The sequence below is a fragment of the Scleropages formosus genome, chromosome 25 (assembly GCF_900964775.1).
Source record: "Scleropages formosus chromosome 25, fSclFor1.1, whole genome shotgun sequence".
NCBI classification, from domain to species: Eukaryota; Metazoa; Chordata; class Actinopteri; order Osteoglossiformes; family Osteoglossidae; genus Scleropages; species Scleropages formosus.
Window position 1 is genome coordinate 2,800,609 of NC_041830.1, and position 144,179 is coordinate 2,944,787.

The 144,179-nt window shown below is 43.2% G+C and overlaps 2 protein-coding genes across 2 annotated transcripts; both read left to right on the forward strand.

Annotated features, from left to right (window-relative positions):
• The first annotated feature begins 6,193 nt into the window (after nucleotides 1–6,193).
• On the forward strand, nucleotides 6,194–57,408 carry spen (spen family transcriptional repressor). Its single transcript, XM_029249021.1, is given in 16 exon segments — nucleotides 6,194–6,444; nucleotides 11,669–11,989; nucleotides 28,618–29,229; nucleotides 37,874–38,034; nucleotides 39,677–39,877; nucleotides 40,963–41,114; nucleotides 42,769–42,894; nucleotides 43,003–43,116; nucleotides 43,264–43,377; nucleotides 43,629–43,729; nucleotides 44,183–45,185; nucleotides 45,188–52,105; nucleotides 53,947–54,279; nucleotides 54,482–54,676; nucleotides 55,397–55,555; nucleotides 55,695–57,408. Coding segments are annotated over 16 exon segments (10,725 nt in total). The 5' UTR covers nucleotides 6,194–6,361; the 3' UTR covers nucleotides 55,827–57,408.
• Nucleotides 57,409–91,417: 34,009 nt separating this feature from the next.
• Nucleotides 91,418–130,426, forward strand: LOC108928184 (ephrin type-A receptor 2-like). The gene is made up of 17 exons (XM_018741983.2): nucleotides 91,418–91,502; nucleotides 93,723–93,790; nucleotides 97,223–97,871; nucleotides 112,004–112,159; nucleotides 112,666–112,995; nucleotides 114,695–114,819; nucleotides 114,901–115,078; nucleotides 115,181–115,283; nucleotides 117,089–117,144; nucleotides 117,230–117,355; nucleotides 121,481–121,666; nucleotides 122,617–122,678; nucleotides 122,821–123,030; nucleotides 123,129–123,278; nucleotides 123,508–123,701; nucleotides 127,144–127,299; nucleotides 128,670–130,426. The coding sequence occupies exons 1-17, from the start codon at nucleotides 91,418–91,420 to the stop codon at nucleotides 128,776–128,778; spliced, it is 2,943 nt and encodes a 980-aa protein (XP_018597499.2). The 3' UTR covers nucleotides 128,779–130,426.
• Nucleotides 130,427–144,179: the final 13,753 nt, after the last annotated feature.

A 144,179-nucleotide genomic window follows, 5' to 3' on the forward strand; every position in this document is an offset into this window, starting at 1 on the left:
CTCTGCAGTGATTTCTCCAGTTAGGCCAGCTTTATGCAGACTCAACCAAACAGTCAATGTGAATATATCATAAGCAGTTAACCCCTGCTTTTGCATACTTGCAACACAGATGAATGGATCCTCTGATTCTGAAGTCTCTTTTAGCCTCGCTGACCTTGTTTGGTTCCATTTTCTTCAAATGGTTTCATAGTCCTGATCACAGCAGTTACAAACACTTGCAAAGTTCTTGCAGTTTCTCTGAAACACATTTGTTTATCACCGCAATAAGACTTTTTTCTTTTAACTGCTCCTGTACATCCAATATTAACAAATTTGTGCCTATGCTACGTACTACATAGTAATCATTATTCACTACCTATTAAACGTAATTGGCAACAAAAAGGTTTATTTCATAACGTGCTACTTAAGCTGTAAGATACTTTTATACTTAGGCCAGTATTCTAACACCATGTTTTAGAGATATGAGACACCTATTTTTGATTGTAATCCCCTTGCTTTGGGTGGCTATTTCATTGACATGTTCTTTTATGTGAAAACATTGCAGATTTTTAATGAATTTCACTCACTGTTGTTTTTTAAAGAAGAGCAAGATTTCCTTGTTAATTTAACATCTGTTGTTTGGTCTGTGATGAAGTAACGCTCAGGTATTTGTAACTGCACACAACTGACATCAAAGGTCAAACTATCAGGAAAAAGGTACAATTGTAATCAAACTTATTGCCACAGAAGGGATTCAAACCATACTGCCATGTCAAATAGAAACACAAAAATATACGTCCTCCTCTTTTTAATTCCTCGGACAAATCGTTAAAAAAATTCAGTCTAATATTCTGTGTAAAAAAAAGGAGGATGGTACAAAATTGGCATACAAGAATCAGTGCTCGATTGCACAGCTTTGAGAGATTTTAACTGCCTCTGAATGCTCCTTGAAATTATCAGCATGCTGCATCTTCCAGTTGAATTTGTTCCTTACTTTTCACACATTCAAAGCCAACAGAAGCAGCAATGGGACCTCCAACATTAACAAAATGCCAAAGTTTGACTGTAGGGACAGTGGTCTTTTCTTTAAAGGACCCATATTGTCATCTGTAAACATCAGTTTAATTTACCTCTCCAGATAATTCTAATTTTTATTTCATATGTTCATAGAACATATAAACTAAGGCTTGTCCAAACAGAATTTTGAGAAGCTTATTCTGGCTCTTCTCTCAACAGTGGGATCCTTCAGAGCCTCTGGTCCTATAACCCTTCTTGGGTTAGTGTCCTGCAGATACTGTGAGCAGAAAACATTCTTCCAAATCTCTTCAGCCTTTAGATCCCCTGCAGTTCTTAGCAACTGGTGATAAGACCTGAAGTTAATTTCCTTGAACACCTGCATCTTGGGAAGTTCAACTGAGTTCCATGTGCTGCAAATTTCAAAATAACATTGTCAGCAGTGGAAAAATGCCAAGCTCTTCAAAAAGGAAAATGTAGCCTTGAAGCTTCTTTATTTTTGGTAATGATTTCATGTCTACCATCCTCAGATAGTGCTTTGACCTTAGTCACTTTCGCAGAGAAGAATCACAGCTGTTGTTGAAATGCATACATGAGTCTTCAATATAGGTGGAATTAAAACAGAAAAGGAAGATAAGGTGAGTTCAATCTGCCTTTATTGTCAATGCACAAGTATAACAAAATTCAGTTTCTGCAACTTACCAATATGAAATAGATACGTAGTGTTGGTTAGCAATGTCAGATTCGAAACTGATTTTGAAAATGCTTTGATTCATTTGAAACAGACAAAGTGATGTTACTATGCTGAACGGGACTTCATCGCATCACTGTTTCAAAATGTTTCAAATATTGTGCCAGGATTCAGGAGAAATAAAATGCAAGTTCATGATCTGGAATCAATATGTTTTGACCCGATACACCTCAATAAAAGGCATAAAATTATGTCTGATACTCAAGCTGTGATTTGAGTGTTTAATTTATGACACCCTTGGCAAGCTTTAAAAATTATATAAAACCTGTCTAAACCTCAACTTGCTTTAATCTCCTGAGTGTCTTGTGCTTGGCTGGGTTATTGCTGCGAGCCAGATCTCCGCTATCCAACTAGTTCCTGTCTGACTCCAAGCTGTATAGCCCACAGTACCCCATTAGCACCTCTTCCAACTTCTGACAACTGACCCTTATTTGTTGAAAAAACTGTGGTCTTGTATAAAGCCTCTTTTTCCTGTGTTGTTTCAACAAAAATTATAACATAGAACGAGCTCTTCAAATACCTAGAGCATGATGCTCTTGATGATGCTATAGGATCATACTGAACCGGTTTACTAAGCCGGTAAAATGCTGGCGTTGTCTGCAACATCTGGCATACTATAATAATACGACAAAGTGACAATACATCCTTTGAAAGCATCCTGACTGCAGCACAACATTCATTCATTTAGCTGATGCTTTACTGCAGTGACATCTGTATACGTCATGGTAAATTTTATACACTGAATATTATCGTTAGCAACTTGAGTTTCAAAAACATTTCAAGAAACATTACATTCAGCAGTCACATGGTCAGTACCACAAGTGAATGCATATTTGTTTAAAATATACATAATTAGCCCAAATTAGTAATTATCCATGATTTGTCGTCTCCTGGAAGGAAGGCAGAAGCAGCTACAATGAACCACAATAGGTTGAGTGAGAGAAACTATTTCAGTCCAAACACAGTGGAACAGATCAACTTTCTTAATAAAAATGCTCCATCATTCCCCAAGCCCAGGTGCACAGGCCCTCTCCCAACAAATCATAACTGTACTATAACAAAAACCTATAATGAAACACAGAGATGTAGGCCTATTCCAAATCGAGCTGTCAGATAACTGACCAAAAAGAATATGATCAAATCATTGTTTACTGACTATTAAGAAGGCAGCGCCACAGCATTTCTGCTCTTTCCACGTTTCTTATAGACACTGCGTGTGCTGTCAAAAGGGAAGCTCCTTCTCGCGCAGTTTCCTCAGTAGTTCGTTCGATCACGTGTCCACCTCCCAAACAGGCTTTTATTGAGCACCATCTGGCCACCAGGTGTCACTGTGGTGCCGTATGTCGGACGTTTTAACATACATCGTATATTTTTTCCGACTCAACTGTTTCGACCCCCCAACAGCTCCATTTACTAGAAGCTCATGTGAAGAATGACGTTAATTTTGTCCAGGCATTATTTTAAACAGAAACACTTTTAAAGTGTTAAATATTTTTTCTTGCAAATTTGCAAAGGCTTTTAACTTAAGGTCTCAGTCAGTGCAAATAAAAAACGAGGACTACAAATTTTTCGGTTATTGTTTGGGGATCTCGTAACTGTTTTGATGCCAAAACTGTATGACTATTCCTAGGTGAAACTGCAATGGCTTAACAATTTTCCAATGACAGGGAACAAATACTAAAACGCCAATAAGATCATAGACTATGATAGTTTCAAAATTTTGCTATGAAAGCTGCTTTACTTTTTACTATAAACCCAGTATATTCTCTGGCATAATATTTCACCATGTAAGGCTTCTCAGTGGCATGCAATAATTCACATTTAAGGTATTAATATACAAGTTGCCCGTAAAATACAATTCGGACTCTTACGGTGTTTTTCACTGATACCTACCAGTACACAAGGACGCGTCTGCGCGGGAACGAGCATCGACACAAAATGGCCGACCAGAGCGTGCCGCCTTTCCGTGCACACAAAATGGCGCTCTTTGCGGCGAACACCGCTCGCCTTGCCATCTTGCCAATATGGAAAAAAATGCATCCTAATAGAAATACAATTTAGATAACTTTCCAGTTATGCAGCACCGCGTTTCTCGAGCCCGTGCCCAGAATGGAGACGACAATGATTGTTTTAACAGCTGCGGTTTGTTTTACCGTTCAATGCCGTTCGAGGCGCCGAACAGCGTCAGTTCGCGACTAGAAGGGTATCTTTGATCTTCACATACATTTGGCCGCACTTGTGACAATTTAATATGCACGTGAACCAGGTTTTGCGATATTTCCATAGATTTCACTTTTAGTCCTTCCGAAGTAATTCCAAGGCCAAGTAGAGAGGGGTACGAATGGTACAAAACGACGTTTCCTAGCCAATTCAATAAAATCCAAATCCAGAGTATATGCGAAACATAAAGGGATTTAACTACACCAGTGACGTTGAAGTTCCGGCGTTTTACTTTATTACAAGCCAAGGAGATGACTACAGATGTTGTCCACAATTAATTCCCCAAAAAAGATTTATAAGCAAACTGGCCAGCAATGTTTAATTGGCTAGCCTAGAAACAGACACAAAGAAGACCAAGCCACTCCAAGTAGTTCCCTGTTTGGATTTTGTCTGAAGAGCACTGTGAGTTTATCGCATTATTTCCTCGGTGACTGAAAACTGCTTTGGCGCCTCGCAACACATCTTTTCCAGAAACTTCTGCAACTTCCACAGCGTCGTGGCGCCGTTCCCTCTTTGTCTAGCTCGCGGACGAGAAGGCGTGTCGTGCGCATGCGCGCTCCGCCCACTGCGGCTACCCGGTTTTGCCGCATTCTCGCGCGTGCGCGTTAGGAGCGCGCGCTCACTGACTGACAGCCGTAGCGCTGCCTGTGGACCTCGTACCGTGCACTGAAGGTGTGGGATACGGCGCGAGCGTCACCCGAATTACCCCTGAAAGGACTTCGTGTTTTGTATCTTTACAGACCCGTATGCTAATAATGGGTCAACATGTTTCGTTTAATAATCGCAATTTTTGCATCCCAACATCCCCACAGTAACCTAAACCTTGGAAAATGTGCATAGAGTTATTCCTTGTGTCTAATCACTAGTGTGTTGTCTAAAATCAATATCTTTATTATATTTTCAGTTGTAATAAATAGCCAAGCTATTTTAAGTATACTAAACATGTAGTTTCATTTGTGCATAAGTATTCTACAGATATTTAATTCATTAATATTTATTTCCATGTTTCACCCTTTCGTTAGGCATGCTGAGGACGGACGGGTGTTTTACTTCAATGTAATTACAATACTTTGGAAGAATGAACGATGTAAGTTGTTTTGCCTAAAAGTGTGTTCACCAAATAAAAACGACCGATGTCAATAAAAGTATGTATACATCTACACCCTTCGTGGAGAAATTTATATATAAAACTTTAGTTTTGTATCGTTAAAAAACTGAAATACAGTATCTAACAGAGACATTCAGTCTGTTTCAACTTCATGCATCAGACATGTTACATTCAGCTATTCAACATACAAATTTAGTCCACGGAATTTGGCCAGACAGCTGTTTCGACGTGTTGCTATTTGACGTTTTTACCTTGCAGGGTGAGCAACCAGCTTTTTACCCCGGCTTACACACCTTGCCGCTTAAGAGCGCCGAGGAAGCAACTGTGTGTCACATAATGTCACTGTTGCGCTGGAACTGCCTTCACGCGCTGCTTTGAATGTGGAGTATTTCCCAATCCCCCGAATTCCCTCTTCTATACTTCATTTGCACTCTTCGGAAGCGTTACATTTGCAGCGTTTAACATAATGAAATCAAGATAACCTTGATGAAAAGCATCCCATGAAATTCCATAGTGAATGTTTTTTCATTAAAAGTTATCTTCAATGTTAATATCAAATATTAATGTCGCTAACAGTATCGCAGCGTCCTGTTACTAACGGTAAGCGCAGATATCCCGTCGAAAGCAGCGATCAATAGGTGGAACGTGCAGAACTCGTGTGGTGGGAATGCAATCCTGCTGACGCGCCCCGCGCTCCAGACGTGTCACCCGCACACGGGCACGGCGGCACTGCGCAACACAAAGCGCGCTCGTCCAGCTCTCACCCCTGGCTGCTTATTACTACGTGAAATACATGTGCTATTTCACATGTGCCACTTCGCCACAGTGAAGCGGTAGGCATAAATCAGATGATGTAATAATAATAATAATAATAATAATAATAATACGCTGTAGGAAGAGATCACGCGTCTTCTTGCTGGAGTCTACGAATGACCACAGCTGCTGCCTCCTGAGAGAAGAAACTCGAGGAGCTCATCTGTCGGGGGCGCGCCTGGTCACGGGAGCCGAAGCAGAGCGCATCCCCGTAGACACAGAGCGCGCTCCTTGCAAGCGGAGAATCTCTCTCTCTCGCTCTCTCTCTCTCTCTCTCTCTCTCTCTCTCTCCCCGTCCCTCACTCACACACGCGCGCAGCGCGAGAACTAATGGTGGGATCGGGTCGCAGCAAGCCGTCGATGATCTATACACACATCTGTCGGCGCTCGGGTTATAACGCCAACATCGAGCCGGCGAGGAATAAAACGTGATACTAAACAGGCATCTGTATGAGCGCGGGACACGAACGCGCACTATGGTCCGGGAAACCAGACACCTATGGGTGGGGAATTTACCTGAAAATGTGCGAGAGGAGAAAATTATCGAGCATTTCAAACGGTGAGTCGACGCTTCATTAGCCGGGCAGCGAGCTAACGGCTAGCAGCTAGCGCGAGCGCGCCGTTGGCGTTGCGGGTTCTTGGCGCCTCTTCGGACGGGAGCGAGCTGCTCGGCTGTCCGCGAGGAGTGTGTGTCTGGAAGTGAAAGTGCTGCTAACGTGGATGTGCTCGAAGCCCTGAGTGTGTTTGCGTTGTTTATTACTGGGGGGAGCTCTTAACGCAGGCTCTTTTAGCTGTTCTCGGCTCGTGCACGCGCTGCTAGTTAGCGCGGCGGTAACCGGCTAGTCAGTGGCTGCAATGAGCGATAGTAACGAACGATCCCTGGCGACCGAGGTGTCGGGACCGGGATGCCGTTCCGGAGACGATGCGGCGGCATGAAGCGCGCACTCTCTCCGTTTTACACGCTCACATGGACGCAGTGCGCGCGTTTCGATCGCGCGCGAAGATCCCGCACAGTTTTGTGAGAAACTGCGCATTTTGTGCTTTTTGATGTCGAGCGTTAAGTTGCTCTCGCGCTTCACACGTCTCCAGTGTCCATGGGTTACCGGGCTACAAAGTTTGCCGGGCGCGAGCGTGACAGCTACAAAGAAAGATGGCTGGTCAGCACGCGAACGACTCGCACACAAAGCGTGCCGCCACTAGTGCCATTGGGCCAGCAAGCGCGTGGCATGGCCGAGGTGTGTGCAAGGGTGTGTTGTCGGAGTGTGTTAGATGCACAAGTCCGGGTGATGGGCACGATGGGCAACAGAAGCCGCGGTGCTATGGTTACCACCTCACGGGCTCCAGGCGCGCGCGCTCTGAAGTGTGTTTAAAATCCTTCTCCTGCAGAGCGATCGGAGCGCTCCGTTAAATCAAACTGCAGAGTGATCTGTAACCGTTCCGCCGTCTGCGTGCTGTCATGCGCCGGCCGTCATCATCGTCATCTCTACCCCCCCCCCCCCACTTACACACACACACACACACACACACAAACAGACACTGGCGAGTTGGAACCCCCAAACCAAAGTGAGTAGTTATAACCAGTTGCACTGCGTACGGATAGAAACACACCGACTTTTCCGCTCAGGACTCGAACCCCTGGCCAGGCGCAGAAGGGACAACGATTTCAACAAGATTGCTGCCATCATGTGCGGAGCACAGTTTGTCATACTAGGGGAAGTGGCTGCTGGCCGCGCGCGCATGCATGGACACACAGTGGTCAATCACTCGCTTGTAGTCCTGCCCTCTGCCTATTCCAGAATTGTTTATTTAATACCGCCAACGTTACTTGAACGTTATTTGCTGTCAAACTCCTGGTTTTTAATGGCGAACTGGGAACGCTAGCTCGATCGGGAAGTTAGTAGAGGGCGACTTAAACGTGCTCCTCGGTTCAGTTCGCGGAGCGCACCGTCGTTTGCTGCTTTTTTATTGGTTGATTAAGGCAAATATGCAAATATTTTATCGCCGGGCGCTCCGTTCTTCGCGGCGGAGAAAAGAGCCCTTCGCTGAGTTTGTCCGCTGATTCGGCAGTAGTGCCACGTGACGCCACACAGACACCGGCGCTCCGTATGTGAAGGGTGCTGATCAAGTCAATGGATCTGCATTATGACACGGCCAGAAGACAGACGGAAAACGATCGACTGCCCCTTGGAACAAGTTGTGCACTGTAAAGCGCGTGCCCTTGCAGGTGCCGCGATCGCCTTTGTTAAGCACCATAAATGGATTTTCAGTCACGTTGTGCAGGCTTGGGGTCTCCACCGTTTTTTGCGCGGGAATGTATGGGATGTATGTAGTTTTAGCCTCGGTCTCGTGTCCGACTGCTGCTGGTCACGCCGGCCTGACCGCTTCTAGACCCCATGGCATGGCTGAGGTGCCCACCGGCTCCGGGTACTGCCGCCCGATGGCCACGTGACCGCCCATGCGTTCCTCGCTGATGGGTGCTGTACCCCAGCCCACGAGCCGGCCTCGGGAGCGAGCGTGAATTGGGGGGGAAAAGACTCACTGGGTGCGAGTGAGCGAGTCCTGTAAAATGGCGCCGGGCGCGCGGTCAGTGTGGGAGCCGGAGCGCGCTCTTGACACTCACGGTCGCCTTTTCGCCCCCCGCTGACTGCAGCGCTCAAACGCAGGTACGTGTGCGAGCGCATTGCATTGAGCACGGAGGTCGCGCTTCTGTATTCCATGCCATCATGGACCACGGCATGTGTGTTATTGCGGGAGCGGCGTGCGCACTGAACACTTAACACCCGCGCAGGGAGACGTGTGTTGTGTTAACGTTATGTTCGCGTGCTTCCAAGTGCAGCTGCGGTGCCTCAGAGCCCTCTGCGCGTGTTTAGCCATCAGTTGAACCCTTGAGTGACGCTACTAACGTAACACGGGAGGCATTTAAGGCGCTAAGGCTGCGCACGTGCACGCATTTCCAGCTGCTTGGACTTCGTGTTGGCGTTCTGTCTGCAGTTGCCTGGTTACTGTTGCTTAGTGACACGGGATGACAGAATGATGAGAAGCACGAAGATGAGCGGTCATAGTGCAATGTGGTCTTCGGTTACACCCTTTCATGAGGAATATTTACATGACTGACTGTCCAAAGTGGCAGGGGCAGCCCACAGTGTAGTGGTTAGAGCTGCTGCTTGGACTTCTAGGTTGCAGGTTCCAGTCCCACCTCCTACCAGTGAACGATGTATTCACCATGAATTGGTCTAGTAAAAATGGTGTATAACTGTGGGTAGCCTAACACTGTAAGTTGCTTTGGAAAAAAGCATCAGCTAAATGACTGAAATGTAGCAGTGCCATTAAATTCATGTCACACTCTGGAAGGAAAAGTGTACTAGAGAAGTTGCCAGTGTGTTTTGAGATTGTTTTATATAGTCATGGTAAATATGAATATTCATAAAACATATAACATTATTATTGAAGACATTTTCAATGTACCTACTTGTGAAATTAAAAAAAAAAAAAAACTTTTTACATCTTTGGCTTTGTCTGTAATTTCAAGTGAGATGTGACAAGGTCTTTTTTGCTCAACACATTCTTTGAGAAAGCTGCTTCTCACTGCAGCAAACTCTCGTTTCTTCCGGGCTGTTTCTGTGAGAAATAGATTTTTACCCCTTACTCACTGAAGCAGTTTATCATGTTTAGGAGGTTCATATTGGTACGGTTCATCTGCTTCCATTAGGCACCTTTGGCTTGAGCCTGGAGAGGAAGGTTCTTTTCTAATCTGCTTCGTTAGTGGATACATTTCCTTAAACTGTAAATTAAAATAGAAAATGTTTGTTGTCTCTTCCTCCAGGTGTATAAACTTTTTAGGTGTTTGGTTCTATAATTACAATATGTTGCATAGCTGATGCTTTAAATAAAAAAAAAAAAAAGTCTTTGCATGGCTATTAAGTTGGGATACAGTAGCAGCACCCTTTTGTTTGGTGTTTAAACCCATGTCCTGGCTTTTCTCTGATGGTTTTTGTTGCTGGAAGTCTGTGCTGTAGAACTGTTGCATATTAGTGAGTTACAGAGACCAGTTTGTTAGCTATAACCACTAGGGTAAAAATGTAGATTCCATCATCCATGGTGGTTCTTTGTCTTGGAAGCACCGAGGTTTGATTTTTTTTTTTTTTTTTTTTTTTTTTTTTTTTAAAAAAAAAATATATTTTTCTTTTTTTTTTTTTTTTGTAGCCAGCAGACATAGTAGGAGACACTGAGGATTTATATTCCTGATCTGTGCATGTGAATGAAGCATCTTTGGAGCTGCCTGAATGATTAATTTAAACTGCCATATTGTGCTTGCAGTGGGGCACGTGCTGCCGGGAGAGCAACGGGAGTTTTGCGTTGCGTAACAGTTATTATACAACTGAGACTGTTGATAATTTGATGCAATGGAGTGATGGTTTTTTTTTTTGTGAACGCATATCATTTTTGTGATATCGCAACTAAAATAAACGCATACTATAACTTACTAACGTGTACATCTTCTTGTAAGTTCATGAAAGCTAGTCGGAAATTGTCATTCAAAAATGTATTAAATCTGTGAGACATTTAAATGGTAAAATGCAGGGTTGTGGAGTCGGTACACAAAACCTTCGACTCCAACTCCAGTAACCCAATAATTGCTACCAACTCTGACTCCACGACTCCGACTCCACAGAACTGCCCAAAGGTTGCACGTTAATTTGGCGGTTGACTTATCCGGCGAATATAGGCCTAAACCTATAAAGAGTCGGCACATTTTTTCTGACTCAAGTAACACATTAATTGCTTCCAACTTTGACTGTACAGCACTGCCCAACAGTTGGACATTACTTTGGGGGTCGACTTAGCCGGCAAATGTAGGATTAAACTTAAATTACATCTCTAATTTTTGGGGGTTGACTTATACACCGGATCAACTTACATACCAGCATATGCGGTACATTTAGTTGGAGTCTGTACATTTTTACTCACTCCAGTAACCCAGTAATTGCTTCCGACTCCATGACTGCGACTCCGACTCTACAGCACTGCCCAAAAGTTGCACATTATTTTGGGGGTTGACTTATCTGGCAAATATAGGCCTAAACCTATATTACCCTAATAATTTTTGGGGGTCGACTTATATGCCAGGGCGACTTATACACCGGCATATATGGTACATTTAGTCAGAGTCTGTACATTTTTACCGACTCCGGTAACCCAGTAATTGCTTCCGCTTCCACAGCACTGCCCAAAAGTTGCACATTATTTTGGGGGTTGACTTATCTGGCAAATATAGGCCTAAACCTATATTACCCTTCTAATTTTCGGGGGTCGACTTATACACCGGCATATATGGTACATTTAGTCGGAGTCAGCACATTTTTACCAGCTCTGACTCAAGTAACCCGGTAATTGCTTCCGACTCCACAGCACTGGTAAAATGTTGATCATAAGAAGGTCTTATTCATGTTTTTCCAGCCACATAACGATTTAAAGTTTCATATTGAGTTTATAAGAAGCACGTTGTTCTTGACAACACGCTCAAGTTGGCTCAGTGTCCGAAAGTTATCTCTAGTGCCGTTAACTGTGGTCGTTGGTTGTCGAACCTGTATTTAACAGAACTCTGTTTATTCTGAGGGTTGCAGTGTAAGTTATGTTAAGATGAAGAATATGTCAAAGCCTTTTTGGTTTGTGCTGTGCTGCATTCTGGGAACTGGTTGAGATGGTGACTCTTCTTGAGGCTGACAGTGTCTTTCTTCTTTTTCCCCCTGTCCTTCATGCCCCTTCTGTCTCCCCTTTTGCAGGTATGGAAGAGTGGAGAGTGTCAAGGTGCTCCCTAAGCGGGGCTCTGAGGGGGGCGTGGCTGCCTTTGTGGATTTTGTGGACATTAAGAGCGCCCAAAAGGCCCACAATTCTATCAACAAGATGGGGGACCGGGACCTGCGCACTGACTACAACGAGCCGGGCACCATCCCCAGCGCTGCCCGTGGTCTTGACGACAGCTTGTCCATAGGCTCTCGCGGACGAGACGTGTCTGGGTTCGCGAGGGCCGCTGGGGGGGCGGTGTATGGACCCCCCACATCCCTCCACAGCAGAGAGGCACGCTATGAACGCAGGCTAGATGGGTAAGTTCCCATGCATTCCCTGATGCACTGGGTTGTCTTGATGTCTTTCACATCCCCTTTTCCCCATATGTTATTTCACTTGTAGGTTGGTTCTAAAGTTTAAAAAAAAAAAAAAGAAAATGGCAGGATCACCTGCATCCACGTGAAGCATATTTGAGATGTATATTTCAGCTAATGGATATACCTGTTAAGACATATAAAATACATGGGCACCCACGTGTATCTGCACACTTGTATGTGTATATATGTATGTGCCAGTGTGAGAGAGAGGTGGATCTGAAGTGTGTGTTTGCGTGTTTCTGAAGAATTGTGCATGGTGTATTGTTGCTGGTGATTCCCTGTGTGAGATTTATCCTGCTTTGGATGTTACGTCTGTGGAGGATCCAGGGCGAGTTGTGGAAACCGTTAAGTGTCCGGGGATGTGTGGATGCAGGAGGCAGCTTCCAGTGGCAGTACCCAGGATCGCCTGAGCCGGAGTAAAGAACCACATGCGGTGGATTAATCACTTTTCCATTTCCTTTACGAAACAAAGAAATTAAGCAAATTGCATACTTAAGTCTTTTAATGTGCAATTATTAGAAATTCAATAAACCAAAGTGGGTTTATGGTCTTGCACCTGTGTCAGTGTGGCCTGGTTGCTTATGACCAAACTGCTTCATCAAGGTCTGGACTCTTGTGGATAATATTCCCAGGATATATATTCCTTTGTTGGATTTACACTGGCCACGCTCAAGGATACTCAGTCTTTGGCGAGCCATGTTACGGTGGGTCTTTCTCTGGGATTATTTGTTTGGTGACAGGGCTCGACTACCTTTCTGCTGTCTCCTGCCGTTTAATTGAAATGGCCGAGGAAAAAGACAGGAAAACACAAGTGAGCAAAATGTTTTTTTGTTAATTTTACACTCATTTTTGGTTTGTTTCTGCTTTGTTTTGCTTTCTTGTTTTTTCGAAAGAGCAAAATTAATGGAAGTGGCAAAGCGCTGATTGAGGACAGCTCTTGCTGCAAGGTGATGGAGGACTGGGTCGGAACTTACAAAGTACATTCTATGGAAGTATGACGTTTTTTGTAGTGGGGCTGAAGAAAACGACATAGCATGGATTGATTGTCAGCTTCACCATGGATGTTACTGGACCCGTGCACTTTTCTCGTGGATTACCTATTTATCTCTTGGATGTACACAGAGTGATGGATAAATTATATTTTGAAACGTGCATCAACTTAAAATATTGATCTATTTATATAAAAAACCCAAACACTTTGGCTCATCTCAACTTTCTGCTTGGTAAGCAGTCCCTGATGCCAAGGAGGAGAGGGTTGGTGTATGCTGGAAATGTACACCTGCTCATATGTATTGAAGACACATTATCCCTTTGGATTTGTAAAATACTGAGGAACAGCACCTGATACCAGGGATTACTGTAATGGACCTAGATGTGGTTCACATCATGTTCTATCTACACTTCCAGCCTTTGGATTGTGGGGAAACACCTGAGCGGAAATTATTTGTGTGAATGGAGGAGGGAGAGGAGTTTAGTCGGAGCTTGTTTAATCACACCTGAAGACTGCAGCACCTGGACTAAGAGATTTGAAGGTGGATATAATGGCCAATGTTTGCTGAAAATGGATATTTAAGATCTGGTCATGGGCTGTTTTTTTTTTTTGCGGATATTTTTTCAGCACTTCATTTTGGAGACGTCTGATGTCAACAAGTTGGTTTTTTTTTGAGTTTTTTTTCCTTTAAGTACTTGTTAATTACTTAACAGGTATATATTTTGTTTTTTGGTGGAATTGCATTGTCAGAGAAAGCCAGCATCATGGGTCCTTCTGACATTTTTCAACAGGATCTTTTAACATTTGGATTAATATTTGGATTAGTTAATGTATCAGCCCCTCCAAGCAACTACTGTCCTGTCCTAAAACTGAGGATTACATCTTTTACAGCTTTTTGTACTCCATTTTTAGGTCCATCTTACTTTTTTCTTTTTAAAAACTTTTTTTGCTCACAAAATTCTGTCTCCCTAGATTGTGTTTGGGACGATAGGTTGGGTTACCGCTGTCTAAAAAGGTTGGTATGCCCTGGCCTGTGTGTTTTAGCCCCTCGCTAACCCTCCCAGTTCGAACCCCTGTCTATCTCTCCGTATTTCACACTAACAGCGATAGTTTGTAGTAGGAAAAAGGACTGCTGTGATAGCCTGTGAACTTCCACAGACGCCGCACCTTACCTGTCTCCCTTAACTTTTTCCTTTTCTCTGTCCTTTTTTTTGCTTTCTCTCTCTTGCTCTTTCCTTTTTTGGTGGCGTAATGTCTCTGCTGTCTGCTGCCACCGCATCCTCCTTTGAGGCTGTGGTGTGTTTTGTCTTTTGGGGACATTTTACATGAGGGGCACAGAGACAGGAGGAAAGCATAGCATTGGAGTGTGAAGGCTCCAAGGAGCCTCAGGATGAATTTTCTCTCACACCAAGGAACATCCCACATGGCAGATTTATCTAGTTTATATTTGGTCTTTCCACTTCAGTAGGTTTCTTTTTAGCCTGGCTTCTCAAGTTACAAAATTTTGAAGACGCAAACATTTTTTCCACATTATTTATTTACTTCAGTTTTTTTCTCATGTCATTTGTGGAGTAAATGCAACTTGCATTTCCATAGCCAGCCCTTAGTTGGCAGTATCGTGCTCTCAGGAAGAATAGAGTATGGGGGCACGTTACACACTGGCCTACAGATGGTCCCCGACTTATGATCGGGTTATATTCCGATAAACCCATTGTAAGTTGAAAAACTGTAAGTTGAAAATGCATTTAATACACCTAACCTACCAAACATCATCGCTTCTCATCCTTTAAGATGGTTGAGATCGTCGACTGCGAAAGTCTTAAGTTCATGTGTGATGGCCATTACGGGTTTGCCGTCTTCATCAAAGTCAAGGTGGCTTTTTTGTCATTTCAACCATATACAGCTGGTACAGTATACAGTGAAACAAAACAACATTCCTCCAGGACCATGGTGCTACATAAAACAACACAAAGTTACTTACACAGGACTACATAAAGGGCATATGTGCAAAACAGCACAAGACAACACAGTAATTACTAAACAAGAAACACAGTCAAAAACAGAAGATATTACAATATAATAATAAATACTATAAATATGAATGCACTAAAAAGAGTTTCTCCTCAAGAGTACTTGCCTTCTCGCCATTAGCAGGAGACACAGATGGTCGTTTCGTAAACATGATGGATGCAGAAAAAAACAATGCAGATATGGGGGGGGTATCCAAAAAAAATGCTGGAAACACAGAACACTGTAGAGTATCGGTTGTATACACTAGTGACCGCGTGGCAGACTGGGAGATATGGATCACTGCCGCTGCCCAGCATCACGAGAGAGTATTGCTCCGCATATCACTTGCCTAAGAAAAAATCAACATTCAAAATTCAAAGTACAGTTTTTACAATTTTATTGCTAGCACACCATCGTAAAGTCGAAAAATCATAAGTTGGACCATTGTAAGTCGAGAAGCATCTTTATTTCCAATCCGGGGAGTAACCAAGCATAAATTGGCAAAGGGTGGATTTGGGGAGTTTGATTTCCCCAACAAAAGTGCCACTTGTGGAAACAAAAACTTGACCACTGAAAACCTTACGATGGTAACACACACGCAATGTCTACAACCACTTGTCCCGAGCGGGGTCACAGCAAACCGGAGCCTAACCCGGCAGCACAAGGCGCAAGGGTGGAGGGGAAGGGGATACACCCCGGGCGGTATGCCAGTCTGCCCCAGGGCACCCCAAGTAGAACTCGAACCCTAGGCCCTCCACAGAGCAGGCTCCGGCCAAACCTGCTGCGCCCCCCCCTCTGGTGGTAACAAATCTTGTGAAATAAAACACAAAATATAATTCCAAACTGTTCCTGTGAACTTCATTCACCTTCTCCCCAAAGTCAAATACAGTCATGTGCCACTTAACAACTGACCGCATATACGACGGTAGTCCCGTAAGATTATAATGCAGCTGAAAAATTCTTATTGACTAGCAACGTTGTCGTTACTCACGTATTCAAGGTGGTGCTGCTGAAAACAAACCTACTGTGCTGCCAGCCATATAAAAGTATAGCACATACAATTATGTACAGTGAAAAATACTTGACAATGATAATAAACACCCAAGTTACTGGTTTAGTACAGTATTTAATATACTGTACTTTTTATATTTGCAGACTCATAAAGTTTACTGTAAAACAGCATGTTGTTATGCCGGCAGCAGCATCATAAATCTTGTGTTTACCGCATCTCTTGACTGCATCGAGGCTATACCATCTAGGTTTGTATAAGTACACTCTATGACCGAGACTGTACCATCTAGGTTTGTGTAAGTACACTTCATGATGTTCGCACAATGACAAAATCACCTAACGATGCATTTCTCAGAACGTATCCCCGTCAAGTTATGCATGTTTGTAGTTAAGCCTTTTTTTCGTCTCCTCTTCATCTCCTTCATTCTACACACTTCCACATTGTGTACAGCTGGTGTCTGGTGTTCCTGAGTTTTGGTGATAAATATCAAGATGAGGAACATTTCACTTGATTGGACTTTCTAGAAACAAAATACTTTTATTTTCAGCCGTTTTAAGGTTACTTTTACCAAGCGCAAATTATCCAAAGTCAGAGTATTTTTATTTATGTTCCTGTTTTATTCAAGAGCTTTACATTTTACATTTTATATTGAGATGCCTGGGTTTTTAGTTTTTTGATTGTGTAGATAATAAAGAAAAATAAAAGTGGCCAGAAGCTGACAAACATTGTACATACTTAAGGGATGAATCAGTCACCCATTGGCATTGATTAGGAGGCTTTTTTAAAACTTTCATTAAGTCTATATTGGTTTTATTTATAATGCTTTTTAAAGTTAATGCAGATAATGAAGACACTGCACATTTTTAATTTATTATAGTTTTTTCTGAAATTTCTGCAGAATATAGCTAATGCATAAAATAAGGAATATTTTATAAGGCTTTTATTGTGACTTAGTAGTAAAAGTGACTTTGGGTTTATGAACAAATTGAGTTTTTAACAGTTTTCTGTTTCAGAACATATTTTGATGTTATTGAGAGCAAAATAAATAAATCCAGAGGAGCTAGAAGCAACCCTTTAATTAATGAGCCTTAACTGAACAGTTCATCAGCTTAATAGTGTTGTGGATTCACTATAATTTGTATTACTCCTAGAGTAACCCTGTAAGTGAAGAGATCCATTTTATGGCCCTGTTACTTGAAAAAGTATCTTGATTCTGTATTAAATGGGGGTTATAATGAATAAATGCACAGGTTTTCTTCTGTTTTGCTCACTTTCATAAATATTGGCCAATCAATCCATAGTCTGAGGTTCAGTAGTGAATTAATCCGTTTTTGATTTTGCACTAATGACACAGACACACCTGCAACAATTTTCGAGTATGTTTCCTATGACAGTTTATCTTTCTCAGCAGTGCTCTCTAAATATTCTCAGCAGTTTAAATCGATCATTTTAATGTCTTTTGAATCAAGTGATTTATTTACCGAATTCATGAGAATAAAAATTTCAGCTTGAATAAAAACAAACTTGCACACTTTGAACCAGCATTGAGAATCCCTGCTTTACACTAAGACTAGGCATGTTAGCAATAATACATTGCTCTCAAGCAAAAATTGTATTTCAGCATCGCATGATGCCGTAAAGGTAATTTCTTTTGCTTTGGTGTATCAGCACAAGAGAAGGGAGAGTAACATTGCAATTCTTTTCCATATCTGTTTTGCCATGACCCTTAATGTTTAATTCTGAGATGGATCCCAGCAAAGCTGGCTAGTCTTCGCTGTGATATTTCTCAGCTCTTAAAGTGGAAAAATAAAGGTAACTGTGCTATTGGGTTTGAAGGTAATTGTGCTTGGAGATTCTTTCACCACCTGGTTAATGTTTGGAGTCACATTACAACAGTGGACATTGCTAGCTGTGTTTACCAGAGCTGTAGACAAGTTTGTTAATTAGTCTTCAATGGTCACAGTATTTTGAAAGATGGGTGCTTTTCAGGTGTGTAGTAAAACAAAAGGCTCAGGTCCCATTGTTTAAGGTTCTGTGTGAAATGTTGCGTCTTATCTTGTTTGTCACATGCAGTCTCTGCACTGACACCAGGTCCTAAAACCTTAGCTTCATATAATGGGATCCCATACAATGAAAATCAGCTTATGAAAATATCTTTTTTTCTTCCTTTGGATTTTTTATCCATTACTACGTCAGTTTTTGCCTGTTACGCAGTCATTTTACTTCCACAACAAGTGGACAAAGTATTGATATGAGAACCCCGGTCACCTATGCTGTTATTTTAGCCAGTGGCAGGGCTATAATAGGAACAGATGGTCCCAGTGCAATGCATTGCTTTCTTGTACAAAACACTTAAATAAGGGAAACCATCATAAAAAGTAAAGGCAATTAAAAAATGAATAAAAGAAAGTCAGTTGTGTCCGTATTGTCATTTCAAACAGTGCTGTTTAAAGAAAAAGTCATATTATGGACAGTGCAGTCGCTGTGTTGCTTTCAGGTTATCCACAAGCTGGTATAAGAGTAGCTTGGTTTAATGTTTAAACTTTTTTTTGTCTTTAAGAACAGGTTGAGACTTTCTATGCTTTTGTGTGTTTCCTCATGAGTGTTTTTGCAGTGCTGTTGTTTAGTTTACAAACACTAATTACATGGCTGCTGTAATACTGTCTCCAAAAACAGTTTAAAGTTCTTAAAAGGACTATTAAAAGCCTGATAAAACGGTGTGCTCCACACTGCAAAAGTTAGTCTGTCAGCAGAAATGTGGTTTCAATTCAAAAATAGATAGAAAACAGAACACTCACCTGTGAAGCACTTCTTCAAAATGAGAACCATACAGTTTAAAACACAAGATGTCAGAGAAGAGGTTAAAACAACAGATTTCTTAAAAACATAACATAAAGAAGATGACAATGTTTTAAAAGAGACTTGACCACTTTCTTCCACTGTTAGTATAAAATTTCTCACAACAGAGGAAAGCCACAAAGTTGTTCCTTCAGCTGCTGTTCATGTTTAAAATATAAAAAACATTGAACAGCTGGACTGTGGTTGTTGATAATGAATGAAAATAAGCTTTAAAAGACAAGGTCAGAAGATTTTGTTGCAAATATAAAATATGTTGGTGTTATTTTCATGCATGAAAAATACATTTTATTTTGGTGTTTTAAATGATTATTTTACGTAACATTTTTCCCCCATTAAGCTATATTGCTATTTCGACCTCTTCATAAAAGCAATTCACCTAATAGGTGATTCTTTAAAATGAGTCACCTTTGTTATGTGAGGATGAAAAGTTATGATGGTCGTAGTAGCATGTTTTGCACATCTTTGTTAGTATTATGGATCAAATTAGGATTGTTGTCATTGCGTTGGATGGTAAGAGGTTCCTAATTTGCCCAGAAGCAGTTTGCTGCAGAACTCTGCCGTGTTTCTGGTCTTGTGAGGACATGCAAGGATTTGTTTTTGTTCCTCCACTGAAGTGTTGTCTTGAAAGCAAAATAAATGCGTAAATTTTTTCAAAGCACTTTCTCAGCATTTTATTGCCAAAAAAAAAATCCTCTGAGTATACCTTGAAGAACTGAAGATATGTTTAAAATGCAATCAAAACATTTATATGTATGGTCCAGTTTCCTTCCACAGAGCTCTAACTGGTGCCAGCTGAGTTTCACATTTGTGCACCTTTCACATGGCAGTCTTTATTTTTCAGACAAAGCCTTGCTTCTGTTTGGCAGCCCATGTGCAAGATTCAGACTTTGAAAATTGTATTTCGAGTTCAGTGTTAATTTCGTGCAGAGTACAAATTTAGTTTTAATATAAAAAATAATGAAACTGGTGATTAAATTTAAGGTTTAAAATAAAGCACATTTGCAAGAAAAATGTCAAAGGTCAAAAACCTTTCGGAATTCTGAATTAATTACCCATTTACATTAATTCATGTAGCTGATGTTTTTCTCCAAAGCAAGGTACACTTTTAAGCTACGTACAGTTATTTACCCATTAATGCAGCTGGGTAATTTTCACTGGAGCAATTCATGGTAAGTATGCTCCTCGAGAGTACAAATGCTCCTCAACTTACGATGGTTTGACTTAGGATTCTTCGACCTCTGGTGAGCTGGTGATAGACATTCAATAGAAACTGTACTATATCCGGTGCCATACTCTGTCTCGATGCTGGGCAGCAGCAGCGATCTGGATCTCCCAGTCTGCCACGCGGGTGCTATACAGATACCCCCCTGTATCTCAGTTGTGTTTTGTGCATCCATTATGTCACAGAAACGCCCATCTGTGTTTCCTGCTACTGGTGGGAAGAAGAAGAGGAGGGGAATTACTCTTGAGGAGAAACTCAACTTAATTGCCCAGCATGAAGGCGGCAAGCCCGTAATGGCCATTGCACGTATGCTAGGCTATGATGTTTGATAGGTTAGGTATATTAATTTATTATGTTATGTATTAGGTTACGTATCAGGGGGCAGCACGGTGACACAGCAAGTAGCACTGCTGTCTCACAGTGTCTGGGTGGTGTGAGAGGACATGAGTTCGATCCCTGCTCAGTCTGTGTGGAGTTTGCATGTTCTCTGTGTCTGCGTGGGTCTCCTCCGGGTGCTCTGGTTTCCTCCCACAGTCCACAGACATGGTGTTCAGGTTCACCCATAGTGTGTGAGTGATGACAGAGTGTGTTCCACTGATGTATGGATGAGTGACCCATTGTAAGTAGTGTATCTAGCAGTGTAAGTCACCTTGGTGAATAAGGTGTGTGCGCTGGTAGCACTACATAGAGTTCATTGGAAGTCACTTTGGAGAAAAGTGTCTGATAAATAAATCTAATTGTATCAAATGCATTTTTGACTTATGATGTTTTCGACTTTCGATGGATTTCGTGCAACATAACCCCATTTTAAATTGGGGACAACCTGTACTATAACAGTACATGAGTACATGCAAACCAGAAACCTTCAGATTTAAAGACAGAAGTGCTTATACCATTATGCTATCAGCTGCCCCTCATAAAGTGTGGTGTTGTCTTCAACCAAGTCTCAATAATATACAAACACAATCTGCTTAATCTAATAACACCTAATTTAAGTACTTCTTGTCAATACCAAATACAGACACCCCTTGACTTGTGCAAACAGACTGTTCTTCAGCCCTTTACATAAATCAAAATTTAGATATTGTCGGATTCCTTCTCCTCCCCCACCATTCAACATAATATCAATAATTTTTCCATCTTAGTCATTGCACCTTGACGTTCCTTCGTTATTATTCTTGTTTTCATGCTAACTTTTCCTTTCACATGCTCCTTTATATGTGCAGCATCCTTCACTATCGTATTCACAGTCGATATGGCTAAACCTGGTTCCCGTGCTATGGACAGTAATCTTTGTCCACCTTCATACTTCCTTATTATTTTCAGTTTCATCTCCAAATCGATTGCTGTACGCTTGTAAGATGGTTCTTGTTTTTCTTCAAGTGCACGTTTACCACCAGGCATTATGAATAATGAAGTGTGTAGAAATATAGGGAAAAAAGCACTAGCCTAAGGAGAGGAGATATGTTCATTGCTCAAAACACACGAGAACTGGGAAGATACAGCTTCCTGCCTTGTCTGGCTACGCCGACTTGCGCTTAACATATTTCAGATGTTTTGCGTAAAATAAAAGTGCTTTTTTTGATTTAAATCCCAATTTACGTAAGTAGAGGGGTGTCTGTACATAATTTAAATGTTCACAGTTCAGGATGGAAAATCTATTTGAACCTCTAGGCTAATAACTTCTTAAAAAGCTGGGTAGAGTCGAGTGTTCAAGACGGTGAGCTGAAACTGAAGGTGTGTGTTGGAGGTACCCTGCCCTGAAAAAGGGGGCAGCACACAAAGTTTGGTTACTGACTAATAGTCTGCTCTTCCTTAGAAAGATCTGTTCATGTGAACCATTTTCCAATGAAAAGAAAGTTCAGAAGACCTTAGAAGAATTACAGAGATGCATAAAAGAATGCAAAGAATACAAAAGCATTAACAGGATGAGCAATGTTGCATGTCTATGGGATGAACAGGACAGTAGTTGGCAATGAATAGGGATTTGTGTAGAAAAAAGGCATTTCTATTTATAGTCATGTTGAATTTGTTTTAGTTCCAATGCAGGCCCAAGTTAATAAAAATCTTAATATGCAAAGTCTTGCAAAGTATTTTTCATTCACTACAACTGTATCCAAGATTTTTTCAGAACCTTAATCCCTTGTAACTAAATCAAGGGACCTCCGTATCATGAACCTTTTATGCATAGTGTAGAAAGTGGAAAACATGATTATGTGTTGAATTGGTCGGGAATCAGGGTTTTAGTGGAGGTTGAGGAGATGGTAGTTATTGTATTTTCTAATTTTAACTGAGTTTTCAATTTTTATAGCTTAAAATTAATAAAAATATCAAACATTATGTTATGATGGACTGATGCTCCATCCAGGGTGTATCCTGTCTCACATCCTGTGCTTCTGAGATAGGCTCAGTACTATTGACACTAAATTGCGCAAACACTTATTAATGAATGAAGCTTTTACAAAGCCTATTCCATGAATAAATGGAAGGACATATATATTATGAAGCTTTTATTGCAATTATTGTTCTTCATTTAGCAGACACTTTTCTGCAAAGTGACTTCCAATGAACACTGTGCAGTTTTATCAGCCCACACTTTATTCAACAAAGGTGACTTACATTGAGTTGTTTATCCATACATATCAAAACACACTCTTTATCACTTGCACACTATGGGTGACTAGAGTCACCAGTCCAACATGTCTTTGGACTGCAGGAGGAAACCCACACAGACACTGGGAGAACATGCAAGCTCTACACAGAGTGAGCAGGGATTGAACCCATGTCATTTTGCACCGCCCAGGCGCTGTGAGGTACTAGCACTACTCACTGTGCCACCATGCCACCTGTGTTATTACTTAATTACTAAAAATACAAATTAATTAGTGCTAAAAACTTTGGGGGTATAAACAGATTTCTGGTTTCAACTGTGCAAGTTAAGAAGCCAGTGAATACAATTGATCCTTTTGGTTTGAGATTAAAGTGAGTTCAAATTTAAAAAGTTGAGAGTGTTTCTTATTTATGTTTGGAATCTCATAATAAAGGTACTGTAGTAGAATGATTCATTTTTGTTTTTTGTGTGTTACTTTTTAACCAGGAAAAATTACTTAAACTTTATGTTATAGCACCTTTAACGGTAGTTTCGCAGTAATTTACAGAAAAAGAGATAAATATGGTGCAATAAACACACACACACATTTTCAGAACCGCTTGTCCCATACGGGGTCGTGGGGAACCGGAGCCTACCCGGTAACACAGGGCATAAGGCCAAAGGGGGAGGGGACACACGCAGGACGGGACAGCAGTCCGTCACAAGGCACCCCAAGCAGGACTCGAACCCCAGACCCACCGGAGAGCAGGACTGTGGTCCAACCCACTGTGCCACTGCACCCCCTGTGCAATAAACAATAAGAACAAATTTCTCAACAAAGCTAAACAGCAGACTAATACAAAAGAAATGTAAATACACACAAAAACACTGTAGCAGCTTCTGAAAATATGCTCTTGTACTTCTACTTTTTAACTCAATTGGGAGTGAGGGTCAGTTCATTACTCAGAATTGTTCAAGCCTAAGCCTAACAATAAGTCCACCCTCTATGTCAGTGGAAAGCTTAACAAGTTAGCGTAATCCTTAGGTTTATTCACGGGTTAGCTATAAAGATGTCAGGCAGGGTGCAGGGTTTCAAATCACAAATGTGATGAAAGATATTCATCATAACAGTGCCAGTTTATCATGCTTTATTAACATGAAGCAAAGTTAACGTCTACTTTAAAATGATTGAAAATTCAAAAATGTATAATTTCAGCAGCGAACTCTTCAGTGTGTTGTGCCCCTCACAGATGCAACACAATGCCATGTTCCTCCATCAGGTACAACAGGAGAATTTGGGAAAGAAGTGTGAGTTGCAGGGTGATGGAGGACCATGAGGGGAGAAAACATTAATAGGGTTTCACCCGAGATGCCGACTGTATGTCTCATGCCTCTGCATGTAAATTTCAAAAGTGGCCATGAAGTAGCATCAATGCATTACATAAACATGTTGGTCAGCATCTGGTTTTGCAGTCAAAATAGCGTAACAGTAGAAATGTATGTGTTTATTCACTGGGTAGTTTGTAGATATTGCAATAATAATGTAAAAAATATGCAAAAAATTGGTTGGAGAAAATTCCAGCTTCCAACCCTCCTTTCTCACTCCACAGGCTGACTTTCTATTCCATCTGAGTGCATTTTGCTGTTCCTAATATCATGAAGTGGAAATGCAAGCCACTTTATTCTGTTAAGCAATCTTGTGCAAGGACAGCTTGATAAAAACACACTTCTTTAAAATAGGAACTGCATAGTTTAACACAAGCTGTCCAGCAATAGGTTAAAACAACAACTTTCTTAAAAAACACAATTAGATATATGTAAATAAGATAAAAATATTAAAAAAAGAAAATTTAAAATTACATTGCTTTCCTCCATTGTTGGTACAGTTTCCCCCAACGGAGAAAAGCCCCACTGCTGTTTCTTCAACTGGCTTTCCTAGCATGTTCACAATATCTTGAAAACCTGGATACTGGACAAGTGGTTATCGATAATGAATGAAGGAAAATATAACATTAAAAGAAATACTAGAAATAGTTTTTGTTAGAAATATAAAATGTTATTTTTGTAGAAAAATACCTTTTATTGTTCTGTTTTAATTAATTTTATTTGGTCCAGGAACCAGTTATTTTTTCCATAAGAAATTATGGTAATTGAGCTCCCTCACAACAGGAATTCACCTACAGGGGTGATTTCACAGTATGAATTAACTCTGTTACGTGAGGGATGGGTATAATATTAAAACAAATGATGAGGGAAAACAAGGGAGGGACACAATCTCAACTGATCTCAGTTTTGCACGTGTGTATCCTCATTTTCCTAATTATTCATTCTCCTGCTAGGCTTCAAAGCTGTGTAATTTCCATCACAAGAATATCTGGGAATCTCCTACTCTGGGCACCTTTAAGTCTGGGTTTTAAGGGGTCAAGAGCTGGAAATCCTGGTTATTCGTGGGAAGGAAATTCCACAGTTGGGGAGCCTAACAGGAGAAAGCATGATCATCATCCATCATGTATAGATGAGCTTGAGGGAAATCTAGGAGATCAGAGTTAAATGAGCAATTGATTAATAATCGTTACTCAAATATGGGAATTTTTGAATTATTTGCTCATCGTAGAGTTGCATTTAACATTAACAGTGTTAAGGTGTTTACAGTGATTTACACATTTGTTCAAACAGTAGCTCCCCGATGAACCTGATGCAGTTCTTTATAATTTTATTTTGACATTTTACAGGGGAATTTAGTTTTTCCCCCAGAAAAAGCAAGTATTTTACCCTCTGCTTGTCTTTACATTTTCCTTGGTAAGATGTTAAAAAAACTTTTTTCCAAAAATATTTCTGGTCCTGTTCGTTTCACTGAATTTTTTAAAGACTCTGTTCACGTGTAGACTGCTGAAGTTGTAAACATTAAAAAAGCAAAGATTGTGCATTTGACAATGTTGCCCCTCAGTGACCATGACGCAAGTTGAACCTTTATCTCAGTGCAGTATTTGCACCGGCTGCACTTTTTTCACGGAAGTCGGCTATCTTCACCATCTTCTTAGCGCAACTAATCTATTCTTTGACATATAAGTGAGAACATGCTTGTCCTATTTTTTCTTTGAATTAAGAGAAGGTATAGATTGTGGCTTGGCTGTGTAAGTTTTTTCAACTGTGAAACTATCATCTTCAGATAGCCCCTACATGATAGTCACAGCAGTTTTATATAGATATCAAAAGCTATAGCCCCACAAAACTAAACAATAGTTAGAGCAAACAACTTTTTTGCAGAATAGATAGAAATTTGCTGCGTGAGAAATTTGTGCAGTGTGCAGTGTGTGTTTATATATATCTCAAAAAAAGATTAGCTAGGAAGGTGATCAGGAATCGTGGATATTCTGATAAAGTGTTATTCAGCTACTCGTGTGATGAACATCGGTTCATATGGTTAAAAGAAACTAACTGCACTTAAGAATCATGCGTCTGCATCTAAGTGTCTTTGCTAATGTAATAGAACACATTGTATTTTCGATGAGATGTGCATTGCTTTGGAGAAAAGTGTCCACTAAATGAATACATGTAAATGTATGGTATTGTGCATATATTCTTGGCTTAGCTTGCTAATTTTATGTCGTGCTACAGGTCTTAAAAAACTTTCAATACGCCTATAGAACTGGGACAGTGTTATATTCACACTAAACTCAGAAAATCTGAGTGGATATTGAAAATTTCAAATCATAGAGGGAAAGGACAAGTGTCTGGTTCTTGCTACACTACAGCATTACTAAATTTATCCAAGCTGTATGTGAAGAACCATGTATTTGAAAGACCCAAATCTGATTTTATGAAATGATATCCTTCATTGTCACTGTACGCAATACAACAAAATTTTGTGTGGCAGCCCTCAGAACAACAGCAGCAGAAAGAAAGAACACTTAAATAAGTCAATAAACAAATAAGACAAACCTAGACAATTGCCAGGAGGTGCTACAGTATGAGGCCTTCTGTTTATCTTTTTTAAAATTATTTTATTATTCATACATATTTAAAAAATGAAGTTTTGCCAGTTTATGCAGGCATCTCTCGATTTACAAACTGTCTTCATCCAAATTTTTGGTATAATGGCTCCTGCCTTTTTCAGTAATGTAACTGGTATGTCTGCATCCAGATCTCTCTCTGCTGGTGTGTTAAAAATGTAAGTACATTTACATTTACATTTATTCATTTAGCAGACACTTTTTTCCAAAGCGACGTGCATCTCAGAGAAATACAATTTGTGCATTACCTTAGGATAAAGAGAGACATAGTTGCAGACGTGATTTGTAAGTAAACCTAGTTTGTATCTTTCCACTTTATGCACCAATGTTCATCACAAATAAGTGAGAGTGGAACATTATGGAAAGTGTATGAAATTTCACAAGTGTGTTTGTTGGCCATATTGAGTGTTATTTAATTGAATGATTGCAGAGACAGCAGAGCAATTAGCAGGAAAAGTTTAACTCATGGTTCTTTGGACAGGTATGCTCATTTTAGCAGCAGCATGCAGTTTTTGAAAGTTGTTCACAATAATGTGCTCGGTGGATATCTGCTAAATTAATTGCTCATCCTGCGGAGAACTGATGAATTAAAAACAAAAATAGGAATTACCCCAGAGCAGTAAGTGCGTAAATGTGTTTAATATTGTGCCGAAATCATGGATTGATACTTACATAGGTGTTTTATACTGTTTTAAAGGTGTCTGGGAAGTTTTGTTTGAGTTGTAGGATAAGTTGGAAACATTATTTTTCTCCATTGAAAATTATAAGACATAGGCAGGCACACACGGTCTGAAACCACTTGTCCTGAGCAGGGTTGCGGCAAACCGGATCCTAACCCAGTAACACAAGGTGCAAGGCTGAAGGGGGAGGGGACACACCCAGGATGGGATGCCAGTCCGCCGTAAGGCACCCCAAGCAGAACTCGAACTCCAGACCCACCAGAGAGCAGGACCTAGCCAAACCCGCTGCTCGACCTAAGACATAGGCTTTTGTCTTATATTTCCATATCCACACCACCATTTTCAATAACGGACTAATTTTTGTAAATCAAGGGATACCTGTGTATTGTATGACACAATGCTGCCTGGTGTCTTTGAAATATTAAAATTAAGTATTGGTTTATGCAGTAAGTAGTATATATATCTCCTTCTTCCCTAAAGGTGCTTCAGTCTTCAAAATAAATTTGCGTTTTGATCTATTTTCAGTAGTTAAAGTATAAATTAGTTCTCTGCGCACGTGTAATTTTAACATATGTCATAAATAATTACATAACATTTATAAATTCAAATTTTCTTTTTGGTTTGTAACGTTATGTATGTGTTATATTTTCCTGGTCATGTATTTGCATGTGTACCTTCGTTAATTTAAAGCTAGAACTGTAAGGGGTGCCAGAAACCCTAGTGCTGGCAGTGAAATGATTTTACAAAAGTTCTCTCATTCCTCCAACACAGCAGCAGAAATCAAATAAAGCTTTTCAATGAATTTTTATCATACATTTTTCTGCTTTTTTTTGCATGCTTTGTGATAGACAGCACAACTGACTGAACAAGCCAGAGCTGCGTTGTTTGAAGCAGTTTATCTTTCTTCTCTTATTAAGTGTTGCAACCTTTCATTGCTGTATGTGTATTGATTCGAATATATATTATATTGAAATGTGTATGGTTCAGCTGAAAATATGATCAAAACAGTTAAATATCCCACCGATCTAGAGATAGCTGGATTGTTTGCCCCTTGTGTCTTTGCAGTGGTGTCATATGTTTCAGTAGGAGTTGGATATTTGTGTGTGAAGCTTTCCTTGGCATTAACCACAGTGTTTCTCTCTCCTCCACCTCCCACCCCCATCTTCCCTCCACTGTGTGTGTTTTTGCCAGGACGTCGGACAGTCGGGAGCGTGCCTATGACCACAGTGCCTACGGACACCATGAGCGCAGTGGCAGCAGCTTTGAGAGACCGCGCCATTACGACTCTGAGTATTACCGTGACCCCCGGGACCGTACTCTTGGCGGAGCTGGGAGTGGCTCTGGCCCTGGAGGCACCGGGGGTGGGGTTTCCAGTGGAGTTGGATCGGGGGTTGGAGGAGCAGGGGCAAGTGGAGGGGGGACCGCAGGAGGAAGTGGTGGAGCCGGCAGCGGAGGGGGTGGAGCTACGTCCGTGGCGGTGGGCTACTATGGCTCTCGGAGCCGCAGCCCCAGTCGCTTCGAAACCCCCGAACCACGGTACGAGCCCCGGGCCCGTGAGGCCTTCACCCTGGCCAGTGTGGTGCACCGAGACCTGTACCGCGAAGAGAGGGGCCGGCGTGGCGAACGCACGTACCACCACAGCCGCAGTCGGTCGCCACATTCGTCACAATCGCTGAACCCATCTCCACAGCGGCTGGCCAGCCAGACTGCCCGACCCCCACGCTCCCCTAGTGGCTCTGCCTCTGGCAGCCGCTCCTCCAGCTCAGACTCCGTCAGCAGCACCAGCAGCAGCAGCAGCGGCAGGTAGGGGGCGCAACCTAGCCAAACTGCTTGATTGTTTTTCTTTGGGAATGTTTTTTTTTTTTGGTAAATAATGTGTGGAATGACTGCTGTTCAAGTGCTGTACTATGAATTCTCTTTTGCAGCTTCCACATACAAGCAATGTAGTAAAAAGCTAACACACAACCACTGATGCAGCATGCCATTCATATTATAAAAAACAGTTTATGTCAGTGTTGTTATTAGTTCATTTAGCTAACACCTTTCTTTATTTACCCATTTATTCAGCAGGGTAATTTTTGCCTGAGCAGTGCATAAAAGCAGTGGAAAAACAGACTTTGGTCATAGAATATACTCCTACATACACTCATCCCTTGCCTAATGGGATTTAGTCTGTTGTGTGAAATCGCCCTGTTACCAGAAATTTTATTGTGAGTGGGTCAAATTATCATTTCCTGTATAAAATAATAATTTTTCCTGGATGAAAAATGTAAGGTAAAATTAAAATACCAAAAAAGGTATTTTATATGCAGGGTGATTATAATGCAGCATGTTTTATAAAGATAAAAAATTATGGTATTCTTGTCACTGACTATCGAAATTATTAAAACTGACACCAGAAACTGTGTAGGAGAGTGAATAATTTTTGGATTGCTAGTGTCACCTTTGGACTCCGACTCATGAACCAGAACAGAAAACATTTTTTTATCTGACTCTGGAAGTGGAAACCTCAGGTGCAAGTGCAAAATCAAATCTATGTTCACTTATATTTCTTTCATGTGGTGCTCTCTTCATTGTGTTTTTCTTCCTCCAACTTTCTTCTTTTTATTTCATTGTTTTTCTTCTCTTGGTGAGAAAGAGACACTTTTGACAGTTTGTCACCACCAATTAGTGTCTGCGCTTTTCTTCTTTTTTTCATTATTTTGAAAAATTTGATTTATATTCAAACCTGGTAAACAGGTACTTGAAGGGAATTTCTTCTGCTTGCCATGTTTAATGTACCTAATAACATCTGAATTGTGTTGAAGTGCTGTTTTTTCCATTTAAGTTCATCCTTCTCTGCTTTTGCAGCTTTTCAGGGTGACATTATGATAAACTTATGATAAATTTACAAGATCGCTGTCTTTCACTGTGCAAACAAAAGCAGTTTTCCATAACATGATTTTCAGTGAGTCTTTGTGTGTAATAGTGTGAGCCGATGTATGCTCTCAAAGCTGTTCATATGATTTAAATAACTGAGTTAATGCTTGCATGTTTATACATTTTGTTTTGAGAAGTTGGTGGTGAATCTGCTGTTTTAGTTGTGAGTTAGGTTTACCGTGATCGCTTTTGTGATTGGTTGAGATTGTCAATGTGACAGGAAGTTGTAATCAGGTGGTTGGAAGTAGGAAGTTGTATTGTGGAAGAAGCATGCCCTCCACATGCTTTGCAGAGAGAAAGACATAGTAGGCAGTGAATAAAGTTAATGTTATGGAAGTATAAAATTACTGCTGTGTGTGGACAAAAATGCTGTTTTACTCAAAGTTAAGTCTGTTGTGTACAAAGTTCAGTTCAGTTTATTTTTTGTAGAGTGCTCTTCTCACACAGTGACACAGAGCACAGGCATAAGGCAAAGAAACAAAGAAGACAGTTGACTACAGACTAGCGTGATGCAATACGTTTATTAAAGTTATAAGTATGCTTACTGACCACGGAGGAAAGGAACAAAAAAACTCCCAGCTGAAAGTCAAGGGAGAAAAGGGGCTCCAAGTGCCAGTGGCTGCCCACCCCTGGGCATAGATTAAACAAGACTTCTAAGTTTACAACTAATAACAGCACTTTTTCTGTATCTTGACTTGATTTTCCATTTATTCATTTAGCTGATACTTTTCTGTAAAGTGATTTACAATGTGTTAACATTACAATTATTTACCCATTTGTACAACAGGGTAATTTTATTGGTGCAATTACCTTGCTTAAGCATATTATAGTCAAAGGTGGGGATTGAACCTGCAAGCTTTGGGTCCAAAGGTAGTAACAGTAACCCCTATGCTACCAGCTGTCCTCTAGGTTTGTTAAGCTATGTCTTGTTAAAGTATATATTTCCATAAGCCATTGCAGTGTTTTTTTATTTTTTATTTTATGGACCCCCTTAATTATATGAGGGAAGGGTGATGACCTGAAGATGTACTGAAATTAATGTGTAAATAATATAATAAATGAAATATTGGTGATTATACTGTTTTTATAATATTTAATGATTGAATGACACAGATTACAGTAAAATTGTTTTTAAACCAGTTAAAATACCATATAGGATAAACAAGTGAAAGTGAAAACATTGTTGTTGGTAACCAACAATGTCTAAAGTCATTTGTGGAAGCAAAAAGTAGTGCACATAGTTTTCCACTGAAAAGAGAAGTAAAGAATCTATGAGATTTGTACGTGAGCCTGATGGATGCGTGTAACCACCCTGGCTTTGCTGACTCCAGTGGGTCTATCATGCACCATTTGTTTGGAGGTGTGTGGGCTTCATCCCCATGCCATTCCAGCAGTACTGCGGTTGCTGCGGCAGATGGGACTCCAACAGAGGGAGTTTGTCCAGCATGTGGGATGCATTAGCATTGCTGCTGCTGCTGTGGTTGTTTTTCTACTGTGTGTCATTGCTTGCATTTATTGTCTTGTTTGTCCACAATGGCCACATGGGTAAGATCTGGTCTGCTCTGGATAAGCTAGGAGTGCAGTGTAAGATATACTTTCTGAAATGCCTTTATAAATACAGAATTATGAAAAACACAGCAGGAGAAAACAGCAGTAGAGTATAACTTTCTATGTTAAAAAAAACATTCAGTAAATGTAATGTGTATTTTATCAGTCTGCTGGGAGACATTACATTTCTTATGTTGACTTATGATGCTGGCTGGTTGGCTGGCTGGCTGGATGGATGGATGGATGGATGAATGATAAGTAGTGCAAAAAATAGACAGTAGATGCAAATAAGTGAAGAAGTATGAAATCAGAAAGTAGAAGGATTAGTACCACCCAGGCTAAAGGGATGTTAGCATGTTGTTGGAGGCAGGAGACCGAAGGGATCGCTCTCTCTCTCTCTCTCTCTCTCTCTCTCTCTCTCTCTCTCTCTGTCTCTTTCTCACACACACACGGCGGCTCCAGTACAAAGGCTCTGCTGTTGCTGTGAAAGGACCAAGCCTTTTGGAAGCGTCCTTTTGCCAGCTGCAGAGTTTCCGTAGAACAGCACACTTTTGTTGTGGGGTTGACGGTTAACTGACACCCAGTTTACCATTTAATGTATTAACTACATCATTTGGGTTTTTTGGCTTTTGAGCAAAAAGAGTGTCGCATGACTCATCTTGCACTGCTGTGAAAAGCGTATATTATCGGTGGCAGTGGTTGCAGTGGCCATAATTTAATATCGCATGCCAGTGGCTGTTCCTAAGGGCTCAGCTGACGTCTAGTTTTCATGCAACACCAACAATAAAACTACTAAGACAAACTGGTGTGTGTGGAATGGCGGTTTTAATTTTATTCATTTTTCACAGACAATTTGAGATGTACTTGCTGTTTGTCTGTTTGCGAAGAATTAGGTGGTCAGAATCAAGTGAATCATGAAGTCTTTACCTCTGATTAATAAAATAAAACAGCCGAGATCACCTTGTGCTCTCTGTAGCTGTGCCGTGTTTGGCAGTTGTGCAGTCTTCCACGGCTCAGCCCCACCTGAGCGCTTTTAGAGATTTTTTTTTTCTGCGATTTTGTGTCGACCAGCCAGACAGGATCTGACTATTCTGTTCCTGACTATTCCTGTCCCTCTTCCTTTTACGGGCAAACAGTTTGCTCTATTTCTTTTAACATGTTAAGCTGCTCTTCTGCACTAACTTTTATTTGTTTATTTATTTTTTTTTTATTTATTTATTTGCTCAGCTGCAACATGCTAGGGGGGACTGTGCTGTTGGGTTTGGGCCATGTTCACTTTGCGTCTCAGTGCCATCACCCAGGCCGTGTGAAACGGACCACGGCGGCGGCTCTCGCTTTGTGCCCCTCGCTCTGCCGCGTCACATTGACGTGCTCTGGGGGGGCTCTGACGGACTCCTGGTGTGTTTTTCTCACTGGCTACCCCATGGCGAGGTGTGTGTGAGCTGCCCCCACCTCCGTGTGATCCAGTTTGAGCTGGAAATTTCTGGCCGCCGCTGGCTCCCTGCCCACTCCCACAGGCTGCCCCCCCACCCCCCCGGCAGCATGTCTGTTTTGCTGAGGTGGAGGCAGGGACAGGGTGGGATGGGGAAATAGGATAGAGAGAGAGACATGAGGGTGGCGGCGGTGGGAGCAGCAGGGGGTGGCCACAGAGCGGGGGAAGCTGCAGTGCTGCAGATCTCCAACACGGGCTGTGTGCCAGCGCATACAGGAGAAATGGTGCTGGGCACTTTCTGCCAGGGGTGGGTAAGAACAGGAGGGGATGGTTGTGGATGAGAGGACAGGAGCAGGAGGAAAGGAGTGCACGGACTTGTTTCCTGGAGAGCAGTGGGAGAGAGTGAACGAGGAAACAAGGGTGGCGAGTGAGCCGGAGGAGGAGGAGGACGCAGCTGCAGAGCGTCCCCTCTGGTCAAGCCCAGGTAGTAATGGGGAGAAGGAGGGCATGGATGGCGGGGTGGAACGAGACATTGTTTTTCCCTCCCTCCATGCTGGGTATGAGTGTGGAGGAAGTGAGAGCGAAAGCAGCTGCGGTTTGCGCTGCAGGATGGAGGCTCACACGCTTCGGTGTCTCCTGAACCACAGCTTCGGGATTACACCTTATATTGCTGTTGTTTTTAGCATAAAGAAAGGTTAAATGTGTGAACAGTAAGAATCCACCACAGCTGTCTCTCCTTCATTTATGCACTTTTCCACTTTTCACGTTCACCATTTTCTCCGAATGTCACCAGGCATTTCCTGTAGTTGTCACTCTTTGCAGTTTGGTTGCCTCAGTATGCACCCTTCACTTATATATAGTGAAAATATATATATATATATATATATATATATATCTTCTCATCTGTGTCTTGTCACTGTCATTCTGTCTGTGCTGTGGAAGTTTCTGTCACCAAGACAGATTCCTTGTATGTGTGAACATACTTGGCAATAAAGCTCGTTCTGATTCTGATTCTGAAATGGCAATGGCCAGCCATAAAAATATATCCCCTCGTTTTGAAACAGCGGTCTTATTATTCTGTACTGTGGCAGTTTGGTCCTGATGCGTGGTCATTATATTTTCCCTGCAGGTACTTTGTTCACTCCCTACCATGTCTTTTACCCCACAAAGCATGTGGATGATACACTTCTTCCACAACAAAACCAACTACTGCATGTACTTCTTACTTGAGCTGAAAAAAAACTTCCTGTCACACTGACAGTCTCAGCCAATCAGAACCCTCAATTAAGGTAAATATAGTATCACTATTGAAATAGATTGAATACTAATCTTAGTTGTATGAACCTTTAGAAGTCAAGTGTATAAATACACACACACATTGACTGAAACCGCTTGTCCCAAGCGGGGTCGCGATGAACCGGAGCTTAACCCGGCAACACAGGGCAGAAGCTGGAGGGGGAGGCATAATTTAATCTGAAACATTATAAGTACAGAGCTTCTTGTAGTCCATGCAGTGAGATACAGTGATCTTCACAAAAAGGTTCATGAGTGAAACTTTGAAGAAATGCTACTAAGGCAGACAAGCATAAATAGAAAAAAAAAAGGACATGTCAGACATCATTAAGTGCTTTCAACATGATGAGAAGCAGAAAGACGTTATTGCAAGTACCGGTTTAGTTGGTTGTGCTGGTTCAACTAAAATGCAGAATCTAACTGGTGGTGACAGATGGTTAAAGGTGTCTTCATTCTTAGCATGAGAAGAAAAGAGAAGAGGAGGAAGATGAGCACAATGAAAGCGTATCCAAAAAACTCAATGAAGGCAGCTCTGATACCGCACTCTGGACTCAAATAAAAAGTGTTTGTGTAATAAAACCCAAATAAAAACCCTTGTGGTTTGAGTCAGAGTTCAAAGGTGATACTGATGGCCCAGAAATTATTCACTCTCTGGCACGATCCATGGTACTAGTGTTTTAATTACTTTGGTACAAAAGTGAGAGAGATCAGTAAAGTATCAGAACAACATCAAATTTGGTTTTGGTTAAATGAACGTGTAGAACAAGATGTGGGCGCCACTCTAAGGCAAGATGAGGAATTACAAAACCTTTAATTGTAATGTTTTCTTCAAATTTCTATCTATCTATCTATCTATCTATCTATCTATCTATCTATCTATCTATCTATCTACCTGCTGTGCCTTGGAAAAGTATTCAGGTTCCTTGAAAGTTAGCACTGTTTTCTCTATATCAAAAGATACATACAAATTTTCCCTCAATCACTAGTTTTGCTGAGGTCTATTTCATGCTAGCACTCTATTTCAAAAGGTAGAATGGATTATTTGTCCTCAGATATTAAAACTGAAATGTGCTGCTTGTGTAAGTATTCAAATCCCTGTACTCCAAAAGCTTAAAGTGGCAAATTGTTCTTAAACAAGACACATTTGCTTCATATTTGGACATAATGGAATAATTAGTTTCTACCTGTGAACAATTAAAGTAAACATCACATTTTCTGGACAGAAAAATCACTCTGTGTAGGTCATTATCCAGGCTGTGAACCCACAGCGAAAATAAAGATTAAAGAGCATGCCACAAAAAGTAAAAAATAAAGTGATCGAAATGCATAAGTCAGGAAAAGGTTACAAAAAATATCAAAGTTCTTGGATGTCCCATTGAGCACTATTGGATCCATCATCAGGAAATGGAAGGTGTATCACACTACCCAGTCACTGTGTAAAAAAGGCCATCCATGAAAACTTGGTGCCCAAGCAAGACGTTAACTGGAAAGGGAGGCAGCAAAGACTCCAGCCATGAATTTAAAGGAACTACAGAGTCAGTTGCCAAAACTGGAGTACATGTGCATGAGTCCACAATATCAAGAGCTCGCCATAACATTGGACTGTTTGGGAGGGTCGCAAGAAAGAAACCATAATTAAAGAATGTCCATGAAAACGTACATTTGGAGTTTGCCACAATGCATGAGAGGGACCCAGCTAAGAGGTGGGGAAAAGTATTGTGGCCCAAGATTGAGCTTTTTTGGCCAAAATTCAAAGTGCTATGTATGGCTCAAACCTAACACTGCCCATGCCTCAGAAACACCATCCCTGCAGTGCATTATGGCGGTGGCAGCATAATGATGTGGGGCTTCTTTTCATCAGCAGGATCTAGGAGTCTTCTTAAGATTGATGGAAAAATGGCTGGAGCTAAATACAGAAAATACTGGAAGAGACTCTGTTCCATTCAACTCAGAAACTGAGGCTTAGGGCAAGGTTGACCTATTAGCAAGACAACAATCAGAAGCACCATGCAAAAGCTACACTGGAGTGGCTCAGAAACAAAAAAGGGAATGTCCTACAATAGCATAGTCAAAATCCTGATCTGAACTCCATTCAGAATCTGTGACACTTTTTGAAAATTGCAGTCCAGAAGTGATCCATCCAGCGTGAATGATCTGCAGAAAATCTGCTGTAAGGATGGGACAAAATTACTGAACAATATACCAAGCTGGTTCATAATTACCTCAAAAGACACAAGGCTCTTATTGCAGCAAAGGAAGCGCTATTAAATATTAATATGTGGGATTGAATACTTATGCAAACACTCTTTTCAAAATCTTTTGACAAATTATTTACTTTGGTTTTGAAAATAAACACTTAGAACATTTACATTTATTTATTTAGCAGATGCTTTTCTCCAAAGCAACTTCCAATGAACTCTATGTAGTGTTATCAGCCCACACACCTCATTCACCAAGGTGACTTACACTGCTAGATACACTACTTACACTGGATCACTCATCCATACATTAGTGGAACATACACACTCTCTCTGTCACTCACACACTATGGGGAGAACCTGAACAGCATGTATTTGGACTGTGGGAGGAAACCAGAGCATCTGGAGGAACCCCACACAGACATGGGGAGAACATGCAAACTCCACACTGACTGAGCAGGGATCAAACCCATGTCCTCTCACACCACCCAGGTACTGTGAGACAGCAGCACTACTCACCATGCCACCTAAGAACACTTAGGTTTACAATAAAAATACTTATTGAAAGAAGTTGTGTGTGTATATTTTGAAATCCTGAAAATGGTGCTAACATTCAAGGGGCTTCAGTACTTTTGCAAGGGACTCTATCTGTCTGTTTATTTATTTATTTTGTTTTTAAAATTAGTTTCATGAGCAGCACTGAGTCGTAGCAGCAACCACGCAGAGACAGTACACAGTAAAAACTGTATGTCCACATACATAGAGCGAAAGCTGAAGGTCAAAACGTTACAGTATATAGCAGATATGATCACACTGCATTTTCTAATAAGTTCCAGAAGGGTGTCAAGACATTGCGAAATTTTTTCGAATTGTGGAGGAAAGTTAAACTTTGGGTCTGCGTATTATGTACTTGCTTGGGTGTCCATTGGTGTCCTTTCATGGATCTGTGTGTATCACTAATTGTGTGCGGTCATGTGAGTACACATTTGTATACCTGTGTATTCTGAAGGAAGCCTTGCAGCTAGGCCTCTTAGCAGTTGTCATTGCTTTTCGGCAGCAGTGATTCCAGCAGCAGCTCCAGCGATGAATCGCCGGCGCGATCTGTGCAGTCGGCTGCTGTGCCGGCTCCATCCACCCAGCCTCCAGTGGCCCTTGATAAGGATGAACCACGCAAGAGCTTTGGCATCAAGGTCCAGAACCTACCTGTCCGATCCACAGGTGACACGTCTGCTGGTTTTTTAATTCTCCTCAACATATGAACATGACTGGGACCAGAACTCTATTCATAACTCACGTTATTGGTAACTATGAAGTAACTTTTTCTAAGTCACAATCAGTAAAAGCTCAATAATGCAGCCATCCCTCCACATATTTTTTATTAGCTTGAAACAATAATAAAGTTAAAAGAAAAAAATAAAAGTACAAAATTAGTCAACCCCACAGCCTTCTATTCAACGTAGCTGACCCACTTATCTGATGTTTGTCAGCTTTGGACCGCTTTCTACTTTCTTTGACACAATCAATGAAAGTTTAATGACACAGATGTCCCTTGATTTATTTACAAGTAGGGGTATGTAAAAACTGTAAATGTAGCTCTATTAGATAAAAACATTGTAAGACTTCACATTTTATCATTTTTATGAACTTTGAGCTGCAGTAGAACTAAAATTTAATTTAAAATTATTGAAAATAAAAATATGTCATGTCCACAAACCCCTGTTTAATGCCATCTGAGTGATTCATTACATAAACATAACATATATAATATTTTCACCCGTTCTTACTGATACTCAAACTCCAGACATGAGCTGTTAACGCTGTGAAAGTGAGATGAGTCATGATGGTCCCAAACTTCTGTTCCCTTTCTGTTCTGTTATTTGTGCTGTTTTGGTGCAACTGATGGTTGGATGTGGAAATGCAGGTGTTTTTTGCTCTGCATCAGAGAGAAATTTTAGAAGACAGAATGGCGAAGAAAATGCTGTTAAATGCTGGGAAATGTGTGCATCTTTCAAAATTCAATTGAATGTTTGTAACACTAGGAGCCAGTGTAATGAACTGGGGGCATGGAAGTTTAGTAGCTTTATTAAATGTAGTATTCAAGGAAGTGACAGTTTTATTGCCTAAAAAGGTCAGCAAAAACATCCTGAGTGGAATTTGTAAAACTGCTCTAACAAAGCTTTAATCGTCATCTTTTTTTGCCAGACGGATCATCGCACGTTGTTGGCCTAAAAATAGAAGTGCTTTGACAAATATTGAACGTGACTGTGCAAAGTTAAGATCACTGAAGGTGAAGTTCAGACAGATAGAGTGAAAGTCAGACAAATAAGCAGATAAATAGAGTGATTAAGTAACAGTATAAATGATATTACTCTGCTGAGTTGTCTTGTTATGTGCAACACCTGTGTGGGTGACCAGGTGGCTTTTACATTTATTTATTTAGCAGACACTTTTCTCCAAAGCGACTTCCAATGAACTCTATGTAGTGTTATCAGCCCACACACCTTATTCACCATGGTGATTTACACTGCTAGATACACTACTTACACTGGATCACTCATCCATACATTAGTGGAACATAGACACTCTCTCTGTCACTCACACACTATGGGAAACCTGAACAGCATGTCTTTGGACTGTGGGAGGAAACCAGAGCACCCGGAGGAAACCCACGCAGACACAGGGAGAACATGCAAACTCCACACAGACGGAGTGGGGATCAAACTCACAACCACCCAGGCTCTGTGAGACAGCAGCACTACTTACTCTGGCACCCTGCCTTTTCTTTAGGAAAAGCTCTTGCGCTAATACCCTGGTCTCATATTGAGGAACAGATTGTTACCTAAGTCCTTTCACTCCACAGACACCAGTCTGAAAGATGGCCTTTTCCATGAGTTCAAGAAGTACGGGAAGGTGACATCAGTGCAGATTCATGGAGCGTCAGAAGAGCGCTATGGCCTGGTCTTCTTCCGGCAGCAGGAGGACCAAGAAAAGGCCCTCAGTGCATCAAAGGGAAAGCTGTTCTTCGGCATGCAGATTGAGGTCACGGCATGGAACGGCCCAGGTACGCATACCCTCCTCTCACTGTTGGTCTTCCCGGGGCTTTTACAGTGACTATTCTTTTGACAGTCTTTCCCATCTTATGGAAGTCATTTGTTCTTCAAAAGCCCTTCATAAGGTGAATTCTCATAAATGGAAAAAGTAATTACCATTACTGTCAATGGTAACAATTTGTGTGCATTTCTGAGTCCCAGAATTGACTCATTTATGCTAATAAATTACATAGCTCTAGCAAACAGGAACAGGACAGCTAGAGATGAATTCAGAATTGCAGAAGTGATTTGATGCTGGCTGAAATGGTCACATTGTACGTAAGACTTGCTCTTCCGTGGATATTCTTTGATTTATGTTAAACAATAACTTCCCACATAATTTTTAAAATTTTTATAACTACAAGAAGAGTTAATTATGGTAAAATTCAAATATTTTTATATTTAAATTGTTCATATTTTAAATAATCTTGCTATAAATATAACTCTAAAAGTTGGGTTGTTTTTTTCTTGCCAGCATGTTGTGGCAATGAGTTCATGTGTCAGTGACTCTTGCCATCTACAGCCCAAAAAACAACTTTGGAAGATTTTATCCCTTTGCTTGGTGAGCACTTAGACTTGGTAAAAAACTGCATTATAACTGAGATTTTTTGGTAGTTCAGTCTTCAATAAAAATATAACAGTAAAAACAAAAAGAAAGCAATGAAAAACTGATTTCACATGCACCAAACAAGCTGACATGGTTTAGACAGTTACAAAACATGGTCCTGCTGGTCTCGCACCGCTTAGTTATCGGGAGGTGCAAGAAATCCAAATTCCTTCCTTGAAAATGTGAAGAAATGCTTTGTAAACTGAAGTATTAAATGAAACTTCTTGTAAAGATGATTTCCTATAACTCAAATGGGCGTAACTTGGGTATCGTTTATCACAAGGCTGTTTTGTTTTTCCTTCAGTTCTTTACATTACATTTACATTTATTCATTTAGCAGATGCTTTTCTCCGAAGTGACATGCATCCTGCAGAAAAATACAATAATACAGTTACTCTTTTATTCTCTCTGCAATTTCCCAACATCTTTTTTTTTCATTTTTTCCCTCAGAGACTGAGAGTGAGAATGAATTCCGGCCCCTGGATGAGCGCATTGATGAATTCCACCCTAAAGCCACAAGGACCTTGTTCATTGGGAACCTGGAAAAGACTACCACCTACCATGACCTGCTCAACATCTTTCAGCGATTTGGGGAGATTGTGGTGTGTTCTTGCAACGGTTAAAGTCAAATTCATGTCAAAGTAGCTTTATTGTCATTTCAATCATGTACAGCTGGTCCAGTATGCAGTGAAACAAAACAATGTTCCTCCAGGACCATGGTGCTAGATGGAAACAGTATATTATAATATATTCTATTACATTGATACTTTACAATATATTATAATATATACAATAAAAAACAATATATTACAATACAAAAATAAACAGTAAAATATAAACATAGTAGTTAGCAGCAAAAAAATTTTGGTGTCAGGCAATTATGCTCTGGTCCAACATACATACATTTAAGAAGTAAAAGGAGCCCTTTGGAACTGCCATCTATCAGCCTTTTGTACTTGGCAATTTACAGCTAGGGTCTGCCAGTGTCATTTTCCTTTTTGTCTTATTTAACAAAAAATGCTGTTTTACTCTTTATGCTGCCTGTGTCATAATTCAGTGTAATTCCCTGTCATTTTTAATACGTTCCATACAAGCGTGAAATCTCCATTGTGGCAGCAGGAAGAAGCCTCAGATGTATTCGTATTAACATTCTGATCTTACCGGCACACAGAGACTGAGTCAATTTCTGGTCTGTCACAGGTTTTCAAAGGGAATGTGAGATGTGCTCTGCTAAGCAGCTTAGCATTTAGCTTATCTGATGCTCACTAGGTAGTGTTTAGATTATTGAGCGCATTGCAGACAGCTGACTGGAAAACCTCAACCAATTTTTTTTGGCTGCCATTATCAGCTATTGTTCATACTGGGAATGTATTGTTTGTGTAGGATCAACATAGATGGTAGATATGTGTTGGGTATTACAATAACTGTGGAAGCATGAAGGTATTACAGAAGAATTTGCATTAGCTGACAGTTTTCCCCAAAGTGGCTTACAATGTTAATCTAGTTACTATTATTTATCCATTTATAGAGCTGGGTAAGTACCTTGCTCAAGGGTACTATAATTGGAGGTGAGATTCAAACCAGCAGCCTTTGGGTCTAAAGGCAGAAGCGCTAACCACTACACTACCAGCTGTCGATTAGTTTCCTGTTAAGGTAGAATGTAGCCCAAAGCAAAGATGACATGCTTTCTTGAACATAGACAGCCTTGTACTTTTGTTTCAATGTTATGTCTCACACGTTTTTTTTGTATTTCCTGTTAACCCATTTAGTTTCACCAGGTCATAGATTGGTTCACTTTCAAAATATTGGTGTTATTTACTTTTTCACTGGCTAAATGTGTCCAGAAGTATAAAGTACTATCATGCATTCATTCTAGCTTTGTGGGAACAACCCTATTTATTTAGTGATTGCAGGGGAGAAAAGGGAAAAATGGATTTCCATGTATAAAAAAGTGAGATACCTATTTATGTTTAAACTTAGTTGTATTCATTTAGCAGACACTTTTCTCCAAAGTGCCTTACATCTCATAGAAAATCGAATGTGTTCATTACATGAGCAAAAAGAGAAAGTTAGATGCAGACGCGTGATTCTTAAGTACAGTTAGTCTGTTGCTTTCCACCATATGAATCAATGTTCATCACACAAGTAGCTGCATACTACTTTATTTGAATATCCACGATTCCAAATCACCTTCCTAGTAATAATTTTTTTTTGAGATATACATAAACATTTACATTACATTTCTCTCTTGTACAGGACATAGATATAAAAAAGGTGAACGGTGCACCCCAGTATGCCTTTTTGCAGTATTGTGACATTGCCAGTGTCTGCAAGGCCATTAAGAAGATGGATGGGGAGTACTTGGGCAACAACAGGCTCAAGGTGTGCAACTTGCTACTTTTGTGAACATTATTAAGCTGCCTACAGATCACAGTGATCCTGTTTGTACCGTCGATGGTGCATTTACAGTTGTTCTTATCTTTTATACAGCTGGGTTTTGGAAAGAGCATGCCTACCACATGTGTGTGGCTTGATGGGCTTTCTTCCACTATCACGGAGCAGTATCTCACGCGCCACTTTTGCCGCTATGGCCATGTAGTCAAGGTAGAGGGTTTCACTTCTGCAATCTTACATCTTATACTTGCGTTCCTCTTGAAATGGAGAAATTAAGTCTGAAAACCTTAATCCATTCCTTTCTTCAAATGCCTGGGCGCATTTGCCTGCTTTGCTCACTTTGTGACCCTCCGACAGGTTGTGTTCGACAGGCTAAAAGGCATGGCCTTGATCCTCTACAACAATATAGAGTATGCGCAGGCTGCTGTCAAAGAGACCAAAGGCTGGAAAATTGGTGGCAACAAAATCAAGGTGGGGCTTATAAAGAAAAATCCTTAGAATTGAACTCAGATTCTTTGAATTTTTAAAGAACAATGTTGGGAATAGCATGGGTTTGTGACTGACTGGGTTTTTTAGTTTAGTGGGAACAAGCTCTTAGCATATTTCTTGTTTTAGTATGTATTATCAATATCTCAGTAACATTTAAAATTTTCTTGTTAAGACCTAACCTATGTGTACATGATTATTTCTGATCAATAATCATTGCTCTGATTTTTCCCCAGGTGGATTTTGCTAATCAGGAGAGTCAGATGGCTTTCTACCGCTCAATGCAGGCATCTGGGCAGGACATTCGAGACTTCTACGAAATTTTGTCTGAACGAAGGTGTGTGGTTTGTGACTTTTATTGCTGTGACACATTCTGATGCGTACTTCAAAAGTAGCATATTTAAACCTGATCTGATGTATTGTTGTTATTCAGAAATTCATAAGAATTTGTTTACATAAGGGGAAATGTTTGTGGAATAAAGTAAGTCACTGTTTAATAGCTTGAAATACCATCTACTTGCCTTGAACCCAGCAGTGTTCCTTGACTGAAGTTCCTAAACCTAGTCTTAAATACATGTTTCCTATGAGGTAATTAAAATATTTCATCAGATATGGGCCAGATTACTTTATCAGCTTAAACTTATTATTGTGTATTATAACAATTAGTTAGTGTATTTTTCATAACTGTTACATATTAAAAGTGTATGCATTTAATTCTAATTCAAAAGTATGGATTGATATAGAATATGATAAATGTCATTTCTGCTTTGTGTCTACCTTTCTTTGGCAGAGATGAGCGCAGGCCGCCTTATCATGAGTTTTCAGCAGAGCGGGTGTATTATGAAAGTGTGCGCACACCAGCCACCTTCACAGAAGACCCCCGCCGCAAATACCCCGCTCGAAGCCGAGAGTTTTACACAGAATGGGACCCCTACCAGGGAGACTACTATGACCCACGTTACTATGATGACCCTCGCGAGTACAGGGATTACCGGGACCCCTATGAGCAGGATATTCGCAAGTATAGTTACCTACAGAGGGAGAGAGAAAGGGAGAGGGAGCGGTTTGAGACGGACCGTGAGCGTGACCACGGCCGACGAACCATTGAACGCAGTCAGAGTCCCTCACATCCTCGTCGCCCGCCCAGCCCTGGCGCTTCCCCTTCTCCCTCTGAGCGACTACCTAGTGATTCAGAGCGTCGCATCTATAGCCGCTCCTCAGAGCGTAGCGGCAGCTGCAGTTCACTGTCACCTCCACGTTATGAGAAGCCAGATAAGACACGGTCTGACCGATACAGCAAGAATGAAAAACCGGAGAAGGAACGCCAGCTGTTTGACATAGAACGTGGCACTGGGGCTGAGAAGGACAAGCGTGCCACACGCAAGGAAAAAGGTGACAAAGGTGAGAAAGGGGAGAAGCTTAAGTTACGCAAGCTGAAGGTGCTATCTCCCAGCATTCCCTCGTCTGAGACAGATCCAGAACCAGACCGTGAATGCAGTCCAGAGGCAGGTCCTCGATGTAAAGGTAGCAAGATGACTACCAAGGAGAAAGAAACTGCTGGAAAGGGACGTCTTGATCTGCCACCCTGCGTTGTGCAGCTCACACGAGTCAAAGAGAAAGAAGGAAAGATGCTAGATCAAGCTGGTGGTGACAAACGACTTAAGAGTGAAAATGACACAGTCCGTTCACCCCTTCCTCTCCTACCCCCATCTGCTGACCAGAAAGGATTAATATCACGGTTAGATGTTCAAAAAGGAGAGGGATCTAAGCAAACTAAAGTTCCCAAAGAAAAGGTTTATCAAGCTTGGTAGAAGTTGTTGACAAGGAGAGTAAAGTCAAACCCAAAAAGCATACAAAATCTGAACCTTGCTTTGAAGTCACAAACTCCTCTGCGGATATAGAGAGACTGGCTGCAAGAAAGAGACGTTTTGGAGAACCCATTGGGAAGACAGACAGGCTTAAAAGGGGGAGCCAGGAAGAAGAAGATAGCAGACTGGGCCTGAAAAAGCTGACTGACAGTGCTATTGCAAAGGAAACAGAATCTGATCGGAAAATGCTGCGGAAAGAGGCACTCAAGAGAGAGCACCGAAAAGCTAAACCAGAAAGGCTGGTCACTGTGTGTAGCCCTAATGAAGAGCAGGACTCTGAGACTGTCCCGGTAGGGATGAGGCTTAGCCTTGATCTACAGACACGGCTTGGGAAACCATCAGATGAGGGTACAGACCTCTTGGACTTTCCTGGAAGGAAGATTGTGGGGACAAAGAACCGCCTTGCCCGGAGATTCTCTGATGATGGAAGCTTAGGTCAAGATGACATACGGGAGCATGAGCACCAGAACTTCCCTGATCATGCTGAGCAGGTGGTGGTACCAGAAAAAGGCACTGGTGATGCTGAGGAACGCCTTTCTGTGGACATTGACCATACTCAGAGCTGCCGTAAGCAGATGGAACAGAATCGGCGATTACGACAACAACTGCAGGAGGCTGACAAGCCAGACAAACCCGAGAGCATGACTGATGGCCCTGATGTTGAAGACTTTGATCGTCGGAGCTTAGTTCATGAGGTGGGCAAACCACCTCAGGATGTCACAGGTGATTCTCCACCTAACAAACGCAAGAAGCTAGAGGCTGACATTGATGTGAATGCTAAGAGGGAACGCAACTACCGCAGTTCACGACAAGCAAGTGAGGAATTTGAGAGGAATATTCCTTCCATTCCAGGACTGCGCCTTTTTGCCTGTCAGGAGGAAGAATTCACTGAAGAATCACCTCGCCCAGTGGTTGCGAAAGAAACAAAAGATTCACCAAAATCAGAATCCTACCCACACATAGACATGTTAAAGTACAACTTTGATCTCACAACCAGTAGGGTCCGGTCATCACACACAGAAATACCCAAACTTAAAGCTACAACTCTGGGGTGTGAGGAAGACCTTCAGCAACGTTGGGAGAACAGAATGAAACAGGACCCATTGCGGCATGACATGAGCTTCCCAAGCAGTATTGTGAAACGTGAAAGCATTCGCAAACGTCTCGTGCGGGAACTAGAACCAGGCGAAGTGCAGTCAGATTCAGATGAGGATGGAGAGAACAAGCACCATTCCCCTAAGCCCTCAACATCTTTTTCTCATCTTCTTAGGGAACGTGAAGAAAGACTGTCAGATCTCAAACTGTCTGGCTCACTAGAGAGAAACAAATTTTACTCGTTTGCCCTGGATCAGACTATAACACCAGACACTAAAGCCTTGTTAGAGAGAGCTAAGTCACTGTCTTCATCTCGGGAGGATAACTGGTCCTTCCTGGATCGTGACTCTCGCTTTGCCCACTTCCCCAGTAGCAAGGATAAAGAAAAGGTTGAGTCTGCACCACGACCAATTCCCTCCTGGTATATGAAGAAGAAGAAAATCCGTACTGATTCAGAGGGAAAGCTTGATGACAAAAAAGAAGAACCAAAGCCAGAGGAGCAAGAGCGACAGGAGCTGTTTGCTTCTCGCTTCCTACACAGTTCTATCTTTGAGCAGGACTCAAGGCGACTGCAGCATCTTGAACGTAAAGACCAAGATGCAGAATTAAGTGTTGGAAGATTTGGAGGGAGGCAAGGTTCTGCTGATGGACAGCCTGGAGCAGGTGGAATGGATCTCTTACAAGAACCCATGGTGCTTTTTCATAGCCGTTTTTTGGAGCTGCAACAGCAGAAGGAGAGGGACCAACGTCCCCGAGAGATGGATAGAGGAAATAGTGCTGATGTAAATGAGAGAGAGAAGCTGCAAGACGGAGAACAAGGTGGACAGCTTCTGAAAGCACCTGAAGTGACTCCAGAGCCAGAGGTTAAACCAATCAGTCCTGTTCCCCTTCTTACAGTTTTACAGCCTGTTCTGGTGCCCAGGGAAATGTCACCATCCTTGGAGAAACCTACTGTCCAGACTCCAACTACAGAAGTTTCTGTAAAAGAAGAAAAGATAGAGTCTGACAAACCTCAGGAACAGGTCCTGCCTGTACCTGTGACAGACAGTCAGTCACCTGCCCCCATCAGTGTTATACCCCCTGACACCGTTTCTTCAGAGGCAGAAGCTAAAGTACTTCTGAAAGACAAGTTATGTGAATCCAGCATTCAAGGAGAAAACACTTTGAATGTGGAACACACCTACCTTGATGTAAAGCCGCCTACACCAGGAGCTTCATTGAGCAGTTTGGACCCAGCGCCTGACCCTTCAGAATTGCCCAACCCTGCTGTGCTCAAGCCTCAGGAAAATATGGAGGTTGTGAAAGAAGAAGAGGCCCTACCAGAAAAACTGGAAACCCCAAATTGTGTCATACTCCAGAAGGCAGAAGAGCCTCAGGAAGCAGCACAGGTGCCAGTCTGTGAAACAGAGATAGAGCCAGCGTTGCCCACCAGAAAACCATCCAAGAACAAAAGGGTCAAACCAGTTCCTGCAGCACCGCAGATCCCTGTGACTCAAACAGGTGGTGCTGAAAAACCAGCTACCCGCAAAAGTGAGAGAATTGACAGAGACAAGCTCAAACGGGCGTCTTCGCCTCGAGGAGAGGCTTCCAAACTGGGCTCTGATTCCAAGACCACGGCAAAGTCACCCATCCATGCTCCAGACTCTGAACAGAGCTATGAACTGAGTTTGCTGCATGGCAGGACTCGGCGCAGAAATGTTCGGTCTGTCTATGCAACCCCAGTAGAGGATGACCCTCCCCACCAGTCAGGGAGGGATGTCACTGAGCCTCCCCGCCCTACACGCAAGCGGTGTGCTGAAAGAGAACCGGCACAGCAACCGCAGCAGCCCTCGCAGGATACATTAGCTGCACCAACCACACCTAGGAGAGGGCGCCCTCCTAAGACACGTCGGCGAGGGGATGATGTGTCACCAGTGAAAGGAGAGCCACAAAAAGCAGCAGAAGGAGAAGAGACTGATAACGCCAACCCCAGCAGCAATAACAGCGGTGAATCTGTCAAAGCAGAGGGATGGCGTTCACCCCGTACACAGAAAATGCAGCTTAATCAAGGATCTCCATGTGCAGCATCTGGCCAGAGCCGGAAGGGAGTAAAAACAGACAAACCTGAGAATGCAGCCCTGCAATCAGAGCGTTCAAGGGGAGAGCCTGTGGGTGTTCTGGAGTCCACAGTTAAGTCAAAGGATGAGTCTCTTGAGCAAAGTGAGAAACTAGCAGATGAGGGCACACAAAGTATGACATTGCAGAAAAAAGAGAAAGAGAAAGATACCTCAAGTCTAACAGAGAACAAATTAAGTGAAGAGAGAGCCTGTGAGAAGGCAGATGCTCCAGTAATAGAGAAACGACCACCATCTGAAAAGAGTGGAAAAACAAAAATGGTCAGGCTAACGCGTAACACCAAAATAATAACCGAAGACAAGTCCTTGAGTCTAAAGAATCTGGAGATTCGTCTGAGTGTGGATGATGTGAAAGGTGTGCTACGCTCTGGAGAGGAGGAGTCTGAGTCTTTTGAAGCCTCTCTGAAAAAGACCAAGCCAAGTGTATCTGCCAGGGAACAACCACTATCTTCGCCCTTCCTCAAGGAAGCATCAGAGCTCAGTCTGGAAGAGAAAGAAGAGGAGTTGTCAGAACCTGAACCACCAGCTGACCCAGCTGCTACTCTTCTGGCCCGTCAAATGGAGTTAGAACAGGCAGTAGAGAACATTGCTAAGCTCACAGTAGAGCTCCCACTTCCGCTGTATAAGGAGCCTCCAGCAGAGCCACCTGCCCTGTTACCACCAGTCACAGTGACACCAGAAAGTGAAGCTGAGGAGGAGAAGCCTGCTAATCCTGCCAGTGAGACTGAACTTGAAGCTGCCATCTACTCCATCACTGCTGAAGCAGAAGGATTCATAGCTCCTTCTACCTACTCAGCACTCATACCTACACCAGAGCCATTAGTTATACCTTCCAACAGTGAGGCTATGGAGCCAGAGGTGCGTATGGCTATCAGAAACATTATGGACACAACACAAGAGATGGGTGGGTTGATCCTAGACTCTAAGGGTCCAGAAGCAATTGTTGCCAATCCTTCTGCACAGGAGGAGTCCCCTCCACCACACCCAGGAACACCTAGAAAGGGAGGGAAAGTTAAGCTGAAAACCCAAAAGAAAACAAAGAGCCGAAGGACTAGTGCTAACAAAAAAGTGGACATTGCAGATGATGCTGTGTCAGATCGGGATCCAACCCCATTGAAGATGCCGGACTCAATCCCAGATGATCCGCATACTATAAGTCCTAAAGCAGGGTCTGCCTCGTCGGTAGCAGCTGTTGTCACTTCTGCAGCCTCTTGCAAGCAGGAAGTGGGGCATGCAACTGTAGAAGCTGTCAATACCCCTAAGGAGGCTGAACAGCCAGTGGTGGAACAACCAGAACCCCAGGAATCTGCCTTTCACTCCAGTAGTAAGCTACAGCAGCAGTCCTCAGATCCAAAATCACCAACCCTCACACCTTCCCCGACCCGTCTGAACTACTCTCCTCCTTGCCCTACTAGGCTACCAGCTTCACCACAAGATTGGAAAAGCCGACATGAGGATTGTGGTGCACTTCCTACCGCTGCATCTCATTTACCTGTTACTACTCCTTCAGTTTCAACAGCAGCCACCACAGGGACTCCTGGTAATCCCCCCTTACCTCCTGACACAAAGGCATCTGACATTGACTCCAGTTCCAGTACCTTACGCAAGATCCTTATGGAGCCCAAGTACGTGTCGGCTTCAAACAACTCTGCATCCAGTAAAGTGGTTACATCCTCACTAAGGGATTCACGCACATCAGAGAATGACAACTCATCAGAACCAGCCACTATCAAGTCCTCCCTGACTGAAGAAAGGCCATTGCCTGTGAGTCCTCAGTCTACAGTCCAACAACCACCCCCACCTCCACCATCTGAAATTCAGCAGACATATGGTGAGAAGATGGTAAATTCAGTCATTTCCTCTACAGCTACTTCTGTTATTAGCCGCATTCCCATACCCTTTGACTCTGAGGAGGCACCACGCATTACGCTAAGTAACCGTAGCTCCGGGATTGCACTGCCGAAGCAGAAGTATTGGTCTGGCATGAATGACAACAACAGGCTCCATCAGGGACTGGTTGTGGATGAAGAAGGGAATAGTGGACGAGCTATGGTGGAGAATGTAGCCTATAGCACAGGCTCCAGCCCAGGCCTGAGGGTGAACACGTCTGAGGGTGTAGTGGTGCTTAGTCATTCAGGACAGAAAACAGAGGGGCCTCAGCGTATCAGTGCGAAGATAAGTCAAATCCCACCAGCCAGTGCAGTTGACATTGAGTTCCAGCAGTCTGTGTCTAAATCTCAGCTCAAACAGGAACCACTGACCCCTTCCCAGACACCTACGTCTAAGACCTCCCAAACACCCACAGGGTATGGCCACAGTGGTGGAGTGTTAGCTGGTCAACCTTATAATACTCAGGCTATCATTTCCACCATTAAGCAGGAAAGTCCTGGCTCAGATAAGTCTGAGTTACCGTACCATTCTGGACCTCAGGGTAGCACTGTGAAGGTTCTTCCCCAGACTGTTAGCAGCCCTCAAGTTCTTATCTACAACCAGGCCATATTGCAACAACAGCAAAATATTAAGAAGAGTGTGGTAAATGAGTCCATGAAAGCTGAGTCATGTAAGCTACCCCAGCCTTCGAACCTAAGCCCTGTGATGAGCCCCCACCATTCTTCTCTAGCTGGAAACCATATGGGATCGAGTCCTGGCACTCCTACTGACAGAGCTGTCCCGCACCTGAAACAAGAACCACACTCTCCCCGAACATCAGGCCACTCGCCATCACCCTTCTCCAAGGTGTGCCCACCAAGCAGCTCTGTATCCCCCATGGCCACCTCTGTCGTTCTCGGTCCATGCATGCCTGCAATGTCCCAGTTTGTTTCGAGCGTGCATCACCCAGAGCAGTCCGTTATTATGCCTCCTCATAGTGTCACCCAGTCTGTTTCACTTGGTCACCTGTCTCAGGGTGAGGTAAGGTTGAACACCCCTCCTCTCTCTGGGATGAATTATGGGATGCGCCCAGAGTCTCTGGCCTCTCCACGGTCTGGGGCACAGCAGCGGTCAGGTACACCACAGCCGACAGGCATCAGGGACATGGTGCTGCAGCCACACACGGGTTCTTCTGGAGCTGGGAGCGGCAGTGAGACAGCGGAGGAAGATGTCAGACATTTCCAAAGTATCCGCAGGTCATCTGCACCCCAGATGCAGCCGGATGTGATGGTTATGTCAACGGATTATCGTGGATTGCACCATGGGGCTGGCTTGTATGGCCTTGCATCCCGGGATGTGCGGATTCTCATGCACCACCAGCTGGGCGAACACCAAAGCTCTGAAGCACGAAGAGCTCGCACGCCTGAAACAGCCTCTTCGGTTTCCTCCAACAGCATCTCATCCTGCACTTCCAAGATTGCCCCAGATGGAAAAGGCGTGACACAAACAGGAAAGGACACCCAAAAAGCACCGGATGTGAAGATGCCACAGTCTCCACTTGCCGAAAGCAGGATCATAGGGGTGCACTCTCAGGTGCCTGTTATGGTGACCTCTCAAGGGGTGCAGCTTATGCATTCAGGGGGTGCTGGCTCATTCCCAGAATATCAAGCAGCAGTGTACCGGGACATGCGGGGATTCCACTCGCAGTACACTGGTCATTCGGCAGTTGGGATGAATCTCCCCTCCAGGAGCATCACTCCTTCACAGGCAAGTCAGCAAGTTTTATTTAGTTTACTTCTGGTATTTCATTATGACTGCTTATTTAATAAATACATTACTGCTTTTGCAGTAATTCCACAGTTTCAAGACCTCACTTAATTGCACGTTAGTTCATATGATAATTCACACATTATCAGCCAGCCCTCATATAATGGGTTGACAATGCCTAAAATGTCTACAATACCATATGAAAGTGCATACACTTTTTAAAATACAGAAAGCTTATGATTCAGTTCAACATTTTTGCTCTCTGGTTGTTTTACTTCCGCAATGGGTGAGAGAAGAGTTGATGTAAGAATGCCAGTCACCTTTGCTTTGTTTTTTCAGTCAGTGCAGGTTTTTCAAAGTACCAGTCCAGTCCCAGTGCAGCACAGTTACTGTACTACAAGCTGGTATAAAGACTACTTGTCTTATATTAGAAGTGCAGTCTTTAAAAATAAGCAGGATGCTTTCAATGCTTCTAAATATTTTCTCCTGAGTATGTTTGCTGTACTGTTTTAGTTCACGAGCACCACACTCACCCTTTCCCAGTCCTGAGGTCCTACTCCTTTGTCCTTGTGTCTCCTTATGATCATCGACCTCTTGCCTGTGTACCGACCTTGCTTTTTGGATTGCCCCTTTAACGACGTTTGCGCCTCGAAGACCTTTTGCCTGTCCTGTGATGAAGTTTCATGGAATTCCCATAATAAAGCCCTTATTCCGCTCTGCACTTGGGTCCGCCACTTCCTTCCGGGACCGAACATGACAACTGAACAGTATCTTATTTGTTTATTTGTCATATGCCTTTGTTGAGCGCTCTGTAGAAATAAATTGAATTGAACAGTACAGCAACACAAGCTGCCCGGGAACGGGTTAAAGCAACAATTTTCTTAAAAGCACAATTAGATATAAATAAGAGAAAAGGATAACAAAGGAGTCTTTAAAAAGGCACTGCTGCATCCCCCAGTGGAGAAAAGATCTGACGTTGTTTCTTCAACTGCTGTTCAAACCATGTTTGAACTATCATAAAAGTCCATGAGCCAAATTATGAAAAAGTCTCTGTCCAGGCTCTGGTCCACAAGTGAGTGTCAATAATGAATGAAAATGTAATATTAAATAACAAACTAAAAATAATGTGTTAGACATATAAAATATGTTGTTGTTATCACTGTGATACCTAAATATGTTTGAATCTGGTATTCGTTTACGTTTTTAAATTTGAGGTGATATTTTTCATCTTGGAACCAACTGCTTTTTCCATCAGAAATAATGGTAATTGTTACGCGAAACATAGGGAGCCGGGGCAGCTGGAGCCAAGTGCAGCGTCGTTCGTCCGGAGTTGAGGGATGAGGCGAGTTCACGGTGTCGGGGACAGACGAAGGGTCGGTCGATCGGCGGTCAGGGTCAAAGCGAAGATCCATGAGCGAGGTCAGGGGACTTAGTGAAGGGTCGGTCGAGCGGCGAACAGGACAGGAACGAGGATCCGTGGACGTGGTCGGGAAACGAAGCGAGAAGTCGAAAACCAGAGAACGTGAACCGAGAGCTAGCGAAGCGTGTGAGCGAAGTGTCATGAAGAAGGGCGGTTGTCCCTGACGAGATTCCGCAAAGGTATGGGAACGGAGGAGGGTCTTTTAAAGGCTGAGTGATCAATCAGGTGCAGGAGCACCATTGGGTGCTGTTGGTTGCGTTGTGGGCATGGACGTGACAGTAATTAGATCCTTGGTAATTTGTCGAGAATTCGCCTGGTGGGGTCATTTCACTGAGCAAATTATCTCTGTTATGTGAAGAATGTACATGTATGTACTTTTTTTTCTGTAGTGACATGTACCTTTTGTTCTCTCACCCTTCAGGATGGTGAGCACAGCCATCGTAGTAAAGCACCACAGGTGTCCTCAGGGGCAGTTGGAGGTGGGGCAGAGCTCAAAGCAGAAGGGTCGCATCACCGACACACAACCTCCATGGATATCTCACATGCCCCCAGGGTTCAAGGGGAGGCAGGTTCTCCATTGTACACTTCTTCCATTGCTGTCTCCCACAAACTGGAGATGCCGCAGACTCCCGTGCAGAAAGGGACTGCGTCTTTTGCACCCTCCTTGGTGCCATCAGGCTCCGTGCAAATGCACACAGAAAGCAAGCAGGAGCACACAGCACCGCGATCAGTGGACATGGTACAGCTTCTTAAGGTGAGACACAGACAAAGAGACTGGCACTAAGAAGGGACACTCATGTGAAGGTAGAAACTGGCGAGTCAGAAACTTATAAGAGTGAGAAAATGGATGAGGTTAACTGGTGAACTGGAGAAAATCTGGTCCAGTCTGGCAGCCGGAAGCAGTTTAATCACCTGTATGTTAATTGATTTGCCCTGCTTGGTTTCCCCGTGAGCAGAAGTACCCCATCGTGTGGCAGGGCCTCCTCGCTCTCAAGAATGACACAGCGGCTGTCCAACTGCACTTTGTTTCGGGTAACAATGTGCTGGCACACCGGTCACTGCCACCGCCCGAGGGGGGCCCTCTGCTCCGCATTGCTCAAAGAATGAGGCTTGAGGCGTCGCAGCTGGAGGGCGTGGCCCGCAGGATGACGGTAGGCGGTCCTTCTATTAAACCCTCACTGGTTCAGAAGCGCACCCAATTTACATATTGTACATCATTACTGTATTTCATTGATTCTGAGACATCTGCACGAAAAAAGAAATTGCAAGATCAAAGAAAAGATTAATTAAATCATGACTCTTAATGCATTTATTATTTGAACTTTTTATTACATAAAACTTACATTTTCAGTATAACTAATGTAAAAATAAATTAACAAAAAATTGCTTTACTCATCAGATTATTTTTTGTTTTTCTCTTTACTGTCAGTCCGTGAACCGTCTCCTATTCAGAACATCTGATTCTTCTGATCTGATTCGTTTGAATCACTATTTACTGTATTGGATTTTGAACAGCTGAAATCAGTGTCTTCCCACAAAATATTGTCCTCGGTGCCCAATTTTGGTACAGTTTAACAGGTTTTATACTAGCAGTGGGCATAACTCGATAAACTGAGTGCTATATGTCTGGATTTTAAAGTTGTGAAAAATTAAAAACATGTTTCAGAATCAATGAAATTCAGTTCTTGCCAGAGTAGCCAGCTTGTTTATTAGGTCCCAGTTCTTTCAAAGCTCTTTTGATTTTTATGTAAATTTAAAGGATTATGTGCCTGTAATGAGAATCAGTGCAGCTTAGGCGTATTATGATCGGAGTTCTTATAACTCCAGGAAGATATTTTCATAAAGTGGGTTAAAAAAAGTCTGATATTTAGGTGGAGAGTGACTACTGCCTCCTGCTGGCTTTACCTTGTGGACGGGACCAGGAAGATGTTCTCAACCAGACCCATGCCCTCAAGGGTGGTTTCATCACTTATCTGCAGGCCAAGCAGGCTGCCGGCATTATCAATGTCCCCAACCCGGGTTCCAACCAGGTAAAAGCACTGTGGTGTGGAGTAATGTATGTTTATTTTTGTTTACATGAACCATGGTTGTGGTGGCGTGTCATATTTAGGAGGGAAGTAGACATGTCCAAATTTCATTTTTATGTCATGCTGCTGTTGTCCTTCACAGCCAGCCTATGTGCTCCAGATTTTCCCACCCTGCGAGTTTTCGGAGAGCCACCTGTCCCGATTGGCTCCGGACCTCCTCAGCAGCATCTCCAGCATTTCGCCACACCTCATGATCGTCATCGCGTCTGTGTGAGGGCGCTGGACGCCAGCAGCTTCAACTGGGAGGACCACGGGGACAGTCTTGCAGACACCATAGGTTGTCCGGCTGGACTAGATCTGCCCTGATCAGTTCCTCGGATCATTTTGATTTTCTTTTAAGTGTGCTGGAGTTGTCTGAAGGACACGCAGGAGAGAACAACTTCAGAAGTGAACAATCTAACTGGTGGATTGTGTTCTCAAATTATTCTACTGTTTTCTTACAAATGGATCGGATCAGTCATTGCACTATGTTGGAGAATTTTAAGAAAAGTACAAAAAAAAAAAAAAAACTTGGACTTTCAGAGTGAAGTAAAAAATGACCAGCACCGCGCCAATCTGGAGCTTCCAGCCTCAGCGCGGGAGGAAACATCCGGCAAATCACTGTCAGGCTGAACTGTCAACTGCACCTGTCACCTGTACCTGTACTGCTACTACTGTCCTCCTGCTGGCTGAAATGTACTACTACTCCTTGGAGAAGGATGGCGCTCTTATGATCACAGTTTCTGCCCCAGGAACATGGAGCTCCTTGAGTTGTACAGTTTACACTTTATGCCTCAACTGGGGACCATATATAAATGCATATATAAATATAAATATATATATAATATATATATGTATACATATATACTTTTTTCTTAAAGGTTAATGGTCAGATGGGACTATGAGAGCCTTGTAAATATTATAAATATTTAAAGACTTAAGCGCAGTGCTGGGAGTCAAAGTGGCTCCCTAACTTGCCGGCGGTTAAGGAGGCAGGAGAGCAAGAAGAACTGCAAACTCCCAGCAGAAGTGTTCACAACCATTTTGTTTTTAACATAAATCTGTGCCAAAATGTCTTTTCAGAAGAAAACTTAAAGCAAACGAGAAACTAAATGGAATTAAAAATCAGATCTTATTTTCGTACTTGACTTTGTCGCTGTTTCCTGCTCAACTGTCTTGTTTTTAGGGTTTGTTTTAATTCTGTGCCTCCTTATTATTCTGCATTGATTTTATCGTCATTATGGGGAAAAATGCTACACATCCTTTCTGTACGTTATTTTGTGTACGTCTGTGGTTTTACAATTCACCGAAGGTTTCCCTTCTGCTTTCCCACCGAGGTGCGACTTTACGCCCTCTGAAGATTGTAGAACTTGAAGTGTGGGGGCATCAAGCAGCAGCTACACCACGCTTCAGTGTTGGCACAGACACACAGTGGAGGAGAAGACATTGGAGACTTAGCTGAGCCAAGATGTGATATGTGATGAATGAACTCTACCTCCCTACTGGCACCCCACCCTAGAACTACACTGTACACAGTTGCCCCCCCCATCGTCTTCTTTTTAAATGTGTCTTTTTTCAGAGTCATTTTGTTTTGTCAGACAAAACAAGGCAGTCTGAAAAAGGCAGAGCTAAGTGTAAACCGATGCGGACCGTGAACCGTGTTTCTCAGTTTTTGTGGTGTAAATATTTATATGACTGCAAGCTGACCACTTTCATGGTATTGTTGAAGGCACATAATTTTGATATACAAATAAAACAAACGAAACGCCCAAACAAAAACAATCAAAAGAACAATTTTAAACTTTGTCCTTAGATCTCATTTAGTTTTTAGTGTATTTTGGAATCACTATAAGGTCATTTCTACATGTTTTGTGAAATGAAACATTGGTTTACACTTAATCCCACTGACCATTAAATGATCAGTGACTACATTTTTCATTTTTAATGTTTACAACATTCGTCAGATGCAGTATTTCACTTGAATGTTTACGCTTTGGATACATTTTACTAGCATTTTAGAATTCTTGATAATTTAACAAGAACCTTAACAAAAGACAAAATAAAAATGATTTGTTCATACTTAAGGTCTGTGGTTATAAAGCAGCCTGTGTGAATTGGGGTGCAGAAATGGCAGAGGCCAGGTTAACGTTAGCATGGCCCTTAAAGCAAAGGTAAGAAAATATATACATTGTTTCTTGTTCAATATCCTGTTATTAGTTTGCCACTAATGTTATTCTTACATTTATTTACTGAATGCATGCTTTTCTTTAAAGTGACTTACAGTATTAAGCTGCTTACACTGATTTACCCATTTGTACAGCTGGGTAATTTTTATTGTATCACCTCTGGGTTAGTAACTTGGTCAACAGCACTAAAAAAGGAGGTGGGATTCAAACCTGGGTCCTTGAAGTGCAAGGCAGCAACTTTAACCACAGTGCCACCTACTGTACCATGACAGCTTAAACCACCTGGCCAAATAATGAAACACTTTGTATCTTTTGCTTTAGGAAAACTGAATTAAAAAAAATAACACATTTACACACTACTTTTTATTACGTTCCGATATTAGACAAAATCGAAAGAAATGTTGTGCAATGGGTAGTGTAGTGGTTCGAGCTGCTGCCTTTGCACCCAAAAGTCACAAGTTCATCTGTCACTTCCAGCTGTAGTATCTTTGAGCAAGGAATTTAACCTGAATTACTCCAGTAAAGTTATCCAGGCTGTGTAATAATATGAGCAATATACTGGTAAAAACTGAATACAGACGGTCCCGATAGTCCGACTTTACGATGGTGCGCTAGCCAATAGACATTAAACTTTGAATTTTAATTTTTTTCCCGGTCAAGTAATATGCGAAGCGATACTCTCTTGCGATGAAGGGCAGCGGCAGCGATCCGCATCTCCCAGTCTGCTACGTGGTCGCTAGAATACACATCCAATACTCTACAGTGTTCTGTGTTGCCAGTGTTTTTTTGGATACACGTTTGTATCTACGTTGGGTTTTATGCATCCATCATGTCTACAAAATGCCTATCTGTATCTCCTGCTGCTGGTGAGAAGAAGAGTGCAATCATTCTTGAGGAGAAACTCAGGTTAATTGCCCAGCATGAAGGCGGCAAGCCCGTAATGGCCATCGCACGTGAACTTGGACTTTTGCAATTGACGATCTCGACCATCTTCATGGATAAGAAGCAATCATGTTTGGTAGGTTAGGTGTATTACCTACTTTTTCGACTTACAATATTTTTGACTTACGATGGGTTTATCGGAACCTAACCCCATCGTAAGTCGGGACCATCTGTAATTACAGTTGTTTTTCGGTATGAGGGCAGTGTCCTGGCTGCCATTAAACTGTAAAAATGTTTTTTGAAAAAGCTATGAAATTGCAAATTGTACATGCTGGATTACAACAACCAGCATCATTACTGTGGAAAGGCAACTGGTATCACAGTGGTTACAGTTGCTGTTTTTGGAGCTAAAGGTCACAAGTTTGAATCACAACACTTGCTGTAGTACCATTGAGGAAGGTACTTGCCCTAAATTGCTCCAGTAAAATTACCCAGATGAAAAATGGTGAAATCAGTGTAAGCCGCTTTCGAGAAAAGCTTCAGCTAAATTAATTAATGGGAATGTACTGCCGTGTGGATTCTACAGTTAGATTTATTTGATTAGCAGATTGTTTTCTCGAAAGTGACGCACAACTCAAACAAAAGTGCATCGACAACAGACGAGGGGCTATAGACATAGATGTGCAATTTTTGAAGTCCACTCGGAATTCTGAACCCTCTATAGTCAGTATGTAGCATACTGGGATTTGTGGGGGATTGGTGCCAAACATATATAACAATATGTAAAATACGGCAACAATATATAAGACAGCCACAATGTGGAAACCCTTCTTGAATACTGAGAGGGATTCAGTAGTTCTGAGTGAGAGGGGGAGGTGATTCCACCACATTGGAGCCAGAACTGAAAAACCTTGTTGCTTTTGATTTTGGACCTCTTATGTGCAGAACCACTAAGCGGGCAGAGTTGGAGGAGTGTAGCAGTCTGGTTGGGGGGTAGCAAATGATTAGGTTCTGTAGGTATCAGAGAGCAGATCCATTGATGGTCTTGTATACAGATTTGAATTCACAAAACATTCCCATGTATCTCCCCTCCTCATCTCTCTCCATTGGCTACTTGTAGCTGTTAGCATCAAGTTCAAGACTCCGGTTATGGCATGCAGCATAACTATTGGGTACTGCATTAGCTGAAGAGGTTGGGTGGTGGATGCTGGAAGACCAGACAGGAGAGTTGCAGTAGTCCAGATGGGACATCACCATGGCCTGAACCAGGAGAGTTTACTGTGAGATAAGGGCAGATGTTGGACAGGATGTATCTGCAGGATGGGGTTATGACATTATTGTGTTGGGAGAAGCAGAGATATGAGTCAATCGTTACTTGATTTTGTGTATCCTCCCCATGGATTTCCTCCAGTAATCCCAAAACAGACTTCTCAGGTGAATTTTGTAAGAGGTAAGTATATGTGTGTGTGTATGTTTGTGAGTGTCTAAGGGAGAGACTGAGCCTAGCCTGTTCCTTTCCCTGCATCTCATTGACTACAACTCGATAAATAGCTACTAAAAATGGATGACTCAGTGAATGTCTTTCAACTTTTGAAATCCATGTAAATGGAAAACCTTTTTTTAAAAAAAACAAGTAATAAGGTGTTCATGTGCCCTCTTCTAGTGTCATATGCTAAATTAAGCCAGATTTCTTTGTAGTAATGTATGACACTAACTGAGAATAATTTGATTAAGTATACGTAAGCTCAGAACAAGACTGAGTTAAAATACTCTGTTTTACTCTGAGACTGTGCTGTTGGGCTATTACTCCACATGTACTTACAAATTCTGCACACTGGATTCCTTTTGTGTTTTCCACTCAATTTTAAAGACATCACATAGGCTTCATCTCTGTTTAGGTGGCTAAAAGTGGTGCAGCACTGGCATAGATTAACTTTACCGCAGTACATTCCTATCAGTTTACACATATACAAATGTCAGATTTGTCTCAGCATGCACAAGGTATCTTTGCACTAAGCTTTTCAGTGTATTTTTAAATTAATTTGACATGATTCAGATCAGGGTTTTGTCTTGTTTGACAGATTATTAAAATCAGACTACGATAGATTGCATGCCAATATTAATCATATTACTTATATGCTCTGCTGTGCACTGAGAGCCACTGACAGTATTACCACTCTCTTTGTGCCAAAGATATGATGAATAACTGAGCTCTTCATGGAACAACTGTGCTGAACCTAAAAGTGGAGCTGGATATTGACCTGCAATACTACAGTTTGAACATATTTTTCAAAAAGTGCAATGCCAGGAAATAAGAATATGATGAAAATTAAATATTGCGGGGGCGTGGTGGTGCAGCAGGTTTGACCGGGTCCTGCTCTCTGGTGAGTCCAGGGTTCGAGTCCTGCTTGGGGTGCCTTGCAATGGACTGGTGTCCCACCCTGGGTGTGTCCCCTCCCCCTCCAGCCTTGTTCCCTGTATTGCTGGGTTAGGCTCCAGCTTGCCGCGACCCTGCTTGGGACAAGTAGTGTGTGTGTGTGTAATATTGTAAAACATTTTAAACACATGCCCTTAACCACCACAGTTAAGATTACCAATGACCAGACGTTAACATGGTAAAAATTTCAAAGCTATACATACAAGATTTTTCAACAGGTTAATAAATCTTTCCACGTACTATATTGTTTCCATACCATACAGCTTGCTTTCATCTGCCTTTGAACCCAAAAGTTGCATGTTCAAATCACACCTCCAGCTCTAGTACCACTGAGCAAGGAACTTAATTGCTCCAGTAAAATTATCCAGCTCTATAAACTGGCAAACAATTGTAGGTACCCTAACACTGTGAGTCGCTTTGAAGAAAAGGTCAATGTTGTGTTGATAGTTTGGCACTTGAAATATTTTTGCATGCTGCAATAACCCCTCTGGCCACGTGGTGTCGCTGCACTCTAAATATTACATTTACATGTACTCATTTAGGAGGGTGTGGTGGCTCAGCGGGCTTGGCTGAGTCCTGCTCTCTGGTGGGTCCCGGGTTCAAGTCCTGCTTGGGGTGCCTTGTGACAGACTGGCATCCCACCCTGGGTATGTCCCCTCCCCCCTCCAACCCCAAGCCCTGTGTTGCCGGGTTAGGCTCCGGCTCGTGGCAACCCTGCTTGGGACAAGTGGCCTCTGCAAGTGTGTGTGTGTGTGTGTGTGTGTGTGTGTGTGTGTGTGTATTTGTTTATCAGACACTTTTCTCCAAAGCGACTTACATCTCATAGAAAATACAATGTGTTCATTACATTTGCAAAAAGAGACACTTAGATGCAGACGCGTGATTCTTAAGTGCAGTTGGTTTGTTACTTTCCACCATACGAACCAATGTTCATCATACAAGTAGCTGCATAAAACTTTATCTGAATATCAATGATTCCTGATCACCTTCCTAGTAATTTTTTTTGGGGATGAATATAAACATTTATGTAACATTTCAGGAGTAGCTGTGTAAAGGTTTATCTGGGCATGATCTTAAAGTTATAGCGCATGAACGTTTACACCTTTCATGAGCTTGAGAGATCATCGGCGAAGTGAGTTTCGGCTCTATCAACCGTTGTCACGGCTTTCGTGTCGGTTCCACAGTTTGTGCAAATGCTTCTTTTCACAGTAAGCGATATTAGATGGAGGAAATGCGCACGTGTGTGATACATGTCATTCCATGATCCCTTTGGTTCTGGAAGCATCCCACGTTCACCCATTTTTGGCAGGCTGGACTGAAACGGAGGCTCGCTTGAGAAATGTTCTCCTTTGCTACAACAATTAATTAAAGCAGGCGGAAAGTTTGCCGAGGTTTGCAAAAACAGCAAGACGGGTTCAAAAAAGCAGGCTTTGTTCAAATATTCAAAAAATGTTGTGGCATCCTTTTCCATAAAACCAAATCCATCTCCATCCACAAGTATGCATTTAAGTACTGGAGTCAAGGTCCCTTAGAAAAAAAACAGTATTGCCGTTTACCAAAAAAGCGAGACCTGATTTTGCATGTTGTTGTGGCTGATTGTTATATTTATGCAAACTGCATTTAAATATGGCAGATCCCTCGTCATGTACTCCACCTGTTAGCTATGTGTGTGAATTTGTGCCGAAGCTTGACCGACCAGTTGGAGAACCACAAGCTGCCATGGTAGCTGCCCACTGATGCCAGGCCCACCCTACATGGTTTAATACATGTTACAGTTATGGATCTGAATGTAACACCAAGTTATGGCACCGCACTTGGGTGTGTGAAGGGCCTGTTAGAAAAGTCCTGCTACCATTGTCCACATATTGCTTTCATTTTCCACGTCCAGCGTTGATGGTAGCTTCTGACACCCACTTGAGCATTTTTATGCATCACATGAGTCAAACTGTCTAATTTCACTGCTTAATTGATGCTTCTTTGGACATATTACCTGTTTTTACAACAGGGTGTTATTTATTTATTTTAGAGGATATTACTGACACTCGCTTGGTGGTCCCGCGCACGAAAGGTAAAGCACAGAGGTTCTTGGTTCTGGCTCTGTTGTGGTGGAACGACCTTCCCCTGTCACTCAGAACTGCGGAAACTCTGTCTACATTCAAGAAGGGTCTGAAAAGTCACCTTTTCCGAACCCATTTAGCCCAAGATCTCTCCAGCTCATATACGGTGTAAATGTTCTTGAGCATCACCAGATAAAGCCTTTAATCAGCCACTACTCCGACATTGTATTTGCTTGCTTGTGTATCTTATAATATTATTAAAAAAAAATTGGTGGGAGGGCGCGGGGGTGCGGTGGCGCAGTGGGTTGGACCACAGTCCTGCTCTCCGGTGGGTCTGGGGTTCGAGTCCCGCTTGGGGTGCCTTGTGATGGACTGGCGTCCCGTCCTGGGTGTGTCCCCTCCCCCTCCAGCCTTACGCCCTGAGTTGCCGGGTAGGCTCCGGTTCCCCGTGACCCCGTAAGGGACAAGCGGTTCTGAAAATGTGTGTGTGTGTGTGGTGGGAGGGCATCAGGGTTTGTCTATCCTGTGTTTTATGCACCTACTTGAACGATGAACCTCGGTGCAGCAAGTGGTAGGGAACAAACTAGGTTTACTTGAGACTTACATGTCTGCAGCTATGTTTCTTTCTCTTAATGTAATGCATAAATTGTACTTTTGCTGAGATATACGTTGCTTTGGACAAAAGCGTCTGCTGAATGAATAAATGTAAATGTAAATGTACTGAAGAGTTGCAGAGTGGCAAAAGCAGTTTTGTGTCCTATGCTTCTGGGATAGGATCCAGTCCACTGCAACCTGGCACTGGACAAGTGACTGTTGCTTGGATGGATGGATGGATGGATGGATGGATAATGTGAACTAGAGCAGTTCCAGTTAATTACCTTATTGAAGATTACCTTAGCAGAACCCCCTGTGGGACACTTTGAGGTTACTGACATGCGTCCTTTACCTGTCTGAAGAGTTCACCCTCCTTGTCCTTCTGCCAGTAATACTTAAGCCACATCCTTTGTATCTTAATACAGTACTATATTCAGAATAACCGAATAATTGAGGACAGCATGATGGTGCAGTGGGGTTTGATTCTGGCTTAGTCTTTGGTGTGTGCATGTTCTCCTTGTGTTCCTATAGATTTCCTCCAGGTGCTCCAGTTTCTCCCACAGTCCACAGATAGGTGTTTCAGGTTAAGTGGTAACATCCTATCCAGGATGTGCTCTGCCGCACATGCTGTTCTTCCAAGGTAGGCTCAGGACCACAGCAACACTGCAAAAGGAAAAGTTACTGAGTTACTGAGAGCGAGTGATTAATTTAATTACAATTTCAGATGCTGTTTGATGTCCCTAGAACTGGGTCTTCCACATAACCACGCTAACCATTGGTGTGCTTGTGATACCGAAAAATATCTGGTTCAGGCCTACAACATTCGGTCCGGCACGATAAATTGAGACCGCATCTGAAAATTGTGCCAAACTGCTGTGTTCTTATAAGAAATAATGGAATGAATAATTTTATTGTCTAGCTGTTTTCAATCTTCAGTCCATTTTCAGGAACGAATTAGGACCTGATAATGAGGAGTAAATGCAATACAATTACTTACAGGGATGTGCATGTGTATGTACAGTATACAACAGAAGTGAGTACACCCCCGTGCAATACCACTTAAATGTCAAATGATTCAAAACTTTATCACTTTACAGTAATTGCATTACTTCTAAGTTGAAGAGTAGAGTATTTGCTGTTATGTAAAATTAAAAATTAACAGTTTATATTTATTATATTCAAAATACAAGCCCCACAGCAGGAACACAATGCAACAAAAGTCAGTACACCTTTCATTACTGAGATTCAAATCTTTTATTTTCTTCAATACTTTGTACGTCCACCTTTATTTTTGATGACAGACTCAGTCCTCCTCTTCTGTGAACAGGTGACATACAAAAGGCCTGTATTTTTAATTGCATTGCATTGTCAACACCCACTTGCCCTAAGCGGGGTTGCGGCGAGCAAGGGGACACACCCTGGACAGGATACCAGTCCACCGCAGGGCACCCCAAGCGGGGCTCAAACTTCAAACCCACCACACAGCAGGTACAGGCCAAACCCACCACTCCACCATGCCCCCTTAAATCTAAACTGTTAATTTTTAATTTTACACAACAGCAAATACCCTACTGTTCAACGTAGAAGTAATTCAATTACTGTAAAGTGATACAATTTCAAATCATTTGACATTTAAGTGATATTGCACAGGGGTGTACTCACTTCTGTTGTATACTGTAATATGAGCATAGAGGTTAAAATAAGAAGATCACATTAAAAAAGTGTTGTAGGGGTGATTTACACTTTATTTTAGGATATGCACTATGCTACCAATGCAAAATCCCAACTGTATTTACTTTGTAGCTTGATGTCATCAGTGGAATCTTAATGTCCATTCCAGTGTGGACATGGATTATGATGAGCACTTGAGAGGCTCAGAAGGGACATTGCTTGGGAAAGTTCTTCATATGTGCCTTGTTGGGCAATGGACGACCCTGGCAGATCTTTATTTGGTCTCAAAACTTCATGTTCAGAGGTATTATACCAGATAATTACTTTTAATTGCTGTATTGGAAGAATATCCCGCTGTAAATGTTTCAACAGGTGCTGACAGGTACTCTGCTGGTATTCCTTTGTGTCAGAGGCAGCAGTATGCTTTACAGCACTAAACTTGACTGTTTACTACTTCCCGATACCTAGAATCACCTAAATGTGCATATTTTGTTAAACTGAAAGTGAACAAAATGTAACCTGTAGAAAAAAAAAATAATTTTGGAATTGTTTCACGGAGTTAATGCATAAAAGGATGTGCTCTGTACTGTGCTCTTACCTTGACATCTTAATACATTCAAAAAGGTTCTAAAAGCACATCTTTTTCTACCTATGTACAAGACTTGATCATCCTCTATACCCCAGCCAGACCGCTACACTCTTCCACATCTGCCCGCTTGGTGGTCCCACATACAGAAGGTAAAGCATGGAGATTCTCGGTTCTGGCTCCGTTATGGTAGAATGACCTCCCCCCTCTCAGTAACAACTGCTGATTCTCTGTCCACATTTAAAAAGGGTCTTAAAACTCACCTTTTCCAGACTCACTTCGCCCATGATCTCTTAAGTTCTTGTAAGGTGTAAATATTCATGCTCTTTCACTTTAAGATCATGCCTGGATAAACCTTTACACAGCTACTCCTGTAATGTGCGTAAATGTTTATATGTATCTCAAAAAAAAAATTACTAAGAAGGTGTTCAGGAATCGTCAGTATTCTGATAGTTTTATGCAGCTACTCGTGTGATGAATATTGTACTGAAGAATCACACGTCTGCAACTATGTCTATCTTTCTGCTAATGTAATGCACACATTGTATTTTCTATAAGATGTATGCCGCTTTGGAGAAAGCATCTGCTAAATTAATAAATGTATATGTAAATATCACCTCTTTATTGCCCATCAGTTCTATATGTAGCTCCTTGTGCTAAAACGGTGCCATTGGGCACACTGACTTTGCTTTGACTGTATCTAAAGCGCTTAATCTGTTATGAAATTAGCCTTTAATTACTATAAAATACACTTCCCTTTGGAGAAAAAGTACCTACTGAATAAATAAATGTAAAAGTGGGTAAGCGGCAATGCTTTAGGAATAAGGCTGGCCAGTGGTGGTCTGAACGGTCTTGTTTCTGCTCTACTGTTGAGCTGTGTCATGTTGGCTCTTTCTGCAGGTCAGACCTGAACATGTACTTGACGAGACTGAGCCAGAGGTTTAACTGGAATGTGGCAGATCCCTGCAAGAATCCAGGGAATTTCAATGGGAAAGTTCTACCACGGTAATGACACTGCTGGAGGCAGACCCATCTAAAGGCTGCTTGTGGCTGACTTTTCACCAGGACTGGGCCACTCTGCTTTCATTTTGTGTTTCTGTCCCCTGGCAAACCTTGTGACAAAAAAACACTTTGCTTTAATATTATATTATGAGGTTACTCATTTTACATTACTTATTTATTATATAAATATGAATTGCTAACAACTGTTTCCTTTTCAGATGGATTCAAGATTTAGTTTCACATTTGGTCAATTGTTTTCATTCAGAAGTGTAACATTAATTGATACTCTATGATATAAAATAGTTTTCTATCAATATAAAAGTGTTCTTCATAAAACGGCTGGCTTTCGGTGTTATGAAAGTTTGCTTTAAAAAAAGAAGAAAAAAGGTAGTTGAATGGAAGGCTGCAGTTATTAACCTCTCTGGTTAATCAGAGACATATGTTCATGTTTATGCTTGTGCTCTTTTTGTACAGCATACGTGGCGTGTTGTCCAGCATGTTCCCATGACAGCGTCCTGGAAATTTTGCTCTTACAATTTACAGTAAAACACACAATTACGCACAGCTGTTCTGCTTATTAAATTTTCATAGCTTGCTAAGTATACTGTAGTTTATGTTTGCTAATTTTCTAAGAAAGTAGGAATCCCTAACAACAGTTTTTCAGGTCTGAAGTTTTTGCAGAGCATGCAACTTGGCTGCCTGCGGAAATACCAAGTAGGCAATATTACTGCAGAAACTTATCTGCTATAAAATCCCTCTAACACATAAAACATCATAATTTTGATTTCATGGTATATATTTGGTACACAGTATATTACATGGTAATATTTTTAGTATTTGCAGTTTTGTTTTTCCTACAATCAAAACCCACTGGTTTCTTTCATTGACGACAGGGCACACATGGTTATGGTCGGCTTCCTGCTGACTCGGGGCAAAAGGTGCTTGTACAGATGAAGAGGAAGCTTTCGGAGATGAGAGCAACTTGTTCTGAGGTTAAAGGACCCTTGAAAATCCAATCTCCTTGCTGTGAGACACTGAATCACTGCTAATATGAAGAAAGGAAGAGACCCAAGTGTGATTTACAGTGCTGGGACAGGGCAGGGCAGGGTGAAGAATGTTAATTGACACTCCGCAGCTGGGGTTAAAAAGGAGCGACTAAGGAGGAGAGGCAGTAAATAAAGATGAAGGGGAGAATGCAAACCCACAACTCCCCACTTTAATAATAGGCTTCACCCAGGGAGCAGGAAATTCAATCTCGCGCACACACACACACACACACAGACAAACACCAAAACAAACTTGTACATTTACAAAGCAAATGAACATTTACTGGACAGTGAAAAAGTTTTTAAAAAATAGACGAATTAAAGTTATGGGATCACCTTCTCAAAGTTCTGACATAAATCCGACTGAAATTTTGTGGCGAGATCTGAAAAGAGCTGTTCCTATTCAAAACTCGTAAATGTTTCTGGGCTAAAGCAGCTCTGCATGGAGGAGTGAGCCACAATTCCATCGTAATGATGTGAGACCCTGGTCAACAGCTACAGGAAATGTTTAATTGCAGCCATTGTAGCTAAAGGTGACACCACCAGTTATTGACTGTGAGGGGCGATGACTTTTTCACAACTACAAGTGCTCCTCAACTTACAATGGTCGACTTACGATTTTTTGACTTTATGATGTTTACCTGGTGATAGACATTCAGTAGAAACCATACTCCCTTGCGTTGCTGGGCAGCGGCAGTGATCTACATTTCCCAGTCTGCCACACAGACACTATACAGATACCCCCACATTCCTACATTGTGTTTTGTTCATCCATAATGTTACAGAAACGCCCATCTGTGTCTACTGTTACTGGTGGGAAGAAGAAGAGAAGGGCAATTACTCTTGAGAAGAAACTCAAGATAATTGCCCAACATGAAGGCGGCAAACCCATAATGGCCATCGCACGTATGCTAGGTTATGATGTTCGGTATGTTAGGTGTATTAAATGCATTTCCAACTTATATTTTCGACTTACAATGGGTTTCGTGGAACGTAGCACCATTGTAAATAGGGGACCACCTGTATTATTGCACATTTACAAAAGCATTATTGGTATCACTTTTTCTGTCTAAGGGTGGATTCATGCAGAACTGGAGCTGACAACAAAGATGTAATCAAATTTGATAAAAACCTGCAGAAACAAAAAAATTAGGCTCATACTTTTTCAGAGTACTTTAAGTTTTTGCGTCAGTGATTCCATTTGTTCTCAAGCGCTCAGGTAAAATATAATTAGTGGTTTTATAGAATGGTGTTCATTTTTTCATGAAACAGTGAAGTGTGGATTCGACAATGCATTTAACATTCCTATCCTGCTGATTCATGGAACACTGTATTCAGCTTTCATTAACTCGCCCAGGTGAGTACACAAGCATGGGAAAAACCATGAGCGCCTTTCTGCCTGTGTGTTTTTTGGAAAATGACTCAGGAACTTTACCGAAATGCATGGGCACGTCTGCCAAGTGTGGGTGATACTACGAGAGCTGCCGTTGCTGGCAATGAGCCCTTTGGTCTTCTGCGCCCTTTCCACCCTCTCACTTCATCTCTGTCCTGTTCTGTGACCACAGAGTGTGTGAAGGAATGTGGGTGGTTGGGATGTTAGATCAAGTATCCCAGCAGAATCTGATTCTTAGCCCCTGCTACCTGCCTCCAGTCCCTTGCTGCATGTTGCTCTCACTGTCATTCTTTGCCACTCATTTTGCTTGAGGCCAAACGGACTGCTGGAAAGTAATGAATAGAAAATTAATTGTGAAGAGTCTTCTGAATACATTTTATTTCCCAGAAGTTTCTGTTTTTTCATACTACTTTCTTTACTTGCACTTCATTATTTCATTTCCTGAGTTGTCTGTTTTAAGCATAGTTTCAAAAGTCCTTGGTTTTTACATAAATAGAATGCCTGTTTTTAAATGAGTAAAATGCAAAATCATGTTGGTTTCCCCCTGTCCAGTCACTGAAAAAAGTCATCCACCAAATGGAAAAGGCATAAGAATAGGACTGAGGAGCGAGAGCAACACAAGGCTGTAATCGCAATGGATTTTGGTGTACCAGGGTGGTGAGAAGGAAAGGAAACTATGCACTATCGGTGTTTCACTGAACTGTACGGCGCACCAGCTGTGTGCTATAAGTGTCCTTGGGGCTGCATACAAGGTGTGTGTTAGCAAACTCTTCTGTGTGCCATGGAGTGCTGTCAGGGCCTTAGCCAGAAGTTTTTTTCAGGGGTGGCCAAGTAAGACACAGTAATTTCATTGGGGTGGCCGAAAAAAAAAAACCAAAAATCACAACTGACTGTGACATGCTGTACCAAAAGCAAATTCTACAGACAGAAATTCTCTGAATTCTACAGAATTTATTCATTACAAATTTACACAAGAAATTACAGTGGCAGTATTTAGAAATGTCTGTAAAAACATATCATTCAATACCATCCTTATTCTACATTATTTGTATTTTTAGATGCTAATGATGCACATTGGGTATTGGAATTTTTTTTTTCTGTTTGCACATACAACTTATGTAACCTACATACCTGGTGGGCAATGACTGACTACATGAGTGTTTTTCTTCATCTCTCATCCTGGTCTGATGTGTGTTGTGTCTGTAGAGTGTTTACACAGTCTCCCTCTCAGACTGTATTTCTGCTGCCTCCTTGTCTCTTTTAGCAGCACACATTTCCCCTGCTTTTTCCCTCTCTGTAGCATTCATTTCCCTGCCTCTTTCTTTGTCATTTCCAGTTTTACTGCTACTAGTCCTCAGTTTGTAAAAAAGGAAAGTTTCTTCCTAGCTTCCCCTGCTTTCCTTTTCATGCTCTACAGTTTAGACAAACACACCTATCAAGAAACACTTTTATTATTATTAAACTGAACAGCTACTTACAAAACAGTGACAGACTCATAATGTAAGCATATGATGTGGTAACATTTGTGGTAACACTATTTTTAAAAATTAGCTAGCTAGCAGCTGCAGTAACTTTAGCTAACATTAGCTAAGTTACGCGATATTAAGCTAACATTTGTTTCTCAAGATGAAACATCGCAGTACCTCAATTTTAACAAACTTTCACCAAATGGTAGTGAAATGTAGGTAAACAACACTGATTTTACTCTCCTGATCACCGTATCCTCTTGCGTTGCTCACTTGCGCTGGACTTAGCTAGAGTAACGGTACCGAAATTTACTGCTCCTACGCCTCCCTCCTACACATAGAGGTTTGTGCTGTGCAGGCGGTTCGCAGCTCTTCAGCCTAGTAGTGCCACACACAATGTGCATCGTACAAGTTTAAACAGCGAAAAAAGTCACCTGTCAGTGTGGTCAGAGTGCTTTGTACAACAGGGGTGGCCAGAGGGGTGGCCGAGCTTCAGTCAGAGGTGGCACTGGCTCCACGTCCACCACGTAGCTACGTCCCTGAGTGCTGTGTGTTCACGTGGCGTGACTGTGCCCTGGCAACCTGTGTGTGTATATTAAGAACTTGCTAATTATAGGGTAAAAGCCCTGGATGAAACACAGGCCTTTGTCATTCACACTTGGAATGAGGGAGAATGGGTTCATCAGTATGGATCTCAGTTTAGAGATCTGCTAGCATAACCTTTGTCCCGTTTCGCTTCCTGCTTCTTTTTGACTACAGATGCTCTGCGACTAACAATGGGGTTATGTTCCGATAAACCCATCAGAAGTAGAAAATTCTTAAGTGGAAAAAGAATAGAGTACCGCACCTACTGAACATCATAGCCTAGCCTAGCCTACCTTAAACATGCTCAGAACACTTACCATAGCCTACAACTGGGCAAATTTTAGCAGGAGACACACATGGGCATTTAGTAGACATGATGGGATGCAAAATGCTTTCAACACAGTATCGGCTGATTACACTTGTTGGCCTGATCCCTACCGAGACTGCGAGCGTGGTTGAGTGGATGCCGTGGCTCGTTGCCATCGCCCAACATCGGGAGAGAGTTTAGCACCACATATTGCAAGCGTGGGAACAGATCGAAATTCTAAATTCAAAGTACTGATTCTATTGAATGCATATCACTATTGTACCATTATAACTACGAAAAATCATAAGTCAAACCATTGTAAGTAGAGGAGCATTTGTATGTCAATGGTTGAGATTTAAGGACAGAGGTGTCTTTGCTTCCTCCTGTCCAGGCTTGGAACAGACAGGGGGCTGTGACAGCACCCCCTTCTCTCTATTGCAAAGAATGAGAACCCTCGACTGTCACTGTGTCCTTGATACTGTGTACTTGATAGTGTTAGTTTAAACTTCCTTGTTTATACAGAGAAGATTCTAATTCGTTTACATTACTGTCATGGACGAGACTGGGAGACAGAGGGATAGGTGGACCCAGTTGTGGGAAATTTTATTAAGAACACCAAAAGGGCAAACCAGAATCATAGTCGTTGGGCAGGCAAGGGTCAGTCGAGGCAAACGTTGTTCCAGAGACAAGACAGGAGCCAAGGTCGATTTTGTGAAGCCAAGGTCTGGAACCGAAGACGTGGAGCCAGGGGATTAGGAACAAAGAGGAGAAGAGGATCAAGAGGGACAGGGAAGGTATCTGTATGCTCTGTGGATGCGTAATTGAAGCCGTGGTTCCAAAAAGGTTCTGCAACCCGGTGAGTCGACGTAATGCTTTTATACCCTTCTGCTTTGATTTGATACAGGTGCCGTCACTTGGGCTGATGGCATGGGTGTGACAATTACATTATATTCTTTTGAATTTTATGTTTGGTTAAATATATTTTTTCTGACTAAAGAATATTTTATACAGTTTGCTCTTCTTGAACTTTACCGTGACAATTGTATGAATGCACTGTCTTCATTTGTTCTTGTGAGATTCATCAAGTATCAATGAAAAAAAAAGAACATTCAAATAAACACTTTTTTCTTACTTTGAGTAATGTGTTACAGAAGGCACCGATAAAGTGAATAGATGAGGTTGTGATTACAGCTGTTTCCTTGTACTAGCAAGGCCCATATTTGGATCCATCCTTCTGCTCTAGTACCCATGATCAAGGCCCTTACCCTGAACTGATGGAAACAGCAACATGAAGGAAACAGCAAAAATTACCCAGCTATTCAAATGGGTAAATCAGTGTAAGTGGAGAAAAGTGTCAAATAAACAAACACATGTAAATGTGCTTTGCATTAGTCACCACCATACACCAGCAACATGAAAGTGCAGGAAGCACCTCTAGGATGCAATCATCATCATCATCATCATCACCATCATAATTGTTGTTGTCGTCATCCTCATCATCATTATCATCAACATCATCAACGCCTTCCACCCCTCTTGGGGCATAGACCTCCAACAAGGGTTCTCCAGGCATCTCAGCTGAGATGTCTTGAAGTTTCCTTTTTGGCGTTTCTGTAGGTGGCAAGGTTTTTACGGTGTGGGATAGCTAGCCCCATGCCCAAACCTCTTCCTTTTTCAGCCGGGCTTGGGACCGTCCATGATGGAGTTTCTAGGATGCGATGCACTCGATAAATTGAAGTGTGCAATAATATCAGTTCTGTCCTGCCGCAGGGGAACTGTCCATGTCAGTTTATCCAGGGCATGGCTCTTGCTCCAGACTACAGGGTGCAGCTTGCATTCTGAATGGTCTATTACAACTGCCAATTCTATACAGTGTCTGATTCCCAAGCTTCCTGGAACAGAGACGAGATGGGAGGAAGGCTGCAAACAGCAGAATTTTAAAAAAAAGAAAAAACAGCAGGATACAAAACAAACAGGAAGCACAATGGAGCAAAAGCTATGTCAGCAGATTTCTACAAGAACATAGACACATTAATAGCTTATCTCAACTCTCATCCTCATTTTTTTTGCTTTTTCCATGCTTGATCTTTCATGCAGCCCTTTCATTCACTTTCACAACTCAGATTTCACCCATTTAATTCTTTTAAGTGCAACTAATAATGACGAAGTGCAGATTATTTTATGAGTGTCCCAAATTCTACCTGTCTTTGTCCACTTGAGTGCTGAAGGAACATGTTTAATAGCTTCTCAGACCTACTTTTCAGTTGAACCTTGGGCCACCTGGCAGTCACACAGCTTTCTACCGTGAGAATTCTTGTTGATTTAAAGTCCTAGGACGCGCTCTACTGTACAGATGCTCCTCAACTTACAATGGTTAGACTTATGATTTTTTGACTTTATGATGGTGAGCTGATGATAGACATTCAGTAGAAACCGTACTTTAAATTTTGAATTTAGATTTTTTTCCTGAGCAAGTGATATGTGGTGTGATGGTCTCTCGCGATGCTGGGTAGTGGAAGCGATCCGCATCTCCCAGTCTGCCACTTGGTTGTGTTTTGTGCATCCGTAATGTCACAGAAATGCCCATCTGTGTCTCCTGCTACTGGTGAGAAGAAGAAGAGGAGGGCAATTACTTTTGTGGAGAAACTCAAGATAATTGCCCAGCATGAAGGAAACAAGCCCATAATGGCCACCGTGTATTCTAGGATATGCAGTTTGGTAGGTTAGGTGTATTGAATGCATTTTTGACTTACAATATTTTTGACTTATGATGGGTTTTTGCAGAACATAACACCATCGTAAGTTGGGGACCACCTGTAGTACCTTTTAGGCAGGTAATCTCAGCTGCTCCACTAAAATTACAAGCCTGTAAATTGGTATTTCTTTTTTCAACATTGAAAAAAATCTCTTGGCTAAGCAATTAATTTCTTTGGTTAATTTTTGGTAGGGGGTGTGGGAGCATGGTGGTGCAGTGGGCTTGTCCTGTACCTGCTCTCTTGCGGGTCTGGGGTTTGCGTACTGCTTGGGGTGCTTTGCAACGGACTGGCGCCCGGTCCTGGGTATGTCCCCTCCTCCTTCAGCCTTGCGTCCTGTGTTGCTGGGTTAGGGTCTGGCTCACCACAACCCTGCTTGGGACAAGCGGTTTCAGTCAACGTGTGTGTGTATTTTTTGGTAAAGTTGTAAAAAGTATGTTTATATAACTAAAAGCAGTTTTGTGCTTGATTTTAAGCAGTATAAGTAGAAAATAAAAAACATTACTTTGCAACCTCTCTTGAAGGTTTCTTGTACAAATATCTGATGCATATTTGAATGCTTACGGGGGGCGCGGTGGTGCAGTGGGTTGGACCGGGTCCTACTTTCCAGTGGGTCTGGGGTTCGAGTCCTGCTTGGGGTGCCTTGCGACGGACTGGTGTCCCGTCCTGGGTGTGTCCCCTCCCCCTCCGGCCTTACACCCTGTGTTGCCGGGTAAGCTCCGGTTCCCCGCGACCCCGTATGGGACAAGCGGTTCCGAAAATGTGTGTGTGTGTGTGTGTGTGTGTGTGTGTGTGTGTGTGTGTATTTGAATGCTTTTATGCATATGTTGCCATACATTACAATGACGATTTCCAAAGGCCCAAGTTCATGAAGATAGCTTTTGTTTTAATCTGGAGTGAAGTATTTCTATTTTAAAAAACAAGGTCAATGTAACTGAGCAAGACTCAGGTTTTGCACTTTATTCTACTTGCATGTTGTGAATGATGATACAGAGCATGTGACGCATTTGACTCTTCACACAGTTGATGCTCATCACGAAGGACAGAGGGTGTCAAGAGTTTTTGGCATCCTCAATGTTTTGGAATTGGCTATACTGGGTTAGTCACATGTACGTCAGCCATCGTGATATCGTCTCACTTTGTGATCAACAGTTGAAGCTGATTCTCCACAGGGGAGGAAGCTGCTCTGGTTGGTTCTTGCTTCAGCATCTCTGATGGTGCTCTTCACTGAGTGTGAATCTCCAGGATGCCTCGGAGAGATGGGCAGTCAAAACTGTGATGAGGGGGAGCTGTTGCAGAATGTGTACAGATACTGTGGACAGAAAGCACTGATTACAACATACACTCTGCCTCTCTCTCCCTGACACACACAAACACAGACGCTGGATTCATTTTATTTCTATTTGTTTGCTTCTCTGCGATAAGTGACGACTGAAACAGATATGAAGGAATTCTTTAGGGGTGAGGTAAGTTGGTTATCAATGAGGAAATGAGTGTAATGTTGGGTGGTTAAAGAATGTGTGCTTGGCAGGGGTGGGGTGGGGTTGGGTGGCATGGGAACAATTAGCCAATGCAGAGCTTACACAACATGTAATTTGCTCATTGTGTACCTTTAGGTTAAACAAAAAAGATATTGGTGGAAATCCTACATAAATAACATAAATAAAACCATCGGTCTCAGCCATTATCTCTAGCCAGTTATTGACGTAGAACTACGTCTTTCTCCTCATTAGGTATGGGGGGTAACTTGGGAATTGACCGTCACATAAAAATGCAACCACCTCTTGCTGCTACTGCTCGCAAATGAAAAGACACAGAGAGATAGTGCATATACCATTGGATAGAGGAAGGAACACTGCATCAAACAAGATATGAACGGCTGCTGCCGGTTCAGCCTGAGTGAGCTGTCAATGTTGTGAAAATGTCCCACATTTAGCTGGTTATGGAGTTGTCTTGCCTTGCTCTAGATGTCACCACGTTCAAACCACTTGTCATAGCGTTGACGTCAGCACCTAAATTTAGACCGAGGTAGAGGGCCCGAAGGCGGATCATCGAATTAAACATTTCAAAGGCGCCAAAGAAACATAAAGCAAAGTACTATCTGGACCAATGAGCTGCACTTAGGGAGCAAGCTGAGGCCAATTGCATACACAATTACGTAAAGACATGCAGCATAGTAAAGCTATGCACCTGAAACTTTTTTAGTGTTTTGTACAGTTTTATTCCATCTTTTACCTTTTGGAGATGTGAACATGTCAGATAGCTGGCAAAAGTAGATTGCTTAGTGTGTACCACCTAACAACATTTATGCTTAAGCTATGCTTTTGAAAAACTTATGAAAGAAGAAATAATACACACACACTTTCGGAACCGCTTGTCCCATACGGGGTCACGGGGAACTGGAGCCTACCCAGCAACACAGGGCGTAAGGCCAGAGGGGGAGGGGACACACCCAGGACGGGACGCCAGTCCGTCGCAAGGCACCCCAAGTGGGATTTGAACCCCAGACCCACCAGAGAACAGGACCTGGTCCAACCCACTGCGCCACTGCGCCACCACACCTCCCTGGAAGAAATAATAGATGAAAGAAATTTCCTGTTTCACATGAACCTCCTGTAGATTTCTCGGTCTGTTGCTTTGACGTCTCCTCCATCCATCCATTTTCAGTGACCAGTTGTCCACTTAGGATTGTAGTGACCCTGAGCCAGTGTTGGGGAATACAGAAGATAAAACAGAGTATACCTAACCTTGGGCATCTTACATACATCTGCCTAAAAGACTCTGGTTATGGCTTACCAAAGCATCAGTAGAACTGCTCCCAGTTATCGACAAGACTTGATCATCCACTACACTCCAGCCAGACTGCTACGCTCTTCCACATCTGCATGTTTGGTGGTCCCACACACAAAAGTTAAAGCATGGAGGTTTTCGGTTCTGGTTTTGTTGTGGTGGAACGACCTCCCTCTCTCACTCACAGCTGCTGACTCTCTGTCCATATTTAAAAAGGACCTTAAAACTCATGTCTTCCAGACTCACTTCACCCACTGTCACTTACATTCATGTAAGGTGTAAATGTTCGTGAACTATAACTTTAAGATCATGTCCGGGTGAACCTTTACAGAGCTGCTCCTGTAATGTAACGTAAATTTATTTATTTTTTTAAATTTATTTTTATTTTTATAGAATGCTCTTCTCACGCAGTGACACAGAGCGCTTTAACACAGGCATAAAGGAAGAAAAACTGATACAAACAAAGAAGACAGTCAACTAATGGCTACCATCATGAAGAACTTATTATAGAGCTATAAGTATACCTTTCAATGTGTCTCAAAAAAAAAAATATTAGTAGGAAGGTGATCAGGAATTGTAGATTTTCTGATAAAGTTTGATGCAGCTTCTCGTATGATGAACATTGGTTTATATGGTGGAAAGAAACTACACTGAAGAATCACGCATCTGCATCTATGTCACTTTTTCTGATAATGTAATGAACACATTGTATTTTCTATAAGATGTATGTTGCTTATAGGGGGTGCGGTGGCGCAGTGGGCTGGACCACAGTTCTGCTCTCCGGTGGGTCTGGGGTTCGAGTCCCGCTTGGGGTGCCTTGCGGTGGACTGGCGTCCCGTCCTGGGTGTGTCCCCTTCCCCCTCCGGCCTTACGCCCTGTGTTGCCGGGTAGGCTCCGTGACCCCGTATGGGACAAGCGGTTCTGAAAAGTGTGTGTGTATGTCGCTTTGGAGAAAAGCATCTGTGAAATCAACACATGTAAATGTAAAAATGTAGGAATTTAAAAACATATAAAGGGCATCTCATGTCTCCATCTCATCTAGAAGGTATGTCTTTGGAATGTGGGAGAAAACCAGGGTAAATTTATTTAACTGGCAAGCAAGTTTCTCCAAAGCAGTGATTTATGCGTTTATTTACATTAGCTTGGTGGTTGTACAGGAACAAATGAAGGTGAATTAAATGCATTGGTCATGGGTCTATAGATTGTTCCACAATCATAGATCTATAATATAATGTGTTACCTAGTGCACCTGGTGAAAATATACAGTAATATGAAAATCCAACATATCTAGGTGCTGTCTGTACTATGCCCATTATTTTCTCTCAGATGCAAGGCTTCAACTGACAGTTCTATAGGCTGTGCCAGATAGATGTCTGGGTCAGTTTGCCTCCTTGGAACATGTTATTTCAAATAACCAGTTATGTGCAGATTTATGAAAACAAAAAAAGAAAGGAACGAAAAAAGGGGAGTGAAAGCTGAATGTAATTGTGCAACATACCAATGTATGTATTGAATTCATCATGTCTTTACCTGCTAGTGACAAGAAAAAAAAATTCTTTCTAGAATGTTGCAGGTTTCTTGTTTACCTGGGTGTTACTCTCAAAAGTTACAGTAAAAAAAAAGCCTGAATGTAGTTTTTTGTTTTCACATAATTGCTCATTTTAAGACCTTATTTCCTGGAACGCATAAACAAAACTGATATCACTTATAAATTCATCTTTTACCATTCTTTTACCACTTAAGCCCAGCATACAAGAGCCTGTGCAGTTTTTGCCCTATGAATCACCTTTCTCTTTGTGGAGTTCAGTATTCTTTTAAAGCATTTTTTTCTGCTGCATTCCACTGTAACCCTCACTTCTTTTGAATAGAATCCTAACAATGGCAGCAGTAGGATTTGAACCTAGGATCTACTGCTCAAGCGTTCTAAACTGCTGCTCTTGAAAGGATTACCATGTGTGGTCTGCTATGCAAAACAATGCATGAGACATACCATCCCTCGCCGTTTCTCATACACACCTACAGTACACACACGCCGGCAAAACATGACCTCTGTGTGCTTCTGGGGACCAGTCGGTTTCCCACTGTCTTACTTGACATCTTGGTTAATGGCCAAGGTTGGTGAGAGCATGCAGACACATGCTTCCCTACACACACACACACACACACACACACACACACACACACACGTTCACACTTGCTTGCAGCAAGCAGCTCCTCCTTTTCTTTCACACTGCCCAACACATCCTATACCATGGCCGTCATCAACCTCAGTGCTGCTGTAGAATTACCACCACAGAATCCTTCCCCAACCCTTTTTTGACTGTCAAATCTCCCACTGCATTCCTATACCTACTTTCCAACATGTCTGGATTTGTCAACGCCTCACCCCAGCTTTCCCACTGATTCTGGTCCCATGGGCATGACAAACACCTAATACACCCTACAGTATTGGAGTTACATCCTTCAATCTGCTGCTCTTTAGTGAACTTTGTAGGCTTTGAGTTGACCCTGTTCCTTCTTCTGTCACTGTTAATTATGGCTATAGTTCTTGTTAACTCCAATCTCTGCTTCACTTAAATTTCATCTGTCCAGGATTCTCAAGGTGAGGGTGTCTTCGCAGGGAAAAACAAGAAGGAAAATAAATAACAGTAACAGTCGAATTCAAGAATGTGTTTGGTGGCTCCACCTTCCACATTCCCCAGCAGAGGCTCACTGTGACATGTGGACCTTAGGAAGCATTACTCTTAAGGGGAGGGGAGTTGGAAACAAGTGTGATGATTTTGTGCTGGGAAACCCCTTGTGGTAAGCATTCACACCTTGGAGGGAAGGATGATGGGGCTGTGTCTTGCAGAGGGGCGGCATTATATTGTGTTTACTGGAGAAGAATAGGGTGGATGCTAAGAGGAAGGATATCACAGCACATGGCAAAATGGCATCACAGACTTGGCTTTGAGTCAGACTTCACATTGCTGCTTGAAAGAGAAATATGCACAGCATGTATCCGCAGGATGTGTGAAAACGCAAGCATGTCCGCCATTTACTTTCTTCCTTTATCGTTGGCTCTTCATAGTGACTTTGACACTTGGCCCTTTTAAAATTTCACATCATTGTTTTTTTATGATTCAGGTTCGACTTTACACGTTAAGAAATTTGGGCCAAAGATTCTCGACATCTGGTTTTGCATATAACAATGTTTCTTTTTCATTTTCATTCCAAATGAGTTCTTTCCAGTTCTATATCAAGCTCTCCACAATCCACCCACACCCACCCCGGTGCTTTGAAGGCAGGGTGTGTGCTGTTTAGACATGCTCACTGCCAAGATGAACACTCTATCTTCACAGCATGGGGTATTCCCCATTTTTCAACCATAACCTTCAGGTGCCTGACTGTAGAGGAGACCCCCTGGTATCTCAGTTGTGTGTCTTCCTGTCATGATGGACGAATGGCACCAGCTCAGACCCCAGGTGTAAATCCCACAGCTGCTCTAGTGTCATGCGCACAATACCCTCCCTGCAATAGGCAGGAAGTGAGGGGAACAGCTCCAACAGGCGTGGTCAGGAATAACGTTCATGCCATCATCAGCATCCCACAGAGGCTTCCTGTGAGTCCAGTCATGGGTGCAGGGAGACTTGACAGAAAATGGATAGTTTTTAAACCAACTAAGGGCTGACACAGACTCACTATTTTTTATGAGACTTTGATGCTCACAATTTGAAATAGGTGGTAAAAGTTAAAAACACTCACTGCCCGCTTTTTCAGCTACACAGGCTCAGTGATGTGAATGCCCGCTCCTCCAAACAGTAAATCATGTGGCTGCTAGTCAGTGTAATAAATAATCATAAATGTCCAGTTATAAATACATTCCCTGTGTCTTTGCGTACTCCACCAGATCACAAAGTCACACCGGTTCTAGTAGCAATATATAAAGCACACGCATAGTGTCAAGAGGTTCCTTTATTACTGAATGAAACATTACAATGGGCAAGAAGTGTGATCTAAGTGGTTTTGAACATTGTATAATTGTTGGTCCTAGATGTGGTGGTTCCACCACCTCAGAAACACACTCATGTGCTTAGCGGGTACAGTTTGTAGAGTGTATAGAGAATGGCATGACAACAACATTCCACAGTGGTACTTCTGTGGGCAAAAATACTGTTTAATGTAGGCCAGTGGAGAATGGCCAGAGTCGTTAAAGCTAACATGAAGACCACAAAGGTAAAAATAAGAACTCAGTGCAACAATATCATGGAGAAAGGCATCTCTAAATGACTTGTTAAACTTTTATATGGATGGGCTACAGCAGCAGAAGACCATATCAGGTTCATCTCCTGTGACAAGACCTGTGACCAATTCACCTCCTGGTATCCCATCCAGTACTAGCATACTAGCTTGGTGTAATTATATAATAATACAATAATATAATACAATAAAGCAATTGCTGAGTGTGTAAGCCACCTCATGTTGTGTTTTTCTCCAGGAATACTTTGTTGAACAATTTTTACTTATCGTCATGTTACATGTTTTTTACTACGCAAATGAGGTACTCAGAACAAGGTTTTTCTTTATAAACTTTCTCAAGAAAAATGTCTGCTCTCTACAGAACTTCTTTTCAGCAAATGTCTTTCTGCTCTTGAAAAGCTGTATTTGCTATATGCATTTGCAGGACATGTTCACATAACACAAATTATTTTTTGATAATTTGTTATAGTCGGACATATGCCTGATGAACATTGAGCAACCAGATGTCTGTCAGTCATTATCACTAATTATGTGCTACGCTGAAGTAAGCACAAAGTCTCACCGTTACTCTGGGCGAACCATGATTTATGATTTGACACATACTGGCAGGCTTTGCTCATACCAAGGATATATCCAGTAACAAAGTGCTGACCTTGTCCTGGGACTGGCATGTGTTTACATTTACATTTATTTATTTAGCAGACGCTTTTCTCCAAAGTGACTTCCAATGAACTTCATGTAGTGTTACTATGAGCCCACACACCTTATTCACCAAGGTAGCTTACACTGCTAGATACACTACTTACAACGGGTCACTCATCCATACATCAGTGGAACACACTCTCTCTGTCACTCACACACTATGGGGGAACCTGAACAGCATGTCTATGGACTGTGGGAGGAATCCAGAGCACCTGGAGGAAACCCACGCAGACATGGGGGGAACATGCAAACTCCACACAGACAGAGCAGGGATTGAACCCATGTCCTCTCACACCACCTAGGCATTGTTCCCATGTCTGAGTGTATGTGTCTGTATTAACCACTGATTTTTCAGGAACTTGACTGCCGTCCTGCATAGGTAGCTTGAATCTTTCAGCTTGAGTGTGCTTGCTCTTTCACCTTGCCCATATTTAAGTGTGTTTTTGTTTGTGTTAGTGCATCCTGTGCCTGTGTGCATGCTTGTGTGTCTGGCCAGAACCGGTTTAACGAATGTCCCAGCCCTTTGAAATTCTTTCATACGGCACATCCAGTGAGCGCCGGAAGGAGCTGAGCTCCAATCCTCAGGAAGAGGAAGAGGAGGAGGGGTAGCGGAAGCCAGAGAGGAACTCCGAGGTCAGTCACAGGAAGCCTGCGAGCCCAGCATCAGGATGGAACAACAAAGTGCACAAAAGCAAGATGGTCAGAGCTGACTCGATACTTGGCTGGTCACAGGCCAGTTGTTCATGAGTTTATGAGGGAGTACCACATCTTCTGTTTCATTCTTCTTCCATGTTTTCTAGTCCCCCACAAACACCTTACCTTATGCAACTTTAAGAACAGTGGTTGTGCATTGCAGACACCACTATAAATGTAACAAACCATCTGATGAATGGAGAGAAAATAGAAACTCATGAAGATGATGAGACTCGAGTTAACACACAGGTCTTTGGCACGTGGACTCATCCCACTATGCTCATATGTTCTGATGTAGGGATGGGGGGGGTTTCTCAGAAACACAATGGGTACACTGTTCTTGATGCAGTGGCTGTGTTGACTCACACCTGACAGCTCACCCCTCTTCCTTACTTAACTCCCCCTGCCTTCCCTATTGCCTCAAACTGATTCACTTACTGAATTGGCTGGAAAGCTTGCGTGCGGGTCCCTATTGTGTTGCAAACATATGAATCAATATGCTTACTGATGATCAATATCAATGTAGACGAAAAGGAATCAGACTCAACATGAAGAAGTTATGAAGGCAAAATCAATAACAGCAGATGATATAAAAAGACAAGAAAATGCATAGCATGATGACATCTTATTCAGGCTAGGGCAACTTACATACCAAGCTGCTGACAACCCACCTGCCCGGATGGCGTACAAATCTTTTCAGAGAGCTTATGGGATTTAGGCATATTTTAGTGGAGTATAGTTTGTCCTTGTGTCATTAAATTTCAGGTATTGAAATTTTGAAGAAGTGAAAATTTCCCTTCTTTTTATTTTAAATAGTATTTTCTTAGGGGGTGCGGTGGCGCAGTGGGTTGGACCACAGTCCTGCTCTCCAGTGGGTCTGGGGTTTGAATCCCGCTTGGGGTGCCTTGCGGCGGACTGGCGTCCCGTCCTGGGTGTGTCCCCTCCCCCTCCGGCCTTACGCCCTGTGTTGCCGGGTAGGCTCTGGTTCCCTGTGACCCCGTATGGGACAAGCGGTTCTGAAAGTGTGTGTGTGTGTGTGTGTGTGTGTGTGTGTGTAGTATTTTCTTATTGGGGGCGCGGTGGTGCAGTGGGTTGGACTGGGTCCTGCTCTCTGGTGGGTCTGGGGTTCGAGTCCCGCTTGGGGTGCCTTGCAGCGGACTGGTGTCCCGTCCTGGGTGTGTCCCCTCCCCCTCTGGCCTTACGCCCTGTGTTGCCGGGTAGGCTCCGGTTCCCTGTGACCCCGTATGGGACAAGCGGTTCAGAAGGTGTGTGTGTGTAGTATTTTCTTCACCTATCTACTTTGAGAAATGTGTTTGTTGTGTCACCTGTATTTCTGCATTCAGCCAATAGTTGCAATAGTTGGCAGTAAATTGCACTCCAAGTGGTAGTTGGTGTTTGGAGATCATTAGTGTCAGCGATCAGTAAACAAGGTGAAGAACCTTTCACATGTTTATGGGATATATCTGTCAACAACTGGCATAAAATAGGAGTTTGATGAGACTACGTATTTTTATTTTCAGTCATTTAAAATAAGTAAATAAAATTAAATACATTTACTTATTTTAAATGACTGAAAATAAAAAATATAGTAAATACACACACACACACACACTTTCTGAACCGCTTGTCCCATACGGGGTCGCGGAGCCTACCCGGCAACACAGGGAGTAGGGCCGGAGGGGGAGGGGACACACCCAGGACCAGACGCCAGTCCATCGCAAGGCACCCCAAGCGGGACTTGAACCCCAGACCCACCGGAGAGCAGGACCCGGTCCAACCCACCGCACCCCCCATATAGTAAATAATTATAGTATAAGTTATAAGTTATAATAAATTATAATTATATTATAATAACCCCTCCGTGAACCGCCACCTTACCGTGGTGGAGGGATTTGAGTGCCTGAATGAGTTCAGGAGCTGTGTTATCTGGGGCTATATGCCCCTGGTAGGGTCTCCCATGGCAGACAGGTCCTGGATGACAGACGAGACAAAGCGCGGTTCAAAAACCCCTTATGAAGAAAAAATCAAGGCTTTCGTTTACCCCGCCTGGTATGGGGTCACCGGGGCCCCACCCTGGAGCCAGGCCTGGGGGGGGGGGCTCGCATGCGAGCGCCTGGTGGCCAGGTCTATGCCCACTGGGCCTGGCCGGGCTCAGCCCGAAGCCATGACGTGGAGCCGCTCTTCGGTGGGCTCACCACCTGCCGGAGAAACCGTAAGGGGCCGGTGCATTGTGATTTGGGCGGTGGTCGGGGCCGAGTGCCCGGCCGACCCAAACCTCGGGCGCCAACTCTGATTTTTCGGACTTGGAATGTCACCTCACTGGCGGGGAAGGAGCCTGAGCTGGTGCGGGAAGTTGAGAGATACCGTCTAGATATAGTCTGGCTCACTTCCACTCACAGCTTGGGTTCTGGAACCACTCTTCTCGATCAAGGGTGGACTCTTCACTATTCTGGTGTTGCCCAAGGTGAGAGGCGGCGGGCGGATATGGGCTTATTAATAGCCCCCCAGTTCAGCCGCCATGTGTTGGAGTCTACCCCGGTGAATGAGAGGGTCGTTTCCCTATGCCTTCGGGTCAGGGAACGGTCTCTCACTGTCGTTTGTGCTTATACGCCTAGCGGCAGTGTAGAGTACCCGGCCTTTTTAGAGTCCCTGGGGGGCGTGCTGGAAAGCGCTCCTACTGGGGACTCTGTCGTTCTACTGGGGGACTTTAACGCCCACGTGGGCAGCGACAGTGATACCTGGAGGGGCGTGACTGGGAGGAACGGCCTCCCCGATCTGAACCCGAGTGATGAGTTGTTATTGGATTTCTGTGCTACTCACGGTTTGTCCATAACAAACACCATGTTCATGCATAAGGGTGTCCATCAGTGCACTTGGCACCAGGACACCCTAGGTCGGAGGTCGACGATCGACTTTGTAGTCGTTTCTTCTGACCTTCGGCCATATGTCTTGGACACTCGGGTGAAGAGAGGGGCTGAGCTGTCAACTGATCACCACCTGGTGGTGAGTTGGATTCGATGGCGGGGGAAAAAGCTGGACAGACCTGGCAGGCCCAAACGCACAGTGAGGGTCTGTTGGGAATGTTTGGCGGAGGCCCCTGTCAGAGAGGTCTTCAACTCCCACCTCCGACAGAGCTTCAACCAGGTCCCGAGGGAGGTGGGGGACATCGAGTCTGAATGGACTATGTTCCACGCCTCCATTGTCGGGGCGGCGGTTCGGAGCTGCGGCCATAAGGTCTCCGGCGCCTGTCGCGGTGGCAATCCCCGAACACGGTGGTGGACACCGGAGGTAAGGGATGCCGTCAAGCTGAAGAAGGAGTTCTATCGGGCCTGGCTGGCTCATGGGACTCCTGAAGCAGCTGACGGGTACTGACGGGCCAAACGGAGCGCAGCTCTGGCAGTCGCCGCGGCAAAAACTCGGGCTTGGGAGGAGTTCGGTGAGACCATGGAGGAAGACTTTCGGTCGGCCTCAAAGAGATTCTGGCAAACCGTCCGGCGACTCAGAGGGGGGAAGCGGTGTTCCACGAACACTGTTTACAGTGGAAGTGGTGCGCTGCTGACCTCAGCTGAGGATGTCCTCGGGCGGTGGAAGGAGTACTTTGAGGATCTCCTTAATCCCTCCGACACGCCTTCCCTAGAGGAAGCTGAGGCCGGGGACTCGGAGGGGGACTCGTCCATTACCCTGGCTGAAGTTGCTGAGGTAGTCAAAAAACTCCTCGGTGGCAAGGCTCCGGGGGTGGATGAGATCCGCCCCGAGTTTCTCAAGTCTCTGGATGTTGTGGGGCTGTCTTGGCTGACACGCCTCTGCAGCATCACGTGGAGTTCAGGAACGGTGCCTCTGGACTGCCAGACCAGGGTGGTGGTCCCTCTTTTTAAGAAGGGGGACTGGAGATTGTGTTCCAACTACAGGGGGATCACACTCCTTAGTCTCCCTGGGAAAGTCTATGCCAGGGTACTGGAAAGGAGAATCCGACCGATAGTCGAACCTCGGATTCAGGAGGAGCAATGCGGTTTTCGCCCTGGCCGTGGAACACTGGACCAGCTCTATACCCTCACTAGGGTGTTGGAGGGTTTGTGGGAGTTTGCCCAACCAGTCCATATGTGTTTTGTGGACCTGGAGAAGGCATTCGACCGTGTCCCTCATGGCATCCTGTGGGAGGTGCTTCGGGATTATGGGGTTCGGGGCTTGCTGTTATGGGCTGTTCGTTCCCTGTATGACCGGAGCAGGAGCTTGGTTCGCATTGCCGGCAGTAAGTCAGACCTGTTCCCGGTGCATGTTGGACTCCGCCAGGGCTGCCCTTTGTCACCGATTCTGTTCATTATCTTCATGGACAGAATTTCTAGGCGCAGCCAGGGAACGGAGGGTGTCTGTTTTGGTGGCCGCAAGATCTCGTCTCTGCTTTTTGCGGACGATGTGGTCCTGCTGGCTTCATCAAGTCAAGACTTGCAGCGTGCACTGGGGAGGTTTGCAGCCGAGTGCGAAGCGGCGGGGATGAGAATCAGTACCTCCAAATCCGAGGCCATGGTTCTCAGTCGGAAAAAGGTGGATTGCCCCCTCCGGGTTAGGGGGGAGTTGCTCCCTCAAGTGGAGGAGTTTAAGTATCTCGGGGTCTTGTTCACGACTGAGGGAAAAATGGAGCGGCAGGTCGACAGACGGATCGGTGCGGCGTCCGCAGTAATGCGGTCATTGTACCGGTCTGTTGTGGTGAAGAGGGAGCTGAGTCGTAAGACGAAGCTCTCAATTTACCAGTCGATCTACGTTCCTACCCTCACCTATGGTCATGAACTCTGGATCATGACCGAAAGAATGAGATTGCGGATGCAAGCGGCGGAAATGAGTTTCCTCCACAGAGTGGCTGGGCGCACCCTTAGGGATAGGGTGAGGAGCTCAGTCACCCGGGAGGAACTCGGAGTAGAGCCGCTGCTCCTCCGCATCGAGAGGAGCCAGTTGAGATGGCTCGGGCATCTGTTCCGGATGCCTCCTGGACGCCTCCCTGGGGAGGTGTTCCGGGCTTGTCCCACTGGGAGGAGGCCTTGGGGCAGACCCAGGACACGTTGGAGAGACTATGTCTCCCGGCTGGCCTGGGAACGCCTTGGGGTTTCCCCAGAGGAACTGGAGGAGGTGTGCGGGGAGAGGGAAGTCTGGAGGACTCTGCTCAGACTGCTGCCCCCGTGACCCGGCCCTGGATAGCGGAGGAAGATGGTTTTCAATTAAATACAGTTTACTGATACTTTTCTTCAAAGCAGCTTACAATGTTAAGATACCTACAGTTATTTACTTATTGATTTATTAATGTTAGCATAAGTACCCCGCTCAGGAGTGCTACAGCTGTAGGAGAGATTTGAACCAGTGATCTGTAGTTCGAAAGGTAGCAGCTCCAACCATTTTGCTACCAGCTCTTGGTTTCAGTGCAGCTTCAAATTAATAGAAAAGTTAAAAAAAAAAAAAGTACAAGAAAAAAGTTAAAGTCTTGCATCTCTTTTTAAAAAATATATTATACTTATATCTGGGACTCCATCGTGGGTGTGTTCCCTCCCCCTCCAGCCTTGCCCCCTGTGTTGCCGGGATAGGCTCCGGTTCGCTGCGACCCTGCTCAGGAGAAGCGGTTTCAGACAGTGTATGTGTATGTGTATATCTAGAACTTTTACAGAACTTACTCAGCAAATAAATCAACAAACATTATAGTATTCCCTAAGGTCTTTACAGAACCCAGCCTGTAAATAATCTGAGAGACGTCTATATTAAGACCATCTACTGTAACATTACTTAAGGATTGCGCTTCAGTCCAGCTTTGTATAAATGTCATTCATAGACAGTTTTCCGGAGTCACCGACTCTCTGCTTTGGGAGTGCTGAACTCAAGAGGTGAAAAACTATAGTTGGTCCTCTGACCCATAACCTTTTGGGCGCCATGACATGTTTTGTGGAATAAGGGCTGTTGGGCATGGGAAATCCAAGTGGTGACCCCCTCCCATAATTCTCCACCTGATTTGCCACTTGAAGTGAATTTGATGGACAGACCTTCTAAGCTTTTGCAGTTAAAGGCAAAACCATGGGGACATTGCGGTTTCAGTCCCTGGAGGTAAAGAGTTGCTGCCCTTGGACCCAAAGGTCGCAGGTTTGACCCCCACCTCTGGCTACAGTAGCCCTGAGCAAGGTACTTACCCTAAATTGCTCCACTGACATTACCCAGCTGTATAAATGGGTAAATAATTGTAAATAAACAGACATAGTAAGTTGCTTCGGAGAAAAGTGTCAGCTAAATGAACTAATGTAAGTGAAATAATTGCATATATGTTTGTCGGGTAAATTCAAGTAAAAATACAATATGAAAACTGAAATCCAGTACTGTAAGATGTTGCATTATAATAAAAAACTTAGATAAAGTTATACTATATTCTATGTTTTCTTCATTTTCTTTTATATAGAAAGACAATAAGCACGTAGAGGTTAGTAAAAAGAAGTGACTGGAATTTTAGCTTTATATAAGGTTGGTCAACATCTAAAACTAAAAACTTGCTAATGCCCAATCATATATATTTCATTATTTCTTATTATTTCATTATAATTAACATAAGCAATGGCTAAAATCAACAACACAAGTAAAATGAGCAATAGCAAAGCACTTTGATCCTCTACAAAATAAACACTACAAAAATGCCCCATAATGATGCTGGGAACTTGAAATGTACTGAGAAAATGATTCACTCTAAAACACACACACACACACTTTCAGAACCGCTTGTCCCATACAGGGTCACGGGGAACCGGAGCCTACCCGGCAACACAGGGCATAAGGCCAGAGGGAGAGGGGACACACCCAGGACGGGACACCAGTCCATCGCAAGGCACCCCAAGCAGGACTCGAACCCCAGACCCACCGGAGAGGAGGACTGTGGTCCAACCCACCGCCCCACCGCACCCCTGTATATCACTTTAAAACATAGGGCACTTTATTTCATCATTGATATGTAGTATGAATGGTTTCAGTTAGCAGTTTTTAAAATGATTGTAATTATGAGCTAAATATACTATTTTGTATTTAACATAATAGAAATTGCACCCAGGAGGGGGTGAATAAAAAACATTTTTTTTTAAAGCCTTCTAGTAAAAATGTTTTCTTTGGCTGCACACTCATGCATTGGAGGCTGACAAAGTCAAAAAATTGTTTGTGCTGCTCATTTCAAACACATGCTTGCAGAGAAAGTATTGCTTGCGTACGTGTGAGTCTACAAGTCTTTAATTTCAGCCGGTGAAGCTTGATACCACTCAAGGGTACTTCAGTTGGAGAAAATCACCCGTTTCCATTGTCTTTCGGACTCTGTGTGTCGGCTTTGCGAGGATGGCGTGGCGTGTTTGGTTCTCAGCTTAGCAAGTGAAGTGAAAAGAAACCCAACTTCAGAATTCCTCCCCAGAGAAGTTGCTAGGGGACTCTTTTGTCTGCTCTTTTTCTTCCATATATTTATATTCCAGCCCTGGAGACCCTCATTGCAATGCTTCATTAGCAGTCATACATTCATACTGGCAGGCCCTCCTACTTGACCCCAGTAACCTCTGTGAGAAAAGGTGGCAGTTGGGTCATAGCCCACTTGACAGCTGTCGTGAAGAGCACAAGGCAAATAATCCGAGCAGTATGATGATGAGATTTTCAGATGGAAAAAGCAGAAACTCCGAGATCACACAACTGAGCTATGGGAAATTTCAGGTCACTTGAATAGAGCAGATACAGAAATCTCCCGTTGGGCTCTGTTTTCTCACAACTTGCAAATAAAAAATACTAGAGTTGTGTTTTTTGACTGCATGCATGAAAAGGCAAGCAAATATACACATCTGTCTATCTATCTATCTATCTATCTATCTATCTATCTATCTATCTATTTATCTATCTATCTATCTATATATCGGCTATACAACTAGAGTTTGCCTTGATGATGGGTTTGAATCCCACCTCCTGCTGACTCTTAACTGAAGCAATAAAAATGACTGGGCTGTATTGGTAAATAATTGTCTGTAACTTAGTGTACAGCCTGGCATGGTGGTAAAGCACTTGCCAGCTAAAAGAATAAACATAACTCTGTAAACTTGTTGTTACACTGTGTACTCTACTTTATGCGCACAATTTTCTGTAGAAAAAAACTACTTCTCATTCTTGCAGGCACTTTCATCACCCTGCGTGTTGCTTGGAGAACCACAGTGACGCTTGAGCAGCAGCACCTCAGAGCGCTGACAAGTCGCCCTGAACCATCCTGCCACTACTGGGAACCGCCCCCAATGGGGGCCGCATTCCGGAGGGGGCGGGGTTGTGACGTCATTCACTCCTCAATGGAACGGGAGGGGGTAGAGCGTGCGCGCACGAGCTGGAGAGAGTACTGCGCGGGGCGCTGCGAGCTGAGTTACGGGGTTGTGAAATATAAGAAAAAGGAAAAAAGAAATAAAAAATGGATTATTGTGGAGGTAAACGCTACTTGGTTTTATTTGTACTCATCAACAGCGTCTTGATTTCTCTGCAGACTAGTAAGGAGGGTAAGTGTTTCCGTCACCCTTCTCACGCCACTGAAATAGAATGACGAGTAAAACTTTTAATCGTGTAAGTTTTCCACTTCATCAATCACGTGACTATTTAAAGTACACTCGTAACCACGGCGGAGGGGGTTTCGTGTTCATTTCTGTTTTGGCCCGAAAACACATTTCAAACTGTCAGTTCAAGTTGTCAATGTCAAGTGTTCCACCTGCAGAGTTTATTCTACCTGTCCTCGTGTCTCCATCACAGTAAGTTACGGCTCCTGGGGACCAGTTCCACCTTCCAAATATATTTGACATGTTCCATAACTAAAACGGTTTAGCCCTTCGTACTTTTTACCACCAGTTCAGGATAAGTAGCTTTCTCGTTGTACCACACTGCCGGGGATTCGAACAAAAGACCTTCAGGTTACGAGGCTGCAGTCCGAGAATGTATAGAAATATCATCATGTCACAGGTCTGTCTCGACATGTCCCGTTCGTCTTTATGTGTCTAAGTGTAAATGAAACAGGTACAGGAGACATGTGTGGCTCTTTTTTCCACTCATCGCTGGGCGCTGCCTTAAATCACTGTCTGTCACTCCTATTTTTTAAAGGAATATACGTTATAATCGATATTATAATTTTTGTAGATGAATGAATTGCTCTCAATTGATTTTTGCTCAGTGAGTAAGCACACAGCCCGCGTAGGTGGCACAAGTGTTGTTTTAGCATAATAATGTCGTCTTAAATGTTTGGTATGGACGTCTGTCGATAATATTTATTTTGTAATTATTATTGTGAATGCAGATACTAGAGACAGGCTCTTTTTCCTAGCTAACACGGCTATGCACGTGCGCTGAGTGAATCTAATTTTATGCCACTTTACATGCCCAGAACTTGAATGGGCAAGTTGGCCTGATTTCAGGTCTTCTCCACGGACATCTAGCTTACAAAAGGGATTTCGGGTGGACGTGCCACGCTTAGTCAACTAAGGTTAATTGACTCCAAGTCACTGGAGGCATATGATTTTACTATATTATATATCTGTGTGGGGGGGCGCGGTGGCACAGTGGGTTGGACCACAGTCCTGCTCTCTGGTGGGTCTGGGGTTCAAGTCCTGCTTGGGGTGCCTTGTGACGGACTGGCGTCCTGTCCTGGGTGTGTCCCCTCCCCCTCCGGCCTTACGCCCTGTGTTACCGGGTAGGCTCCGGTTCCCCGTGACCCCATATGGGAGAAGCGGTTCTGAAAATGTGTGTGTGTGTGTGTATATCTGTGTGTAAATTGGCTGCTGTTTATAGAATGGACTATACAGTATATCCTATAATAATCTGAAATACTTGTGTACGTTATTTATTGCAGAAACAACCCATCAGTCAACTGTAACTGCGATGTTAGGCTAATTTGGACTGAAATAAGAAGTGAGGCACAACACAATGTTTTTCTAGGGGTAGAGCTAGTAGCGCAGTGGGTAGAGCTGTCACAGGTTCGAATCCCTCCTAGTGCCAGAGAACCCTTGAGCAAACTACTTACCCTAAAGTGCTGTAATGGGCAAAAAACTAGTGCTGTGGAGTCGGAGTCATGGAGTTGGAAGCAATTATTGGGTTACTGGAGTTGGTAAAAATGTACCGACTCCGACTAAACGTACCGTATATGCTGGCGTCTAAGCCAACCGCCAAAAATTAGAGGTGTAATATGGGTTTAGCCCTATATTTGCTAGATAAGTCAACCCCCAAAATAATGTGCAACTTTTGGCCAGTGCTGTGGAGTTGGCAGAAATTACAGGATTACTGGGGTCGGAGTCAAAGGTTTTGTGTACTGACTCCACAGCCCTGCAAAAAACCCACCTGTATAAATGGGCAAATAACTGTAGGTAGCCAAACACTGTAAGTCCTCTAAATGTAAAAATATCTGTTGTAACAGGTTTGCGTGTTCAGTTTCAATGGGTTTACATTCATTATTTTTTTTCCTTAATTATACAATGTAACAATTTAAAAAAATCGGGAACCATTTTGAGATTGTAGTGGTGCTGAAGTAGAATTTCAGAATCAAGCCAAAAATGATTAACCTTTTTTTAAATTATAAAAAAATACTGGCTTCAAGGTAACCTTTATGGGCATACACATATAAACTACAATCATGTATAATTTAATTGCAGTCATTTAGTATGTCTATGACTGCTGAAACATTGTAAACCGTGGTAAGAGTCATTCTGGCAGTAAAAAGGCCTTCCTCTCCCACACAGAGGTCCTGCTGGACATGAGAGCTGCGGGCGCCGAGCTGGGATGGCTGCGCTCGCCCCAGGAGGAAGGGGTGAGTAGGACGTCCGGGGCCGGGGGGGGGTGTTCACGCAAACATGATCGAAATCACTTCATGCTCCTCGCACCCTTCGGAAATATTTTCCATGACCTTGTACAATATAATGACACCGCTTGTCCTGAACATCTTGGCTCTTTGTGTGGGCACTTGTGGAAAAAGGACCTTGTGAAATGTAGGGAAATATAAGCCGTTGTGAAAGGGTCCGCCGCTCTCTGGGTAATTTTTAAGGCAGAGAAAGACAACCGCATCCTGGCGAACTGCAGGCAGTACTTGTACTCTCAAGGTTATTCGTGCCGGAAATAGCCTCAGATGGTGTTGCAGGTTTAAACCGATTACCATTTGAAAGGTAACTTGTCTTTGACTCTTGAGAGCAGAAGTGTTAACTGTTCCTGTCTGGATTCAGGCAACATTTGTAGCTGATATTCGGAGAGAAATTTTGAAACAAAATCTTTTGTATAAGATAACAAAGGAATAATAAAGACTACATGTACATCTCACCTTCACATGACTGGAATGTTGGGGGATTTACCAATTTATCGTAGTGATTTTATCTTTTCGTGATAATAGTTTCGTTATATGTAACAATGAGTTTGAATACTTAAGCATTTTTTTCTTGTAGCAATTTCGGTTTCATTTCACTGAGTAGCCAAGCACTTGAGAAAAACTAATGCTCATGATGCTGTCTCAGGAGGTAATCTCTATCTGTTTTTCCTTGTGGCCCACTGAGATGTTGAGCAACGAGAGTGTTTGGCTGGTTCCTTACTGAACCGCGCTTCATTGTACAGGATTATCTGAAGTCTCCTCAGATCTTGTTCGGGTCATTGCCAGAACGCTTGGGACATTCCCCGTATCTCGCTCTTTCTTTTCGCTGTTGCACTTGATCAAAGGCTGGATGGTGGGGGAATGTGCTGGGGTGGGCTTCTATCACATAAATGCTTGACTCTGTCTCTCGAACATTTGAAAAGTGTGTGTATTGACTTTTTCTGACTTGGTGTCACTAGGGCCTGTGGGGGGTGGCTGTGTTTGTGTGTTTATACCTGGGGAAGCATACAGTGGATGGCATCCACTGGAGTGGGGTGTTCAGGCTGGAGTCTGAGCAGGATCAGAGTATTGAAACTTGAGTTGAGTCTTTGTTCTGCAAAGAATCACTGCAGCAGAACCGAAATAGTCAATTTACAATTCCTCTGTATTGCTTAGACACAATTATCAAAAATTCAGTATCTTTTTAAAACTTTGAGAAACAGCTAGCTTATTCTTTTGAGCACCACATGCATTCCTATTGCTGGGCACAAAGTGCATAAGTCAGTGACTCTTTCAAACTACGAGTCTCAGCAGGAAGCACAAAAATCATTCATATAAATTTTCAGCTATAGCATGTCACATCTGCTTCCAACCTCATCTCACTGGTGTGAATCTCACACACACATTTTCTGAACCGCTTGTCCCATACGGGGTCGTGGGGAACCAGAGCCTAACCCGGCAACTCAGGGCGCAAGGCCGGAGGGGAAGGGGACACACCCAGGACAGGATGCCAGTCTGTCGCAAAGCACCCCAAGCAGGACTCGTACCCCAGACCCACTGGAGAGCAGGACCCGGTCCAACCCACTGCGCCACTGCGCCACCGCGTCCACCTCTTGGTGTGAATCATCGGTTGCAAAATACTCCAACGCTTGAGGTCTTTATGGAGAAGGCCGTCAGTGAGTTGAAGGAGGCTCAAGATGGAACAACTAGAATAAATGCAACAGTGACATCCAGCTATCAGAAGAAGGGCTGTTTGTATGGGTGCTGCTAGACTGTGGGGGTGAAGGTGGGTGAAGAGAAGGACACAACGAAGGCCGCTACGTAATACGATTGGAATTACAGCAGAAGATCACCGCAGAAGACTGCGGAGGGTGGAACTCCGTGTGAGACGTTTCTTCTTAAGTTGCTATGAAAAAGATAAGATGTGATGAGAACATGGAGCCTGACAGAGCTCAGGGGCATGATGCTGTAATCTGTGGAAAAGTATATGCTGAGCGAGATACTTCATATGCATAAAATTCTACCAGTATTGTTTTGTTACGATATGATTTTAATTTACCATTAAATTTAAATTTTTTTTGCAAACAATAAGTTAAAATATGTAGAAGCCGTCAGAACATACATTTACAGTAATTACAGTATTTTGTGTGGCATCTTGACGGTCACGCAAAACTGTCCCCTGCTCTGGAATCATTGGTTATACGAAGAATTTAGTCTAAATAATTCCAAAATCGTTAACTATTTAGATAGGGTTTATTGCACTGCGCCACAGACTGGACTGGTTGCGGGAGTCCAGATGAATTAAATCTGCACTGATTCATAATAGGTGGTGTTAATAACAACACATTGGATATCTGAATGTGTGTGATACCAGAGACCGAATAGCACAGATGAGTGTATTTGTTTTGACTTAGAAAAAATGACATTGGTGTGCAGACTGAGACCAAGCTGTTGAGGTTTCTGACGTGTAATGTTAGGTAACGTGAATTGGCTGCACCGACTGAGATTATTGGGAAGGATTTGCTCTTCGGGTTTTCCCTTCTTTCTCGGTGAGGAATGTGTTGTTCTTCCAGTAAGTATTCAGCCTCCCCACAAAGGGCATGTTGGCTTGCAGCATTAAATAAAAGCGATGATACAGAGATAAATGGAGATGATGGGGAGAGAGAAAGGGAGGTATACAGATAGATAGATGGACAGATTCAGACATGGATTGGTCAATGAAAACTTTGACCAAAAGGGAAATTGCATGAGGCTACATGACACACAGGAATGACACTGTAATAAATAAATATTGCAGAAAACACATACACAGGCTGAAACTACTTGTCCCAAGCTGTGTCGTGGCAAACCAGGGCCAAACCTGGCAACACAGGGCGCAAGGCTGGAGGGGGAGGGTACGCACCCAGGACAGGACGCCAATCTGTCGTAAGGCACCCCAAGCAGGACTCGAACCCCAAACCCACCAGAGAGCAGGACCCGGCCAAGCCTGCTGCACCACCACACCCCCTATTTCAGAACAGTAGACCAAAAATAATAAGACCAGAAAGTAGTGCAGGCAGCTGAATGCCATCCGGACAGTGAGTTTCAAGCGTGGTTAAAGTGGGATGAAATGGATAAACTACTGCAAACTGAATTATTCATTCTGAATAATAATAATATTTGTATTGTAATAATGCCTTTTAGAAATAGCTTCAGAGTAAATGTTCGTAGTGTGATTTATTCTCCACTTGATGGTCCAAATGGTGAAGAATAAAGAAAAGCTTTTTCCCTTTGTTGTCCCTTCCTAAGTGTCAGGATCCTTTAATTGTCTCAGACACTGTCTGTGCTTTATTTTGTGGTGTAATTTGCTGTCCTCCTTCCTGTTGGCTGTGGTAACTGGTGTCTGTGCCTCTGTCCTTCTGGCAGTGGGAACTCCTGCAGACGGTGGTCAACGGTTCCATGTTCTACACGTACTCTGTGTGCAACGTGGCTGGGGGCGATCAGGACAACTGGCTGCGCACCACCTTCATCCAACGGCGCCCGGCCGCCTCGCGTGTCTTCGTCGAGCTGCGCTTCATTGTGCGTGACTGCAACTCCTTTGATGGTGCCTCGCTCGCCTGCAAGGAGACCTTCAACATGTATGCCGCAGAGTCAGACGCCGATGTGGGCACCAGCTTCCGCAAGGGCCTTTTCCGGAAGATGGCCACAGTGGCGCCCGATGAGATCTCGGTGCGTGGCGAGCTTCGTGTCAACACCGAGACCAAGGTGGTGGAGTCTCTCTCACACAAGGGCTTCTACCTGGCCTTCCAAGACTTGGGAGGCTGCGTGGCACTACTCTCCGTCAGGGTTTACTACAAATCCTGTCCTGCCACCGTGCTCGGCCTGGCCACCTTCCCCGACACGGTGGCAGGTGTGGACGGCGTGGCCCTGCGTGAGGTTTCCGGTCAGTGCGTGCCCAACGCCATCAGCTCAGAGATGCCCCGCATCCACTGCACACTGGAAGGCGAGTGGGTGGTGCCAGTGGGCCAGTGCCAGTGCCAGCCTGGGTTCGAAGCGCTCAACAACTCATGCAGAGGTAAGAGTCGGGCCAGCCGCTACCTCTCACCCTTTCTGTGGTTCCCTTTTTGTTGGTCTGCTGACAGCTGATAAAATCCACAGGAAGCGAGATTTCCACGAAGATCCAAAGTTCTAATAGTACGGCCCGATTCTCTGCTCATGTGGAATTCCATCCAGATGTGACGCGCCGGGGATTCTTTCCTTTGATTCCTTCTTCTTACTCTCTCTTTCCCATCGTCGCTGGCAGTAACTATTGGAAGTGGATATAGGGTGCTGCAAGTGCTGTGAAACCACAGTAATGTCTGAAGCTCAGTGTTGCGGGGAAACTCTTCTGCTGTTTTACAGCACTTTACTGTGAGGCCACTTAGATGCCCGCACACATATATATGGGAGCAGCAGGTGACAGTAGTTAGAGGTGATGCCTCTGAAGTTGCAGGTTTGAATCCCACCTCCTGCTGCAGTGCCCTTGAGCAAGGTACTTACCCTAAACTGAGGCAGCAAAAATTACCCTGCTGTGCAAATGGGTAAATAATAGTAATTAGCGTAATATTGCAAGTCATTTGTAGAAAAGTGTCGGCTAAATGAATAAATTTAAAGGTAATGTGTAGTAATTTCCACATAGACCCATAAGACTTCATTGCCCAGGTATGTTTGTACTCAGAAGGAATTTCATGCAGCAGAGTGACCATATCAAAGCGGCATTAAAATAGTATAGCAAGGGTAAAGTAATATAGTCTGGAAAACATGTAATAAATACTTAGAAACAGTACATGTGGCATTAGAGTACTTGTAGGCATGTGGAATATAAGCATAGAGGTTGAAGTAGCAGCAAGATCAAACATACATGTGTGTCATAAAGTGACAAAGACATGTTGCTGCAGGCATAGAGCTACATATTCTGTGTTTCCTGTTCTATTAGTCATATCACGAGTGCTCATATGATTCATTCGGCACTTGACACTTTTCTCCAAAGGGACCTACAGCATTAGGTGGGATTCGATCCTGGTCCGCTGAGGAGAAGCACACACCTATTTGTACAGGTGCCAGCATAAACACACAGTGCAGATACAGTAACATATTGGCTCACACTCCCCAATAGGAAGACGAGTTACAGGTGACTCAGCGTTGACACACACGATCAACCCTTTCCGGCAGTGCTTCTGAGTTAAACACACACACACACACCGCTTCAGGAGGTACTGCCACACAGGTTTTCCTCCGGCACCATAATCGTTGCGACACCAATGTGTCAGACTTCCAGATTGTCCAGGATGGCTCACTTACACAGCAGTGATAGAAACTTCCAGCTGAAGCTCAACTGGTGTGTTGTGTACGAAGGAGAAACAAAAGATTTCCACCCACATTTTTTCATTCAGCAGACACTCTTCTCCAGAGCGACATACAACTCGGTAAAAAAAAAAGTGTACTACGGTAACAGATGAACACTAAATACAAACACGGTATTCTTGAAGTTGTCTGATGTCACTGTTGAAATCCACATGTGTTACACAGGCAGTTGCATAGAGAACTGGGAGAGAGTACAACATGTCCAAATAGATCACATTAACAATAACATTACCAACTCTATATGTTAGTAGTCAGGTAGGAAATACATAGGTGTTTTGACAAATGACCTACAGTAATGGGAAATTTATGGAGCACATAGGAGGTCTGGAGAGGAGTGTGTCTGAAACAGATGTGTTTTGAGACCTTTCTTAAACGTAGAGAGAAAATCAGCAATGCTTAGTGACAGAGGGCGGTCATTCCACCATATTAGAGCCAGAACTGCAAAGCCTCAGGCTATTGATTTTGGACCTCTCGTGTGTGAGATCATCACGTGGGCAGAGCTGAAGGAGTGTAGTGATTGATCAGGTCCTGTTGGTATTGATGGTCCTGTAAACTGTAACCACAGTATTAAACTGATGGGTAGCATTAATCAAAGCAATTTGTTGGGTAGCTTTAAGTCTGCGTGTGTGTGCGTGTGCGCGCGTGTGAGAGAAAGAGAGAGACTACTCTGCTGTTTAAATGGGTGAATTACTCTAGGCACTTTATTGCAGTGTATTGAACACTGTAAGATGCGACTTGTTATAAATACGAGTTAGAAACACACTTTGGAGATTCCCTGATTAAAAGGTTGCTCTACACCAACTTGTGCCAGTGACACAAAGAACATTAGTCGCAGTGATGCGTCACTTTCACCGGGACCTGCGGTTGGTGTTTTGTGTAACACTTTGTTTGCGGGCCACACTGTACATTCTTTGGCCCCGAGTAGGATCCTCATTGATGTGCAGTGAGACGGCGGAAACGCAGTCTTTGTGGTGCCACACTGGAGCACGTGGGAGAGCTGCGGCCTTTCGCTGGCTCCACGGGGGGGAGTGCGGCCAGCGGGGAGACAGCCGCTCCCGGTCCCCGCTGTGCACCACATGTCAGCCCTCTGAGTGTGGGAAGGCCCAAGGCAAACCGGAGGGTACAAGACCTCCAGCTGTGTAGCGTCGGGGGGGGTCATGGGTCTGGGGCCTCTTGGCTTGTGGTTTTGCCCTGTTTCCTCTTCTACCCTCAAGTCTCAGTCCTTTGAAAGAAATGGTGGGCGATCCTAATTAGGTAATTAGTCCAATTATTTATTTGTAGCAGGGGGTGCGGTGGTGCAGTGGGTTGGACCACAGTCCTGCTCTCCGGTGGGTCTGGGGTTCGAATCCCGCTTGGGGTGCCTTGCGGCGGACTGGCGTCCCGTCCTGGGTGTGTCCCCTCCCCCTTCGGCCTTACGCCTTGTGTTGCCGGGTAGGCTCCGGTTCCCCCGTGACCCCGTAAGGGACAAGCGGTTCTGAAAATGTGTGTGTGTGTGTGTGTATTTATTTGTAATGCTTTTCTCTTAATTATCACGATGAGTTACCCATTTATACAGCAGGGTAATATTTTTTACTGTGTTGTAGTGCATAAGCATCTTGATTAAGTGAGCTACAGCAGTAGGTGAGATTCGAACCTGGTCCCTTCAGGTGCAAGTGGTAGCAGTGCTAACCTGTACACCACCTGCAGCCCCAGCAGTGATAATTGATGAGTTTGACCCTTCTAAGATTGTTGCAGTTTTTGTTATTTGAATCAAATTATTATTATTGTATTTATAATAACTTATCGTAATCCTGTTTCACTAGGCTTTTTACCATAGTGCTGTCTGTCACGTCTAACTATGCAGTGTCCATCACCCGTCATGATGCACAAGTGCCGTGAGACCATTGTTTTCACACCATTTAAAATTTGGTTCCTCTGTGTCCTTGCAGCAAAACTGCAAATTAAAATGGAGCGTTAGACTTCCATAAAGGCACTTAATAGTTCAGCAGAATGCTGTATTTGAAGTGTGATGTTGCATTTAAACAATAAAATAATGCAAATAAACTACGGATAAAAATTACTTTTTAATTTTTGTTTTTCACATAAATGGTTGAGAAATGTCAGTTTTCCCACATTGGAAAGAAAAGCCCCCCCCCCCGCCAAAAAAAAAAAAAAACACTGTTAATTGACGGCCCCTTTGTATGCGAAGCCATGTTTCGGTGGACTCTGTGTACCAGCAGCGGACGTTTCGTTTCTCCAAAGTTCAAACATCCCGTTTCACATGACCCACGTTAAATGATTTAGGCTGTGTGGCGGTGACATTTCCTTTTTTGGGAAATAAACAAATTTCCTTATCGAATGCCAGTCTTGAAAAATAAATAAGGGCTGGGAAACAGGAGGCTGTCCGCAGTGTGGAGCACTGCAAACCTCTGTAGTCTTAGCAATATGGGAACATATAACAAGTCTGCTGTGATAATTTCACTGGAATGAGGCCAACATTTACAGATAGTCACAAGTTAAAAGTTAGTTACATTAATTAATCTGGCAGATGCTTTTCTGCATTTATAGGGTTTGCTACTATGCGTGGTTTCAGCCATCTGCTGGGGGTCTTGGAAAATATCCCCAGCAAATAAGGGGAGACTACTACTGATTTACCGATTTATACACTTAGGTAATTTTTACTGTGTCATTTCAGGGTAAGTACCTTGATCAAGGGTAAAACAGCTGGAGGTGGGATTCAGACCCCAGCCCTCTGTGTTTACACTTATTAATCTAGCTCATACTTTTCTTCATAGTGACATAATGTTAAGGAATTTAGTGATTTACCCCTTTATACAGCAAGGTATTTTTTTCTGTACCATTCAGGGAAAGTACCTTGAGCATGGGTTTTACAGCAGGTGGTGGGGTGTAAAAGTGTGAATTAGTGCACTCCTTATGTATTTGCATCAGTGGCACTAATACAGCTGGCTGTTAACTGCTTGTCCTGGTCAGGGGTGTTGCGGTCCAGAGCTTATCCCGGAATCACCGGGTCCGAGGCTGAGGAGGGTACATCTCAGGGTAGCTACAGACACACGCTACCTAACTAACGACAGGCAGTTTAGGTTGTCCAGTTCACCTCAGCTGCATGCCTTTACACATGGAGAAAATGCAAATACCATACATTCAAACTTGCACCCCAACAGCCCAGGTGCCCAACAACCCTGCTGCACCACCATGCCAAATGTATCAATAGCAATGAAATGTTAAATGAATCCTGATGAACTGGGTTTAGTATTTTCCAGCAGAGAAATAAAACTGTTTTTGAAAATGATCCCAAAACCTTTGGTTTGCTCTCTATAGTATTATGGTGCCTGTGGCCTGGCTGCACTGTGCTTCCATAGAAAGATGACAGATTTTTATTTATTTTTTTGGTGCTCTCAGCCTTCTCAGGATTAATTAAAAAGCACTCACTGCGTAATGACCGGGTCTGCTGGACCCCAGGACATGCTGTCTGATGGGGTAAGGGGTGAGGGGGGTGAATGGATGCTCGAGGAGTCGAAGAGGGAGCTGGAGTGGCCTGGGGACCGTCATACATTATTCATATTACCACAGCGCGTGCGTGGGGCCGCGGTGTCACCCATGCATCTCAAACTGTCAACGTGTCACTTCAACGTGGTTCCATCACAAAATGACCAATAAAGCAGTTTACAATGTGCCCTGGAGTGCTTTGTAGAGTGGGGAACTGAGGAAGGCGGTTTTCCCTCCAAAACTTCTCAGTGAACTGTGGCCTTGTGTTTTAATTTAAAAAAAAAAAACAACAACTTTTTGTGTTTACTGTATTCTGTTTCCATGGAAGGTGCAGTGGTGCAGTGGGTTGGACCACAGTCCTGCTCTCTGGTGGGTCTGGGGTTCGAGTCCCGCTTGGGGTGCCTTGTGACGGACTGGTGTCCCGTCCTGGGTGTGTCCCCTCCCCCTCCGGCCTTACGCCCTGTGTTGCCGGGTAGGCTCCGGTTCCCCGTGACCCCGTATGGGACAAGCGGTTCTGAAAGTGTGTGTGTGTGTGTGTGTGTGTGTGTGTGTGTGTGTGTGTGTGTGTGTGTGTGTGTTTCCATGGAAGCACACCAAACCGGGGCAGCAGGAGATGTAGTGGTTGGTGTTTGGACTCAGTGGACCCACCTCATAATGTAGTACCCTTGATCATGGTGCTCACCTTGAACTCATACAAGAAAAATTTCTCAGATCAATAAATGAGTAAATAACTAAGTGGATTAATTCTGCAAATAGCTTTTTAGAAAAGCATTAGATAAGTTTAAAAAAAAAAAAAAAAAAACAAAGGAGCACAGTGTATTTAAGCCTCTGTTAGCAGCAGTGTGTGCGCGTGTGTGTATGTGTGCAGTCACCTGGCAGTGGCCACAATCCGCTATTCTTCCATCCCCGGAAGGGGGCTTCAAAGGGGGCCGTCGGAGCGCCCGCAGGTGGCCGGACGTGGCAAGGGCGGGAGTGCTGTCCCCAGCCACCGTCGGCACACATTCCGCACCTGGGGCGGAAGGTGGTGGACCTTCAAGGGATGAAAGGAGACACCGCTGTCGTCATGGCAAATAAATGTGGGAAGCCCATTGTCTGTGTGACGGTAGCTTGTTTTTACCACGACAAATAGAATTCCTGAACACAGTTAACATCTCTGCCTTCGTTCTTTATACACTAGGCATCCGCAGCTGTAACCTTTCCTTTTAGGCCATTCCCTCCTTGTTTTATTTTCATTAGTGGGTAATAAAACACAACTAATGGCATTTTTCGTGTTCTTTGGGTTAGGGAAATATTAAGCTGAAAAGTCACATCATACATCGGGGTGGCTGGGGTTGGTTTCTTAGGGATCTCCAAAGTTTTAGATTGTATGGAGTTGATGGGATCTTGACACGTCTTGTCACGAGGAGCGTCTCTCAGCAGAAATGCCGCGTTCGCTGGGCTGCGCAGACCGCGCGTCCAGAGCGCAGCCAGGAAGTGAACATACAAAGGAACTGCATTATTTGCACATTTCTGTTTCCCTGCTCCACAGAAAAAGAAACAATCACCACTTGTTTTCCTGCTCGTCTTGCTTTGTGTAACAATGTAAGCGGTTTGGTCATAGAGCTGAGCATCGCCGTCTCTTACTTGCACTGTTTAAAAATCAGTGCTGTGGAGTTAGAGTCGGAAGCAATTTTTGGGTTACTGGAGTTGGAGTCAGTAAAAATGTACCAACTAAATGCACCGAATATGCCGGCGTACAAGTCCATCCGGCATATAAGTCAACCTCTAAAAATTAGAGGTGTAATATAGGTTTAGACCTCTATTCGCCAGATAAGTCAACTCCCAAAATAATGTGCAACTTTTGCACAGTACAGTGGAGTCGGAAGCAATTATTGGGTTGCTGGAATCTGAGTCGAAGGTTTTGCGTAGGACTCTACACTCCTGTTAAAAACCATTGAGGATGAAAGAACTGTGGGTGCAGCTAGTTGTTACTTGCAGACTTCACTTGATTTATGGACATTGTTTCTGTCTGTAGCTTGGCTCTGTGCCCTTAATAGCTCAGGAAAGTACAGCTATTATAATTGTAAGGACCTCATTCATCTTGTCTTGATAATTAAATATCATTGGTGTAATTTTATCTAGGTTTGGCCTCAATTAATTGGAAAACTTGCCTCCGGTAAACGACTCCCATGATTCCTTAGGTGATGATTTCAGTCTGGATCTCCAAGGCTGCAGGTCATAGTAATGCCAGGAGTTTGTGACCCTCACTGTCTATCTCTTGTCCTTCAGTCTTGCTGTGTGAGCTGTCCATCTCTTAATTTACTCTGACCTAGTGTTTACATGAAATTTGATTTCTTTCTTCCTTTTTACTTCTTTGTGTCTAATGTAGTGCATTATGTTTGTGTCCAGTTTGTTTGTGCCCAGGGTCCATGTGAGACTTTTTCTTTGGCTAATGTAGTATTCCCTGTTCGAGTACGGAGGATGTGGCTGTTATGCAGATTTACTCATCTGAATGTCTAGCTTCTGATTTATTTGTTTGTTTTTTGGGTTTTGGCTCCATTGTGGTGGAGCGACCTCCCCCTCTCTCTCAGAACTGCTGAATCTCTGTCCACATTTAAAAAGGGTTCCAAAACTCACCTTTTCCAGACTCACTTTGCCCATGATCTCCTAAGTTCACGTAAGGCGTAAATATTCATGCACTATAACTTTAAGATCATGCCGGATAAACCTTTACGCAGCTACTCCTGTAATGTAACGTAAATGTTTATATGCTTCCCTAGGAAGGTGATCAGGAATTGTGGATATTCTAATAAAGTTTTATGCAGCTACTCGTGTGATGAACATTAGTTCATATGGTGGAAAGAAACAAACTAACTGTGCAACGTACTTAATCACGCATCTGCAACTGTCTCTTTCTGCTAATGTTATGAGCACATTGTATTTTCTGTGAGATGTATGTCACTTTGGAGAAAAGCATCTGATAAATGGAAAAAATGTAAATAATTTTTAAATGTGATTTACCTTCTGAGCTGCTGCTCTTCTTCCGCACATTTCTTCAGTCATACCACTGTTCATTTTAACTGAAATTTTAATTAACAATTTTAATTAATTGGTGCAGGTATACATATTCATGACCGTTTTCAGTGATGTTTACATATAAGGTGTCATCCTTACATGGTTCATGTCTCATGGACTTGCTTTTATCAAGGCTGTTATTTCCGTTCTGATCTTTTCAGAATTCTCATTAATTTTGACATTTGTTTCTAAGTCTGACTGGTTAATAAAAAGGAGGATTGGATCATTAGAAGAAACGGCATGCTTAGGGTTCCACCGCCAATGTTGGCGCCACCGCTGGATGTGTCAATACCAGTACCTTGGTCTTAAATGGTTTCTCTGTTCTTGTATGGACTGGTCTTATGGACTCCCCATGGTCTGCTGAAGGAGTCCCTCTGGACACATTGATGCTTTCACAAGGGTCAAAAACAAGCATTTGTTGAGACGGAACAAATTTTTTCACTCCTCCACCTCTGGACGCTTAGTGGTCTCACTCACAGAAGGTCCAAAATCAAAAGTGTGAATGTTCTTGTTTCTGCCTTCGCTGTGGTGGCATGATCTTGCTTTGTCCCTCGGAGCTGCTGAGTCCCTGTCAACGTTCAGCAGAGGTCTCTCTGTCTCTTTTAGACCCACTTGTCTTCTGATCTCCATTCAGTGCATTGCATTAAAGGTCAGAAAAAAAAGAGAAAAAACAAAAAATGGCTTCTGTACGCAGCTACTGGTGTGATGTGTGCTGGCAAAAATGGAGATTTTGAACTGAGTGACGGTGCTTCACATATGTCGTATGTCAGTGTGTGTGTGCTGTCAAATGCACTTTTCGTTACAAAGTTGAACATTCTTTTAAAGAAAAGCATCTGATAAATGTAAATATCATAAAAGGAAGTCATCTGAGATACACCTTGAAATCGATGTTGAGCCACCGGGCTGCTCTCAGATCCATTACGTGCTACCATGTTAAACTGCGGGTTTTGGAACGACGGATCGGACGAGCGCAGGCTTGTGCTGACAATGGAAGATACCATGAGCATGACTCCTTGTGGTGCAGTCATCTTGTTGGAAATTACACAACCCTTGTGGTTTTGCCGTGCAATTCCCTTGCTTGAAGTTCTGATGGTGCGGCTTTTGTGGCGGTGCTCATGTAGGAACGATGAGTTCAGACGGCGTCCCCCCTCCCACCCCGCTTTCAGCGGCCGGCCTCCATCCTGCCGGGGCTTATGGGCTCATTGTACACGTTAACGACCAGATAAAGCGCTGTGCGGAAGTGTAATGCCGAGGTGTAATTCCCTAACAGCTGTTTTATTGCTCCGGTAATCCTATTGACTAACGTTTGTCACACGCCCCCCTAGAAAGCAGCCTATGCTCAAATTCCCCTGGCTGCCTCCCAGAGCTGTCCTCTGCTCTCTTCCAGCCTCTTCATCTCCTGCTCTATCTGCCACCAAACCATACACACACGTATGCACATACACACCGATATGTGCACTGCTGAGGAACAAGGCGCAGTGGCTTTCGGCTACTTCAGTACCTGCATGTCCTGCACTGAAAGCAACAGGCTGTATCAGTGGGTAAAATCTGCGAAATAACTCTAAGAATGCGGGAAGCAGGGGGGTGTAATGGTTACAGCTGCTCCCTTTCGAACCCAGAGGACCCAGGTTTGAATCCCATCTCCTGCTTTTTGGACCTTTGACAAAGGTACTTCCACTGGATTAATATAGTAAAAATTACCCCCTTGTATAAATGGGTAAAGCAGTATAAGGAGCTTAAGATTTTAAATTGCTTTTGAGAAAAGTGTCAAATAAATATGGAAACGTAAGTTGATATAGAGGAAAATTGTGTATAATGCATAAATATGAAGTGGATGTACTGGTTCTGGAAACCACCTTGCTCCTTCCCAGTGAGTAAGTGGCCTAAGGTTCATACTTTAACATTTAAGTCAGCAGGTGGCATAGTGGTTAGAGCTCTCATAATGTGGAAGGTCCTGGGTTGGAATTCCACCTCCTGCTGCAGTACCCTTGATCAAGACACAGACCCTGAACTGATGGGCATATCACTGTAAGTTGCTTTGAAAAAAAGATTCAGCTGAATAAGTATAAAAGTAAGCTGTAAACTGCTTCACGTGAAATCAGTGGAGGGGAGAAAAAACTAAATGTAGAGAAAGCAAGGGGAGGAAAGGCCAGCCTGTGTTTTCTTGTCAAGCTGATGGCGATCTCCGCATCCTCCTGCTTTATCCCCCCCTTCCTCATTCTGGCTGTCCCATTGAGTGTAACCCCCCCTACCATGTGAAAAGAGCCGGAGGCGGCTGTCATCGAACCCCAGCACCTCCCTCACTGCCTGCCTGTCTCACTGGACCACGCTGTTTGTTTTACTTGGAGACCAGCTTGCCTGTCCCTGTGGATGGGGGGACCATTCGGCTTTGGACTGCCTGTGTGTGAGCTGAGGGGCTACTCAGAAGTAAATAGTTTTTTTTTTTTTTTTTTCCCAGTCCTTTTATTATGCAGAACACTCTTCTTCAACTTTGAAAGAGAGCTGGGAGATTCCTGTTGTTCCTTTCTCTGTCCCTCCTCCATTCATCCATTCATCCGTTCCCCCGTCTGTCCTGTTGGGCCCTTTCCTCTAATGACGGCAGTACAGAAGCCCCTACAGGTCCACTCACATGGTAAACAAACAGGCCCTGGCCAGTGCTGAACTGGGTCCGGACCCCTTGGGAGGCGTGTGAAAGTCACAAAGGGGGGATTAGAGCAGCAGGCGCACTGCTTCTTTCACACGCACCCTCTATTAGGACTTCAGCGGGTCTTTTGATCGGTACCCCCCCTGCGCCACATTCTCTCGATTTCAGTCCGGCATTAAACCCGCACTGTCCTGCTACATATTCTTCCTCAATGTGACCCTTCCTCAAATCTTTCCTCCCTTTCTTCATTTAATTAGCTTTTTGTTTTTCTTTTTAAAAAAAGAGCAACACAATATGCATGCATTGTTTGTAGCTTTTTTGTTTGTGGTATTCAGAGGTGTACATAGATTATTCGTGTGTGTATGTGTGTAAGTGTTCATGTAGGCCTTCCTGAGTTAGGTACCCTGTTGTACAAATGGGCTAAACGCTAGGCCAAATAATTCTAGTTGTGGTAGTAATGATACAATTATACATGTTTTTCATCGAAGTAACATAGTGTCAGCCTACTTAGATACTGGTGTTTTACTGTGCTCCTATATTTCCTACTATATGTTTCACTTTATGCTTTTTCTGTAACAAACCAGCTACTGTATATGTATGTATTTCCTACTTCCTGTCACGCAGTCTCAACCAGTCACAACCCTCGACTGTTAGATATTGTGATGAGTGTGGCTTTGGGCTCCAACGGGGCAAAGAAAGACAGACTGAAGCTGTTCATGACCAACGTTTATTGGAACAGTGGCACACAGCAAGAGCTATCAGTGAGTACACAGGGAAATGATGCTCTTGGTCCAAGGACACCTTTTTCCTCAAGGACCTGCACCTCCGGCCATCCTTTCGCACTCACCCCCTTATAGTCCTTGACAACCCTGTCTGATGATGTACAATTACTTTACATACGCACAATTGCTCTATTTCACAACTGTTTACAATAAACAGCTGTTCACACCACTCTTGAAGGGAATGCCCTTCGGTAGCCTGGGTTGTTGCAGTATAATACAGCCATTCCCCGACATACGGTAGATCTGAGTTCCGTTCTGACCAACCAGTCGGATTTCGAAATGGATGTAAGTCATACGCATGTTAGCATGGCATGTAGAAATCGTATTCCTGTACAACATTCTTTTGTCCTCCTCAATTTCTATCACAATTATCTGGTTTTTTATTAGCCAGCTTTATTAATTGACATTTTATATGATTCTGCATTTTTTATCTTTTATTGAAAATTCTTTAGTTCATATTTCATTTTTATGTTTTATGCTATGTATCGTGATTTAATTTTTTAACCAGTTTTATGAATTGACATTTTTTTAAATCACTTTGTTTTATTAAAAAATTCTTTGGTTTATTTTTTTTATTTTTTTATGATTTCAGCAAATACAGCTCAGTAATATATTTATCATTCTTTTTATTTTATCATTTTTAAAAACTGAATGTCAACTGGGAGAAATGCTGTGATGTACACAATGCCGGGATATCATCTGATGGTCACTATCGCACGCACGCAGCCATTAGCACTGGCGGACGTACGACCAAGCATAAGTCTTAGATTTACATATATTTTTCTTTTTAAAAAAATTATACAGTGTTTTTTTTTTTTTGGTCATATGTACAGATGGTCGTAAGTAGGGGAGAGGCTGCATCTCAGTTGATGTAGCACTTGTAATTCATAGCCGTGCAGGTTTCAGTTTTATAAACATATACAGTACTTTTAAGCTCTTGTGAATTTTCATGTACACTATTTCATTTAGCTGACACTTCTCCAAAGGAACTTAGTGTTAAGCTACTTAACCAGCTGTATACATGGTTACATTATTATCAATTCAGGGTTAATACCTTGATTAAGGGTATTTTACAGTTTTTACACAGGTTTGGATTTTTACACTATAGCGAGACTTGAGATCTGTATATCAGAAGGTGAGATTCAGACCTGGCTCCTTTCAGTGCAAGGTGGCCACTCTAACCACTGTATTGCCTGCTGGCCCTTATTATTATTATTATTATTATTAATAACGATACTAGTGATGGTATCTACAAGGCAGCTCGGAGTCTGTCCAGTGCATCCCTTGAGCAGAACACCCCGGGTTGCATTCGTGCCCACGGCTCAGAGCATCTGCACCGCGGGCGACAAGTCTTGTCCACAGAGCTTAGAGGTGCTGCCTTTTCCTGTCTTCATTTCAGCTGAGTGCTGGGGATGGGCGAGAAGAAGGAAGAGATCTCCTGTGGGGGTCTAGAGGAGGGCAGCTGTTCACTCTCTCCCAGTGAATATGACAATTATCCTCCACCCTCCGCTCTTTGCATCGCCCCCAATAATAGCATCTCTCTCACTTTCACCTCCCCTCATTCCTTTGTCACCCTCGTCTGCTGGGCACTAACAGCAGAAAGCAGAATGTTTTGGGCCGTAAAGTACAATTAAAATGTTGGATATAATGCGTACCCTCGATCTCGAGTCTTGCTATAGTGTAAAAATCTAAAAAGTTGTATAAAGTGTCAATGTAAGCACCAATGTAAAATACACAGGTTTACTTCAGGGGAAGTTCAGAAATTGCTTCATCATATATGAAAGACTGACTTTTCGACAATCTTTGATTTATACAAATATCTGTTAATAAACAAGAACTTCCTGTATAATGTTTTCTCTTTATTTTTGCAACTATGTGGGTTGTGTCTGTTAAAATTAAGGAAATATTCAAACTAAATTCAAAAATACACATTTTTAAATTGTTTATAAATAGTCATGCTTTAAATATAACTTAAAGTTACATTGCTGCAGCAATGTGATGTTCATGTGGTCAGCGATTCTATGCTCTCGCTTGCCAACCCTCAATATAAAAAAAACTTTGGAAAATTTCATCCTGTATATAGTGTGCACATAAATTTAAAAATGGGTAAAATCCTACTGATGGAGGGGGTGGGGTTGATACTCAGAGTGACAGATGGGTTCTACTTCAGAGCCAAAGTAGCACATTTGCGTGAGGCAGTGTGTATGAGGAGGCCTTTGGCTCATCACCATTTGTTTGGATGGCATTAGCTGCTTGCTGGACCATTTCCTCGGGATTCCGCCTGTTTCTGGCCGGTACACATAAACTGTTCTGGCCACAATTCCTTAGGGTGTCCAGCTAGTTCTGCCAGGTCGTGGGAAGATACCTGACAGTATGTGGGTGGAGGGGCAGGCCATGTGTTGTCCATGGTGGTAATGGCTCTATAAAATTCCCTTGTCATGCCCTTTTCACCAAGGCCAAATGTTGCTTTTTCCAGCTGGTTTTTGGCTTGACTCTTCTTGTTCTTTGTCGGCCCCCTAAGAAGCGTGTTGCAGGAATGTAAGATGACTGGTCTCGCGCAGAGAGAACGCTGGGATTATTCAGCAGCACATGACTGCCTGTGTGTTTTTTTGGGAGCTCCAAAGCCGTGCATAGCAGCATAATGAACACTTTTCATGCATTACACAACAGAAAGAAATGATTTTATCCACAAATTAATGGTAGCCTGTGTCTGTGTGCACAAAATGCTAAATAATAAGAAATAAAGGGTGATCCAAGAAGATTTAGTATGTGTTACAATTCCCCTCGCCGTGGTCACTTCATGTCCACACTATGTCTGTGTGGTGTTCTCCTCCGCAGCCTGCCAGCCCGGCTTCTTCAAAACGTCCGTGTCCAGCGAGCTGTGTGGTCCATGTCCCAAGAACACGCAGCGCTCTGCTCCTGGTGCGCTGTCTTGCCCCTGCCAGGAGGGCTTCTACCGTGCCCCCGAGGACCCTCAGACTGCCGGCTGCTCAGGTAGCTGTATCCTCTTGCCCTGCTGAGGATACATTTCAGACAATCATCACCTTTGTCTCTTAGATTCAATTAATAATGGCTAGATTGGTGGCGCAGCAGGCAGTGCTGGTGCCTTAAAGTACTTGGGGTCTGAGTTCAAATCCAGCTCTATCTGTGTGGGGATGGATTTGTGCCGTATTCATTACTGTGCACTATTCCTTTTTGCAGTTCAGGGGTTCAAAGTGCAGTGGGATTGCAAATGAAAACAGCTTAACGTTAAGCCTAGTAACACTAGTTTGGTGAGTGGTAGGAGACATGGGGGTGGACAGAGATGGAAGACCATGGAGTGGACCAGAAGGGACCAAGGCAATAGGGCTATAAGGAGAGAGATGGTGCGGAATGAGAAGAATATACAGTTGTCACAGCTGTGCTTTCCAGATCCAGCACACAGAAAAGTGACACAAATGGCCTCAAACCTCAAACCTTTGTGTTCTTCTGTTATTTGAACCTCGCTGTCCTTCTTGTAGGTCCCCCTTCGGCCCCGCGGGACCTGTATGCCACCTCCATCGCAGTGGGCAAGCTGCGGCTGTCGTGGCGACCTCCAGCGGACACAGGGGGGCGTGACGACATATCCTATAGTGTGTCTTGTGAGCGTTGTGAAGCAGCCTTGTGCCAGCCCTGTGGGGGTGACCTACGGTTTGATCCAGGCTCATCGGGCTTGCAGGAGCTCCGCGTCAATGTGCTCGGCCTCGAACCAGGGCTCAACTACACCTTCAGAGTGGAAGCACTTAGTGGCGTGTCGCAGTTCAGCAGCAGTCATGCTGCCACCTTGCTCACAACAACCATGCTCCACACAGGTGGGAGTCCCTTTACAGTGTTTTACTGTGCTTCAGACAACAAATGCAACTTTCACCTTCACTCGGTGTCCCTCGTCAGTCTCTGAAGGGAACATTGCAATCCATATCTGCTGTTGAATGGATATTAATATTCTGTCGATTGGTTGATCCAACTCAAGACAAGTGTCCATGTCAAACAGTCCTTCATACAGGTGTATCACGCTGTACGCCCTCAATCCATTCTTGAAAATGGGGAGGATAATGAAAAGGTGGATAGCGGGAGCCTAATTCCCATTATTCCTTATAGGGAAAATTATAATGGGTTTCCATCCCATCCCTACAACCCAAACTAACTTTGACAAATGTCTTTAAAAATTATATAAAACATTTGAAATAAAGTGCAACAATGCACTAGCTGATATTTAAGTTGCCTGGAAATAGTGTATTGATGCGCCTGGACCGCCCTATTGACAGCGTCACAGAAAGATGGCTCAGGAGACAGAAGTGTCGGAACGCGAGCTTTATTGCTCCTCCCCGTCGTTACTGGACAGCGTTCACAAGGCGCACATACGCTCAGCCAAAAGCCCTCAAACAACAGAACAACACGGGGGTCATGAATCCCCCTTCACCCACCATGGTGGTTTCCCAACAGCTATTTACATCCACAGTGTCAGCGCTGCATTATGGGACATCTGTCACTCACAACGCTGCTGCTACAACATAAAGCTGTTATAGTGAAATCGCTGATCCCGGGTGGGTGGATAGTAGGATATACCTGTACAGTATATTTATGTGGTACTGTTAAAATGGTATTTACAGGTGGTCCTTTACTTACAATGTGGTCCTGCTCTACCAGTCTTGTCATAAGTCGACCTCATTGTCAGAAATCCTTTATATGAGTCATACGGATGTATAAACAATTAGCATGCATGAATGTTGGATTGCAGACTAGGGCTTTGTTACATTTTTCACGTTTCACACATTGATTATGTTGAAATAATTGTAATATGGAACAATAATATAAATGCAGTACCACACTATATTTTCATACTGCAGTATTTTTTTTCTTTTTTGGTTTTGTTTCTAAATCAGCACCACAACCATCTCACTTTTTATTTAAAATAAAAAATGAAACTTAAGAGAATGACAAACAAAACATGTTATACACAAGAACGGAATGCCTGAGACCGAAATTCTCACTGAGACCCAAACAATAAGAAACATGGTGCCTTGTAGTAGTGCGACCGGCTGATGTGACCATACAGTAGATGGAGTGGTCACAGCATTATATGTTACAGTCAAACGTTGGGACACAAAAATAATGTAGTTTGATGATGCTGCTTTAGTAAGTCTGGGTGTTCTGGACACTTCTTGCAACACCTGAGCTTTACGCAACATCGACGTTCACACATCTGTCATGCAGTCGAGGAAACGTCACTGGCAGCTCCCGTCACAGTATAGGGTGGGAAATGGGTCCTGCTACTCGTATCCTGACACAAGGTCCTGACCTGGACCCCCGACTCATGGGACGGGGCTGTACACTCAGTGTCGACACTTTTCGCTCAACCCCTATACGTACTCTGTTACTTACCCTGTTACTGGAGTGGTATGTTGTGTCTGCAGTCTCACTGTGTGTGAAAGAGTTCCCACAGCTTTGATAGCCCTTCCTCTGTAGATGTACAGCTCCCTCACTAACCTGCTGCTCCCTGCTGTCCCGCAGATCCCCCAAAAGTGACACTGATCCACCTGGACAAGCAGACAGCCACCAGCCTGACCTTGTCCTGGGCTGTGTCCCAGCGATCTATGCTGCGCACTCCACGCTACGAACTCAAGTACCGCAAGAAAGTGAGTAGCCACTGTGAGGTTTTTCCATGTGCCGACGGCAGGCCGTTTCGCTGGCTTAATGAGGACCTTCTGGTGCTGCAGGAGGACAACGGCGTAACGGACATCACCACCTACACGGTGCTGCTTCTGGAGAAGAACACGGTCCAGATCAGCGACTTGGTCCCTGGCACGGCCTACGTGTTCAGAGTCACCGTGCTGAGTCCTGAGGGAACCCCGAATGGAGAAGGGAAGGAGCACGAGTTTGAGACGCTGCCGCAGGGTCAGTTTGGGAGTTATGGCTCAAGTTGTGGCCTCTGGGGTGTCTGCTTGTGTGTGCCTGTGTGCACCAGTGCTGTGTAACCCTATTGTTTCTCTCTTGCAGTGGAGGCCCAGGTACAGAGCAGGGCACCAGTGGTGCTGGGAGCAGCCCTGGGTGGGGGCACTGTGCTGCTGGTTGTGGTCGTGGTCCTGCTGCTGCATAAACGGTTAGAGGAGCCTGTTACTCTCCCCATGCCCTTCTCTGATCCCTTTGTGCCCCTCTTTTCTTGTGGATCATCCCTATTTCCTGACCCTGTCCTGAAAATGTCGTGATATAAGCCATATACTGTAAATTCTCTCTATATTGAGAGTCTGCAGGGAAAGTCGCACACAGCAGCTCAACATGACCCATAACAACAAGTTACAATTATACTGACACAGAATAAATAGGTAATGAAAATAAATTAATTTAATAAATGACCAAATTATAAACAGAATAAAAACATTACATGAAGCCGTTATTTTAGGCTGCCACTCAGGTGGTGCCAACATCAGAAGGTACTTACCCTAATTTGATACTCTAAAAATTACCCTGGTGCATAAATGTTTAAATCACCGTAAGTAGATTAACATTGTAAAGAATTTAAGAAAAGTGTCAAAAGAATGAATGGTATTGAATCTGTTACTTTAGTTGTGATATTACTATATGTACCTCATAGATAGTTTAATGTAATACATTAATTAATTACATTAGTAGATGTATACTGTATATATATCTGTATTATGTTGATCTGGGGGAAAAGATGCAGCTAACTAAATAAATGTAAACATAATAGTTAATGCAGACATCTCTCAACAAGGTCAGAAGAGGTTCGAACTGCATGTCTTGTGTTCCGTGTGGGAGGTTCCCCCGTGCGCGCCTGCAGGGCAGCAGACCAGCAGACCGGAGGGGCACTTAGTTCTCTGTGTCCCTGATGGTATCAACTCGGTGGAGGTGACATGGTGGCTCAGAGATAATCACAGTTCTGTATCACCGCTTAGCAAACAGAGACGCCCCTTTATTAGATAGCTTCCAATGGGGGAACAATGGCTGTGCATGTCGCTGAGCAGAGCAAGACACAAATACTGAACCGCTGAAGTCATTCAGAAACGGCTCATATGTAATTACAGTAATGAGGATGTGCTGATACAAACTGTGACCGTGTATTTCATCCTATTAGTTAAACTGTGTGTGTGTAACATAATGTAGAGCAATTTTTTTTGGAAATGGAGAATTTAAAGAAATTGTCACCAGCCTCCTTCCTCTTGTTTAAAAACATGGATTTTTTCTCCCTCGTGGTGAGATGTTGGGTGAAAAGAAACTTAATTACCAAAAAAAAAAAAAAAAAAAAAATCAGTACAGGTGTTTCCCGATTTACGATGGTTTGACTTACGATTTTTTCGACTTTATGATGGTGATCTGACGATGGACATTCAGTCGAAACTGTACTTCGAATTTTGAATTTTGATTCCCCCTCTGGGCAAGCGATATGCAGAGTGTTACTCTCTTGTGATGCTGGACAGCAGCAGCGATCTGCATCTCCCAGTCTGCCTCGAGAGGTGTGTATTAGGTGGATTAAATGCATTTTCAACTTTACGATATTTTCGATTTACAATAAGTTTTGCGGAACGTAACCCCATCGTAAATCGAGGACCACCTGTACTTCAGGTTATTTTCAAGCATATAGCTCCATTTTATGAAAATTAATTAAAAACTCATAAAACATTTTGTGTATGATAAAACATTTTTATACCACGTTAACGATCATGTTTAGGAGATATTATTTCAGAAGTTCTGTATATGATACACCGGAATGCCAGTCAGTCCCCCTGTCTGTGCAGGCAAGCGTGAGGGTGAACTGTGCAGAGTTTGTGTGTAGCTGTTGCCAAGGGACTGACACTGTCAAGCTGTGAAGGCACCACTGTATATGAGAGTAAGGAGGGGTGTGTGTGTGTGTGATGCTTTGTGTAAAGGTCATGCACTCCCTTTCAGGCGAAGGGGCGCTCATACCCGGCAGGGTCCAGAAGACACGTACTTCTCCAGCGCAGGTACTTGAATGGATTAACTGCTCTGCCTTGTACTGCCTTCCCTCTGCTGGCTGAGCTACTGAGCTCATTGCTGTGTCCTCTACAGAGCAACTGAAGCCCCTGAAGACCTACGTGGACCCTCACACGTATGAGGACCCCAATGTCGCTGTCCTCAAGTTTGCCGCTGAAATCCACCCGAGCCACATCACAAAGCAGAAGGTCATTGGGGCAGGTGAGTGAGAAGCATGTGAAACACCCTTTGCATGGCCCTGAGGACCTTGGGAAATAATGGTCACCCTTGGGGTTTCACAGCATTGCTATCAGGGCCTGGAGCTTAGATCTGGGACAGTCAGGTGCATCATAGTATTACTATTTTTAAAGTATTTTCCAGAATTTTTCTGTAAAAAAATGGAATACACAAATGTTTAAAAACTTAAATATTTAAAGTTATTTATTTAACATATAAATGCGGGTTTTTCTCTTGGGGAAAAAAAAATTACTTAAACATCTGTGTGATTTTTAAGCAAATGGTCATAGATAAATATATGTATATAGTAATATGTATGTAATATGTATATGTACATATACATAACACTGATTGTTTATTAATGAAAGTTTAAAACATTTTATTTACATGTAAAAAGGTTACTATTTTTATAGTTTTAGTAACCTTAGTTACTAAAATAACTATTTTAGTAACAAAGGTTACTAAAACAATTTTAACAAATTGTATACGACCCATTAAGCCAGTCATGCGAGGATGAAGTGTATAATGAAACTGCACAGGTAGGAATTATGGATGTGACAGAGCGTCAAATGCGGATTTCAACTTACAAATCCGTATGATACGAATGCGGTTTTTTAATGAAAATTAAAATGGAAAGTATAATTTCTACTAATCCAAATACAGGTATTAAATATAAAAAAAAACTTATTTTGTTTCAACTTTACACACAGGAGTAATTTTCCTTTTCAGGTATTAAAAAAAATATTGGTTTTTGTTCAAATGAAATATTAGTACGAATATAAGCGTTCATTTATATCAGTATGAGTATTTCCACTTAAACTCAGAACAACCTGCGTATATGTGAACTTACACAAAGCATCACCACAAAAGACCACAATGACGTATATGGTACGTAAAGTCTTACAAAGTAGGCCTAATGCATTTCACTGTGTAATCAATTTACGAATATATGCGAAATTGTTGTCGTGATTCGCACTTAAAGGTGTGTACCAGTGTGCATGTAGTACTGTATAATCATTAGCTATCACAGTCTCTCTCTAGTGCACCTATTTTTGCGGACAGCAACGGATATACATATGAAATAAAGCTTATTGTTGCTTTGAATACTTTTTTTCCTCATCAAATTTGTATCCGCCAAAAAGGCGTTGATAAAATTCCATGGATTTCGGATCTGTGAAAAAATGTTTGAAGATTGACAACATTTGAATTCGAAATCACGTCCCTAGCAGGAAAGTATATAGAAACACCTGTTAAAACAGGGATACGACAATAATGGATTGAAATAATTTGATAGGTCTCTTACAAGTAGTGTCTGTCAGAGTAAGGTTGGGTGGTGCAGGGGTTTAGGAAGTAATATTTATTAGAGAGTCGATGTCAGTAATATAATATGAAATGGGAGACAGTGGATTAGGGTGAGGAATGTGGCCAACGTGTGTTGGAGTAATGAGAGGTACAAGGGAACAGGACACCCGCGGGGTAAAGGGAAGGATGCACTACAGAGTGATCACCTTTGGCCCCCCCATGGTGCTTCCCATGACCCCGTGTGGTCTGCCTCTCTCCGACAGCTGATTCCCATGCCCCCACCCCGAAGTACTGTGGAGTGCGGTGCTGGGTTTCAGGGCGCGTCTCGGTGTGTGCGCTGAGCCTTTGTGGCAGAACAACCCCCATCCGCCCCCTCACAGCCCTTTGTTCTGAGCACGCTTTCGCCACAGTCTAATCCCACCCGTCTTCCAAAGCCATATGCTACTCCTCAGCTATTTCAAGCACTGCCACTTCCAAAGGTAATACCATGTTACCAAATTAGACAGTTAATGTGTTCGGTTCCACAGCTATAGAAGTGCACTCCATTTGAAAGACAATGATTTTTGTTAGAGGTAAGAACATGCCAAGTCATTTTCAGTTTGTGCTACACCTGGAGCACAACTGTGACCAGAAGGCTGTTTGTAAAGAGTTAAGTTTTGGAAAACACTCGGAAAAAGCTGTAATAAGTTTACAAAAACCCATAACATTTCCAACTATCCATTATCAGTAACCACTTGTTTAGAACCAGGGTCTCGGTGGTCTATAGTGGTTTCCTTGCTTCATTGGGCATGTTAGGAAGTACACCCTGGAAAGGATGCCACTACATCGTACTGTAGCAATTATTATTTTTATTCACTCTAAATTAAATTAAACTCCTTTAAAATTACTGAAAAAATAATCTTCAAAACCTTCCATTCAGTTTTGACTAATTCATGTCATTCTTGTTTGTTGGCTTTGGGACACTTTCAACTTTCTTTATCTACACAATCAATAAAATCTTACTAAAACAGACATCGCTTGATTTATTTATGGGTTAGGGTTATCTTGTCATTGATCGCTGACCTTCAGGAGCACCAGAGACCACCTGTGAACAACGAACAAGTTCATTGAGTCAATCAAATTTTGCAGTCTGACTCTGTTTGGGTGCTCATTACTGCCACCTAAAGGCTGGATGCAAAAATGCAGGTTGCTTTCTTGTCACAAAAAATGTAGAAAATACAGTAGTCCCCCTTATCTGCGGAGGATATGCTCCAAAACCCCCAGCGGATGCCTGAAATTGTGAATAGTACCCCATATATACAGTTTTTTTTTTTTTTTTTTAAAAAAAAAGGATTACTTGAACACAAGCACTGCGATACCATGACAGTCAAGTTCAAGTGGGTTTTTATTGTCATTCCTCTGTATAGGTTGTATACAGTGGAATGAAATGTCATTTTTCCAGTACGTAAGACTACATAAAATGGAAATACACAACAGTGTGTATACAGTATGTATGTGGGCAATAAATATACAAAACAGAATAGTAGATGCACAGGACAGTAAATACACAGGACATGAGCTGATGCTCAGGATGTGATAACTGAGACGGCTACTAAGTGACTAACGGCTGGGTAGCGTATACAGCGTAGATACGCTGGACATACATTTACATTTACGTTTATGGACAAAGTGGTGATTCACATCCCGGGCAGGACGGCGTGAGATTTCATCACGCTACTCAGAACGGTGCGGAATTTAAAACTTATCAGTTGTTAATTTCTGGAATTTTCCGTTTAATGTTTTCAGACCGCGGTTGCCCGCAGGTAACTGAAACCACAGAAAGCGAACCTCCGAATGGGGGGGGTCACTGTACATTAAATACATTAAGACTAAGTTGCTTTCGAGAAGGGCACCATCTAAGTGAATTTATAAGGGGGCACCACTGAAAAATGATAGACAATTAAAAATAAACAATCTTGTTTGTATCCTTGAAAATCTGTAAATGTATGTAACACAGGGGAGGCTGTTTGTGTGTGTGCCCACACCCCCACACACACACGCACACGCACGCGCACCCAGTATATATCAGACATTTGAGAGGATCGGCATCCCCGGAAGGTTGAATTGATTATTAGACACACGGAACACTGAGTGGTTTATTTGTGAACCCTTTGGCACGAAGCAAGACACTATCTTCAGTGCAGTGAAAGTAAAAAAAGAAAAAAAAAAAAAAAAAAGGGGCAGAGGTACTGTAAACAAGGTTTTTAAATAGGTTATCAGGTGGTTGTAATAGATGGGTTCTCAATCAACTGGACATCAACTAACCAATCAGAGGTAAGGAATGCATGCAGTGTGGTCGCCTGTGGACCTGGCAGGACAAGAACTATTGGGAAACCCCATGAGGTCCATGGCAGAAAGACCAAGGTCAGAGATAAACTGCCCTACCAATCACAATCACCTAATAGCCTGTTTAAACACTTACCTCCCCTCTTTCACCACAATGAAGATGGCATCACACTTGATGCTGAAACATCTGCAAACAAACCCTGGCTAATAATCATTATAACATATATGTACCCATACACACTGACTCCTCCTATATATGTGGAGTATTTATTGACATGCTTAGTCTCTCGTACTAAGAAACATTTTTGCATAGAAACATTTTTTACTCTGTCCTGTCCTTAATTTGGGGGTCTCTTGACCGAAGTGAAATAGTTATGGCCCAGTTCAGCAGAAAGCTGTATTATCTTTGGATGACGATGTGGCTTCTTGTGTGAGGGTTCATTACTGATGACTCTCTTGCCTGTGCACTCTCACTTTGTGCAGGTGAATTTGGGGAAGTATACTGTGGTGTGCTGAAGATGCCTGGACGTAAGGAGACAGCAGTGGCCATAAAGACCTTGAAGCCGGGCTACACGGAAAAGCAGAGACGTGAATTCCTGAGCGAGGCCAGCATCATGGGCCAGTTCTCTCACCCGAACATCATCCGCCTGGAGGGCGTGGTTACCAAGTGTATGTGTCCTTCTGTTGTTTCTCTCCTCTGTGATGTTTTCCCTACTGTGGTCCCCTTGTTCTCCCACTGTGCGTTGCACACTTTCACTGCCTTGTTTTCTATTTCCCATGCAACCAGCAAATGTATGGTTCATGCCAGATGTGGTCAAGGATGATACATGACTGCAGTTTTGGACCATGCTCACTTTAGTGACTGCACTGATAAGTTCTTTTTCATAAAACTGACTTGGCCAAAGTCTTTGACCAAAACTGTGTGGCCTACCAGTAATATTTGCCTCTGCCTAGGTGGTGGAGCTTGCACGTATGTATTTCTTTGTGTTACATTGTGTTATTCACAATTCAACTCACACACATAGAAACAAAAACTATGAGCTTTTGGCAGCAACGGCATCAACACCTGTCCAAACTCTGCAGTGCCGCAGTTCCTGTCCTCCATCATTCCATTAAATACTATGTTTGCACCCATGACCAATAACCCAGGAGGTGGGCATGACTTCACTCCTGTGTGCCATAAATATTTTAGGTTTATTAAATTCATTTTGCAACTGTCGTGCTGATTTTACAATATTTGTGTGTTTTCAAGAAATGTATACTAAAATAACTATATGTTGCCATTTCCAAACCATTTAATTAAAACGGTACAAGTCATAGGACCTCATAGGATGGGGTGTCTCTCCCAGTCACATGGTACGTGGAAAAGGTGTGTTTATGGGTAGCACTTCGTTCCCTAACTCTGATAGTATCTGAACAATGACTGTGTCTGACATTCTCACTTCCTTGGCACATTGTAAATTCATCAATACATGTTTTCCTCGAGCTCAAACTGCTGTAGAGGATATACTTGCATTGTCAGTGATGACTGCCCATATTTGTCATTGAGCATCCAAGGGCTTCATTGTCTCCATGACCTGAACTGAATATTCAAAGAGAGTGTTTCTTTGTTGTTTCAGTTAAGCATGCCATGATTGTGACAGAGTACATGGAGAATGGTGCCTTAGACAAATATCTCAGGGTGAGTTGGCATTGTCTTAGTGACCCTTTGGTGAACAACAGAGCCAAAAAAGGACAAATTACTTTATTTTTGAATGTAGATGATAAGGAACAGAGAGTGCTTTCTTTGTGGCTCTGCTGACCCCTCATATGCTAATCCACAGGACCACGATGGAGAGATGTCGTCCTACCAGTTGGTGGGCATGATGCGTGGCATTGCAGCTGGCATGAAGCATTTGTCAGATATGAACTACGTTCACCGTGACCTGGCCGCTCGCAACATCCTGGTCAATGGTAGCTTAGAGTGCAAGGTGTCTGATTTTGGCCTTTCGCGCGTGCTGGAGGATGACCCAGAGGGCACCTACACGACCAGTGTGAGTTTTACAGGATGTGCCGTTTCCTTCTTTTTAAGAGTATGATCAGTTGAGCATGAGCTTTTGTCACACTCTTTGCTCAATTCCCTGCCCAATAGGGAGGAAAGATCCCCATTCGCTGGACAGCTCCAGAAGCCATCGCATACCGCAAATTCACGTCAGCCAGTGATGTGTGGAGTTTCGGCATTGTCATGTGGGAGGTCATGGCCTTTGGGGAGCGGCCCTACTGGGACATGAGCAACCACGAGGTAGGGTGCACTTCAGCAGTTCTGACCTCATGTTAAACATCAGTTCTTTCTCACAGTACTAGTTTTGTTCCATAGTCTCAACCCTTAACAGAACTGTTGAGCAAGTTTACCAGAAATTGAACACTCAATCCCAGGATCTGAGCACTGGGTGCTAGACATTGGCCTTAGGCAGAGGGAATGGAACAGCTGTGAGCTTTAAGTCACCTGCGTCTTTGGTGCACACTTCCAGGTGATGAAGGCCATCAATGAGGCATTCCGGCTGCCAGCACCCATGGACTGCCCATCGGCTGTCTACCAGCTGATGCTGCAGTGCTGGCTTCAAGATCGCTTCAAGCGGCCACGCTTCGCTGACATTGTGAGCCTGCTTGACAAGCTTCTGAGGAACCCCGAGTCCCTCAAGACCATCGCCGACTTTGACCCCCGGTAGGCCATGCCTTGTCCGACCCCAGCACAAAGGAAAGAAGAGCAGCAGAGTGATGGGTGTGGGGTGCTGAGAATGATCTGAGATGATTTGTTTGGGGTTAAGAAACGCACAGGGAATTGCTTGGTTTTTCCATGTGATTCCAAAATGGAAGGGTTAATTGTTATGTAGGGAGAAAATTGCGTTAAAATTACATTACATAGCAATACATGAAGTGCGTGGCACACAGGAAGAGCATTTACACATGAGCATCCAGCCATGGTGAACTTGCACACAGAATGCACAGCACACATCTATAGTATACAGAACACCTCATGTACACACAACACCAAGTTACCATGCTGGCAACCGTACCACCCTAACATATATATCTAGTTACCATAAGCAAACATCTACTGTTGCAGGAAAGTTTGTGAAACCTTTAGAATTACCTGGATTTCTGCATTAATTACTTGAAAGTCACAATTAAAATCAAACTCAATCTGCTTAAACTAATAACAGACAGACAATTGTAGTTTGTCTCATGAATATTGAATACATCATTTAAACATTCACAGTCTAGGGTGGAACAGCTGTGAACCTCTGGATTCAATGGTTTGTTCCTAACAGTGTCTGCTCTTCTCTAGAAAGGTCTGTTCATGTTAACCATGCACCCACAAAATGAAAGTTCAGAGGGCCTTAAGAATTGTGAAGATGAATAAAGGTATAAAAGGCTAAAGAAAGCACTTTTAGAAGCCTGATTCTTCATCAATCCACAGTAAGACAAATTATCTACAAATGGAGGAGATCCAGTACTTTTGTTCCTTTATCAAGGAGTGTGTGTCCTAAAAAGATTGCAGGAGTGCAGCATATAATACTGAAAGAGGTTTAAAAAAACTCAAGTAACAGCAAGGGACTTGCACAAATCTCTCGAACACACACCTTTTCCAGTTTTTGAAAGACGTATTTCTAACACAAAGTACAATTGTTTGTCTGTTTAAGCAGATTGAGTTTGTCCATTATTATGACTTATTTGAGGATCAACCGACATTTTTTGAGTGAGTAATGCAGAAATCCCGGTAATTCCAAAGGGTTCACAGACTTTTTCTAGCAATAGTATTTACCATGATTTAAGCCCTTGCTTGACTGTGAGACAGGACTTGTCCTGGAGTGAGAGACAGAGAAGGACCAGTTCTGATTGCCTTCTCCCCAACACCTTGCCCAGTCTGAGTTCTAGAACCAAGACTGTGTGTGTACATATACAGCCTCTCCCCTACTTATGACCTATGCAACATACGACCGAAAAAAAATACTGTATACATTTTTTTAAAAAAAAGCTGTATACATGGCTACATTACTAAGTAGCTTAACACTTTAAATTGCTTTCGAGAAAAATGTCAGCTAAATGAAATAGTGTACATGAAAATTCACAAACCCTTAAAAGTGTATGTTTATGATTGAAACCTGCACGGCTATGAATTACAAGTGCTGTATCAACTGAGATACAGCCTCTCCCCTACTTATGACCTAAGCAATTTACGACCATCCGTACATACAGCCGGGGAAAAAACTGTATAAATTACAAAAAAAAGAAAAAATATGTAAATATGAAAATTACATTTGGTCGTACATCTGCCAGTGCTACGATATGCTTTTATATTTCCACAACATACTTTAAAATGATAAAATAGAAACTAAAGAATGATAAATATACTCTTGTACTGTGTTTAGAGAAATCATAAAAAGACTAAGAAGGTAACAGTAAACCAAATATATATATATATATATATTTTAAATAAACCACAGAGTGATTTCAAAAAATGTTTTCATAAAACTGATTAAATAAAAATTAGATAATCACGGGGGCACAGTAGTGCAGTGGGTTGGACCGGGTCCTGCTCTCGAGTGGGTCTGGGGTTCAAGTCCCACTTGGGGTGCCTTGCGATGGACTGGCGTCCCGTCCTGGGTGTGTCCCCTCCCCCTCCGGCCTTACGCCCTGTGTTGCTGGGTAGGCTCTGGTTCCCCGTGACCCCGTATGGGACAAGCGGTTCAGAAAGTGTGTGTGTGTGTGTGTGTGTGTGTGTGTGTGTGTGTGTGTGAGTGAGATAATCACGATAAAAACTGCATAACGTAAAAAATAAAAATGAAGAAATATGAACTAAACAATTGTCATGATGAACAGAGGGCATGGAGGAGACTGGACCCAAGTGCAGGTTCTTTTATTCAGAATCAAAGGACTAGATGTGTTCTCGTGGTTGGGGATAGGTGAATGGTCAGGCAATCGGCGATTAACAGAGGCGAGGATTCGAAATTGTGGTTGAGGGACAAGGCAGGTGGTCGTTATCAAAGAGACATGGCGCAGGACTGGAATACGATGAGGGGCAGGACTTGGGAAAGCAAGGTAATTTTGAGAATGCAGAGAGGATGATTATCTTGAGTAAGATTCTGCAACTGAGAAGAGGCTGAAGTGTTTTTATAGCTGAGCTCGCCGATTGAAGCCAGGTGCTGCTAGTTGAGGTGAGGGCGTGGTTATGACAAGAATTTTAAATAAAAGGTTTTAAAAAAAAAAAACAGAATAATATGAAATGTCAGTTAATAAAGCTGGTTAATAGAAAATGAGATAATCATGATCGAAATTGAGTAGGAAAAAGAATGTTGTACAGGTATACGACTTCTACATGTCATGCTAACATATGTCTGACTTATGTCCATTTCGAGATCCGACCACTGGGTCAGAATGGAACTCGGATGTATGTCGGGGAATGGCTGTATGTGCTCTGTGTATACTGTATGTGTGCCAACTCCTCACAGTGGTATGTTCATGTGTATGTGTACATGCTCTTTGTGCACCGCAGAGTGTTTTCTCAGATGGGGGGTCTACAAAAAAATTGAAACCATATGATGTAATTTATTGGAAAGCATCTCTTCACTCCATTCATACTGTAAAAAAAAATGAATTATGAAATTGTCACATAACCCTTATAAGTGTGAGAGAATTATTTTTGTATATTTGAGATTCATTAACTGCTCTGACAGGGGGTGCGGTGACTTAGTGGGTTTGGTCCAGGTCTGCTCTCTGGTGGGTTTGGGGTTCGAGTGCTGCTTGGGGTGCCCTGCAATGGACTGGCATCCTCTCTGGGGTGTGTCCCCTCCCCCTCCAGCCTTGCGCCCTGTGTTGCCGGGTTAGGCTCCGGCTCGCTGCAGCCCTGCTCGGAACAAGCGGTTTCAGTCAATGTGTGTAACTGCTTTGACAAGTTTTATGGGTGCTGCGTAGCTTTTTCCTGCTGTCAGTAATTACATGAACGAAAACAAAAACTTTGCCACAATATTCAGTGAAATGTTGCGAAACCGGTGCTGTTTTATCACTTGTACTAGGCTGTGGGAACCTGTGTGCATGTGTGTGTTTGTATAAGAATTAGGTGGCTCGGTGGGGATGATAACCTAAAATGTTCTGTCCCTCCCTAGCGTGTCTATCCGGCTGCCCAGCACCAGTGGCTGTGATGGCTCCCCGTTCCGATCCATTGCTGAGTGGCTGGAGTCCATCAAGATGAGTCAATACAATGAAAATTTCACCCGGGCAGGCATAGTTACCATGGAGCAGGTGCTGCAGATGAAGACAGAGTAAGTACCTTTATCATAATGATTTGACTTTATTTATTCAACAGACAGGCTTGATACAGAAAGTACCACATAAAACAAGACATCATGAGAATAAGCTGGAAAGAACAGTCAAATATGGTGAAAACAGTTCACCATCATGTTTGTGGTGTGTGTGTGTGCGCACTTCTATTATCGATCTGCATTCCTGCATGCTGCTGGCCCTTTCACAAAGACTGCTCGTTGCATGCGAGGGCAGAGATCAGGAAGATTGCATTCAGTTTTGCAACTGATAAGCCAAAACATGATGGTATTTCCCCACAGGGGCTGACGGAACTGCTGGGTGGCATTTCAACATACTGTCAGGTGTAGGGATCTAGTTGTGGTATGTCAAGCAAACATGAATAAACTTCACTCAGCACTGGACCGTTGAGCTGATCTGCTGTAAAAAATGTGACTCAGGTGAAAAGAAGAGTACTGTATTGGCACCCGGGGAAATGTAAATGTGTGTGCCTATCCTGTGTGTCCTGCCTAACCTAGCATCCCCATACTTCCGGTATAGACTCTGGACAACTGTGACCCTGACTTGAACAAGGAAATATCAGTAGTGACTGAGCAGATGTCACAGGCAGAATCTCTCCAGATGCCTAGAGCTGTGATACTGAGCTCCATCATGTGTCAGGCTTTGATGAATGAGTGAAATAACGCAGTGGGAGTGGAAGAATGGGTCCATTTGCAGTGGCCTGGCAGCAGAATCTTGTGGCTACTCCTTTCCCCTCCTTCCCTCATTCCACCATTGCTCACTTCGCCATGGTTGTAGCCCACAAAACCCTGCCTGGGGCTCATCTGACTCCGGCTGCGTAGTGTGAAGGCAAAGAGGGACCAGGTTTATCTTGTAGAAACACATCAACGGCGCACACTGAGCTGGGGAGAGAAAAGGAGCAATGACCATGAGCTGGGATCCTGGGATGATGTGCAGTGAAGGACCATTGAGTAGGGTGCAGATCAGATGGACCCCGCAGTACTGTATTGCAATAACATGACATAGAACAGGTGTGATGCTGCTCTAGACTATGGAAAACTTTCACATGAAGAATCGGAGAAGCAAAGATTTAAACATGCTAAACCAGTCACCTGGCAGTACTCTGAAAGCTGAACAGATTTGCAAGCCTATGGTGTCCACACTGTAGCAGAGGACCATCATACGGCAGTTAAGGGTCCAGTTAAAGACTTAGTGAGGTGTTTGACTGCCGTGTGACTTCATGTCTGCTGCATATTTGTGGGTATGTGTGTGCACAGCATGTTTGCTGTGAAGCAGACGGTGTGTACTGCTGTTTCAGATTCCCCTTCCTTTGGTTCTCGCACCCCTCTCACTGTCCCTCTCCCTCCGGTAGGGACGTGAGGAACATTGGCGTTCGTCTGCCAGGCCACTTGAAGAGGATCGCCTACAGCATCCTGGGCCTAAAGGACCAGACGAGCACCCTGAGTGTGTTCGCTGTGTGACACATACATGTGCGTACCCACATGCAACATGAAATCGGATTTGGCTGGTGCCGCGGGCCGGCTGGGGACTGAATACAACCGGGCTGAGGCTGGATGGAGAAACATCCTCAGTCTTCAGCTGCCCGCAGCACACTCTAAGTTGGAGACATCATGCAAACCTGCTGAACTTAGCAACCAGAGAAAGAGAGAAAGGCTCTCAAGTCGAGAAGAAGCTATATAGACAGGTTTAAATATCAGACAAATATATTTTGATACTGCTTTCTTTTTGTAGATATTTTTCATTGCTGTTCAGAATGTTTATATTTGATATTATATTTGATGTTTAGTGGATGCCTTTTATTTCCAAGAACAGAGGTAGAGCAGTCAACAGACATTGAGTTGAATGCAAAAAAGCATCTGAGTGTTGGATGAGTATGAATCGCATCACAGCAGGGGCCTTGGGGCTTTCAGGGAAGGCCACCAGTGGTTTCTGGGCAGACTTGAAAGTCTGATGACTGTCCCTGTTGGTTTGGAACTGGGAATGTGGGCTTGACACTGCTGGCTCACCAGAAGGTGTTTCTGCATGAATCTACAAGGCAAAGGAGGTGGTCTTTTAAAAAAAAAAAAATTGCAGACTGCAGAGAACGCCTGAAGTATGTAGTTGACAAATGATGTGGGGTAGGTAGGGTTAGTGCCATGGTTTTCTTAGTAAGGGAGTTGGAGTCAAACCTACGTTCAGACATGCAGCCCAGGCACATACGGCGAATGTATACAATGTAAACAAAAATGAATCACAGGATTAAAAAAGGAAGTAGGAGGTAAGCTGTAGCTGACTGTGTGTGTGTGAGAGAGAGAGAGAGCGAGAGAGAGAGACATACTTCAAAGGCATAGAGAACAGGAATGTGGTGGAGACTGTTTTAGTAGCACTTAACATTTAATTAATCCATTAATCAAAATTTTAATACTTTCCATGCTGTGATTTCCAGAGATACTGAGGAAGTGGTTTTGACAAACATGGACTAAAATAAAATAGTGGAATGGAATTCAGAGAAACCGGGTGCACAGGGCAATGACCTGACTGCAAACTAACAAAGTTTTTGGGAGGGGGGCACACAAATGTAAAGCAAAGGGCATGCTGTAATTTTCTGAGCAGATACTGGGGTGAACAGATGAAGTCAGAAAATTCAGCTGTCAGAGGTGCAGAGACTGTTGGAAAGAAGGAACAAACACTGTATTTAGGTGGTGTTTTTACCTCTGGTTTCTCCTTTGTTTACCCTCTGTCCAAAGGGTTTCATTTTGAGTGTTTGGAAACATCTGTGCCGAGTTCTCTTTGAAACACATTCAAGCTCTGTTATAAGACACGCTGAACAAAGGATACCCAAGAGTTTGGTTCCATAGTAAATTTTGAAAAATTCCAGTTTTCGTGTTTTTCCTGTCTTCTGCTTAGATGAAAGGATGCTATGTGTTTGGAGCTCCATTTCATATTAATTCGTGATTTATTACAAAGGAGAGAAAAGGTGTTTGTTTCCCCTCTGTGTTCTATATTTCATTATTTAAAACCTATTTATTTTTTGTCATTTATTTATTTTTGCAATCAGTCCAAAAGAGGGGGGGAAAAAACACTAAATTGGACTTCATTGTAATTAAACCAACTTCCAGTTGAAATAAAGTGTTTATACCATTTGTCACTGGGCTTCTTGTTTTATTTCTTAATTCTGCTACTCTGCTATTGTCTACAACATCTCAATATGGCGTAAACACATACAATGCTTTTGGGTTTTAAATTCTTTAATGTTTGTAGCAATCCAGCTTCTATCCTAAAAAACACATTCCAAAGAAATTCTTCTTTTATTACCATGGCCACCAATGCAAACAAAAATATTCTACTATGTAAATACTCATTCTGTTGACCTTTTTAACATGCAGTTCTGTATTTATAATTCCTTACTTGTTGCCCACTGCTTTTATTATAGTAACATTTCTATACTGTCTTCCATTGAGGAAAGGTACAACATTAAAATGAATAATGGATTAAAATAACACAGATGTGTAGATTTTCATTCCCACAAAGAAGGTTAAGAAAAGCAGGAGCTGACCATGTAAACCATTTTTCATTTATTTGTACATTAATGTTCCGCTGAGGCCTGTAACAGTAAATGCTGAGGTTTCCTTTTTTGCTTTAAAATCTTATTTTCGTCCATTGAGGGGCAGACAGTTTGCTTTGCTTGGCTTTCTCTATGTTGAACTAACAGGAACATTTCTAGCAGTTCCAGCAAAAATTCCTTTAAATTCATTTCTAAGATAAGCTGAAAACTGCAGAAAAGGAATGCAAATATTTCTCTTTCGAGATGAACTAGTTGCGTGTGCTAGCAAAGTGGTAAGTGTACTTAAGGAAGAAGGCCAGTAGAGTGAAGACCATGAATAACTATACGTCTTTTTCTGGAATCTTGAGTAGCTACTGGTGGAAGAGTCCCTGTTTGTGTTTGTCAGTATTGAGCTGTCATCTGCCTGTGGGTGTTGATGACATTTGCCACATTGCATGAGACAAGTATTTTACAAGTAGTGTTTGTATAGAAACAGGGCAATGCTTCTCAGCCCTGATCCTTAATTTTTACTGTGAGCAGTTTTGAACTACAGAAGATTTCTTCAAAACTGAGATTTTCCTTTTGCGTGTGTGTTTGTGCCAACAACACATTTATCTTAAACCTTTCATCAGTTTCCAGATTTGCCACTGACAACTTATTAAAGTTATATGATTGAACAGGTCCAAGACAATGAATGGAATTCAATGACTGAGTTGCATCTCGTTGCTTGCTGCACCAGTTTGACTGGTCCAGTTGGCACTAAATCATTGTCATTTGCACAATAATTACACCTGTGCATTTCTTCAAAATCACAAAAAAAGTCTTTCAAAACTGACAGATGTGAAACCAGGATCAACATGATATGTAGTTCACTGATTCAGCCTCCATCCATCCATCTATCCATGTTTTTTCATGTGAACTGGTTACTGCCACTGGGTACGTGTAGAGCATCTATCTTACGTAGAGGAGCTGGCTCTCCAGATGGAACAGTTTTACTCACATTCTCTGTATTTGAGGGTGTCTGTGTATGTGTTCTGTGTTTATGTCAGCGTTAGTGCATATGGCCGTGGTTTTAGGCCAGCACTGATTTGTGAAAGTTTGTTTATGAGAGGGAACAATGCTGTAATAAAAGAGAGGGAGCGAGTGTAAGTAGACATTGCAGTGTATATCATAACCAATTTGAATAAAACAGAATAATTGTGTAAATGGATGTCTTGTTAACATTAGTAGCAGCTCACAGTGGCAAAGTGTGTGTTTTTGTGTATTGGTATATGTGAGTAGTTATCCTGCATACTAAGCTGGTTCTCCTATGTGTCTATTGTATGTGTATGTGCATATCTATATACAGCGCATGTATATGTGCGTACATGTATGTGTGTCATTGTCCTGCACTTCTCGGAAGCAAAGCGATGCATTGTGTGTGCTTGTATGTTTGCGAACCCGCTGTGTAATGTTGCATCAGATCATTGTCATACAGTTTGTAAGAGTATGTGTTTGTGCATCTGTCTTGCAATAGTAGACCACAGTGACCGAAATGTACGTGTATATGTGTGTGTATTTCAGTGGAAGGTCAGAGTGACGTGTGCACTGACCATGTGGATGGATACAGGCCTGTGTATAATTCTGCTCCACATGGTTGCATTTTCCCCGCGGATTCCGTTCTACGGGGCCTGTGGTTAAATTTCTAGATGTCCTCATTTTTGAGGTTTTGAAAACGTCTTTCTTCTTCTTTTACAAGAAAGCACCCATTGTAAAAATGATTGCCCTGCTATACTTATTTGTCTCCTCCCTTGACCCTATTCTTTCCCTTTTGGTTGCACTTATTTTCATACGGTGATTGAAAGCCAGTATCCTTTGGAATTTACATCCAGTGCTAATTTTAGACTCGGGTTTCTGACCAAAAGCACATCCTCCAATTTACGTCTATATTGGGCTCGCTCCTGTTCTGTCTTTCTCTGACTGCTGTCTTCCATGCTGCCATTTTCATTTGGACCCATCTCTAACCAATTTCCCCCTGAGTCAGAATTGAGAAAGGGACACAGTTATAATCAAGCTGACCAGATAGCTGAACCCTTGGAATTGTTTTGCTTAACAACAAGATAGCAAGGGTGTTTTTTTTTTTTTTTTTTTTTAAAATTAACATCCATAGAGCTACATGGTTGAATAATGTTTTAGAATGACAAATGAAATGTGAGTGTATTTAGAGACAGGATGGGATTGCATCCATGTGGGAAAAGGAGTAAATATCCTGAAGTAAGAATGGACCTATCTTAACAATGGGTAAGTACAGAAGATACACTCCTTCAAAACAGTGGCGTTACTAGGGTTGGTGTCACCCAGTGCGGCAACTCATGGTGTTGCCCCACTCCCATGGACATCCTCCCGTACCAGGCCATACAGAATCCTTAGTAATGTTTTTTGCACTAATGTTACTTGTTAATCGTAAATCCCGTATATCACCGAATATAATGGCAATAATAGTGACATAAACAACTAGCAAAATTAAAATTACACCTTTAAATTACAATATCATACACATCACCTAAATGTATTTCCGTTTACATAGTTTCATGTGGTTAAAGTGAAAATTCAGTAGAAAAACAATAGAATTTGAAGTAATAATGTTTTAGAACATCAAAATTATGTGTATTTTAACGTTATTGATGTAGGTTCACAAATACTAATTACCACAGTATTGTAGCTAAAATGGGGGAGTGCGGTGGCGCAGTGTGTTGGACCGGGTCCTGCTCTCCGGTGGGTCTGGGGTTTAAGTCCCCCTTGGGGTGCCCTGTGACGGACTGGTGTCCTGTCCTGTCCTGGGTGTGTCCCCTCCCCCTCCCCCTCCAGCCTTATGCCCTGTGTTGCCGGGTTAGGCTCCGGCTCCCTGTGGCCCTATATAGGACAAGCGGTTAAGACAGTAGCTAAAACACCAGAAAATTTGACAAAATCAGCAACTATAAAAACAGCAGCAACAATGAAAGCAGTGCAGATGAAACCATGGGATTCAATGCGTAATTGTAACTGGGTAATAATGAGAGCTCTGAGCGGAGCGCATTGGAAGGTTCAAAAAGTAAATGAGCACAGACTTTTATCCTTGTAGGTATATTGATACAGGTAAACTGGGCTTTATTACAAAAAATGTTTTTTGATCTTATAACTAACTACACGGATATTTTTATATAAAAAAATTATACAATTCTGCTGAAACACTGCATACAAATTTTATAGACACTCATTCTGGTGTTACCCCTCCCCGATGGTGTCACCCAGTGCGGTCCACACCCCCCTAGTTTCGCCACTGCTTTAAAACAAGGTTTCTAATCTGTGATCATTGGATGAGTGAACATTTGGAGTTAATCTGAAGGAAGCTTGTTTCTGCATATAAACTACACACTGTAATGATGATGGTGACCTTGTCACACTGAGCTGCTCCTCCAAATGGGACTTAATTTTCACACAATGAAATCAACGGCATTCAAAGGGGAACCAAAAAATATGGTTCTCATGGAATCTTGCTTTATAAGTCCATTCTTACCACTATAAATAAAGGCTCTGCCCCTGGTTTTACCTTAACCACATCTTCATGTCCTTGAAAGATGCAGCACATACGCATGTTGAAAATAAAGAGATACAGTGTAGTATTATGCAGTGCTGTAGTTTTGCGGCCTTTGCAGGCATTAGATTTTATGTTGAGTCTGTATTTTTATCTCAAGGCTTAAGTCTTGTACATATCAGTCAGTTGTAATGAAAGGTTGTTCAGTGAGAAGTGGAAGAAATTGCACAGCTGGCCTTAAAATACAAGTAAAGCTGAAAAAAAATTGATTAAAAATCACAAATTACTTTGCATCATTGTGAATTACCACGAACACATGGACAGACAGAAAAGAAAGTCTGTAAATATGAACAAGCAGATAGCAAAGGGGGTGTTATGCTGATATGGTTGTACTGTCTTTTGTTTCTCTTGGGACTGAACACATTGCCAGGGGTGACTGTGAAACATTACAGCATTTCTCAGCTGAAAATTAGGGATAAGGGACATTGAACATATGTACCCTTATTTAATTAGTTGACAGTTTTATTCAGAGCAACTTACAGTGTTAAGCTACTTATATTGATTTTCTTATTCATACAGCTGTGTAATTTTTACTATATAAATTAAGGGTATGTGTCCAAGATCAGGGGAACTACAACAGGAGGTAGGACTTGATTCTGAGTCCATCATGTGCGATTCATGTTCTCTCACTGCTACACCCCTTGTTGCCCCTTTTCTGAGAGGAAACAAAAAACACTCTTGAGAAGGAGTAAAGAAAGAGGATCAGAGGCCATGATATGAGTGCGTGTGGGATCGAGCTGAAGTTGATACCTCAAATATGCACTCCACAAAGATTACCCAAATTTACCCAAATTCCCAGTATGTATCAGACATTGGAAAATGATTTATCCTTGGTGAAACTGCATTCTTGGCAGAGTTATCTAAGTGCCTAAATGAAAACTGTAACTTAAGGGACATGGATTAGTCATTTAAATTATGCATATTTTCACATATATTCACTGCAGTTTTTCTATAAATTGGCACATTATTGTACATAATGTAGTAGTGTAAATTGCTTTGGAGTAAAGCACCACCTAAATAAATAAAATGTACTGGTAGTACTTGACTTACGATGGGGTTCCGTTCCAATGACCTTGTCATAAGTTTACTGTCCTAAATCGCAAACATCCTTATACTGCATTATAAAACCATAAAGATATATAAACAATTAACATGTCTGGAGGCTAGGTTTGTTATATTTTTCCCAAATTCAATACATTATTCATTTCACACACACATTTTCTGAACCGCTTGTCCCATGCAGGGTCCCAGGGAGCCAGAGCCTAACCTGGCAACACAGGGCGTAAGGCCGGAGGGGGAGGGGACACACTCAGGACAGGATGCCAGTCTGTCGCAAGGCACCCCAAGTGGGACTGGAACCCCAGACCCACCGGAGAGCAGGACCCGGTCCAACCCACTGCGTCACTGCGCTCCCCTTATTCATTTCAAAATAATACTAATACAGAATATTCATAATATAAAGTACAGCATTATATTTTTATGCTGGAATACTTTTTCTCTGTGGGGGTATGGGACAAGCGATATCAGACAATGTGTGTGTGTGTGTGTGTGTGTGTGTGTGTGTGTGTGTGTGTGTGTGTGTGTGTGTGTGTGTGAGAGAGAGAGAGAGTATAAGGGAAAAAGTATACACACACTTGTCCCAAGCGGGGCTATGGTGAGCCGGAGCCTAACCCAGCAACAGAAGGCTGAAGGGGGAGGGGACACATCCAGGACGGGATGCCAGTCTGCCGCAAGGGACCCCAAGCAAGACTCAAACCCCAGACCCGCCACACAGTGAGCCCTGGCCAAATCCACTGCACCACCGCACCCCTGTTTTCCCTTATACTGTATTTCTAAATCATTTTCATTTAGCTTATTCTTTTCTGCACCACCAGGATACGCACGTTTTTGCTTTCCAGCTGCAACTGGAATGTAATCACAAATTAAAGGTTCTGTAAATATAACAACCACTGAAAGACACACTGATTGAATCAATAAGAAATATGGCTGTGTTAGCAGCACGGCCAGCCAATGTCATACAACAGATGAAGCGGTCATCATTAGATGTTACAACCAAACATTTGGACTTGAAAATACTATGATACAGTTGGTAATGACCGTCGTAGTTCTGAACTGTTGTAAATCAGTATGTTGTAAGTTGAGGACTACCTGTTGGGTAAAAGACTACAGAAAGAGCCTCAAGTATGTTGGTGCGCTATACATATGCAGACCTGCCTGGGCCCACACTCAGCTCTAGTATTATTTCTCTTGCATGGCTTTGCTTCTCAGTTCCGTATCTAATGATCATACTATGTACGCCACCTTAAAACTGCACTCAGCAGCACCCGAGAATACTTCACTAAAGAGATGTTTTCTACTCATGTGAATCTGCGGTGCTGCATTCGCTTGCAGCAGCACATTGTAATTATTCCCAGGCAACTGTAAATTGCGCCAGTTCACAGATGATGGTTCGGCACAATCACGTGTCCTGGTTCCTGGCCTCTGTCATCATACTAAGAGAACCCCTTCATTTTCAGAGAGTGCCTGGTTTCATCCCTTATTGCTCAGCCGACGGACGCCAGTGATGTGGAGACAGATGGTTGGATGCGAGAACAACTAACCCCACCAGTGGGAACAGGGTCGCAATAAACAGCGGACATTGGGGGCAGAAAATCATGAGCCTGTGTGTATGCGGTGGTTTGCTGCTATGTTCACACCGCACTGGGGAAAACGTTCCACACATTTCTCATGTACCCAAGTAAGCAATTTGGAGGAGGGGGAGTTTATAGAAATAAAGATTCTGAATGCAATTTTTCCAGTAATACATCAACTTACATATAAGGGTGGGGTTCTTTTCTTTTTGCCAACTGAGTGCTCATGGTATTAGTTATATTTGTGTCAGCAAATATGATCATGGCACACTTTTACCTTCTCCTTCATTTGTTCTGAGTTGCTGGTTAGCCTTTTTCCACAAGCCACCAGCATACTGCATTTCTCCCACCTTGTTTAATTGTTGCTAAGGAAACAAGGACCCATTTTATCTCGGTGGCATTCAAATGTGCAGTATTTGGAGGGAAGACATTTGCAAGTACAGTGTGAGAATAAAGTTTTGTAATAATTTTTTTATTGGAATTAGTTTGGCTGGGAATTAGTTTGGAGTTAAGCGCACTGATGAATGGACCTGAGTGTTTCTGAAGTGTCGCCCCTTGTGGTCATTTGAATTGTTATTCCCCAGGGTCGTGACAGTACCCCCCACATGAGTGGTTCCAGATTCTTCCTACCGATGGGAAGGGGAACTCCTTCTAGGTCGAGGAAAGGGTCGATCTGGGTATGCCCTAAGTGCCCTGGAAGTCTTTCACAAAGGCTGGGGCCAGGATGTCATAGGCTTGCACCCAGGACTGTTCTTCTGGGTCACACCCTGCCTGCTCAACAAGATAGTAGGCAGTACCATTACGGTGTTTAGCGTTCAGGAAGATCATTCAGGAGGGAATGAACAAGAATAGACACACACACATACACACACACACATTTTCAGAACCGCTTGTCCCATACAGGGTCGCGGGGAACCGGAGCCTACCCGGTAACACAGGGCATAAGGCTGGAGGGGGAGGGGACACACCCAGGACGGGACACCAGTCCATCGCAAGGCACCCCAAGCGGGACTTGAATCCCAGACGCACCGGAAAGCAGGAACGTGGTCCAACCCACTGCGCCACCGCACCCCCTAACAAGAATAGATCCCTCTGGAATTCTGAGCATACTCTGCACATGGGAGAAATCAACTCCAGTCAGTTTGGTGTTTTGGACAGAAGCTGCACAGATAGTGTCCATTTCCTGATTCAGTCGCTTCACTTGACTATTAGACTGGAGGTGATACCTAGAAGTCAGGCTAACTGATACCCCTATTTGAGAAAAGAAAGCCTTCCATAACCTGGAAGCGTATTTCAGGTTCCTTCTCAGAAACAATGTTTTCTTGGATGCTACACAATTTGAAGACCTGCTGGAGCAATAGCTCAGCAGTTTCCATGGCTCTAGGTAGCTTCTTGAAAGAAATTAACCTGCATGCCTTTGAGAAATGGCCACCACAAATATGGCTGTTCCCTTCTGTCTTGAGGCGGTCATAATGAAGTCTACTGCAATATGTGATCATGGTCATTTAGGAATGGATGGGGTTCTAGTCCTGCACTCAACTGTCATTGAACCTTGGATTTTGCACAGGTGTTTCAGGTTAAAGCAAAATCTTGTACATTATCCTTTAAGGTCAGCCACAAGTTTTAAAATTGTACTCGCCACTGGGGGAGTCATGGGCCCAGTGAAGTAGTAGTTGATCTCATTGTTGCTGGAACATATATACTACTACTAGTACTACTAATACTATTAGTACTACTACTACAACTACTTCTACTACTACTAATAATAATAATAATAATAATAATAATAATAATCTTATTTTGGGAAATTCAGCAGTTTGAAATGTTAAGGTTTGGGGGCTTGGGAACTTGATGTGTAAAAGTGAAATGTTTCCCACATGCACGTATGTCCAACATCAAGGCTCATGTCAGTTCTCTCTAATGCGGTGTCAACTCTTATGGTGCATGTTGGCAGTAATGATAATTGTTAATAGCAGTCTGAGGTGTTAAAGAGCCGCTTTATTTCCATATGTAATAAAGCCAGAAGGAAGTGTTGGAATCTAATGGTGTCTGGTCTGTTACCTAAACACTTCATGAAGGTCATAGTTAACAGCAGACTGGTGTCTTTTAACAGGTGGTTGGAGATGTGGTGCTGCTCTAATCACATATCATTCCTTAACAACTGCAAAGATTTCTGGGAAAGACCCAGGTTTTTCAGGCGTGGTGTTGCACACATGGTGTACATCCCAGCTAGAGGAGGTTCTTTGTACTGTTCCAGAACTTGGCCTGCAAGTTTCAGGACTGACTCACCCATGGGTCATCTCCTGTAGCTCTTTTGATTATTGATGGGTTTGTTTCTTGTTCTGGTACTAGTAGACAGTTCTCACTGATGGAGTTTCTTGTGCTGTGTTCAGGGTGGGCCTGAATACTACAAATGAAAGCGGCAATTGCAGCCAAAACAAACAATTCAAATATCACTCACTGACAAGCAAAGCTACTCTAGTAAACGATTTAATACTGAGTTACAAGTCCGATCTCTTCTTTCTTACTGACACCTGGCTTGCTGAGTTCAATTTGATTCCGCAAATTGAAGCCAGTCCAGACAGATATGATTATTTCCATAAATCTGTGCCTCTGTGTGTCGTTGAGATGGAGTTGGCCTTCTTTTCAATAATATACTATATATAACCCCCAGAAATTGTGATAATTTTGCCTAGTTTGAAGTTCTACAGCTAGATTTGTAGTCAAAAACCTTATATAATTATACTTCTTATCAACCATCCATCTGGACCATACTTTGTTTTTCTCAACATATTTAGAAACTTTATAGCTGATTTAGTCATTACGCATTACAAAATAGTCTTGATGGTTGATGAAGCATTGCACACCCACAGTGTAAATGATTTTCTCATCTCTAAGATTAGCTAAGAGTAAACAATTTGTATTGAAATCTGATGATTCTGCCTCTTTGTTCTCATCCATGGTTCAATAGAGTGTGCCTTAGGGCTATGTGTTGGGTCCATTATTGTACTCACTCTTTTTGTTACCATTGGGTGATATTATTTGCAAACATAATACAAGTTTCCACTCATATGCTGATGACACACAGCTATATGTTTTGTTTAAGCCTGATGACTCATCACATGCTGTGTCTTTAGCAAATTGTCTTACTAATATAAAATTATTGAGTAATATTTTTTCCTCTGAATGCCAGTGAAACAAAGGTACTTGTGGTGGGTGGTGATGCCAAAAGTCTTGACAAAGTCACAACAATTATTACTACCAATGTTATAAACTTGGGGGTGCAGTGGAGCAGTGGGTTGGACCACAGTCCTACTCTCTGGTGGGTCTGGGGTTTGAGTCCCGCTTGGGGTGCTTTGTGACGGACTGGTGTCCTGTCCTGGGTGTGTCCCCTCCCCCTCCGGCCTTATGCCCTGTGTTGCCGGGTTGGCTCCGGTTCCCTGTGACCCCGTGTGGGACAAGCGGTTCTGAAAGTGTGTGTGTGTGTGTGTGTGTTATAAACTTCAAGCATATGGATTGTGTTAAGGACTTGTGTTTTGTTGAATGGAAGACTGTCGCTTGTGTTTCATGTTACTACATTGACTAGGTTGTGCTTCCTACAGCAGGCTTCAGCTAGTATGAAATGCTACTGTGAGAATTGTTCCTGGAACTAGGTGGTACGACCATATAACACAAGTACTTAAATCGCTGCATTGGCTCATGGTTACTCTTAGAGTTGATTATAAAATCCTACTTCTGATCTTTCCTCCGATTATCCGGGACTGGGTCGCGGGGGCAGTAGTCTAAGCAGAGCCCCCCAGACTTCCCTCTCCCCGCACACCTCCTCCAGCTCCTCTGGGGGAACCCCAAGGCGTTCCCAGGCCAGCTGGGAGACGTAGTCTCTCCAACGTGTCCTGGGTCTGCCCCGAGGCCTCCTCCCAGTGGGACATGCCCGGAACACCTCCCCAGGGAGGCGTCCAGGAGGCATCTGGAACAGATGCCCGAGCCACCTCAACTGGCTCCTCTCGATGCGGAGGAGCAGCGGCTCTACTCCGAGCTCCTCCCGGGTGACTGAGCTCCTCACCCTATCTCTAAGGGTGCGCCCAGTCACTCCGCGGAGGAAACTCATTTCTGCCGCTTGTATCCACGATCTCATTCTTTTGGTCATGATCCAGAGTTCATGACCATAGGTGAGGGTAGGAACGTACATCGACCGGTAAATTGAGAGCTTCGCCTTATGACTCAGCTCTTTCTTCACCACAACAGACCGGTACAATGACCGCATTACTGCGGACGCCGCACCGATCCGTCTGTCAACCTGCCGCTCCATTTTTCCCTCACTCGTGAACAAGACCCCGAGATACTTAAACTCCTCCACTTGAGGGAGCAACTCCCCCCTAACCCGGAGGGGGCAATCCACCTTTTTCCGACTGAGAACCATGGCCTCGGATTTGGAGGTACTGATTCTCATCCCCGCCGCTTCGCACTCGGCTGCAAACCTCTCCAGTGCATGCTGTAAGTCTTGATTCGATGAAGCCAACAGGACCACATCGTCCGCAAAAAGCAGATATGAGATCCTGTGGCCACCAAAACAGACACCCTCTGTTCCCTGGCTGCGCCTAGAAATTCTGTCCATGAAGATAATGAACAGAATCGGTGACAAAGGGCAGCCCTGGCGGAGTCCAACATGCACCAGGAGCAGATCTGACTTACTGCCGGCAGTGCGAACCAAGCTCCTACTCCGGTCATACAGGGAATGAACAGCCCGTAGCAGCATGCCCCGAACCCCATAATCCCGAAGTACCTCCCACAGGATGCCACGAGGGACACGGTCGAATGCCTTCTCCAGGTCCACAAAACACATATGGACTGGTTGGGCAAACTCCCATGAACCCTCCAACACCCTAGTGAGGGTATAGAGCTGGTCCAGTGTTCCACGGCCAGGGCGAAAACCGCATTGCTCCTCCTGGATCCGAGGTTCGACTATCGGTCGGATTCTCCTTTCCAGTACCCTGGCATAGACTTTCCCATAGAGGCTAAGGAGTGTGATCCCCCTATAGTTAGAACACAATCTCCGGTCTCCCTTCTTAAAAAGAGGGACCACCACCCCGGTCTGCCAGTCCAGAGGCACCGTCCCCGAACTTCACGCAATGCTGCAGAGGCGTGTCAGCCAAGACAGCCCCACAACATCCAGAGACTTGAGAAACTCGGGGTGGATCTCATCCACCCCGGAGCCTTGCCACCGAGGAGTTTTTTGACTACCTCAGCAACTTCAGCCAGGGTAATGGATGAGTCCCCCTCCGAGTCCCCGGCCTCAGCTTCCTCTACGGAAGGCGTGTCGGAGGGATTGAGGAGATCCTCAAAGTACTCCTTCCATCGCCCGAGGACATCCTCAGTTGAGGTCAACAACGCACCACTTCCACTGTAAACGGTGTTGGCGGAACACTGTCCTTTGTGAGACTATTGATTCTTATATTCTGAGATGGTGTCTCATTCATTAGATGCAGGTTACCTTAAAGTACCTTTGATCAGTAAGATCTCAGTAGAAGGGCGTGCCTTTACTAAACTGTGGAATAGCTACCATTTACTGTCAGGAATGCCCCTTCCGTCTCAGTCTTTAAATCCTGGCTAAAGACTTACATGTTCATGCTGACATATGAGTAAGTGGTGTAATTGCAGTTGGCTGTGCTTTTTCCCATCTGTATTAACATCACTAATCTCTTTAAATCATCATTTACTAACAATTTCTTTCCTGTTTAGCATTGTTTCCCTATGATAAGACCTGAGGAGGTTGGCTGGGCATGATACCAGCACCCCATGCTGACTGAAGCTGATGACTGCCTGCCATGATGGACAAGACGTACCTATTGAACTGGGACATCAAGTGAACACAGCTACAATGTTATGATTAGTTGTAAACTGATTAAAAGTCTTTTTAATCTAGAATGCCTAGGAGGGGTGGGGAGCCACTGGAACTTGAACCCCCAGAGGTTTTTTTTCTCTCTTGACTTTCACTTGGAAGATTTTTGTTCCTTTCCCCTGTGACCAGTAGTTACACTTATAGCTTTAATAATGCCATGGATAATTTAGTACTCTAGTATATAGTCAACTAGCTTATTTTTTTATTTGTGTTATCCCTGTGGGGGGTGCAGTGGTGCGGTGGCGTGGTGGTGCAGTGGGTTGGACCACAGTCCTGCTCTTGGGTGGGTCTGGGGTTCAAGTCCCGCTTGGGGTGCCTTGTGATGGACTGGTGTCCTGTCCTGGGTGTGTCCCCTCCCCCTCTGGCCTTATGCCCTGTGTTGCCGGGTAGGCTGTGAAGGGGACACACCCAGGATGGGATGCCAGTCCACCGCAAGGCACCCCAAACAGGACTCGAACCCCAGACGCACCGGAGAGTAGGACTGTGGTCCAACCCACTGCACCACCGCACTCCCTTCTATAAAAATAAATTGAATTAAATTGAACATACCCCTTTTTCATTGGCATTTCTCTTGGTCCTGGTCTTGGGCAGCCCTGATTTCATCCAGAGAGGTCCAAAGGATTGAGGCTACAAAACAGACTTGTGATCAAAAGAACGGAACTAAGATGGTTTAAATCCTACCTATTTGACAGATCCCATCAAGTGGTCTGGTGAGGCTCCCGTTCTTCTCCTCTGCCTCTCTCAACTGGTGTCCGGCAGGGCTCGGTACTGGGTCCTCTGCTCTACACTTCCTCCCTTGGCCCTGTCATCGACTCCCATGGATTCAAGTACCACTGCTACCCAGCACTTCCTCTCATTTACACCTGGGCCATCAGAAATGTTTGTGTGCATCGCTGCCTGCCTGTCGGGCATCTCTGCATGGATATCTGATCACCACCTACAACTCAACCTCTCCAAAATAGAGATCCTTCACCTCCCAGCCGGCCTGTTTTCCTCATAATCTCTCGACCAAACTGGACAACTCACTTATTTTTTCTACCTCCCTGGTTAAGAGTCTGGGAGTGATGATTGACTCAAGTCTATTTTTTAGGACATCAAAGCCACAACCTGGACCTACAGATACATCCTGCATAACATCCACAGGATCCATCCTTACTTCACAACAGACTCTGCACAGCTACTTGTCCAGGCCATGG

Coding starts and splice junctions, on each gene's coding strand:
- LOC108928184 (XM_018741983.2), top strand. CDS start 91,418: ATGGATTATTGTGGAGGTAAACGCTACTTGGTTTTATTTGTACTCATC. Junction 115,079..115,180: donor GTTTGAGACGCTGCCGCAGG/GTCAGTTTGGGA, acceptor TCTCTCTTGCAG/TGGAGGCCCAGGTACAGAGC. Junction 115,284..117,088: donor GTCCTGCTGCTGCATAAACG/GTTAGAGGAGCC, acceptor ACTCCCTTTCAG/GCGAAGGGGCGCTCATACCC.